This window comes from Erythranthe guttata, chromosome 7, assembly GCF_056151865.1.
Source record: "Erythranthe guttata isolate IM_541 chromosome 7, IM_541, whole genome shotgun sequence".
In the NCBI taxonomy this organism is placed as follows: Eukaryota; Viridiplantae; Streptophyta; class Magnoliopsida; order Lamiales; family Phrymaceae; genus Erythranthe; species Erythranthe guttata.
Genome location: NC_142539.1, coordinates 15135385 through 15275378, shown reverse-complemented (window position 1 = coordinate 15275378; position 139994 = coordinate 15135385). Strand labels below are relative to the sequence as shown.

At 35.2% G+C, this 139994-nt stretch overlaps 17 protein-coding genes, 1 long non-coding RNA gene and 2 pseudogenes across 35 annotated transcripts in view; 11 read left to right on the top strand and 9 right to left on the bottom strand.

Annotated features, from left to right (window-relative positions):
- Positions 1-7377: 7377 nt before the first annotated feature.
- On the bottom strand, positions 7378-9125 carry LOC105964305 (uncharacterized; annotated as a pseudogene). The gene is made up of 2 exons (XR_016032329.1): positions 8889-9125; positions 7378-7871 (listed from the first exon to the last, which is right to left on the bottom strand). The product of XR_016032329.1 is annotated as an uncharacterized LOC105964305 (transcript).
- Positions 9126-24648: 15523 nt separating this feature from the next.
- LOC148769810 (uncharacterized) lies at positions 24649-26197 on the top strand. The gene is made up of 2 exons (XM_088820373.1): positions 24649-25320; positions 25829-26197. Exons 1-2 carry the CDS (start codon positions 24649-24651, stop codon positions 26195-26197), a joined length of 1041 nt encoding a protein of 346 aa, XP_088676499.1.
- Positions 26198-27780: 1583 nt separating this feature from the next.
- Positions 27781-31909, top strand: LOC105964318 (membrane-bound transcription factor site-2 protease homolog). Its single transcript, XM_088820372.1, is given in 12 exon segments — positions 27781-28005; positions 28084-28122; positions 28124-28193; positions 28290-28351; positions 28443-28458; positions 28591-28856; positions 29613-29760; positions 29870-29950; positions 30048-30503; positions 30587-30707; positions 30710-30882; positions 31617-31909. Coding segments are annotated over 12 exon segments (1677 nt in total). The 5' UTR covers positions 27781-27922; the 3' UTR covers positions 31779-31909.
- Positions 31910-32141: 232 nt separating this feature from the next.
- On the bottom strand, positions 32142-37202 carry LOC105957148 (uncharacterized). Its single transcript, XM_088821069.1, has 11 exons — positions 36841-37202; positions 35144-35356; positions 34942-35026; positions 34766-34841; positions 34294-34470; positions 34113-34215; positions 33897-34006; positions 33691-33780; positions 33503-33583; positions 32600-33382; positions 32142-32407 (listed from the first exon to the last, which is right to left on the bottom strand). Exons 1-11 carry the CDS (start codon positions 37052-37054, stop codon positions 32312-32314), a joined length of 2028 nt encoding a protein of 675 aa, XP_088677195.1. The 5' UTR covers positions 37055-37202; the 3' UTR covers positions 32142-32311.
- Positions 37203-37398: 196 nt separating this feature from the next.
- On the top strand, positions 37399-42465 carry LOC105964303 (HAD-superfamily hydrolase, subfamily IG, 5'-nucleotidase). The gene is made up of 17 exons (XM_012988836.2): positions 37399-37856; positions 37944-38050; positions 38118-38240; positions 38309-38398; positions 38496-38611; positions 38946-39045; positions 39600-39671; positions 39740-39787; positions 39865-39942; positions 40055-40174; positions 40415-40520; positions 41065-41228; positions 41313-41447; positions 41527-41657; positions 41754-41816; positions 42015-42093; positions 42184-42465. Exons 1-17 carry the CDS (start codon positions 37601-37603, stop codon positions 42253-42255), a joined length of 1860 nt encoding a protein of 619 aa, XP_012844290.2. The 5' UTR covers positions 37399-37600; the 3' UTR covers positions 42256-42465.
- A 488-nt stretch (positions 42466-42953) lies between these two features.
- Positions 42954-45377, top strand: LOC105964302 (protein TRIGALACTOSYLDIACYLGLYCEROL 4, chloroplastic). Its single transcript, XM_088821070.1, has 5 exons — positions 42954-43346; positions 43414-43678; positions 43784-44150; positions 44394-44719; positions 45034-45377. Exons 1-5 carry the CDS (start codon positions 43084-43086, stop codon positions 45241-45243), a joined length of 1431 nt encoding a protein of 476 aa, XP_088677196.1. The 5' UTR covers positions 42954-43083; the 3' UTR covers positions 45244-45377.
- Positions 45378-45953: 576 nt separating this feature from the next.
- Positions 45954-50355, top strand: LOC105964296 (hypothetical protein). Of its 7 annotated transcripts, none has more exons than XM_012988824.2 (4): positions 45954-46263; positions 46685-47063; positions 47484-49355; positions 50018-50355. In XM_012988824.2, exons 2-4 carry the CDS (start codon positions 46708-46710, stop codon positions 50100-50102), a joined length of 2313 nt encoding a protein of 770 aa, XP_012844278.2. In that variant the 5' UTR covers positions 45954-46263; positions 46685-46707; the 3' UTR covers positions 50103-50355. The 7 variants fall into 7 exon arrangements, with proteins under 7 accessions (XP_012844278.2, XP_012844282.2, XP_088677191.1 ...); XM_012988828.2 differs by having other exon boundaries at positions 46092-46268; XM_088821065.1 differs by having other exon boundaries at positions 46098-46268; positions 46690-47063.
- Positions 50356-50470: 115 nt separating this feature from the next.
- LOC105964297 (vacuolar protein sorting-associated protein 52 A) lies at positions 50471-61848 on the bottom strand. Its single transcript, XM_012988829.2, has 20 exons — positions 61271-61848; positions 61077-61138; positions 60937-60994; positions 60674-60769; positions 60260-60361; positions 59766-59849; positions 58500-58580; positions 57820-57963; positions 56392-56483; positions 55625-55706; positions 54792-54974; positions 54248-54363; positions 54079-54137; positions 53789-53889; positions 52756-52806; positions 52213-52392; positions 51959-52093; positions 51529-51603; positions 51049-51106; positions 50471-50958 (listed from the first exon to the last, which is right to left on the bottom strand). Exons 1-20 carry the CDS (start codon positions 61298-61300, stop codon positions 50651-50653), a joined length of 2097 nt encoding a protein of 698 aa, XP_012844283.1. The 5' UTR covers positions 61301-61848; the 3' UTR covers positions 50471-50650.
- Positions 61849-62835: 987 nt separating this feature from the next.
- On the bottom strand, positions 62836-65957 carry LOC105964298 (putative receptor-like protein kinase At1g80640). Of its 2 annotated transcripts, none has more exons than XR_016032328.1 (10): positions 65655-65927; positions 65356-65539; positions 65045-65243; positions 64811-64943; positions 64655-64718; positions 64262-64358; positions 64059-64164; positions 63822-63941; positions 63634-63723; positions 62836-63197 (listed from the first exon to the last, which is right to left on the bottom strand). XR_016032328.1 is itself a non-coding variant. In XM_012988830.2 (10 exons), the coding sequence occupies exons 1-10, from the start codon at positions 65824-65826 to the stop codon at positions 63054-63056; spliced, it is 1305 nt and encodes a 434-aa protein (XP_012844284.2). In that variant the 5' UTR covers positions 65827-65957; the 3' UTR covers positions 62836-63053. The 2 variants fall into 2 exon arrangements, 1 of the variants encoding a protein (XP_012844284.2); XM_012988830.2 differs by having other exon boundaries at positions 63826-63941; positions 65655-65957.
- A 7470-nt stretch (positions 65958-73427) lies between these two features.
- On the bottom strand, positions 73428-74338 carry LOC148769809 (uncharacterized). The gene is made up of 2 exons (XM_088820371.1): positions 74312-74338; positions 73428-73979 (listed from the first exon to the last, which is right to left on the bottom strand). Exons 1-2 carry the CDS (start codon positions 74336-74338, stop codon positions 73428-73430), a joined length of 579 nt encoding a protein of 192 aa, XP_088676497.1.
- A 246-nt stretch (positions 74339-74584) lies between these two features.
- On the top strand, positions 74585-80599 carry LOC105966899 (DUF3754 family protein, putative (DUF3754)). 4 transcript variants are annotated; one of them, XM_012991474.2, is made up of 14 exons: positions 74585-75139; positions 75285-75596; positions 75791-75970; positions 76051-76186; positions 76960-77291; positions 78325-78454; positions 78931-79059; positions 79139-79183; positions 79356-79435; positions 79565-79661; positions 79754-79843; positions 79937-79990; positions 80067-80132; positions 80257-80599. In XM_012991474.2, exons 1-14 carry the CDS (start codon positions 74790-74792, stop codon positions 80422-80424), a joined length of 2169 nt encoding a protein of 722 aa, XP_012846928.2. In that variant the 5' UTR covers positions 74585-74789; the 3' UTR covers positions 80425-80599. The 4 variants fall into 4 exon arrangements, 2 of the variants coding, with proteins under 2 accessions (XP_012846928.2, XP_088677190.1); XM_088821064.1 differs by having other exon boundaries at positions 74617-75139; positions 76957-77291; XR_016032327.1 differs by having other exon boundaries at positions 74623-75139; positions 79743-79843.
- Positions 80600-81215: 616 nt separating this feature from the next.
- SIP1A (small and basic intrinsic protein 1A) lies at positions 81216-83387 on the top strand. Its single transcript, XM_012991475.2, has 3 exons — positions 81216-81616; positions 81921-82193; positions 83023-83387. Exons 1-3 carry the CDS (start codon positions 81311-81313, stop codon positions 83185-83187), a joined length of 744 nt encoding a protein of 247 aa, XP_012846929.2. The 5' UTR covers positions 81216-81310; the 3' UTR covers positions 83188-83387.
- Positions 83388-83784: 397 nt separating this feature from the next.
- CLC-E (chloride channel E) lies at positions 83785-89317 on the bottom strand. Of its 5 annotated transcripts, XM_088821061.1 has the most exons (8): positions 88541-89150; positions 87808-87960; positions 87222-87698; positions 86789-86989; positions 86004-86467; positions 84825-85379; positions 84502-84707; positions 83785-84138 (listed from the first exon to the last, which is right to left on the bottom strand). In XM_088821061.1, exons 3-8 carry the CDS (start codon positions 87469-87471, stop codon positions 84078-84080), a joined length of 1737 nt encoding a protein of 578 aa, XP_088677187.1. In that variant the 5' UTR covers positions 87472-87698; positions 87808-87960; positions 88541-89150; the 3' UTR covers positions 83785-84077. The 5 variants fall into 5 exon arrangements, with proteins under 5 accessions (XP_088677187.1, XP_088677189.1, XP_088677185.1 ...); XM_088821063.1 differs by lacking the exon at positions 87808-87960 and having other exon boundaries at positions 87222-87615; positions 88541-89317; XM_088821059.1 differs by lacking the exon at positions 87808-87960 and having other exon boundaries at positions 87222-87612; positions 88541-89317.
- A 175-nt stretch (positions 89318-89492) lies between these two features.
- On the bottom strand, positions 89493-91349 carry LOC105966887 (Nucleic acid-binding, OB-fold-like protein). The gene is made up of 3 exons (XM_012991462.2): positions 90770-91349; positions 89952-90158; positions 89493-89843 (listed from the first exon to the last, which is right to left on the bottom strand). The coding sequence occupies exons 1-3, from the start codon at positions 91241-91243 to the stop codon at positions 89697-89699; spliced, it is 828 nt and encodes a 275-aa protein (XP_012846916.2). The 5' UTR covers positions 91244-91349; the 3' UTR covers positions 89493-89696.
- A 2785-nt stretch (positions 91350-94134) lies between these two features.
- Positions 94135-97080, bottom strand: LOC148769808 (protein FAR-RED ELONGATED HYPOCOTYL 3-like). The gene is made up of 3 exons (XM_088820370.1): positions 96134-97080; positions 95376-96048; positions 94135-94764 (listed from the first exon to the last, which is right to left on the bottom strand). Exons 1-3 carry the CDS (start codon positions 97078-97080, stop codon positions 94135-94137), a joined length of 2250 nt encoding a protein of 749 aa, XP_088676496.1.
- Positions 97081-99406: 2326 nt separating this feature from the next.
- LOC148769807 (pentatricopeptide repeat-containing protein At2g38420, mitochondrial-like) lies at positions 99407-101221 on the top strand (annotated as a pseudogene).
- A 19566-nt stretch (positions 101222-120787) lies between these two features.
- On the top strand, positions 120788-121745 carry LOC148769806 (uncharacterized). Its single transcript, XR_016032325.1, has 2 exons — positions 120788-120941; positions 121586-121745. It is a non-coding gene; the product is annotated as an uncharacterized LOC148769806 (long non-coding RNA).
- A 563-nt stretch (positions 121746-122308) lies between these two features.
- Positions 122309-123946, top strand: LOC148769805 (uncharacterized). Its single transcript, XM_088821058.1, has 4 exons — positions 122309-122865; positions 122954-123040; positions 123130-123315; positions 123395-123946. The coding sequence occupies exons 1-4, from the start codon at positions 122527-122529 to the stop codon at positions 123551-123553; spliced, it is 771 nt and encodes a 256-aa protein (XP_088677184.1). The 5' UTR covers positions 122309-122526; the 3' UTR covers positions 123554-123946.
- A 9148-nt stretch (positions 123947-133094) lies between these two features.
- Positions 133095-139459, top strand: ARP7 (actin-related protein 7). Of its 2 annotated transcripts, none has more exons than XM_012991472.2 (7): positions 133095-133361; positions 136106-136321; positions 136779-136920; positions 137747-137991; positions 138144-138327; positions 138866-138933; positions 139124-139459. In XM_012991472.2, exons 1-7 carry the CDS (start codon positions 133284-133286, stop codon positions 139274-139276), a joined length of 1086 nt encoding a protein of 361 aa, XP_012846926.1. In that variant the 5' UTR covers positions 133095-133283; the 3' UTR covers positions 139277-139459. The 2 variants fall into 2 exon arrangements, with proteins under 2 accessions (XP_012846926.1, XP_088677182.1); XM_088821056.1 differs by lacking the exon at positions 133095-133361 and adding an exon at positions 135092-135255.
- Positions 139460-139610: 151 nt separating this feature from the next.
- The window catches only part of LOC105966896 (Ribosomal protein S5/Elongation factor G/III/V family protein), a 4908-nt gene continuing 4524 nt past the window's right edge, over positions 139611-139994 (bottom strand). For both annotated transcript variants that reach the window (XM_012991471.2, XM_088821055.1), the window contains one exon: positions 139611-139994. This exon is cut by the window's right edge and continues 2931 nt beyond it. In XM_012991471.2, coding sequence (XP_012846925.2) covers positions 139830-139994 — 165 coding nt within the window. In that variant the 3' untranslated portion in view covers positions 139611-139829.

Below are 139994 nucleotides of genomic sequence, written 5' to 3'. Positions count from 1 at the left end.
CATAATCTTAATCCTAATGCAAATCCTTATTATTATCAAAACCGTAATTCTAATCCTAATGCTAGTGTTAAGTATAATATTAAAACTTAATTCTAATCATATACAAATATTAATTATACTACTACTACCAATACTAACACTAATTAGCACTAACACTAACACAAATATTTGTACTAATACTAAAAATATTAATACCAATACTAATTATACTATTATTTATACTAATATCAATATAATACTAATATTAATACTAAAACTAATACTAATACTGATACTGATACTAATATTAATCCTAATATTGATAATAATTCTAATACTTAATAGTAATACTTATACTAATATTATTACCATTACAATATTACTATTGCTCATACCATTACTAATATTATAACTCATATTAATATTAATTCTAATCCTAATACTAATTGTAATGACGACTCTATTCATAATCCTGATCATAATACTAATACAAATACTAATAGGAATACTAATGGTAATACTAACCTAATTATAATACTAATACTAATATTAATACTAATCACAATTCCAATCTTAATCATGATATTAATATTAATTTTGATCATAATCTTAATACTAATCCCAATCATACTAATAATAATACTTATACTTATACTCATACTCATACTTATACTAATACTCATACTCATACTTATACTAATACTCATACTCATACTCATAATACTCATACTAATATTAATAATAATATTAATATTAATACTAATACCAATACCAGTATCAATACCAATACCAATATCATTATCAAACCAACAACAATATTTTGAATAATTATTGTTTGATCAACCAAATCAACACCATGAAATATGAAACGAAAAATATTCAAAACAAAGGAATTTGGCATATAAATAAATTTGCCACAAATAAATAATGGGGTTTTTTCATATCGAAAAAAATAATAAATAAATTGCTTCGCATGTATCGCTGATTGTACACAAACTAAAATATGAGAAAGAAAAAAAATTAAAAAGAAGACAAATGGTATGAAATTGGTACACAAAAAATTGAAACGGAATTGTAAACATAACCGAAAGTACACATATTTTTGGGTAGTAAACATTTGATTGCCAATATATAAGCTGTCCGTCTTGATCATATCTACAAAAACATATACAATTAAAAAAATTGTTATATATGACTGCAAATATAAAAATTTATTCAACTATATTGAAACAAAAAACCCAATCTTTTAACCCATAACAAATCATTTAAAACAAAATCTTAACAAAGTTTACATTTACTTGTTTAATTCATTTCCATTGTTTAACAAAGTAAGATATATGTAAACCGGTGATGCTATTAGAATGTATAGTTCGAAATACTATTAAAATTTGACAAACTTTTATAAGGATTAAAAAAATGGATAAAAAAATAAGGATTAAAAAAACTACTTATATTTTACTAAACATATTTTTTGTTGTGATTCAAAATAAATATAAATATTACCATAATAATGTAAACAAAATCTTTGTTTTTTATGACAATTGCTATCAAAATTTCTATGAATTATGTAACATATTAGTATAACGATAATTTGCATTAATACCAATTTATTAGCCTTCATGAAATACCTTATGATCAAGAAGTATGTCATTATTCTAGTTTGCATCATTATAAGTGGTGATACACATTTTATACATTCAATGGCAAATAGTGAATAGTATAATTATTGTATTATATAGAAAATAAGTCACATTATTATATAATAGCAAACATTCGATATAAAAACAGTTATAAAATAGCGAAAATATTGGAAATTGCTAATTACTATATCTTGTTAATATCTATATTATAACAGCAAAAAGTCAAATTATTATAAAGAAAAAACAAAAAAAAGGGCAATATGGCATTGTAATAATATTTATCTACCGGAAAAGAATTTATTATGTAATGATTTTAAATCAATCTCGTTTCTATGAATGTTGACTAATATATTTCCTAAATTTTATATTAAAATTTTTAGCAATAAATATGTATGAAGTTTTTTTTTTTTAATTTAGTGTGTGTGTGAGTCAAAAATAAATTCTTAAAAAATAGTATGTATTGATTTTAAAAGAATCTCATTTTACAAAATTTTGTAACGTAGAAATATACTACTATTTTTTAATGTACGTATGTACATATATATATATATATCAATAATTTTCTTCAGCTTTAAATTTGAGCACGACATATTTCATAAAACAATAGACAAAAATTATCAATTTAATTATAATAATCAAGAGCAAGATTAAAACATAAAATAAATTACAAATTAGAATGTCCTAACACTATTAAACTCCCAACATTAAACAAATTTCATCAAAAGAAAATTCTAACAAAAAATTTAAATGAAACAAAAAAAAATATTTAAGGAGTAAATCTTCTTCTTGACTTGCACAATGCACTTCAATGACGTTTTTGTTGGGATAAACAAAAATTGAGTGATTCTTCCACGAATAAATCTCAAAGAAATCTTTTTTTTTTTGCCAATGTATCCAGCAACATCTCCAAATTGCTTGGATATGTTCTACACGGAAATTGATCAATTAACAACATATTATTAATTATACATTAGTTATAGAAAATATAACAAAACAAAATATGAATATAACCTTTGATTTTTGAACTTTCAAGATGTAGTCGCACTTTTTGCAAATTCATAGAATTTTTCCATATCCGATATCAGTCGCGTAAAATACATGACTTAACAACGTCCATATCTAAAGATCATAACAAAAATGTTAGAGATATATACGTATGTAAAAATAACAAATAATATAATGCAAAGTTAATTTGGAGCAAATAATTATCATGTGCATCGAAACAAATAAATCATAATGATATATTTTGTCGAGAAAAAAAATGTACACCGAATTATCAATTTCAATATAATTATCAGAAGAAAAAAAACAGAAAAACTAAAAAGAGAAACCAAGAATAAAAAAATACTCCCTCCTGCTCTCTCTCTCTCTCTCTCTCTCTCTCTCTCTCTCTCTCTAACTGGATTTTTTTTGGTGGTGATGAATTTTGTGGTATGAGATTTTATAGTTGTATTTATGCGATAAAAATGTAAATAATATGTAAAAAACGGAAATAATTAATTAACATTAAAACAAAGATTTTCAAGATTGAATTTTTGAATTTGAATTTTAAAATAAATTAAACTACATGTTTAAATAAGGAAAACCCGAAACCAATATAATTAATGATATGCTTCAATTTTGCTAAATCACCCACACACACGCATATATATATATATATATATATATATATATATATATATATATATATATATATATATATATATATATATATATATATATATATATATAACTAATGATATCTAGAAATAAATTAACATCGTTTCTATAATTATAGAAATTATATATATTGTAATTGATATTAATTCACACTCTTATATAAGATATTATGAAATATGGAAAAGATATAAATCAAATTAATACACAAAATAATAATATCTTATATTAAGTTGGTAAGTCTTAATTAATATGCATCTATTATCGGTAATTGCATTAAATAATTAATTAATGTGTGTATATTAGTATTGTGATTATAATGGAATAAAAAATGCCACATGAGATATGAGGTGGATGTCACATAGATATGTCACATATCGATTTCTTAAGCTATGAGGGTTTCAATTTATACGAGTTCAATAACTAACCATTCGTTATGTCTGTAAGAACGCGACCCGATGGCATACGAACACCACTCATTCCATAAAATGAAGCTTCTTGAGATTTTATGGACTCGTCCATGATTTTTTTTCCTTTTATGTTAGCAATCTGATCTAAAGTAGGATAATAATATATAAAACATTACTTGACAATGCACAATAACAATTAGTCAATATACCAAACTATATTGGTAAGTATCCGTATAGTATACACACCATTGGTCACTTCGTGTGTATTCCGTTCTCCTGGGTGTTGATTCTCTTTCATGGAGTATTGATGAGCAGTCAACACGTACGAATTGTTGAGAACTGTACACCGGTAAAAGTTGAAATTATATGAATAGTTATACAATAAAATCATTGGATATATAATAAATAATACAATTCTTACTTTGTGACATATTTTGTGATAACACATTATTATCAAAAGCAACTGGTCTCCTTATTATTGATGATCTCTTAGCATTAGCGCTACCTGAATGCAATTAATAAGTATTATTACATAATTATTTGTAAAAAATTTGATTGTATAAAACTATTTATTATAGTGGATCAGTAACAAACATATTAAAACGTACAATATATATTGTAAAATATGAAGAGATAAGTTACTTATTGTCAAAAGTTACCAGAAATATAGATCTTTCTCTTAGGTTTTGGAACATTCTTGTCAACTGGTTGCGATGAACATTCTAAAGACATACAAAAAAGAAGAAAAAAGTATATTGAAATACAATATCATATAACACGGTAAGAAATTGACAAAAAATAAAATGGTTTGAAAAGTTATTTGGACCTTTTCAATTACCTATGGGAACATCAAACAGGTGAGATGTGTTCGGTGATGTCGGAGTTTTGTTGGTTGAATCCATAAGAGAATGTGTTGATAGAGAGGTACTGTTGAGAAGTACAAATTAAAGCACAATTCTCACATACGAAGCTAATCCGACGGAAACTACATGGACAAAGAGTAAGGAAAAGATCAAGAACTCATATATACCATTATATAAAACAACAAAAAATGCAAGTTCAACAAAGTATTTAATACAAACCTTCTCGGTGCAGATGAATCTTCTCGGTGCAGATGAATTTCAGCAAATGTTGATGCAAATAATGAATGAGATCTCATGAGTGGGTATTTGAGATTATATAGATACGTGGATAGTCAAGATTTTGTGGGTTTGTTACAATTAATTACACATGATATTTATAGTGAGTCAAATCATTCACTTCCAAATTGATCGGATTTCATTGCTTAATTGAATAAAATCTATAATTTCCTGAAATAACTTGATTGTAATCAAACAATTACCTTAATTCTTTGTTATATGATATGATTTCGTTACCATATACAAATTAATGTCATTAATGTATAGTTAGTATGTTGGTAATTATTATAATATTGAACTAATATCCAAAACAAATAATAAAAAAAATTGAAAAAAAAAAACACGGACTACTTAAAAGTGCAAGCTTAATCAATTTTGTGATATGGTGATTGCTATATCATAGATTATATCAATTATTTATTTGTAAGTAGATATAAATCCCACAAAATTTAAAACAATGTTTAATGATTAGATAATAAATCCAATATGTATTTATAAAAAAACGTATATCAATATATTAGGAGTAAGGAAAAAAGTTATTAATGAAACAATAATATCAACATGTCATTTAAAAGGTTTGATTGTGATATTAATGAATTAATCTTTGAAACCGAATTTTTTACTGTTACCGTAAATTAAGCAAAAATCATGCAATTTAGAAAAAATAAAAAATGTGAATGCAAAATTGAAACCGGTTTAATATATCAATTAAAAACGTGTGGAATAGGAAAATTACAATAATTGTGAACACAAAATATTAGTCTATTTACATTAATGGATTAAATGTGGAAATCCTACTATAAAAGACAATTAAACTCAATTGAAATATCTCCTAAAATCTCTCCTAAAAAAACGTGGTATATGTATTTATATTCAAATTGTCAAACTTGTGGAATATAAATATATAAGGTAAGTAAAGTAAATTGAAAATAAAAAAATAAATGTGGGGTCAAAATTGGAGATGTGAAAACATCAATTGTGTACCTTGTCTTTATATATTATATAGATATTATATAGATATATTTATTGTTTATAAAAAAAGAAACTCATTAACCAATAAAAATACACTATTTTGACATGTAGGAGAGATAAAATTTGAAACAAAAAATGTGAAATTATTTCATTAATAATATGGGTGATTCTTGTAAGTGGGTTATTTTTGCAATTAATATAATATTGTGCATAAAATTTACTCAATTGTGAAATTATAAAAATTGCAATTAAGTCCTACATTTTTTAAATCAAAATATTGTTTATAAAAAAAAAAAACTCATGAACCAATAAAAAGACATTATTTTGACATGTAGGAGAGATAAAATTTTAAAATCAATAATGTCAAATTAATTAATTAATAATATAGATGATTATGATAATTTGGATTTTTTTGCAATTAATATAATATTGTGTATAAAATTTAATGAACCCAAAAAAAGAATTAACGTATTTATTATGAAAAAATGGATTAAAAAAGGAAACTAAATAACCAATAAAAAGACACTATTTTGACATGTAGGAGAGATAAAATTTAAAAATTAATTATGTGAAATCAATTACATAATAATATGGTGATTATGGTAAGTGGGGTTATTTTGAAATTAATAATAAAATGTGGACTCAATCTCCTCAATTAGAAAACTTTGATTGTGTATCTTAGTTTTATATATAATATAGATTTGATTCTTCATATCTTTGAATCTAGAAACATTGAGAACTAATTAGTAATTTATTCTCTAGATATTAAATTAATATTTTAATATAACAAGATTTTTAACCAAAAATTACATTTTATCAAAAATACTTATGTTGTTGTTAACCTTATATTAAGATTTATAATAATTATTATGTGTACCTCAACACCTTCTTAGCAGCAATGGAAGTTCCATTATGTACATGCTTTGCTTGTTGGTGATTAACAATGGAAGTTCCATTTAATGGTCATTTTGACCATGTTGGAATAATCTAGTGTTTCGCATTTGAAGTACGTATTATGTATTGAACAGAATGAACAATTGCTTACCACGTCTTGAATCTTGATTACTAAATTCCAATTATTCACGATTAAATGGAATTTTATAAAGTGTAAAAATGTGTATGCAAATGTCATAACTAATCAATTTCATTGTGTTAATTTACAAATTGATGTGTTTGCAAAGCAAACTCTCACTTTTATAAAATATAAAAAATGTCTTTATAAATTTGATTGAAGGGAAAAAAAATGTTTAGTACAAACTATGGCTTAAAAAGCTTTATTTCAAGAGTAACAAAAGGCAAAGTTGTATTCGCAAACACTCGGGGAATCTGAATATGCAAAACGAAAAGTTGTAGCAACACAACCTGGCTTGAATATAATTTGGTCATTATATTTATTACAACAAAAAAAAGGAGATTTTCAGCCAAATAATGTTGATCTAAATATAGAATTAAATCAGCATGATTCAGAACTCCCTTTTAAAGATAACACTATATGGCTTCATCTAGAGAACTTGCTTTTTGGTAATTATCACCAACAAAGGCCAACAATACCAAATTAGAATAACAATTTGCAAATCAAGATATTGCTACTTGTTTTGATTTTATACCCTCAAATTTTTCCTACCAATGCAAAGTTTCAGAATAAATTAATAAACTCAAAAACCTACAAGATATTTAGTCCCTAATATGTACCACCACACACATACACAAAAAAACACACATTAATTTGTATTAGCTAAAAAATATTGTATTAGCTTAAAAAAAGAAAATGTGAGAACTAACCAACTACTTGGAGGAGGAAGCACTAGGGTAGTCCTGCAAAAGGTCATCATATGGATCGCGACGCCCTGCAACTTAGCTAATCTGAGCATCCCAGAAAATCTGAGCATTGTGGCGCTCAAATGTCCAGAAACCGTAGGGGCGCAGTGGCAGATTATAAAGTGCCAAAAATTTCTTGCCCTTATCATATTTATCGTAAATTCGCTCCCTCGATTTCCTGTCTCTCTCATTTGGATCCTCCATCAATCTCAGTATCAAGTTCTCTGCAAACTCCATTATGAACCCCATCTGCAAATCTGGCAAGAAAAACACAGTATTATTTTGATTTGATTAATTATTTTGTAGAGGAAAAAAACAGAAGAAATTCCTATTTTTTCTTCATTCGAAAAGCATCAACATGGAAATATTCCAATAATGTACAATACATTTTTTTTTCGTTTTTTTTCTTAAAACCGAACATTTTTAGAAGCTTCCATCAAGGTTCTTAAACTGGACTTTGAGATCCAAAGATAACCCATGGGTAGGGGTGGAAATCGGACAGATCGGATCGGATTTGGGTGTTTCGGAAAAATTCCGATTCCGATTCTGATTTTTTCGGAATTTTTTTGGAATTTTCTGACTTTTTCAAAGAAAAAAATTCTTTAAATAATTAACATGAACAGAAAAAGAAAAAGAAAAAAGAAAGAAAAGATAAACTACCAGTAGACTACAGTCTTACAGCCCTCCAAAACAACAGATTGATTGATGAATTGAAAGAAAAAAAAAAAACAGTACAGTGCAAAACTACTTCTTCAAAAAAAAAAATCACTTCATTGCTACAACCCCAACAGCCCCCCAAACACAGTAGCTTGATTGCTGAATTGAAAAAAAAAAAAAAAAAAAAAAAACAGAACCAACATCTTCATATTACAATTTAACAGTACAGCTTTTCTTCAAACAAAAAAGATTTCCTTCAACCAAAGAAAAGAACACACCTGCTTAGGATCAAAACATCAACAATACGACTCCAAAACAACATAAGAAAAACGATTCAAGTCTTAAACAACACGAACTTCAAATATAAAGAAGAAAAACAAACAACCATCCTTAACCTTCAATCCATTGAAAAAATGAGCAAATATATTAACATTTTTTGCTAGAAACAATTGTAATAAACTAAAAAATTAACCAATCATGAGCACACACTAAAGCTTCCACGAGTCTTGATGTTAATGAGCTAAGGATTTTAACCATTTTAACTGTTGTCTTAACAGATTAACATCTAATCAAAGGAACAGAAAGGTCAAAAAGAAAGCAGTGCAGTGCATCATTACCTGGACAAGGATAGCTGCTTTAGTTTTCGTTCTAAATAGGAGCTCAGTGCAAGCAGCCATCCCTCGCATACCTGCTTGGATGAGAATTGCAGAAGAGGACAAAAGTGCATAAGCTCTTCTAGCAAGAAATCTCTGTGCTTCTTTCTGGATGGTCAAAGAAGCAGAATTTCTCCTCCTGTGCCAATAAATATGACAAGCAAATTGCTAATAAAATCTACTTTACTTGAACTAATAAAATCTACTTTAAAGTTGCTTATGATTTCCCCAACAATATCCGAAGCCCTAGTAACAAATGAAACAATTTAACTTAGAGATGATTAGCACCTAAAACCAAGATAAATAACCTCAGCTGCAGTTGTTAAATGGCTCTGATCTGGTAATAAAACTTATAACTAACATAAATACCAGTATTTGAAGAAGAAACGAATAATACAATAATAAAAGAGAGAATTTGAAGAACAAAAACATGACCGATGTTTCTTCAAATCTTTTACACATAGACAAAAGCAAAGCTTCTACTAAGGAGATTTATTCTAGCAACAGTCTCTTTGGAAGAAGAGAGGAAATGGAGGAAATGCTCAAACGGAAAACAAATACATTAGTCCGGTAAAATAAGTATAGAAATCAAAATCAATCATAAACTTTACAGTCTTCTTAGGCCCAATGTTGTCAAGTGCAGGCTCTTCTCTCTCTTCCTTATCTCTTTTTTTGTACTCTTCCTTATCTCTTCTGTATTTGTCAATATCAACGGGATATATATCTAGTATCACGTGGAGATTTTTGGTCGTCATATGGGGTGGATGGAGCTGTGCATGCAAAACACCGATATAATAAACACCATCTTTACAACCTAAGGATGTGATGTCTGGATAAACTCTGCCACCGAATATTAGATCCATTTTTCGAACTTCTCTTCCATAAGCAGCATCATATGGAAAAAATGATAGGGGGAGATAATGTATTTGACCACGATCTTTAATATCATAAGCCAATCGAGGTGTGAAATAAACCCCACCAATGCCTACAAAATAGCCATCATCATCCAGAGGAATCTTAAAATCAGGCGATACTTCCCATTCTTTGGTACTAGCTTTAAGATCGAGGACAAATGCTTCATTCTCCATTTGAATCCAAAAACGGGAGTCGGTCTCAAATCCATAACCTTCAATTCGCAAAATAGAACTTGAAGGACGACGTTTAGAGGGGAATCCCGGGAGAACTTCCCACGAGTTTCCATCAACATCATACAACTCAAAACTATCACCAAAAAACCCATTATCAGTCCAAGTGATTTCTGATGAAAAAACTAAAATACTGTTACCATCTGGTGTGGGAAGAGCTTTAACAGAATATTTATTGGCATGCATAACCTCGATGTCAAGCAGATCCTTGTTCTGCAGAGTGTGACAATCGGATCTATCAAATATGTCATCAGTTATCACAAACTTGCCTGCAAACTTTGGTCCTTTACTGACGCGGCCTCCGGGTGAGAGGTGGTCATCTCCCTCAAACATATATAGTATGGATGGTCTGATATGTGTGGATTTGATAGCACAAAACGTCACAGGAGGAGAATTTTGTTCCAATTTGTATCGAATTTTGGGTTCCATATGAGTGAATTCATCGCCGCCGCCGCCGGAGGATGAATCACAATCCACAATATAAAATATAAATTCGTCACCGTCGTCGTCTGGCGCAAATGCCAAGCAATGAGAAACAACACAGACTCTTCGAGGTGATAATTTCTGCCTTTTAACTGATTCAATTGCTGAAGTTTCGTGTTCCATTTTGAACGCCGCTGTGATTGAATAATTGAGAACCAAAATTTTATGGAGGTAGGTTTACGGTGGTAGGGCTTGGGAGAAGAGAGAGCCGCAATTTCTTTGTCTATCAATTTATATAGAGTAAATAGCACTTACCCCTGTGGTTATATGCTTTTGCAGATGACCCCCTCGCGGTTCTTATATGAGTTATATCAGCACATAACCCCTTGTGGTTTGAATGGGTAGCGCCGTTAAGTTTTCCATCTAACTTAACTGTGTGTGTATGTTAAGCGTGCGGAAATCAAGTGAGCACCTCAATTCAGTTTCTAGCTATGTAGCACGGAAACGGAAACCGCGATATGGGGAAACGGATACGGGGAAACGGTATGTTCCAAAAATAGGGATAAGGGAATTTGAGGGAAACGTGTAAATATTAAAAGTATAGGGGTATTGCGTAACAACAAAGGCCTCGTTTGCTTACAGGATTGGATTAGATTGGATTGGATTAATTCCCTACTGAATAATTAATTACTTAGTCAATAACATGTTTGATTTATTAGATTACATCTTGTATTAAATTTGTTAAATTCTGGTATTGTATGTGAATTGCCCATAAAGTCTCTAACTTCACAAAATTATGTTATTATGTCAAGAATAAAATCGTATTTTTCTGTTTTAGTCACCCCCTACAAAATTATTCGCAGGGGGGAGAGGTGTTACTAATTAAATGAAATAGTAGCACTTAATTGCGGGCTTTCATTTTAGTAGCGGGCTAGAATAATTTGAATCTTACAAACCAAACATCTTATTAACTCCTACTATTTAGTCAATCTAACCTAATAGTAGAAAGCAAACGAGGCCAAATTCTTATCTGCGATTAAACAAACAAGAAAAATTGAACAAAGATTATTTTATTAAATCGAAATTAAAAATATGCAGGTTACAATCTCTATTTTATCCTCTGATTCTTCTCTCCTATTCGATATGTGGTTGATTTTGAATTTTGGAGATGAGTCGTTGACTTGATCTTCTCCGGACTTTTGAGTTTCGGAGACGGGTCGTTGACTTGATCTTCTCCGGACTTGATTTTGACTTTGACTAACGTTTTCCGAGGGTCTCGCGACTTGAATCTCGGATCGAAAGCTGAGCTTTGACGAGTTTTGACTTCAAGATCTTAGAGTTCTTGATATATTTGGTCCTTCGATCTTCTTTCGAACTTGATAACGTTGATTCGAGGGTTTAGCACCGTTGTCTCGGATCAAACGCCGTATTTGATGAAGAACGTCTTGAATTTGCCTTGAATTTGATGAAAAACACTTCGAATGTAGAGAGAGAAATTTACCTCCTACGAATTCTTCTTCCTTGCTCCTTGAGTTGTAGAGAGAATTTGCTCCTACGATTTCTGCTTCTCAATTGTGTTTTTGAATTGTGTAGGGAGGTCCCTTTATATAGTGGTAGAACAAGAGTCCTTGATAAGCCTTCTTGATGGCCACGATTTAATTGGCTATCTTTAAATTGATATTTATCTCTTATGAATTGAAAGGGAAGAAATAATCCTATTGGCCAAAGATTAATTCATATTTATCTCTTATAACTTGGAAGAGAAGAATTAATCTTATTCGTCAATATATATATATATATATATATATATATATATATATATATATATATATATATATGGAAAAACATTATAAACGGACGCTCCGTTTCTTTGGAAATAACGGATTCCACTCAAGAGCTGACATGTGGACAAAACTTAGCACTATTCTCTCCCTTTATGAGACCCACTTTTAAAAACAATTATTTTTTTGCTTTTTAACTCCATTTGGTCGGTAAATAAAATAACAATCTATTTCTTTCCTTTTCATTTTTTTCTTAATTTAATAATTCTATTAAATTTAATGAAAAATATTAATTATAGTTTTAAATATGCTATATGAAATAATATTAAATTCTTAGTTGATATAATATATAACAATTATGTGTAACATAAAAAATTAATTGAAAAAATCACTTAGAAACAAATAATTCTAGTGCATACAACCAAACAAAATTTACATAAACTTAGTTTAATGGTATTTACTCAAGAAAAATAAATATTATTTTGCATCTCAATTCAATTTTATTTATGTTGTTCAACCGAACAAATGGTCTAAACTTGTTTATAATGTATTTTTTTCTCTGTTATTTAATTGTGAAAATTTTCTTATATATTGAATTAACTATTCTATATTAATAGCTGTAATTAAATATAATTATTGTGGTGGTTTTAATGCTTCCTCGGATATATAGTTTTATAACTGGGTCCCACCAAGTTAGAGAATATTTATCAAGTTTGCCACGTGTCGCGTACTGAATGGCGTCCGTTTTTCTAATTGAAACGGAGCGTCCGCCTCTAATGTTTACCCATATATATATATATATATATATATATATATAATATCAATGAACTATTTAATTTAGGGATTAATTCAATTAAATCCTCAAAATATAAATAGAAAATACGTAATTGATATTTAATATATATACATATATACGTGTACATCATTTATCATGCATGAGATTGATTCAATCCTCAAATCAATAATTACATTTTTGCCATTAAAATTTATTCGTCTACAAATGCCCCCTCGAGACTTGTTCACGGACGATGTATTTTGAAGTGAATAAGTCACGAATATATTGGGTTGATTTATAAACATGATTGGGCTTGGAGTTCTGAAATCCATTTAACTGAATTTGGATTAATTTGCCTCCTAATCAACCGGCCCATCACTTTATTCGAGCCCAGAACTCGAAGTTGAATTATGTGCTAGACATAAAAGAGAATTGATCGGGCCTACTAACATAAATTTTTAATTCACTTGGACCTTTAAACCGTTTGTTTCGAAGAGATAGGCTCTTCGCAAGAGAATTATTTCACCAGAAGGTCATCATGAGGCTTCTCCAAATCAATTAGAGTTGGACTCATTATCCCATATAAACTGGAAATCTATCTCCCACTTGGATTGTACTTCTTCTTGGATTGAATGATCTGAATCCTAGCTTTAGTTGAGCTGTTCTCTCCTCGTGCCTGTAAAAGGAACCTCCCATGCATCCTTCCATTCATCAGCTTTCAGCCCTTTTGTAGAAGAATTTTCAGCATCTTCTCCAGCTCTTTTTTTCTTCTTCTTCTCGGTGCTCTTTTTTTTTTTTTTTTACTAAATTTCGGGTAAGCTTGTTATAACAAATTTTTGCATTATCAGTTTTCTTGAGCGCGTCCGCCAAGTGTTCGATGAATTGATAATAAGAACTGCCTATATATATATATATATATATATATATATATATATATATATATATATATATATATATATATATATATATATATATATATATATATATTTCTTCTATTCCAACATGTTGCTTCTTCCTTGAATTTACAAGTCTTCTTTTCTTCGTTCAGGTTTCACGACTTGAGGAATTTTGTACGAAAATTGGCGGATTATTTGATTATTTGGCGGATATATAAAATATCAATTAACTATTTAATTTAGGGATTAATTCAATTAAATCCTCAAAATATAAATAGAAAAATACATAATTGATATTTAATATATATATATATATATATATATATATATATATACGTGTACCTCATTTATCACGCATGAGATTGATTCAATCCTCAAATCAATAATTACATTTTTGCCATTAAAATTTATTCCTCTACATGTATATTTATAAATATTCTATATAAACATATATAAGTTTTTTCTTATATATAAATTCTTTTTATATATTTTTATACAAACATATTCAAAATAAATTTTACTATCAAATATCAACTTGCATTTGATCATTAAATCATGTAAATAATTTGACAAATAACAAAAATATTTAAAAAATTGATATTCAAACATGTTTTTAACTTTTTAGAAATTGCAAAATGGCCCATAAGGTGTCCGGCAGGTGTCTTTGAGTTTCCGACACGAAACGTTTCCGAAACCCGAGAACATTAACAAGTTGAAGTTTTCGTGCTACATAGCTTTCTAGACTTCTGAAAATGGCCATATTACCCTTTTTTTCTTGAAATAAGTACCCCTTTCATTTATTCACACAATTCACTTGTTCACCTCCTCACCCACCTCTCTCTTCACCCACTTCTCTCTCTTTCTTCCATGGTATATTTCTAAAGTTATTTTATCACTGAAAGAAAAAAAAAACAGAATATTAAAACAATATATATGTATATATATATGACATAAAGAAAATATATATACTTCACAGAGAAATAAAACAATGACACAATTTTACTTTGAAGCATAATATAAAAAACCCCAATTTTCCATTCGAAAATCTATATTAAATCCATATTTTGCATAATATCGAAAACCCCCAGTATTTTATTCTGAGAACCCCAATTTCTTTAAAACAAATCACACTTTCTTCTGAAAATCCCAATTTCAGTTCGAAAACCCAAATTTCTTCGAAAGATCACAATTTCAGTTCGAAAACCCAAATTTCTTCGAAAGATCACAATTTCAGTTCGAAACCCCTGATTATAGTTCAAAACCGAGTAAATTGCAAAAAATACCCATGTGTAATCTCTAAATAGCAAAAACCCCCCTGTGGTAATAAACTAGCAAAAACCCCATTGTGAAATTATTTAAATAGCAAAAACCCCCCTATGCTTGTTTTTAGACGTGAAATGACGACATTGTCCCTCAAAATGTATTTTTATGTATATATATTACATGTATATATATTTTTTCTTTTTAATTTGATTGTTTAGAAATTAAAATATTATTAAAAAAATAGTAAACAATTAAGATATAACAAAAATAAAATAATTAAAATATTTATAAAATATAAGAATTTATTAATTTCAAAATCCTAGGGGTATTTGTGTCTTTTTATATCAAGAAAACACTCAAATAAATTCATAGGGGGGTTTTTGCTATATAAATAATTTCATAGGGGGGTTTTTGCTAGTTTATTTATCACAGGGGGTTTTTGCTATTTACAGATTACACAGGGGTACTTTTTGCATTTTACTCTTCAAAACCCCCAATTTCTTCGAAAAATCTAAAATCAGTTCTAAACCCCAAATTTCAGTTCGAAAAACCCTTTGACAACCCCTAATTTCAGTTCGAAATTCTTAAGTAAAAACATGTTTACGGCAAAACCCCACTCAAAGAAATTTGTGTTTGTCTAGAACTTACTTTGAAATTACCATTCCGAATATCTTTAGTTCCTTCTCCTTAGAATTGTGTACATAAGCTCAATTTTTTTTATGAGATTAAGAGAGATGAAAAGAGGATAAGAGTACAGAAGTACGTCGAGTTGAATCTGATGGAAATCTTTTCAAAAAAAAGAAGAATCTGATGGAATTCACGTAATAATGCTAATTGGTATATGTGCAAATTACTTATATTTAGATGGGCAAATTAGAGATTTAACGTGTTCTGTTAAAAAACTTAACGGGTGCTACCCCCTTCAAACCACAAGGGGGTCATCTGCAAAAGTCTGTAACCACAGGGAGATTAATTGCTATTTACCCATTTATATACTAGTTGTGGGTGGCATCGCGCAATGCGCAGTGCTATTTGCCCATAATTAGTGTCTCATTCTCTATGACCTCACTAATAATTTCGAGAAAAAAAATGAAAAATTGGCAATTTAATTTTCCGCTGCGTTGTTTAAAATGTATGTGTAATTTGGAATTATTCTCTATGACCTCATTAATAATTTTGAGAAAAAAAATGAAAAAAATGGCAATTTAATTTCCCATTGCATTGTTTAAACCACACGTGTAATTCGGAATTGGGAAGAAATATCTAGAAATAGTGGAGAAGGGAAAAGAAAATGGGCTAAATAGTTATTACAATTGGGGAAAAATAATTGTTGTTATTAGATTTGACCCCAAAATAATTATAAATTCATATTAAAGACCAAGAAAGTCTAGAAACAATAGTTAAAACTTAAAAGCTAGACTTTTGGAGTGAGTAAAAAAGAAGAGGTGTTTGTCAAAAAAAAAAAAAGAAGAGGTGACGTGCTCTGTAGTGTCTACAATTTTTTGAGGTGGGCCCGATAGAGTGAGATTATAATTTAATGCATGAGAGAGAAGAAACGAAAAGGGAAAAGAAAGGGGTGAGAGAAAAAAAAAACACATGAATTGCAGTTGGCATGTGGGGTCCGGAAGCAAGAAAAGCTGAACCCAAGGAAACAAATTGGGCGTGAAAACGACGTCGTTTGCATATCGAGGGATTAAAAATGAATTAAGTATTCCTAGTGATGAGATGTGACGCCATAATTTGGACATAAGCAGGAAGGAGAGTAAATTCCTCCAATAAATGAAAATGGAAATTAATAAAACTGACATTACTTTTGGAGGATAAATAAACAAAACGGTATCGTTAATGCATTAAAGGAAAAATGAAGCACGAGAAATTACTGACAGCGGCACCTCGCGCGCTTATATAGATGTAATATATATATAAAAAATAAGTATAATATATATGGATATCTATCTTTATAAAATAAATAAATACTAATAGTAATTATAATAATAATAATAATAATAATAATAATAATAATAAGTCAATTAAAATAGTACTAAGTAGACATGGCCACGGGGCGGGTCGGGTCCGGGTCCGACTTTTAGGGGACCCGAAACCGACCCGCGAGTAGGCGGGTCCGGGTCCGGGTCCACCCGGTTTTTCAATTTTTTTTTTTATTTAAGAAAGAAAAAAAACTTATATTGAAACTTGAAAAAACATGAGATTAACTTTAAACTCAAAATTAAAAAAATAATTGAATTTAAACACTAAACAATTTTAGAAAAAAATGAAACGATTAGGACTTTGATGCATAAACTAAATAAAATTAAAGTTGTGAAGATTGAATTATGGGTATTTATAAGTGAAAGTAATAATTGAATTTATTTTTTAAATTTCAAAATTCAAAAAATATCAAAATTCAATCTTTCTTTTAAATTAAATCGTATTTTTTTAAATTTTTCAAAATTAAATATTTATGCATTTGTTATTAGTGGATATTTTTGATATTAATAATAGTCAACATGGCAATTAATAATTTATAAAACATTAGTTATACAATTATTATAATCATTTTACAATGTTATAATAATTTATAAAACATTAGTTATACAATTATTATAATCATTTTACAATGTTATTTATATTTATAGTTAGGATTATTAGAACAACGAATATATATAACATAAACCAAAGGTGTAAAATGATTATAATAAATAATGTTAAATAGATTATTAATTATCATATTCATTATTATTAAATAATTTTAATTAAAATATTAATAAATATAATATAATAATAAAAATAAAAGAAATTGAAAGGACTTGAGCTTAATTCATTTAAATCTTACGGTTCGATTCTAATATTCGAATAAAATGTAAATGTAAAAAAAATTATTAAATCATATGACCTACGATTTAATTCTTACGATTTTTACAAATTAAACCAATTATTAAAAGAGAAATCACATCATGATATTTTGATTATACTCGTCATATATAGTTTTATTTTTAAAATAAAATATTAATTAGAATGAGATATAATCTATTTTTGTTAAAATAAACATTATCTATATTTTAAAATAATTATCTTATGATAAAATAATCAATAATTTTAATAAGTTCTTGTCAACAATTGAGGTTAATCAATTTAAATTAATTGAAATGAGTTATAGTCTATTTTTTTTAATAAACATCTTATTTTATTTTTCATTCGAATTTTTCGCACTATCGATTTTGATAACCTAAGTGAGTTTGTATTAAGTTAATGTTTGTTTATATATTGAATTGATTCAATACTTTATATTTTACAATAGTGGAGATTATATTGATAGAGTAATTAATAATAGATGTTTTGAAGTATTGAACCGTGATTCTATATATATTTAAAAGTTTATTATATTGCATTTGTTAATAATTTAATTAAAAATATTTAATAATAATTAATATGAATTAATAATTTATTTAACATATTTATCATTTTACACTATAAGTTTATATTATATATATTTATTGTCTACATTTTATCAAATAAGTTCGATGCCTCAGTGGCTAGAGTTACCTAATTCTGCCCTATTCACCCGAGTTCGAATCCTACAAGTCTAATGTTTGGACAAAAAAGGCCCAAAACCCGGGTTGACCCGACGGGTCCTCGGGTCCAGGTCTTCGGGCCCCCTGCCGGGTAGACCCGTCGGGTCTTGGGTCCATCTAATTTTTGGACAAAAAAGGCCCAAAACCTGGGTTGACCCGATGGGTCCTCGGGTCCGGGTCTTCGGGCCCCCCGCCGGGTAGACCCGTCGGGTCTTGGGTCCAATATATCTGGACCCGAGACTGACCCGTGCTTGGGCGGGTCCGGGTCCGCGGTCAACGGGGCGGGTCTGTGCCGGGTCTGGGTCAAACCCGGTCCGTGGCCATGTCTAGTACTAACTAGTAGACACGGCCCCGGGCCGGTTTTTACCCGGACCCGCCCTGACGACCGCCCAGGCCCCGCCCCGTTGACCGCCGACCCGGACCCGGCCCCACATGGGTCGGTTTCGGGTCTTGATTTTCTAGGCCCGGGACCCGACGGGTATACCCGGCAGGTAGGCCCGAAGACCCGGACCCGAGGACCCGGTCCGAGTACCCGTCGGGTCCCACCAATTAATTTTTTTTTTTTTGAATTTTTCAGTTACCGTTACTAACGACCCGAACCGGACCCGGTCCGGCCGAAATTCAATTTTTATTTATTTATATTTTAACGGCTATATTGTCGGGTCCACCCGGAACCGACCCGGACCCGAACCGGACCCGGTCTGATTTTATTAATTTTTTTTTCAACGGTCGAGATCCTATGAACGTTTGAGATCGACGGCCCAGATCATAGTACCGTTAGGACCCGAGTCGGACCCGGTCCGATAATAGTTCAGTTTTTTTTTTTTTTTTTTTTTTTTTTTTTGATTCTTACCTATAAATACCCCCCCTCCCCCACTCAATTTTCTCACCAATTCACTCACATCTCTCTCTACTCTTTCAATTCTCAATACTCTCAACTCTCAAGTGTTTACGATTTCAAGTTTGCAAGTATTCTCGGTTTTTCGTTGTTCAAATCCCTAGTGTTTTCAAATTTCGTTTTTCTTTTCGTTACTCTAAAAAAATGTCTTCAAGTGGTAATCGTGGCAAGGGAGAAGCCGTAATCCCTCCCGAATTGGAGTGGGATTGTTCCGATGATTGGCAACAAACAATTCCCGGAGTCGACACTCATACTATTGACTATCGTCATCTACTTCTTAGTGATGATGACGATGATGTGCCGACCGAGGTACCTCCTCCTAGCCGACCGACCGAAGTTCCACCTCCTAGCCGACGATCGAGGGCCCCTAGGCCATCTTCTACGCCATCTTCTACGCCGTCATCATTCGGAGGAGGATCACAAATTAATGATTCCGAAGCAAAGTCCGATATATTTCGTGTTCATTTTACTAGAGTGCTTATGGAGGACGGGAGTATACAAGCGTTTTGCAATTATTGCAAGGTAATTCTTCGTCCTTTAATTTTTTATTTATTTTTCTATTTTATTTATCAATTGTATTAATAATTTTTTTAATATATAGGGTGTACGCAAATCATACGGATGAAAAAAGGGCGATGGGCACGGGACCTTTCGTAAGCATATGATGAGCAAACATCCAACGGAATTCGGCCACGACAAAACTCAAACACAAATACGGACAAATTCTTCACAGGGAGATAACGATTCTCAACTTTTTAAATTTTCAAAACAAGTTGAAAGAGAAGAATGGGCTAGAGTTCTTGCGGTAGGATCACTTTCATTTAGTTGGGCTGATAATGATTGTCTTATAGATCGTTTTAAAAATATGTATGAGCCTAATTGTTCTCGTCGAACTACAAATAACGTGGTTAATCGCATGAAACTTGAATTAGTACAAGAATTTCTTGTGATAAGTAACAAAGTTTCTATTTGTTCTGATATTTGGAGTGATCATTGGGGTCGTAATGACTATATGAGTGTCACATGTCATTGGATTAATTGTGCATGGAAACTTGAAAAAAAGATAATTGGTTTTCCTGTAATGAATAGTGGTCATACTGCATCTGAAATTGCACAAGCACTTCGTCATGTGTTAGATTCATATTTATTAACAAACAAAGTTTTTTCAATTTCTTTTGATAATGCAAGTGTCAATACGACATCTATCCCTTATCTTGTAGATGCATGTAAGCCAGCTTGTGGGGGAAATTTTTTTCATATTAGATGCATATGTCATGTTTTGAATTTATGTGTGCAAGATGGTTTACGAATGTTAGAAACGCGTATTGATAAAATTAGAGCATGTGTTCAATACATATGGCGACACAAATCGGTCACCTAACAATGGTGGCAGTTTTGTGAAACCCACCACGTGCATGCAGTTAGATTTAATAGAGATACTCCCACTCGTTGGAACTCAACATATAGACTTTTAAAACAAACTGTTGAATATAGAGATTTATTATGTCATTTTTTTAACTCGGAATTTCCTCAGGCTGGAATTTATATTTTAGGGGTTTTTGCTCTTAAATACCTTTGCCCAAGAAACGTTTGTGGTTCAGTCCCTATACGTTTTTTCTAACTCTGCACTCCCTACTTTTAAAGATTACATACACTTCACTCCCTAGCCACCTGAAATGTCCGGAATACCCTTTAGTAATTGATTTTTTATTTCTTTTTTCTTCTACATTTCAACTATTCATACAACCAAACACCAACTTTCAATCAATTATCCTTGTTCCCAAACATACATGTTCACGTTAAAAACCTATTGAAGAAAAAAAACGATTGTTGCTTTGTTTTTGCTATTTTCGCGGTCTCTTTTCTCTGCTACCTAGGGCAACAATGAAAGCAAAGGTTGACGGCGAATAGCCCCACGTCGTCGAAGTGCTAGCAAGCTGTCGATTCAGGGGACAACTCCATATCTTTGCAATCAAGAATAATGCGACTCTGGTGGACCTTTATTCGATTGTAGGACATAAGTGGTCTGATGCAAATGACTAGGATGATACTGGAATACCTAGCCCCCCGTAAAAGCATTCACGTGATCTTGAACACCGACGAGGACGTGGGCACATGATGTTGTTGCATTCGATTATGAAGATGGACATCGTTGACCTGTTTCTGAATAGAGACGACGAGGCTCATTTGCGTCACAACGGTCATAACAATAGAAGGTTAGTATTCGCTTATTAATGTCTTGTTTAACGTATTTAGTGTACATATAACACGTATAAACACGTGGTAAATATGTATGTAAGTTATTGTGGTAATATATACTTGACGATATACTTTAGTATCTACGTATGCCACATTTCGTATATAACGGATCTGGCAACGTATCGCTTCACAGTAAATATAGTATAGTACTGAAGTTATTAACTTATTTATTATTTTTTATCTGAAAGGTTGGCATTAGTTGAACAAGAGGATTGGAACAATTTGTTTCTGAAACCCTCAATTGATGCATGGAGACACTGTATTAGAGGAGAGGGCCAACGTTTCAGAGGTGCTGATGAGTTCAGAGTGATGCTAAAGAACTATTGCATTGCCAATTTGCGATCATTTAAGTATAAGAAAAATGATCGGCAAAAAATCATAGTTGTTTGCATTGATGCGGAATGCAAATGGCGAGTTTATGCATGTTAGAGTAGGTGACCAACAAGCCAACATGTGGCTCTGGTCTTTCATATTTATTATTGTAATAAACGAACCGTTATTCGTATTAATGATAAAACACATTGGCATTCTATATCTTTGTCCCTTTGTCACAAGCATAGATATAGTCCTTACAGTTATTACAAGTACTAGTAATTGATCGTTAGGATCGTGAGATATTTGCTTAAGTATTATAACTGTTAAACGTGTTCCTAGTCGAAGGGTTACGCCACTAATGAGGATATCGGCCTTTCCCATTAAGACTAGCACTTAGTGTATGTGTACTGCATCTCATCAGTAAACGGTATTGTGATATCGGCATGCACAAGTGGGTGCTCGTAAGTTGACGAGTTCACTGAACTCCCTCACCCTAGAAATCTCTAAGTGGTTCCCAATAATCGAGTAGAGATATCTATGGTATAGTTGTACACCATTAGTCCTTATGACCTAGACATCACCGTGACTTCACTAGAGGACCAGCTGTATCGTGACCTGTCCCTGAGTTCCACCGAGGACCATCCCAAGGGCCAGTGTTCGTGCAGTCCGAAATCTAGTGGGAGGTCTGTGCATTGTAGTCGGGGATTCGATCGCTAGAATAGTCTTGGATGTCCTGTGTGTTCTGAAAGTTTGTAATCATTCTAAGTCTCTGGCCAGAGCTGACTAAGTGATGATTAGAGGATTCGATTCTCTAAGTCATGCACGTAAGGATTACAACACTTAGAACGATCGCACCGTCATCGAACATATAAAGAGGTCTCGATGAACCAATGCCTCTATTTCGATCGGGACATATGAATCGAAGGGACCGTACTGTACGTTAACTATATCTGAAGGTTCTTGCAGGCACTTCATTTGTATCTAGGGAATCATGACGCGTAGTTGCTAGACGCCAATCTTGATTCGTTGGGTGATTAAGGTGAAACGAGCTTCATCTTAATCGTAACTCGAAGGGGACGAGTTTTGACCACAAAGGGTTGTGGGCCCACGGCTAGCTTACACCTGAACCATCGAGGGTCACACTGCTCGTGCACATGAGATCTTTGAATAAACGGTCAGAGATAAAATAGTTTATCTTTGCATAATTGGAAGTCAATACGATTGAGTCCAACATTCGTAATTTGGAATTATGAATGAGAATAAGAAAAGGAAAAGAATAGGCGAACGTGTTAGTGAACTTTCTAAATCGGGAAGTTTCCAAATTTAGAAAGTCCACTGAACTAGGGTTTCCACTTTTGGAAAGTTGGAAAATAAGAGATGGCACTCGTAATGACGAGGAAGTTATAATGATTCCGAAAATGTAATCGTTGCAATTTTTCGGTCATTGAATTGAGAGAGACGAGCAAGTAAAGGAACTAACGAGCTTAAGCTGTTGGGCCCAGTCCAACTTAAGCCCGCTAGGGTTTTATGCAAGGGACTATAAATACATGATTTATAGACCTTGCACACACACACAAAAAAACCCTAACCCTAAGCGGCCGACCCCTCTCTCTCTCTCGGCCTCTCTTTCCGCGGCCACCACCGCGCCGCCGTCGCCCCTCCGTCGCCGGAATCGGCCGTCCATCGGTCGTTCTTCTTTCGGTATTGTTTTTCCTTCTCTTTTCTTCCGTTTTATTCTAACTACTTCGTGTCTAGTGCCACGTTGTAGTAGATCGAAGTATACGAGGTGAAATCCGAGAGGAGGAAGACTGTAGATCGAAGAATCGAGAAGCAACGCACGAGCCGAAGCCGCACGCTGCCCCACGCGCCGCCCGGAAGTTCGCGCGTGAAACTCACGCGCCGCTGTGACCTCACGCGCCGCTGCTGCCGCTGCACCGTTGCTGCCCCGATTGTACGGATTGGTTTCCGTAGCAATCACGACGTGCTAAACGCTCCTACCTCACGCTTCAAGAGGTAAACACGCGAAACCCTAGTTTCGATTCGATTATGTTTAAACTATTATTTCATGTTTGATTCGTATGATTTTATGTGATTATGTGTAATCGATTAAATCATTGTAAGCATGTTATTTGGTTTAAACGCGAGCATGTTAGTTGATTTAAATTCGATTGAATTTATTAGCATGTATGTTGTTTTTAATTTCGCTGGAAGCGCAAAGGTACGCGATTAATTGATTTAATTTGTCGGGCATGTACTTGTGTGTTTTAAACTCGTTTAAATCGCATAAAATTTTTGTTTTCCGCTGCGTATGCGTGCCCGAAACCCAACAATGCATCCGTGCACGCGGCATATTCGTTATTTTGCATCTGAAAATGCAATCTTCACCACACGTGCGAAATGGATTGTCTCCGTTCAAGAAATCATCCTAAGGCTGATGCAAATTGGGTTTCAGCTATCGTGAAGGAAAAAATAAGATATACGCCAGGATACAAACCCATTCAAATGTTGAGTGATATCCAGAAAGACTATGGTGTGGAAATTCAGTATCACAGAGCGTGGAGGGGTAAGGAAATAGCGATGCATAGCATCCATGGAGCTGAGCGTACGTCTTACTATAAGTTAAGGAGATATTGTCGCGCTGTAAGAACCACAAATCCAGGGAGTATAGCAGATTATGAGATCGACCCCGTTACTCAACAATTGATGTTTATTGCTTTCAAGGCCTGTATCGATGGTTTTGTCCGTCCGTGTAGGCCAATGATAGTTTTGGATGGAACGCATATTAAAAACAAGCAAAAAGGATGCTTGCTTAGTGTTGTGTGCCAGGATCCAGACGATGATCTATTCACGATTGCATATGCAGTTGGTAGTTCTGAAAATGACGTGAATTGGGAATGGTTTTGCTTCAGGTTGAGACAAATTTTAGTAACTTGCGGAATCATGTCGTTTGTGAATTTTACTTTCTTTTCCGACCGTCACCCGGGACTTGTCAAAGCAGTCCCAAAGATCTTCCCTAATAGCCGCCATGCTTATTGTTTGCGCCACTTGATTGATAATTTCAGAAAACAGGTACAAAGCTTATCTTTTTTCGCTACTATATACCTTGATGCGCGATACATTTTCTATTGACTCCGTATACGGATGTTTAATTATTTTCCACATTATTTAGGTTTTAGTGAAGTACCCACTGCACTATAAAAAACATTGGAAATCTGTCTTCAACAAATGTGCATACACTCCTACGCTACGCTAACATAGACAACATCTTAATAGTATATTGGAGTCTATGCCTCTTGCCAAAGAATTCATCGTAGTTCGAGACCAGAGTGTTGGGCAAATGCACTATTTACTGGAGTTCGATGGGGGACCATAAATAGTAATTTGGTGGAATGTTGGAATGGCTGGGTTAAAGAGGTCCGATCGTTTTTCTATTGCATCAATGGTCGATCACATACGGAAAAAAATTATGGGTATGATGAATAAACGGCGAAGAGAATCTATGGAGCAGAAAAATGAATTGGGCCCGAAATAATCCAAGAGATTGAAGAAGAATTATCGCGACTCTCGTTGTTTGAAGGCCGAATTTTCTAGCGAATGGATCTTTGAGTTCCAAGCTGACGGCATGTCGTTTGCTGTGGATTTGGAGAATAGGACTTGCTCTTGTAGAGAATGGCAAATCCAAAGATTGCCATGTAAGCATGCATGTGCCTATATCAGTAAGAAACAATTTTCGGTGATTGATTATGTTGATCCATTCTTTCGGGTTGAGATGTTTAAACTGGCATATGAAGGCATAATACACCCCATCCCTAATTCTGAAATTGATATTGTCGATATGGATGACAATATAATTGATGACACCTTCATTCATCCACCTACCATACCATCTCATCCTGGGCGTAGGAGGACAAAAAAGATTCCGTCACAAGTTGAAAAACGCCTATAAAGTGCAGACGATGTGGTAAAAGTGGACACAATCGTCGTACATATAATATAATAATTAAAAGGGATTGCAATGGGTGGTAATGTAACTAACCGAAAATGTTAGGGCTGATTTTATAATTAAAGAAAAATGGGAGGAAAGAATGGTGCAACAAAATTTTGCCAAGTGTCAGGTGTATAATATTATAGCAAGAAGTGGAAATGTAATTATCCGAAATTAGGGCTGATTTTGTAATTAAAGAACAATGAGAGGAAAGAATGGGTGCAGTAAGCAATATTTTAAAAATCGACAGGGGTATAATATAATAATAAAAAGGGTAATTTACAAACACCCCCCTCAGGTATGGTCAAATTACAAAAACACCCCTCTTGTTTGGATAATTACAACCACCCCCTCAACTCCTCAAATTTAGTGGAATCTTCGAGATTATATGGAATATTATCACTTTTGTACCCGTTTGATCCCATTGAAACTCTACATTATGAAGCAAGATGATCATAATATGTGATTTTTAGCTTGTATATATCAGTTTGTGGTGCATCGGAAACTGTATTTTTTACACAAAACGAGTACAAACTAGAGCACATTTCACGGAATCTAGATGACTATGTTGAATTTGGCACCATAAAGGTGGAGGTCTAAGAAAAAATCATAGTTAAGGGGGTAGATGTAATTATCCAAACAAGAGGGGGTTTTTTGTAATTTGACCATACCTCAGGGGGGTGTTTGTAATTTACCCTAATAAAAAAGGCTTGGAAGGTGTGAAAATGTAATTATTCGATCTTCTTCTTCCTCTCTCTCCATACCACGTGACCCATCTTCTTCTTCTTCGTCTTATTTTTTTTTTCTTTTCTTTTTTCCTTTTTCTTTTCTTTCTTTTTTCCCCTTCTTGACCCAGACAGATAAAGATTCCCTCCGTCCAGGGGCGAGTCCACCCTTGGGCAAGGGTGGACTGAAGCCCACCCTAATTTTTTAATTTGTCCCCTATGTTGCACTATATTTCTGTTTAGTTTACCCAAATTTTATTAACTAGTTCACCCAAAATTTCAATTAATGCAAAAGAAGCCCCATATTTTATTAATTAGCCTACCCAAAATTCAAATTAATACAAAAAAACCCCAAATTTTATTAATTAGCCTACCCAAAATTCAAATTAATACAAAAAGACTCTAAATTTTTTTTTTTTTCGTTTCTCCTTTTCCTATTTTCAAAAAAATCATAAAAAATCTCGGGGCGCTGCCCCTGAATCCCTGAAAATTGAAGCTCCGTGTACCGCCTCCGTCCTTACCTTTTGTCTTCAAACAAGACCCCTATTTCTTTCATTTCGCAATTTTCTTCCTCGCTCTTCTTTATTCTTTATTTTCTTTTCGGTCATTAAATTTTTCGAGATCCGGCTACCAAATACCAAGATCCAAGCTCCGACCACCCACGACTAGACCCACTCAATTTCAGCCGTACACTCAACATTTTGATCAAAAACCGGGTTCTATGAACGAATCGCCGGTTCCCGTTTCTTTACCCGTCGAACGGGGCTCTGGGCTTTAAACCCCGGTTTTGTCGAGATCGGACCGGGTGGTCCGGTTCGTATCTGACAACCATGCTCCTTGTAAACCCAAACGTCCAATCACAATCTCATTCATTCATTCATTCATCCCTCCTCCACCACTGTCTAGTTCCTCCGGTACTCATTCGAGCCAGCCAGCCACTTTAATTGATTAATTGATCAAGATGGTGGAGTATGGTGGTCGACGAGATCAGACGCTTCTACCTCTGCGTCGCATCAAGCAATTCTCCGGCACCGTCTCTTGCTGGTAAAAAGACATGATTTTTGCTTTTGTTTAAATTGCTTGAACTTCAATTAGTGGTTTATTGTATCCTGAATCATATAGGTATTGTGATTTCAAGTTTTCCCCTTTCATTGTGATTTTGCAGGTGCTTGAGGGTATGGTTCTCCATAGGAGTCGTATTTAGTTTGGCTACTTTACTTGGAGTCACACTAGTCAGTCAGTGGCTGATCTTCAACTTTGTCTTTTCTTTTTTTTCCTAAACTAACAGAATTGTTTACCCTTAATCTTACATTGTTTTTTATTTTCAGATTATTCTATGTGAATTGGTCCGAATAACACTTGTATGCGCCGGAAATACCTGCACGGCTAGGTAGATGTTTGAATTTCATCATGTTATGTGAAACTCAAGTGTCTTCTTGATTTCAACATTTCAATGTCACGGGAGTTATTTATATAAACAGAAATAAGTTCACAACTGTTATATTTGCTTTATCTCTAACTTGCACGTACTTCTATCAGTCTATGTATTACTAATAAACAGTGAGATGTGTAGAACCTGTGGCAACTTTATTTGTTATTATTACTCTTTGTAATTTGAATGAGTATTAGCTAGTTAACAAGTACTTTAGAAATATTTGGTCATTTGGCATTTGTTGTTCCCACATTTTATTGCTTTTTGAAAATCACAAGTGGGTCAGTGGTTGTACTCACGAATCATCCTTTTGTTTGCCAATACTTTCATCGTTGCATTCGTACTTACTCTTTATGCAGATTGGCGGATTGCACATTTCACTTCCCAATATGGTATATTTGTGCTTATCTTCTGTCATATGCGTATTTGTTCATGAGCTTGGGCATGCTCTTGCAGCAGCTAGGTAAGATTCATCTCCTTTCGTTCTAAACATGCATTGATGCTGAATTTTTTTAAAATAGCATGTCCTTTAGTTGTCATTCTCCTATGTAGTGCCTACATGTTGTTCTAAAATATTTTTTTTTAAATGTCCTCATTATTAATTCTCAATTTATGATAACATGGTCTCAAATCAACTTAAGTCTTACTTACGTATCTTTTATTTTTTATTTTATTAGAATACAATTTACTTATTTAATTTATTAAAATATTATTCTACCCCTTAATCAAAACTACCAACATTCTCAATAAAATATTTCATTTCTTGTTATTAATAATAAAAAAAATCACGCTAATCAATTTTATACCGCCTGATTTAATATAGAATAAGTTACAAATTATGATCATTAAACCCTCTACTAGTAGTGCAAGCGTCAAAACTACGAAAGATTATTCATCAGTTGAAAATTGTCAACATTTTTTCTATAGCACTTTGATGGTGGCAATTATGATCTTAGAGTGCAGACCATGCAGCATCCGGTGTCCGCAAGTACTAACATTGTTACCAGTAAATCGTGAATAAGATAAACTAGTTGGGATTGTTCCAGCCATAACCAGTTTGAAAATATTCCTTGATGAACTAAGAAATAAACAAAAAAAAAAAGGTGTACAAGTTATGCAATTTTCACATTCATGTAAATTTCTTAAGAATTAGGAAATAAGCGAGTTTGTTGGCTAGAGGATCTACCTCACAATGATTGCTGCAATTTCTTTGGTGCAGTGAGGGTGTGCACGTCGAGTATGTTGCTATCTTTTTGGCGGTGTTGTTTCCAGGAGCTTTGGTGGCTTTCAATCACTCATCATTGCAGGCATTACCTTTGGTTGCTTCTCTCCGTATATACTGTGCTGGTATTTGGCACAATGCGGCGGTAAGTGTGAGTATTATTTGTCCTCAAATGTTATGTGTAATTTACATACCAGTAGCAATATATGCTGCCAGATGCTGGAACAGGATGGACTAATTGTTATCTTCTGCAGTTTTGTGTTGGTTGCGCCCTGGCATTAGTCCTTCTTCCCTTCATCTTCAGTCCATTCTACATACACGGTGAAAGCCTAATGGTGTAAATTTGTAGTTACATGATTTTGTTGAATTATTTCTGAATGATCCGTAGCCAAGTCATTTGTTAAACCGAAACGACTTGTGATTCCGCCACAGGTTCTGGATGTGCCATCTATGTCACCATTATACGGTTATCTCTCACGTCATGATGTTATATTTTCTTTGGATAGCATCCGTATTCATACTACAGAAGAGTGGAAGCAGACGATCACTATGTTGACTGAGCAGACTTACTCGCTTAGCTCTGATCAACCTAGTGTAAATTTAAATGTTGAAAATGGTTATTGTATTCCTCAATCTTTGACTAAGGAGATCGCTCAAGTTCAGTTTAAAGGGAATCAAACATATTGTCCAAAAGAACTCATTGCCTTTGCATCGATGACCTGTCTGGATGTGGAAAAGCATACTAATGATGCCAACCGAAACAATCATCAAAGAAGAGAAAATATTCACTGTTTGGATGCTAAGGATGTGATAAAGCTTAAAAAATGTGCCTACCCTAATTTTAAGGAGCAAGCTTTAACAAATGGAAGTAGCTGTCTTTGTTCAGAGGTGATATACCTTACAATGTTACAAATAGCCAAAAATCTATTGGTAATGATACTTGTATATTGTCTATGACACTTGTGGCACAGGTAGAGTCATGCTTGACGCCTATGCAGCTGCCAGGTCTACAGTGGGTTGAGATAACATATTCAACTTTGGAATGCCACAGTCGTAGAAGAAGTTTATTTTCTCCGGAAAAGCATTCTAGCAGTGAACATTTGTCTATGTTGGTGATCTGATCACTATGGCAAATTCCATCCATTTGACTTCCTATCAGCCTCGTTGGTCAATTTATTTCATGGCATATCTTGCAAATTTATTGGAGAAACTATTCACATATGCCTTCCATGTCTCTATGGGACTTGCTCTCTTGAACAGCCTGCCGGTAAGTCACAAAACCATTTTATGTTTGACCTATTTGATAACTGGTAACTGTAGCATGCATTACTGTAGGAACACTGTATTTCCCTGTTTGTGAATGTTGGTAAGATGCTTGGCCTAATATTGGGAGGAAATTATCTTGTTAATATACATACTTAATAGCTAGTTCTTGTTAATATTCTCGGAGTTCTCCACAAATAATGCCAGTTTGTTCTTGGACTATCCAGGATTACAAACTTATTACTGACAGAAAGGGTTGTATGAGATCCATATCCTTGGATCTTTCAGATATTGGTTTGTTTTCAGTGTCGTGGAAAAATAATAATCTTCTGAAAAGTTAATGTATGAAAAATATACTAGTAACAATTTGGCAGCATGCTTCTTCTACCATCCAATGCTCCTGTTTTATGCAACTGGGAAAGGGATTGGAAAAATTATCGCTATTCCACTTGTTTTTCTAAGATTGCTATCAAACATGTTAAGACATATCAGTCTATGTTAGAATTGTGTTTCTGAGGAATTCGCCTTTTGCTCATAATGCTTGGTATGTCTCTTTGTCGGATTCTGGAATTGTTTTCATATGTATCTCTTCAGTAGGAAGTTAAAGATCTGCTGAAAATTACATGTTTAGCTTTGCTTTGGGATCTTAATGTGTTCAAGGTTGTCATTATCAAGTAGAGATACTGTTGAAAGCCATTGATTTGCGATTATTTGAATATCTTTTTATATAATCACCAGGTGTTTTTTCTTGACGGTGAATACATTTTAGCAGCGACTCTACACTGCTTCGGTTCATTGAACTCCAGGATGAGGCAATCAGTTCGGCGGTGTTGCCTGCTTGTAGGGACCTCTTTTTCTGCCTGTTTTATCTTGCAGACAATCTTCGTCTCTGTAAGCTAATGTCCGTATGTCCGTATCTTGTAGGGTCATTTCATCATCGTTCTTCATTTAATTTATATGTCCGTATGTGCTTTGAGTTTTGTAGTTGTTTGCCGGTAGACATGGTAGTTTTTCCCGATGTCAAATTAAAACTGATTGGTGTGAATTTACCAGTTTAGCAAATAGGATTGATGAATGTCAGTAATTGAGGGAGGGATTTCATTCAAATATATTTTTGGGTTGAATTCGAAGTTATCATATTTTTTCCTTTTAAAATCCATATCAAATAACGTCAATTTACTTTTTACTAGTAACATAAATTATGATATCAAACTAGAGAAATGTTGTATAACAATAGTAGTTTTTGATGGTTTATGCTGGTTGAAAAAAACAACAATGTTATTTCATACCCTACCTACCTTGTGTCTGGTATTTTCCTCTGACTGGGTACAGGGTACTAGTGCTATCCATTTCATATACGACTATCTAATAATAGTACAGCATAAAAACCTCTACCGTACGTACGTACCCTTGTGTTTGTTTCCATCTCGGAACTACAAAAATGAGGTATGACCTCCACCTAGAGCTATCCTAGGACTGAATACAACAGAAACCTTCATCAAATGGGGGCATTGTGCGAACCCGATGCTCTGAAACCAACAAACACAAAACACTGACTTTACTATTAGAGATATAATATATATATATATATATATATATATATATATATATATATATATATATATATATATATATATATATATATATATATATATATTAAACGATAAAATGAGACAAGTATAGTTTTTCGATAATTGGTCAGAAATTGTTTCGGTACGTACCGGAATGCTCAATACAAGTCCTTGAGCATTAACCAGGACAGGCATACTTCTTCTGGCAGCAACTGGAATACACTTTAAGCATTCAATAGCTCTACTTGCCGACAATATACCATAATAGTTGCTGCTGCTGCTGCTGCATTTATCATCATCCTGATGATTATTTTCTTCTGGTGGTCCCACATTTGCCTTGTTCTTCTTCGACAAGTCCGAAAGATACAACCAATCAGCATCCACCATGTGGCGCACCTTTGCCCCCCTCTCATCACAAATGCTGCTAAAAAAACAATCTCCTTCTCCATCACACCGCGTCTTCCAATCTACTACAAATCTATCCATGAAGTAACCTACTTGGCCAGGCATAATAACAAAATTGTTCAAAGCAGCTGCTGCTGCATCATTTGAAGATGGTATACCATCTTTCGACGCAAATTTAGAGACAGCTTTTGACTTAAAATCATCACTTTCTTCCTGCTGCAAGGTAACAATACTCTCATACGTAGAATGACTAAGAATGCCAAGCTTTTTGGCTTCGATTAGAACAGACTCAGCAGCTATGTCTGAAAATGGAGCATCAGAGGTGAATGTATCCAAATACGCTTCACTTTCTTTTACAATCTGCTCTAAATCGCTTGTCGGAAAACAATTCTGCCCTCCGTAAGAAAACGGATGAAACAACTTCATAGTCACAGGGAAAGACAAATTGACAGAGCAGCATACAAGGACCTTAGTTCCTTTGGATCCAGGAGCTGGACATAGATAACAGCCACCTACAGTCAGACTAGTCTGTAAACATTTCCAATAAACAACTCATTATTAGGTAATCAAAAAGCACAAAGTGCTGCAGCAGCAGCAGAGAAATACATTATTATTATTATTATTATTATTATTATTATTATTATTAACCTTGGATGGTAAAGTACGAATGTAGCTTTGTAGCAATTTCACCGCCTTTCCTCTAACTGGTCTGTGTTTTTGTGAGATGAACTGATGTACCCAAAACAAATAGCCTAATTCAATTCCAATACAAAGTGGTACTTAAACTTGTCGAAGTGAGATATTTGTATGAAATTTGCATGCTAATTTGGAAATACCTGCACTACTGAAGTAACAAACTTTGCGAGGTAAATATCCTTGACTTCCATTGCACAGAGAGTTTCCAGATCGATCACTGCATAGCCATGCTGCATCGAATTTATTTATTTTTTAAATTTATTTTTGGGGGTAACATTATGATGACAACAGAAAATAAAACAGCAGATTATCACAAAACAAAAGCATCTCAATAAAAAGAGCATACATGCATGATGGTCACAGCCTGTTTCAGCAACAGATTACAGAATTTGTCAACAAGCAATCGGGTTCCTCGACACGCTGATATAGTTGCTTCCAACTCAGTCTTGAATATAGCTGTACCATATTAGATTAGAGCATTACATTAGCATTTTAAAATACCTAATCATCTGTCACTCATTATCCATTTTAATCAAAGACCAGCATCAGTATGATGTCTTACTTGATGACAAATTACTTAATGACATTCTGATCCTATTGCGAGCATATACAGGACTCTTATTTGTTGGATCTTCAACCCATTGTTGATTACCACTTCGACATATCTGCTTCAACAAACAACTCAGGAACAATTAAAAATAGTTAGAAGCATCTAATATCAGTAACAGCTAATGAAGACTTACATCATACATATCTTCCTTTGAGAAGTCTAGAAGTGGTCTCACTATTAAAATGCCGCGAGGTCTTGATTCTTGTCCACAAAAATCAGGGAATTGCGAAAACATTTGTGAAGCAAATGACATGCCAGCAAGCCCAAGAACACCACTATTTCTAGATAATCTGAGAATGAACAACTCCGCCTACATTTTGCATGTGCTTTAGTAATCATATTTTTGTAATCTGGATGTCAAAATACAATTATCTTTGATATTCAAACTCTGCCCGTTAAAATTGAAATATTTCACATCCACGGAATCAACATAAACAATATAAGAAAGATGTAGTTGGCTTCATAAATACATAAATCAGTCATTTCGTTCATTGACTGGGATCATACATACACAAAATGTTTGAGCACTTCAATTATACAAAGGAACGAGGAATAAAGTACAACTGAACATGAATAAATAAAACATATACATAGATGCTGCAAACCTGGTCATCTGCATGGTGTGCGATCAACAGTATGCTAATCTGCTGTTGGATACATATGTTTTGTAAAGTTTCATACCTGCAAGGGTAGAGGTTATAGATTGGAAAAGCAAACTCAAAGCAAACTCAATAGTTAGGGAGAAGTAAATAAACAGAAAAAAGCTAATAAGAAAAAACACCTCTTATTGCGAGCTGCTTCTTGCAAGTGACCGGGGCTAGGTTTACCGTCCAACCATTCGCAATGGGAAACTTGACATTTTATTCCTATATATAGATAGACGACAACCTACATTATCTACCCACATCCCTTCTTCTAGAGAAACCAACAACAAGTGCCTGTTTCCAAAAAAAAAAAAGAAAAAAAGGTTTGATTTTGATTACCCATATCTAAAACTCGATTGCGGACAAGGTCTGCTTCCTCTGCACTTTCTGGACGCAATCCATGATCAACAACAATGGCTAAAAGGCCATCGACATGGTTGCTTCCTCCTTTGGTGGTAACAGAAGTAGCAGAATCAACAGGGTTATCAGATTTCCAATCAGCAGTCAATACACACAGCGCCATACTATCAGGACCACCAGAAACAGCTATTGCTGCATACAAAGGAAAAAAATGAACTTAAACTTTCGGTAAAATGTATGATATCCAATTTAAATAAAATCACCCCGTGATCTTCTTCTCCAACGGCTATCTACGAGTTCGCCATCTACCACCTGTTATTCCTCATTTAGTGCGATCCGATGAACATTAACGGGCCCGCTAACATGCTTAATTCTAACCGTTCATAGGGCCTTGGCCCAATGATTTTAGGTATGGGAGGATCCGGGTCCAATGCTGCTGAACTGACCCCATCACATTGGATATTTGATGCACCAAGCATAGTCCGTGGATGTAAATTTTATTTAACCTCCATTTTTATTTGTTGAGTTAGCAGAATGAGTTCTACAGCAGTGAATTAAACGATGAAATATATAGGAGTTTATGCTGATAAATAAAAAAAAAGACGTAGTTTTTGAAAAAATGCATGAAAGGGTTTCGTCACCTACATTTTTATTCGAAAAGATATAAAACTTGGCTCCATATCAATCTGTGTACGTAAAACAGATTGAACTACTCAATTCGTGTTCATTCTGATCAAAACTCATCCCAGCTCGACTCAACCAATAATCAAATCAAACTTCTAAAGTTGTATAAAACTTCAAACAAATTCGAACATTATGCACGGATATGTGTTTGATAACGAGGGCCTAAATCAACGAAAGCCGGCTAAAAACAGAGACGACGAACTTGCCAATCTTCGAGGAAAAGAAAAGAATCAGTCTAGTTACTATTAACCACAAAAAGAAACAAAAATAATATCAAACAAAAGACGACTGTATACCAACGGAATAAACACACTTGTGTAATATTCGAGTCGTTGAAAAAAAGACAAGTTCCCAATAGTACAATTGAAATCATGTAGGAGCATATTTACCTCAAACTGAGTTCTTAAACTCTATTACTTTGTCGAAACACATAAAAAGAGTTGTCTCGACAATAAGGATTACAAATCGAAGTAACCAAACAAAAAATTCTTACATGCTTCCAGCAAAAACCGGTAATGCTATCGAAAATAACGAATATATAATTTGCTTCCGTATAAATAGGCAGGCATTTCAGTAGTGGACATAAAAAAGTTCACTACCTAACCAAATTTGATAACAAAACAAAAAAACGGCACAACACAACCAATTTCAAATCGAACCGCAAAGTCGGACTTGTACTGTCAATATAAACAAATCAAACCGAAAACCCGAAAAACTTAATTATGCCATTTTTTGGATTTTGCATCTAATAATCCTACAAAATGTTGAGACAAATTCTAAATTCAGAGACTTTTCGATAAGCTACAAAAATAAATAAATATTGTAAACATATAAATGAAACGAGATGCAGATATATTCGATACCGATCAACTTCAAAATCTTCAATCGGAAGAATCTTATAAAACCAATTTTTTTTATACAATCAGAAAATAATACTTTGAAATAAGTCAAAAGAAAGAGAAAATGGAAGTGGAAATAGTTAGTTAGTATACCAATGCGGTGATGAGGTTTAAGGCCAGCCGCCCCCATTCTCTGGGCAAATTTGTCTCGTCTGTCAATTTCTGCGGTGTGGTGTCTGCAGTAGAAGCGGGACCGCCTGGCGGCGGAGAATTTTCCGAAACACGAAATGAGTGCGGGGATAATCGCCACCGCGGGATGCGAAGGCGCCGTATTGGGGAAAGGCATGAGAAGGCCTCGGACCGCCATGGGATTGATTACTCTAAAATTCTATGGGGGCTTTGTTTGGTATGTCTGTACTAAAATGGTGGTGCTGTTTTTACTTTTTAAGAGAGAGAGAGAGAGAGAGAGAGAGAGAGAGAAGATACGACGGTGTGCTCCGAGTGATATGGGATTGCTTTCTTTTTCATCATAATATTTATTTATTTCAAAAACCCAAGCGAAAAACCGGTCTGAACCGGTAAAACCGGAAATCGGAGGTTTTAGCTCAATAATGATTATTCCCGTCGGGTGGTCGGATGGATCTGAGTCGCGGTGGCCGGATCCATGGCTGAAGAAAAAGGACGAAAAATAGGAAAAATAATCATTATAAATAATGATGTTGTTAATTACAAATAATAGGAAAAATAAATAAATTATTCGATTATATAATAAATAATCATTATTATTTTGATCGAATTATATAAAAACCTATTATTGAATTTGAAATACAATTTTGGGCTCTCTCTCTCTCTCTCTCTCTCTCTCTCTCTCTCTGCTAATTAATTGCATAATAGTTGGTTGCTGCAACTCAGAATGGCCATGGCGGCGACTGCCTGTGCTGCCTATTATCAGGATGTTACTTCGCAGCAGCGGTGGAGGATGAACATTACACTACTCCGACCATCCTCACTCTCCCTTTTTTACTTTCCCTCTTCTACTAGTAAGAAACTGACCTGCCGCCGGTGCACCGACGCCAACTCCGGCGTCTTCTCCGTGACGCCGCCCAGCAAGGCCGACTTTGACTACCTCGGCCAGAGCACCAAAGGCGACCTCAACCTTATTAACTTGGGTAATTTATTCATTCAGGAATTAATTATTTAGGTTCAATTCATTCTCAGGAATTATTCATTATTATTATTATTATTATTATTTGTAGGAATCGGAGAGACGGAGAGACGGCTGGACGGAAGAGGTCCAATTGAGGATGTGGCCAGAATGGAAGCTCAAGAAGCCGAGCACTTGCTTAATCACTTGGGCATCCCGGTCAGTCATTATGAATATGCTGCTGCTATCCCTTTCCAATTGAAATTTATATAATTAATTTCTGCAGCAGGATCCGTTTTCTTCAAGATACTCTCCTCGTGGAATTTTCTGTACTCGAACCCTTAATTTGCGCTCAATTACTGCTATTGGCTATGACATGGACTACACATTGATGCACTACAATGTCGCGGTATTTACAAACCCCCCACCAAAACTCTTTTCTGCATTCATTCTCTACAATATTTGGTTATTTTGCAGGCCTGGGAGGGAAGGGCTTATGACTATTGCATGGACAATTTGAAAACTATGGGCTTTCCTGTTGATGGACTTTCATTTGACCCTGAACTGGTACGCAATATTCTTTGATAGCAAATGTCAGAGTGGTATATTCTTTTCACTGATTTTAGGATATCCTGTTGTTGTTGTTGTTACCTTGTGCTTGTAGGTCATTCGAGGCCTAGTCATAGACAAAGAGAAAGGGAATTTAGTTAAGGCAGATCGATTTGGATACGTCAAACGGGCTATGCATGGAACAACTATGCTGTCTACTCAGACGTTGAGGTGTGATTCAAACTTCCCTTTATTTATCATTATTCAATATTCCTTGTGAATGGCAACACATCTTTCTATAGCTAGTCCATGTCAATCTCGGTTTTAATTAGTCAAGTTATGGATCATATACAACACATATTTCCATCAGGTGAGGATCCAAGAACAGGTTTTGTAAGAAGTTGCATTGTGATAGTTTGTCATGATTTACTATTTTGACTCCAGAGTCTGCACTTCAGTTTGAGTTTTATTCAGCTTAAGTTTCTTCCTTCATGGTTTATTATGTACTTGTAATGAAATTAAATCATGGTTTAGACTAGTACTCATTAATGTTTCCTGAATGAAGTGAGATGTATGGGAGAGAACTTGTGGATCTGCGGAAGGAGAGCAGGTGGGAGTTCCTAAATACACTATTCTCTGTTTCAGAGGCTGTTGCTTATATGCAGGTACACGACCTCCGCATTTTACTCTCTTTTTATTTGTCGAATTGCAACTTGGCTTTTGGAGACATTTCAAACTTGAAAAACTGATCTGTTGCTTCGGTTTAAATCAATGAAGATGTTGATAGTTGTATTAAGATAATAATATTGATTCTAGGTTTGAAGCTACTTAAGATGGTAATGCTCTATTGATTAACATGGTTACTCTAAAAACGCAATGAAAGACTTGCAAAATGAAGGTTGTAGCAAGACAATAGTGTTGATTGCACACTGTTGGTGACACTTATTATAGTTCTATCTGGAGGTGCTCCCAAAGATTTAACTGAAAGATGTTCTATAATTGTTTTATTCTCGGATCATAGTCTTTTTTATTTCATATTTCATTGTCGATGGAAGTATAACTTATAAAATTTTACTTTGAAATGAGTAATCATATTACCTCTGTCAGGTATAAATGTTACTTAAACCTATAAGCTTCCATGCAAACAGTACTCAATCCTCCTTGATTTTGTCGTCTTTTTGCAATATGACTTTACATAACTGGTGTACTTTATCTTCAGCTGGTAGATAGACTTGATGAAGGAGCTATAGCCGCAGATCTTGGTCCACTTGATTATAAAGGGCTTTACAAGGTTTGATTCATGTGGAATTTGACCTTTACATATATTAAAATGCCTTAACTTCATCGTATTGATTTCAGGCTGTTGGAAAAGCACTCTTCAGGGCACATGTCGAAGGCCAGCTAAAGGTATTCGTCCTTTATATTTGTGACTTTCTACCAGTCCAGTTGCACAAAAATAGTCTAACCAGCGAACAAACTTGCAGAGTGAGATAATGTCCAAGCCTGAACTCTTTGTAGAACCTGATCCTGAGCTACCTTTGGCACTATTGGATCAGAAGGAGGTACTTTTGACGCGTATTTGACAAGTACATGGTTATATTTTCAATGATTTCTACATTACATGTACCCTTAATATTACTTATTAGCAGACTAAATTTTGCTGTTCTATGACAGGCTGGCAAAAAGCTCTTGCTTATTACCAACTCAGATTACCATTACACTGAAAAAATGATGCAGCATTCTTTCAATAGATTTCTTCCGAATGATATGAGCTGGCGAGATCTGTTTGACATAGTGAGTAGTAGCTTCTTAGTAAATTGACTGCGAGACAAACTGGCTTCTATTTAGTATCTTTTTTTTTCTTTGTTCAAGTCAATACATTCTATGACATACTTCAGAAACTTGATATTTCAAATGTTACTTGACACATAAAAAATGTTTTGGACACCTAAATCGGTCATAAAAGACTTCTTTACTGTTAGCAGAATTCAATTAAATTTAGGGACATGATTCGGGTGACTGATTCTTCTATAGGTAATAGTCTCTGCCAGAAAGCCGGAGTTTTTTCAAATGGCACACCCAATGTATGAAGTGGTGACTGGTGAAGGCCTTATGCGCCCATGCTTTAAGGCTGATTCAGGTGATCATTCTTATGTGTCAACATTTTAAAGTTTTTGTAATATGTGCTATCATTTATCCCTAGCATTATTTTAAATTCAATGGTTCTTATTTATCTTTGATGAAAAAATAGATCTCTCTGTTACTGTTTGTATGACATGTACTGTAATGGTGTGTGTTTAGATGCATTTCCAACATAGGATTGAAAACCGAGTAACGCATTTGTCTTTTATCCCTGCATTTTTGAAAATTGAATAATAATAAAAATTGTCTTAATTTCCTTTTTATTCTTTACTCAGTTACGTTCGTACAACTTTCTTCACAAATTGCCTTTCTGTCATAGTTTCTTTACAATGACCAAAATTTGGTTAGGTGTGAATGATTAAAATGCTTTAAACTTGAAGTGATTGGAAATGTCAAATTCATGAGTAAGAGTTCTGAAATGATTGTAAGTATCGTTGTTTTCATGCTTTAAAGGTCAAAATCGATCTGATCATCATCATGCTCTTGTACAATATTAAACATAATTGGAAGAGATTATAATCAGCAGGTTGTTTTTCATGCAGGGGGTGTATACTCTGGAGGAAGTGCTCAGATGGTTGAAAAATCACTTGGCATTCAGGGAGATGAAATTCTGTACGTGGGTGACCATATTTATACAGATGTTAGCCAATCTAAAGTTCATCTCCGATGGCGTACAGCGCTAATTTGCCGAGAACTGGAAGAAGAGGTTTGTTGCATGTATGCATGCTCTCAAATACAAGAAGAAGAAAAAAATAGTTACCAGTTTTAAACACTTGTATATGTCATGCAGTATAGTGCTTTAGTTCACAGTCGAGGTCATCGTACGACGCTGATAGAGCTTATAAATCAGAAGGAGCTTGTAGGAGACCTCTTTAACCAACTCCGGCTTGCTCTGCAGAGACGTAGTAAAGGGCGTCCTGCTCAGGTATAAAATTTGACATTTATGTTTCTTGTACAGGTGTACGTTGACAAAGTGATTATTTTGTTATCCCTTAATCATTCAGACTGTTGCTGCAACTCATATGGATGACAAGGAACTTAACGAAAGCATTCAGAAACTACTGATAGTGATGCAACGCTTAGACAACAAAATTGGTCCAATGATGGAATCGGATGGGGAGCTCTTTAACAAAAGGTGTGTTTTTGGTGTAGTGAGAAATGTGTATCTTGCAATTAGTACATGTAATGTTAAAAAAATTGAATTAGTTGAATGATGATGATGTTGTTACAGGTGGGGGTTTCTTTCACGAGCAGGTCTGTGGGACAAAAGCCACTTAATGAGGCAGATTGAGAAGTATGTGTTTCCACTAATTATTTATCCACCACTCATGTCATCATGTCATTCTTTTACATACATGGTTATTTTATATATATATAGACACAGACACACACACACACACAGAGACACTTAAGTACATAGTAATGTAGTAGTTGTAAAAAGAAAGAAAGAAAGATAATTGACTTGTGAAAGAAACAAAATGCATGCATGCAGGTACGCAGATATATATACGTCAAGGGTTTCAAATTTCCTGTATTATACCCCATTCATGTATTTCCGAGCCCAAGAACAGGTAATGTTAGTAGTTGATGTGTATGTAAATATGTAATGTTAAGAGTGATGATTGATGGTTGTCGTATTCTGCAATTTGCAATTGGTGCAGACTCTTGCACACGACTCGTACTCGTTCCACCACCCCAACCGCGGAGATGCTGACAGTGAAGATGAAGAATAGTGAATCTGCTGCAAGCAATGGCCATTAGTTACTTGCTTAGTCTAGTTAGTTTCCAGTGGTGTTACGTTGTTGTTTTTGTACATTAGATTTAGATGTCATGTGATGATGCATGTATGTATATATATGTATCTACTACATTCATGCATGTATTCTACTTATATTTTATTACCAGGAGGGCAAATAATAATTGATTTTATTGTTGTTACAGCATATATTATACATACTTGTGCTGCTGCTATCAATAATAAATAATAATTAATTAATTCAGTGTTGAAAAGTTTGTTTATTTATGGCTCCATTATTCATTGTCCTCACTTGGGGTTTAATGTTGTCAGAATCGGACCGGACACAAAATCGGCTAGGCATTTGGATCGCGGTTGGACCGATCATAAAGCATCTCCTTTTTGTCCATCTTCCGGCCAAGCATCTCCTTTTCAAACCTGTCTCATTTTTTTTTCGATCCGGCACCGACCACTGGAATCCTGTCATTCCCAACCCTCACCATTCAAATTCAAACTCTCCGCCTTGATTTTGACCAAAAAACGGTCGAACCGGATTTCGACCTTTTGACCCCGGTTTCTATCTTGATGTTGTTGTTTCTTTTTTTCTTTTTCTTTTCCTTTTTTTCTTTTTGGGGGACTAAAATGCAATTTATTAACAGATAAATAAAATACCAAAATTTGACCCAGTAATAATTAAGGTGATTTAACACTAGTGTAAATTGTCATCTAATTTCAAATTATGTAATCATATTTTATCACTTACAGTACTCGCACTCTCACACTCTCCTTCCCTTGTGCTGTTGTGCAGGCGAGCGAAAAAGAAATAATGAAGAAGCTGAGATGGGCTACGGACGGCGGATTCTGGGAGGTTGACCTAACCACGGCGGTGACTGTTGACGGAGTAGCTCGGCCGGCGCCGGAGGATCCCGTACCTTTAGGGTTGAGCCGTGGGACAAGGTTGTCTCGTCCCAAGCAGATTGATTTCTTCCAGAGATTCATGTCTATGCCCTTTGTCCCCTCTTTCTCCAATTCCAACGGACTCTCTTTCCACCGCCTTATCTCTCTCCCTCTCCCTCTTCGCGACACCTGGTATGTCAGTAAATGAAAATTAAAATGAATTGACGCTCGAATAATATGTGAAAAGAAAGTTATGCAGGTTTTCAACATTGGTTGGACGCTTCGATGTGCGCAAGTTCACATCTTCTCTCCCACCAAAGCCAAGGCAAAGGCAACAACAAGAGGACTCCGATGCTTCTTTTTTGCATACTGTTTGGACACATCTTTTGAACCCAGGCTTCTATGCTCTCAATTTCTGCTCCGAATGGCTGTTAACACCTGAAGATACATTGCTGCTCAGCCTCGAAAAACACGGTAGCAGCCACGACACCATTCCTAGGAAGAAGGCTGTACTTCATCACAAGGCAATCAATACCTCTTCTCTTCTGTTCTTGCATATATTTATTTTCCATCGAGACTTACTATTATAACATAAGATACTTGTTTGTTTGCTGTTGTTGTTGTTGCAGTTCTCCGATCATAATCTCACTATCGAGGCAGCTTCTCCCACACTCTTTGTCGATGGTCTTGGCAATTACTGGGATGTTCCCTTCACATTGAGGTTGGATTTTGCATCACTACCTTCTTCTGATTCTGGGATGAGCTCTCATTTCTGCATCAACCATACTTCAGGTTCCCCCCATAAATATGATACGACCCCTGTATCCGTACCCGTACCCGTACCTCCTAGTTTGCTTCCTGGTTTGTGCGCCAAATGTGCCGTTTCCTTCAAGAACAACTTTGACATTTGGAGGAGCCAAGCACCAAAGACAAAATTGGTGCAACCCTATGATATATTTCTCTCTAATCCTCATATTTCAGCATCCGCAATCATAGGTAGTTTTGAATGCTTTGTTGGGAGTATTTGTTTGCTTTTCCATTCCATTTTAACTCTTTGGCTAAGACCATGGCATGGATGACATTCCATTCCGGATATTGGGAATCCATGTTTATTATATGCACTTTCGGTGCTTATCTTGAACCAATCCAGTCACTTGATTGCATAATACATCTACTTTCCCATGCTTCTTAGTACATGTATCTTTCTAACATCAATTTTCTTTTTATTTTCTACTTTAGGAACTGTAATAACTGCATCCCTTGGAGAGAATTCTGTTAGAGCCAAGGCAGAAGATGGATGGTTTGGATTTCAAGCCAAAGGACCAAATTCTGCCATTTCAGCTGATCTTTTTGCAACTGCATCACTCTCCGCTCAACATGGAAATTTCCAGAAGCTCTTTTTGGACCTTACCCGTATTAATGCACGTGTAGATGTTCCTTCCATGTCAAAATTTGTAGTTGGTGCCTCTCGATTAGCTGTGGACCTCTACAATTCTCGTCAAGCACCAAGTGTCGAAGCAATCCAGTCTATCTGTCCTTCTGCCAGCCTTTCAATTCAGCAGCAGGTATTATTTATGTACCTTTGATATATCACTGCTAGATAGATAGATAGCACTGGAGCTTTGTGTTTTAGAAGGGGTGTGTGTAAGCCCGTAGTACTATTTTCAAAATAAGGGCAAATTTATCTCTTTAAATTTTAAAATATAAAGTATGAAAAATAGTAGAGCATATGGGAGATTCCTGTGTGTGATTTCTTCAACGTAAAAAGAGATGTTGGACTTTTAATACTAATTGCGGATTCCTGTATGTGATTTCTGCTTCTTCGACTGTCTTTTATGTTCAAGTTTCTAAATCCAATGAAACCTCTATAAAAATGCAGATTTGTGGACCTTTGAGCTTTAGAATTGATTGTGGGGTGAGTGTTGATATGACGAAGAAGAAGAAAGAATGGTGGTATATGAATGTGATAAATGATCCTGTTTATGCCGCTGAATATGCATTACAAGTTCTTGGTTCTGCAAAAGCTGTAGCCTGGTATTCCCCCAAACAAAGAGAGTTCATGATTGAACTCCGATTCTTCGAGACATGATTTACTTGAATTGGTTCACTTCTTTCTCTAAACCATTTCTCAGCTGTTGGTAATGTAACTTATTTTAGTCCAAAATAACTGGAATGTATTTTTTTGTAATTGTTTTTTTAGTAGTATATGAGTTAATTGTTGTAGGTGTTGTATTGGATGCCTAACGTTGCTCGACAATGTTGTTCCATGACACGAGATAGTATCATAATCATGTGTTATCTATCAGGTGCCAACCGTGGACGATGATTTCATGTCGTCCGACCGTGTCGCGCTCGCTCCCATACTAAATCTAATAATTCATTATGGACAATGAGATTTCCCAATCTTTCGATTATCCGAATCGAACTCAACTCTCCTCAATCGTATTTTTCAATATCCCTAACATATCATATATGCATACTTTGTTTTTAACCTGTTAGTAATCGAAGATATATTACAATCCAATTAGTTTCTCCGCCCAATCAAAAAACAAGAGTTTGTACTCTGTGGTAAAGTTATGAATAACGTCTTCATAAATATTTCTTCTTGTACAACGAAATAAATCAAAAATAGCATAATTAATTAATTAATTAAAAAGCAAAGGAAAAAAAAACATATAGTCTTTTTTTTAACCCGGATTACGATTTGGGCTTTTGATTCGGGTTCAAGCCTTTTTTTTTTTTCTTTTGATACAAAAAAAAAGAAGGTATATTTTATTCAAATAGGAATTATAAATTTTCAACGATTTTATTAAAAGAAATACTCACTCAAGATATATAAATCTTAGATTTTCGAATTATTTTAAAGTAAAAGAATTAATTATAAAGTCCATAATAAAATAAATAATAAATTTGAAATTGAGAAAAATAGGAGATCTTGGATCATTAATTATGTAAATTTGAAGCAACGGTTGAGATGAGTGGTAGCAGTGGACCAGATACCGAGGGCCCTTCTCTTTTCTATCTCCCCCGTTAACCCTTTTGCCCTCCCTCACTGGGCGCACACACACACACACACACACACATTGCGCAACCCTTAATTTCACCACAGGTAAGGTAAACCCTCGCTCACAATTATCTATCTTTTCTTTTCAGAATCGCCCCATAATTCGCACTATTTCTGATTTTTCCCCCTTTCTTTTGCTGATTTTGGTTTTGGATTTTTCAATTATTTGTTTATCTCTGACCTATATTAGACTCTTGTGCTGTATTCTTAGGGATTGATTGATTTTTCTTTTTTTTTTTTTTGCCTCTTTCATCTTGTGCATGTCTTTGTTTCATTTCGCTTGTTAAAAATTTGCCCTTTGTTTGATTTTATTTTTGATATCTGTGTGTGTTGCTGCTTTGACTGTGTTCGATTCCCTTCTTCTTCTTCTTCTTCTTCTTCTTCTTCTTCTTCTTCTTCTTCTTCTTCTCTCTGAGTCTGAGTCTGTGTGATTTTATCAACTAACTTTTGTTTTTCAAATAAAAAGGAGAGCTTTTTGGCATTCTGGCGATGGCCACAAAGAAAATCATAGCCATATGCCAATCTGGAGGGGAATTTGAGACTAATAAAGATGACGGGTCTTTATTTTACTCCGGTGGGGAAGCTTATGCTCTCGACCTTGATCATAAGACCCAGTTGAAAGATTTCAAGCGTGAACTTGCTGAAACTTTTCAATTTAGGGCTGCTGCATTGTCAATTAAGTATTTTCTCCCTGGAAACAGAAAGACCTTGATTACCATATCTAAGGATAAAGATCTCAAGCGTATGGTTAACTTCTTCAAGGACACTGATCAAGTTGAGGTTTTTGTTATTGCTGAAGAAGTAGATGTTGCTGCTCCAAATGTGTCCAATATGCCTGCCAGTAGGTATTTTTCTCACTGCCCTGCTCACTCTTCATTTATCTTTTCTTTGCCATTGCTCAACTTCTTTAATTATACCAACTTGTGTCAACTCTCATCTGTTTCAACTCGTGTTTCATGCTTTGTTAAACAGTCAAAGCTGACTGCCTGTTAATGACGCACATGTTTTGTATATCCTCGAGTTTACTGCAGTCATGCTTCTCAATTTGTTGATGCATGTTTTCGACACCACTCACTCACCTGACTTATCCTTTATAGTATTTATGTTGAGTCATTTAAAGGAAACTGAAAGAAGTTGTTTCGTAATAAAGCTTGTCTTCCTCCGCCTTATTATCATGAAATCAAGCAGGTTTTCATTTGTGAAATTAGCGTGAACGCACTTCTCTTTAAATTCTTTGTAATACTATGACTGGTTTAAATTTACAGGTCAAGCAGGACAACTGTGTCTGCGGCAGCAGTTCCTTCAGATGTCCCTGTGGATGTTATGCAAACTGATGATGCAATTGTTTTAGATGAGCCTATTGAAACTACACCACTCGGTGCGTGTTCGTTCAGCAATGAAGATAGGCATCGGAGAGCAGCAACTCAGTGGGAGAATATCATCACAGGTGTTGACCAAAGATTCAATACTTTTGCCGAATTTCGTGAAGCTCTGCATAAATACTCCATTGCCCACGGCTTCACCTACAAGTATAAGAAAAATGACAGCCATCGTGTGACTGCCAAGTGCAAAACAGAAGGTTGTCCATGGCGCATATATGCATCTAGGTTGGCTACAACTCAATTAATATGCATAAAAAAGATGAATCCCGAGCATACTTGTGAAGGGGCCACCGTAAAAGCTGGTTATAGAGCAACTAGAGGATGGATAGGCAATATCATAAAGGAGAAACTCAAAGTTTCTCCGAATTATAAACCAAAGGATATTGCGAGTGATATCAAGCGCGAGTATGGTATTCAGTTGAATTATACGCAGGCATGGCGTGCCAAGGAGATAGCAAGAGAACAGCTTCAGGGTTCTTATAAAGAGGCATACTCTCAGTTACCATTTTTTTGTCAGAATATAATGGAGACTAATCCAGGAAGTCTTGCTACATTCAGCACTAAGGAAGATTCGAGCTTTCGCCGATTTTTCGTGTCATTTCATGCCTCAATATCTGGTTTTCATCAGTGCCGTCCTCTTCTTTTTCTCGATAGTACTCTTCTTTATTCGAAATATCAAGGAACGTTATTGGCCGCAACAGCTGCAGATGGGAATGATGATTTTTTCCCTGTAGCTTTTGCTGTGGTGGATGAAGAAACCGAGGATAACTGGAATTGGTTTCTGACAGAACTGAAGTCTGCTCTCTCAACTTCGGAGCAAATTACTTTTGTTTCTGATTTCCAGAAAGGCATAAAGAACTCCTTGATCGAGATATTTGGCAACGAGTGCTATCACGGTTACTGTTTACGATCCCTTGCGGAGAAGCTAAATAAGGATCTGAAAGGACAATTTTCTCATGATGCAAGGCGTCTAATGGTTCAAGATTTCTATGCCGCTGCCTATGCACCCAAAATCGAGGTGTTCGAAAGGTGTGCTGAGAACATAAAGGCTATATCCATCGAGGCTTATGATTGGGTCATTAGAAGTGAACCAGAGCACTGGGCCAATGCAATTTTTGGTGGGGCTAGATACAACCACATGACATCCAACTTTGGCCAACAGTTCTACGGTTGGGTGTCTGAGGTGGATGAGTTGCCTATAACTCAGATGGTTGATGTGTTACGTGGCAAGATTATGGAATTGATCTATAGGCGAAGACTTGAATCAAGTCAATGGGTTACAAGGTTGACACCTTTTATGGAGGATAAGCTTCAGCTTGAGATGTCAAAATCAAGATCATTTCAAGTGGCGCTCGCACATACCAGTACGTTTGAAGTCCGCGGTGGTGAGTCAGTGGATATAGTGGACATTGATCACTGGGACTGCAGTTGCAAAGGGTGGCAGCTAAGTGGGTTGCCTTGCTGCCATGCTATTGCTGTTATACTCTGTCTTGGAAGGAGCCTTTATGAATATTGCTCTAGATTCTTCATGACTGAGAGTTATCGCTTGACTTATACAGAGTCAATCAATCCCATACCAAATGTGGAGAAACCGGAGAGAAGTGAACTGCATGAAGCAACTATTGTAACTCCTCCTCCTACTAAACGTCCACCTGGCAGACCAAAGTTGAAATCAGCTGAATCTGCAGATGTCATTAAGCGCCAGCTTCAGTGTAGCAAGTGCAAAGGCCTGGGCCACAATAAGAAGACATGCTAGTAAGTTTCTTCTCTCTAATTCCCGACGTATTAGTCCAAATTGGGGTTGGTTGGCCTTTTAAATTGTGCTATTAATATTTAATTTTACTTTTATTTTGTTGTTTTTTTTCTGAAGCATTGCATAACTCATTAGTAGTCATCGGATACTCGGATCGGTGTAGTTATGTGGTAACCCTCTATAGTATGTTCAACAATTGTCATATCTTCTTTGTAATCATCTAGTGCTAAATGTTTGTTAGACTATAATGAAAAAAGATAAGTTGGGTCTTATAAGTATGTCTATTGCAATATGTTTGAAGCTGTAAGAGAACTAAGGTAAATTATTCCCAAAACAATCCATGTTTGTAGTCTAAATTCATTAGTTTCCATTGACTTATATGTGTGTGTTTGTGTGTGTGTGTGTGTGTGTGTGTGTGTGTGTGTGTGTGTGTGTGTGTATATATATATATATATATATATATATATATATATATATATATATATATAGAGAGAGAGAGAGAGAGAGAGAGAGAGAGAGAGAGAGAGAGAGAGAGAGAGAGAGAGAGAGATGGCTATTGGGTTGTTTGAAAACATTCATTGTTGTTTTACTTGTATAGATGATTGATTAACCATTACATAAAAAAGTATGACCTTGCATTGATTTTTGGTGGTTGTTGTAACAGCAGGGTGAATGGTGTTGGCGTTGAGGAACCAGAGACTCCTATTTTGACGGTACTAGGAACCGAGGAACCCGAAGGAAGCTCTTGATTAAATATCTTTTTTTGTCTTTCCGACAATGTATTTTATGATGATGTTCGTTGTCCTAAAGGACCTGGATACTTTTAGACTAGTTTGTGGACTAATATGTTAGCCAGTGTTTTTATTTGCCAGTGAATTTTCTTGCTCCAATCATCGGCTGGCCTCTGAATGTAAAACTAGTGTAGTCCTAGTTTCTCTTTATGAGGATTATCAACTTGCTTTATTGTGGATGTGGGATTTTTATTACAGTTTAACTTTGTTAGCTGCTGCTTAGTTGAATTGTTTGATCAAACTATTTTTTTCGCTGTGGGTAAGTAATAACAAAAACTATAATAATAGTTAATTCACTGAAAAGACAAAAAAATTACGTACTTCAATTCAATGAAATGGTCTGGACATAAATTTAAAATAAGAATTTGCTTACACAACAAAAAAGGGATATCCAGACATATATATCGCCACGAAATATATGGTCTCTCTTCAATAAAAAAAAACAATCAGGAACATGTTAAAAAAGCAAAGCCAGAAAATTAGACAATCAGAAACAATGTATGAAATCAAAAGGTCCTCGAGTATTTTCTAATCTCGTACATTATCGAAGATATGGAAACCAAATCCTTGTTCAAGCTAGACCCACCTGCAATTCTCTTCATGCAATCTGAAAGCCTTGTGTAGTAAAGCAATAACTGAGTCAAAGCGGCTCTCAGAATTTCCATACCACATAAGAAGTTACTAAATGAAGTAATGACATCATTGTGCATCAGCTCTATCGCAGCTTTCCATCTGCTGCCAAAGTCCTTTATTATTGGCTCTACTTCACTCACACTAATCGGCCGCTCTGACGAACCAGAACTTGGGTCCTCCGCTGTTTTTCAGCAACACACACACAAACATCAACCACCAATATGTACACACACACACACACACACACATACATACATATGTGCACACTTACATGCTCTAATCTTTACAAACTTGATTAGATCACTGAAGTGTTCCATCAGTAGTTCCTCCTGCGTTTGAAAATAATGAGTTCGGACAAGTTCACATGATGTCACTTAGAGTAAAGCTTAATTTCAACCAGAGAAATACTATCCAACCAAAGATAGCTCAATTTGCCTACATTATAACCATCATGAAATGAAAGGATCGAACCATGTTTGGATATTATCCATTTGTTGTTCAAACATAAAAAATAAGTTTTAAAATCTTTTGGTGAAGTCAGAAAGAAACCAGTTGGCCCATCCAAGCACATATTTCCCTTCCAATAAGGTACTTACGACATGCTCATCTATTTGGGAAGGCTGGTTTCCACAAAATAAAGAATACTTGTATTAGATTAAATGAAATGGAACTGCCAAACTATTATAATTGCACAAGCATGAGTTCTTGCAGCTTAAGTAGGCTAAACAAGCTATCGTGTCAAAATTATTACCACATAAATGGATGTATTGCTTTTCAGCAACTCTTCAAAGTGCATCTGAATTTTGCTCCCCTCGGGACCAGCTTCCTGAGACATACATGACAATCTTTACAACCAACATTTAACATACAGGATTCAAATTATTATAGAACAAATAATGAAGTTCTGTACCAATTGGATCGCATGTGCATGTGTATACATTGTATGCGACATATAAGAAATGGCACCGCCAAGATTTCCTTTTCCCTTTTTTTGTGTGGGTGTGGTTGGGGGGTGGGGGTGGGGGTGGCGGATGGGGATTTCTCTTGTGGTTTTGTACGTGTAAGGAAATATTTGTGCATTCATTTTACCAAAACATCAAACATGCAGCTAAATTCAATGAGCTAAAAAATTCTTGGATTTCACCTTTTGGATCATACTTTAGTTGACTATCGTAGTTTACCTTCAATACGGCAATTGTCATGTCGCAGTTATTTATCAAAAATACAGTTTGCAACTTTGGTTTCTGGAATAGTTTGGCAAGCTTGACAAGTAAATCATCTACAGCCATTCGCAATCTCTCCAAGTTGAGTTCAAGCTGAGAATTTAGCCAGTTTTACACCCAAAACAAAATTAGAAAAACAAGAATGACGTTGAACGTCTACTAATCAAAACTTAGCAAGAATTGAGAAGCTAAAGCTACGGTTTGTTTCTAACCTGACCATCTCCATAATCAACATTAAGCTGGATTAAGGAAGCTGTAAATTCAGCATAACGCCTCATTACATAATGAGGATGTACATCATCTTCCCACAAAGTGCGGACATTGGCATTTCGAAGGCTGTTGAGGTGCATGTCAAATACCATCTTAAATCGTGGCCATAAAGAAATGTTGACCTGCTCAGATTCATTTGAGACTGTTTCAGTGATTTGTACCAACTAATCATTTCATCATGCACATAAATAAAATCATCTACAGTGCCTAACCAAAGACTTCAAGGCAATTACAAATGGTATTTAGAGATAAGAAAAACATATACATGTGGTTAAAAATAAGTATATAGCTTGAAATGCCCTGTTGTGTAAAGAAAGTCAGCACAGTACTTGAGACCTTAAGTTCCATACCATGGAATAGTTTGTGCCTTCAGATTGTAAATTTAAGATCATATAAATCATTCACATGCAGGGAGAAATCACAGATGGACCCACCATGTAGGTCTCATAAGCACATATTCACCTGGTGAAGTTGATTGTACATACCTTATCCAAGTATGAATCCAGACACGGTATTCGCTTCCGAGACATTATAAGCTAAGAAGAAACAAAATACGAAAAATCAAAAGCTATGAAGAAAAACCAAATGTGCATAGTACATATTTACTTGAAATTTTAACAATAGAAATTGAAAATGATAAGCAGATGTCATTCAAGTCCCAACACTTTGTGGATGCAAATTAACAATCTTAAGGAAACAGTGAAAACAAATTTGCAACAAAGTGTACTGAAAAAGAAAACAAATGCCCGAGTTGGAGAACTGCTACAGCTACAAAACAAGTCGTACATCTTGAAATTGAAAGGAAGGATACTTAGGTGGTGTTTGCAAAAACTTTTGTAAAGAGATTCTGAGCTTTTTTGGCTCAGAATCACTTTTGAAGTGTTTGCAGTAGCAACTTTTGCCCACACTTCTCCTAAAATAAACTTCTTTAAGATAAAAATAACAAAAGCACATCTGGAGCAACTTCTCTTAAAATATGTTGCTGAAAGGTTATTTTTCATGGAATTTGCAAACACCCCCAACTTTTAGAAATAAGCACTTATAATTAACTTACACGTTTTTGCAAACACCACCTTAGAGGAGTTCTGGTAACAGTTGAGTCTGCTGAACCCAGTCTACCCCTCTATTTACTATAAACTACTACGAACCATAATGATGGAAAACAAACTCCAGGAAACTTCAATCAGAGAAAACAATTAGGCGTGTTCTCAAGAATCTAAGGATTTACTATACGACCATGATCCCTCATTACAAGTGCCTGTTCTCATCACAGGGCGGAAAATAAATAATCAACAAAATAGATACAATTGTCATATTCAATAAAAATTTCTATAAGATGCAGCAGCGCAAAAAATTCACACAAGATGAAATATGAAAATATGAAACTTGAGTCTACAAATGAACAGGAAATTTGAGTAAGGATAGAAGAGAGACTCAGGTTCACATTATGTAGCCAAAATGATTTGGAAATAAAATTTAAACACACTTAGCAATTGGAATATTGCTGCAGCATCTCACCCGGTACTGGTATATAATGCGAATCATGAGCATCAGACCAATTGCATCAAAACAGTTTGGAAGAATCGTATTCAGATGTTCTTCGATGACAGAGAAGGGACCTGATAATTTAGCACAGGGAGTGTTTCAATATAGTTTGCCATAGGATGACTTATATAGATAGGAGTTAGAATCAAATGATGTGGCCTTGAGAACTAAATCTATATCAAAAAATTATTATCATCACTCATTCATATATATTAGACACTTGTTTATTGGCAAACTTAAGAACGATCATAAATGGAGGTTACCTGCAAATATTTCATAAAACATAGATTGCTCTCCAAAGAATTCGTCACAGAAAAGATATCTGAAAATGACACCAGGTAAAATCAAAAGATTATCAAAGAATATATCATATTGTATTCAGTGTGAAGTAAACTTGAGGTAAAATTCAGTGAAAAGAGAGTCTTATGGTACTCAGAAGCAGCAGTATCCATAAGCAGCTTGTGCAAGCTCCTGAAAAGGACTTCATAAGGATGTCTTTTAGAGCTGGCTTCAGCTATATGTGGAATCAAGGCGGACTCATCAATTTCCTGCAAAAAAGAAGAACTGAATGAGTCAAAAATATTTACAGTCAAACTTGTGTACCAACAGCTTCATGTTAACCTGCAAAAAGTATTAAAACCATAAAAGAAGATAACAACCGAGGCATTAAGTGCAAGTTGTGAGTGTTGTTTATACTGTACATGGTCCAGTGTGATGAAATTACACTAAACTGAGAAATCCATATGCGGTTTATGTTTATGACTGGAAGCAGCACTATATTTGTGTATTTCATTTAGGATTTGGCAGAAGGATAACAGGAGGGGAATGGGAGAAGCGAAGAAAATATTATAGATATTTAAGGAAAAAATACACAGATCAACTCAGAAAAGGTCAAGAACTAAATCTAATGAGATGTGGCCATTCTGCAGTGAAAATAATTAGTTAGGATAATGTGTTACAGATAACAGATTCACACCTTGAGAATATTTATCCTCTCTCCCAAAGCAAAAACAGCAGACCGGTTTTTTAACGGTTCTCTTCCTCTCAAGAAAAGACTAGTACTTCTGGTGTCAACACCAATCAAATCGTTAGAAGTTGCTATATCTAGTTGCAACTTCTCTAGGGCTTGAATATAAGCCCGGATTTTTGTACTTAAAACCTGTAAAACAGAAATAGAAAGTGAATGTATAACAATATGGCATCCCAGAAAGCAGATTAATTAGCATCAAAGCAAAAAAGAGAGCAGATAAAAGAAAAGAAGGAAGAAGTGCCCATGGGCCTTTTGTGACATTAAAGAATGCATCCAACATTAGCCAAAGACACTAACATCAGGTAACAAAATTAATCATTCATGGAGCACATTACTAGTAGTGTGCAGAACTGATAATTCCTCTAGAAGCCATTGTGCATCCAAAGATATTTCATAACCAGTTAACAGTTCTTCAGGATCAGTTCCCACTCCAAAAAATCCACATATTTTCGGTCAATGATATTGCAAATTGCAGGAGATCTTAAGAAAGATATAACAGAAATGAAGAAGTAAGGCAAGATAATTAATTTTGCCAAGAAAATAGAGAAAAAACTCAGTAAATAAAGCCCGTTATTTGTCTGTTGATTTACATTTTAAGTGGGCAGGAGAAGAAATGTTATTTGCATGCTGATAGCAGCAGATGAAGAGCATTTGTCAAAGTATATCAAATTGTAATTTCACTTCACTATCACTTCAAGCAAGTCTCAGATATTGGATTGTAGTTGACTTCACCAATCAACTATACATGTAAAGATGTAAATCCTTGTAACGCATTTTACCTTATTCATGGTATCAATATATGCAGCACGAACATCAACATGTACGTCTTTTCCATGTTCCTTAAGAAACTGAATCACATATCTGCAGGTGTGACAAAAGATATGAAGTGTTATGCCTTATCGGTTATTTTGGAAAAACACAAACTAATAATAACAGCGAACAGAAGAGATTTGATACAAGTTAAAGAAGGGGCAGATCATATCGATCAGAGAGATAAAAATTAAAAAGTCTCGATGCTGCCGCAATCTTTATGTCGAGAAAGTGGCAAGAGATATGAATCTCGATTCATTCTGACAATAAATTATTATTTCCAACAAATCTGATAATGGCATAACAAATATCAAGTTGCATAAAGGACAAAACACAGTTCAGATATTATCACAAATTGCAGGGATATATTCTACCATAGAGTGTGTATTGCTAGAAGTGCCTCCCATTTTGTAAAGTCCTCATATTTTGTAAAGGCTCGTATATGAAGAAATAACTCAAAAAAAGTTAAAGATGTATCTATCTAGTCAGTTTGAGCAAATATGATTCTTTAAAATATAAATTATGCCACTTATTAATGTTTCCATCTGCTTAGTGAAAAAACTCAGTATAGTCAATGGCATGCAACTCAAGTTATTAATATAGCCTGTAACACAAACTAAGAAGATAATATAACCTGGACTAATGCTTCAAATATGAATGATTGAAGATTCAATATGGGCTACGGCATTAATTTCATAACAAATAAACGGAATTTCTTATATCCAACATAACTTACTTGTATTTCAGAAGAATACTTTGTTGAAGGATCTGAACGTTTGTCTTAGGTTTCCTCAAAGCATTAAGTTTCTGAACCATGAAATCAAATACCTTTGGAAGGGGAACACAAGGAAAAATGATTAGGTAGAGGTGAATATAAAAAGACTTGTCTATATTTCAATCAATTAATGATGTAATGGCTAATCCAAACAACAAATTCTTTTACAACAAAAAACAACTAGTTAAACTTCAAAGAAATTTAGACGAGTAACAAGATAAGCTGAAATGAGACTCTACATTGGAATTAGGCATCAATGTAGGTAGTGATCAATATATGGATTAGATAATAGAAACAGTTAAAGAATGTGTCAAAGCCGAAGAAGGGGAGAAAACAGAAGGCCTTTTTCTGGTCCCTCCTGAGCTGACGAAACAAAGGAATGAAAGGTCAATTTGCGTTGGATTCTCTACCATTGCCTAATAGGTTTATGTTCCATTCAGGCAGCAAGTCTAGGGTGATAAGTATGCCTAAATATTATGTTCATCAGCCCGTGCGGATATGTGTTTTCATAAGACCCGCCCCGAAAGAGTAAGCCCGAGAACTAGAACTACATATAAACATGAGTAAAGAACATCCAACTACCTACATTTAAAAAAATCCTTATGTTTAACGCCAACAGCCTCTACCAATATACTTGTCATTACACAGAAGACGTGATCAGGATAAGTTTTTGAAAGACTTCAATGATTCCCCATATAATCATAATCAAGATTTCATGCACACATTCACAGCTAGAAAGTAAGCATTTACGATCAACTATAAAGTCTAAAGAGGCCAGCTTAATTTTTTTTAAATAAATTATCTAAGTTTACATCAACAAAATCCACTCTTTCAGTTACAATCCATGATACACGGAACAGATCTTCAGAAACAACACAGGCTCCTAGCTAACGTTCTTCTCTTGCAAATTTCGCTCAACCTGGTTTCTTACTTCAACTTCATACAGCTAGATCAACCCTATGAACCCCTACCGTAGAGTTAACCACCCGACCGGAAAAAAAGAAAGAAAAGAGATGAACATGTACATGTACAAGCATATAGTTTCAAAGGAAGACAAGCTCTGAGGAAAAGGTGCCAGACGAGGAAAGAAGAGAAATTGGTTACATGTGCAAAGCACCTATGATATAAAAAGGTGCTTGAGAACCCATCATAAATGAGTCTATGTAGAGGGACCATTCACTAAATATCGTGCGCAAAGAAGGTTATTCATGGGGATAGGCTTGACATATTTTACTATCCCTGGCACTTTTGAGCCTATAATTTAACAGCATTCAGCAATAATAGGTGGAACTTACAGTAAAATATGTGGTAACTATGTACAATACAAGTGAAAAAGAAGTAGTAACATCAATTTATTACAAAATTTGATGAGTATTTAATTTTTCATACCTTTGAAACTGCTTTTTGGCGAAGCTTTTCTAATTCAGGCTGAACATCATTTAGAGCTTTGGAAGTCTTCAACATGGCATCGACATGAACGAACTTCAGTTTCTTACTAAGAATCTCAAGGGTTCTCATGTATTCTTCACTCACCTGAAGATTTTATCAACACACCACTCACTAACCAAAACAAATGTAACAAAGTAATAAAGCAAAGTATCCAGAACCATTTGTTGCAGGTTGAGAATGACAATATGGGCAAAGGGACAATCAAATACCTATTTTAGATATGACTCACAATCTATGACTAAAAATGATACTACAATTTTCGAAGAATTGGGAACTGTTATAACTCTCTTAAATTATTTAAAAATATATATATACCTTCTTAACACTCCGGTCTTTTCAAGCTACACTTTGCCATGAATTAGACGGAAAGAAAAAAAATATCAAAACTTGAAACTCCACTTACCAATAATTAAAACTTAAAAGTCTTTAATCAATGCCCTAATATAAGTAAATAGGAGATTAATTGTTACATTAAAGACCAAACACAGAAAGATGGAAAACATTAATGGTATAAGAAAAATAAACCTTCATAGCACCGCCAGAAACGTACAAGCTAAGAACAAAATCAAATGAAAATCAAAGTGATAAATAGGAACTGCACCAACAAAAGCCTTAAGTACCTCTCCATCGACTACTATGTCTATCATTCTTGGTGGGACAATAATGTCCTCAACAAACTTGGCTAATTTTGATTCTGCTGCCTGAAAAAGTACAAAAAAACTTTTATCATGGCATCAGAGATAGGTGCATACAAGGGGAAGCAAATTGAAACATATAAAAGGATTGTGAAAATGCACAAATGTACAAAGAAACTATCTCTGCAAGAAAATATAATCAAGTGCAGGTTACTGCATCTGGGTCCTCTTCTCCAGATGGACATGGAAGGTGTGTAGCATGTGCAAATTCAGCATTTTACATTTTAAGGAATCAAGGTCCAGATTTTCTGAAACGATAAACTCTGGCAGCCTTTTTCACTCCCTTCTGAATCCCTTTTTTTCCAATGTCTATTGTGTCTACCATGTGGGGACAAATAGGTTACCAACTCGAGTGCTTTCAACATGCCAACCAATGTAAAAAAACTCGAAACACGGATAAAAAGAAAGAGATTATAAAACGTGAATGATTTAAACTTGTCTTTTCCAATTTCACTCTTCCAATCCTTATCTCTCTGAATTCCTATTTGTAGGCATGATCTGGAATATGAAAGGCCAACTTCTTGCATACAAATCTCAGAAGGTGAGAAAATAAATTTTTGGTACAAGATAGAACACAGTTTGAGATGCAATCTACATAAATGCAGCATGAAAGCCACAATAGTCAAACTACATAAATATTAAAGTGTTTCCTTAAAACTTTATTTTTGATACGAAGGACCTGAGGAGGAGCACAATTATCAACTTTTGCAAACAAAATTTACAGAGATGAGATATGTTTTATGTCAACTTATGTTATCTCTCCTGAGAAATTACAGATATTAAAAAAGCAAAAGGAGGACTAAAGGAGATATATTGAGCAAGCAAAAGAAGGATCTCAGGTGTAATCCTATGTATTTAAAACAAAGTTGTCAATGTAAGCAAGTTAGATACAAGATTTATAATGCAACTTGGGATTGCATGACTACCTGTGATTAGGTTGTAGAAGAAATTCTACATAAAAGAGCGAGGGAGAAACTCTACTTTTGGTTATAAACATATATATTCATAGTTCTTGAAGATGTCCACGACCAAATCTTGATTCTTTAGAACTCATTGAAATGCATAGCCCATTATACACAATGTATTTCAAAAAATCCATAAAGCAAACAAAAAAGATATGGGGAACCATGTCATGTGATATACTTATTACTATCCAATAATTACAAGTAAACCAAGTGTCTTAAACATTACCTTGCGATTTTTCAGCTTGAGCCCCATATCCATAGATTTTTCTTGAAGGATCTTTATATCTGAACTTATTGAACCTATCTCGGCCTACAAAAAGACAATAAAAGTGTAAGATCTTTCTGATGCAACTTTTAGAGGGATCGATAGAGAAAATTAGAAACAACTTATTAAATGTTATTCATTCAAAGCAAGAACACCGCCATGTAGCAGCATAAAGAATTGAGTTCATCCAAAAATTCACAGAAAAAATCCGAGAGAACACCACAAAACTGAAGGAACTTTACTGAATCTAATTGCAATACTACCTACAAATTCCCGGAAATTGAGCAACAGAACAGATTCTCTCTATCTCAGTTCAATCTGGGATAACTTGTTAAGAGGAATATCCACTCATATGCTTTAAGTGTCATTAATTTGAAATTTCTCACACGCAGGTAATACCGTTTACATTTTGTAAAATGTGTAGCAGCTTAATTGTAATTGAATATATGTGATACCTGAAATCCACTGAGAATATTTTCCATTTGCGAGAGAATGGTGTCACAATCATGAATTTGATCATGAAGTGAGACTAGATTGTCACTTTCTTTGATGTAATCCTGATAGTGAACAACACGGGAAAAGGAGCACAAGTAAGCATAACCAAACAAGAAAAAAAACCAAGACTGGCACATGGTCACCCTAGATACATAGATATATCAACCAGAGCAAGATAGTAATGGACCAAAACTACCACCGTCATATTGGAAGACCTTTCGAAAACATTCCCCTACTAAACATGATGGTTATACTCATAACAGATCTAAAGAAGAACTAGAAGTTCCAGGATGGATTAACTAATATCGAAAGAAACTAATAAGAATGACCATATGTCCCTGAAAATGAGAGGAGCAGGTGTAAAGAATCAGAACCTCAATGGAATCCAGCTCAATTTGCCTCAGATTGTTCTCGACATCCTTGGTGTAATCCCGCAATTTTGTACCTTTGGACAGTATAGTAGCAACTACCTTCAAGGGAAACAACACAAGCCCAAGAAATAATATAAGAATGTGGGGCTACTTGTGGGCATGAACAACTATATATATATATATATATATATATATATATATATATATATATATATATATATATATATATATATATAGCAGAGTGCAAAGAATTTGTTGTAACATACATCATCAGTTTTACAATCTTGAAGTTCTTGCTCTAGTCCCTCCAGTGAGATATCATCACTAGCAAAATTAAACCAGCAAAAAATATTCAGGGGATCACAAAAACATATATAGACACACACAAATATGGAATTTTTAGAACCTGGGTAGATCGTCTTCAACAGTCAATTCACCAACAAAAGCTCCCAAATCCAATAAATTTCCCTGCCCAGGCATTTAAGGAGATGAATGCCCCATTAACAAACATTACATAGGTAATTAATTATGTTACAAATGAAAAAAAAAAATCAAAAGAAGAAAGAAAAAAAACAGAAATAAAAGGGAAAAGGCGTTTACTGGTTGATGATTTGAAGCAACCTCGGTCATCTTCTTGATACTTGTTGTAAAGAAGAAATTAAGGTCTGGAAAATCGAATGTCACCCGATGTGGTTTAAGAGTGAGTCTTGATTTGATTGATTGGGTGATTTGGGTTAGTCCAGTTGTGTACTAATTTGGATTAATGTTCGGAAAAAATGGAACAGCGATTCAACAACATGGTTATCAGAACCGGGTTGGTTCATCACTGAAAACCGGGGTCAAAAGGTCAAAATCCGGTTCGACCGGTAAAACCCGGAACCAGTGGAAAACCCCGGTTTTTGAATCAAGGCGGAGAATGACCGTATTTGAATGGTGAGGGTTGGGAATGACAGGATTCCGGTGGTTTGAAAAGGAGATGCTTGGCCGGAAGATGGACAAAAAAAAACAAGGTAAAAATGATGAAAACGAGTAACTGCAGGCAGAGAAGAAGTGAAAAGGGGAAAAGAGGAGGTGGGTGGGGGAAGATGGAGATAACAAAAATTGTTTGTAAATTTAATTTAAATTTAATTTTATGGTCACTGATTAACTAATTCATTCATTTACAAAAATAATAACTTAATTTTAATAATAAATATAATTAATACATTTTTACAAGATTTATAATTTATAATAATTATAAAATAAAAAATAAATAAAAACCCGGGTAAAAATACCTAGCCGGTTTTATGTCCGTTCCGGTTCTAATAACATTGAACAACTCATCTTGCTTGATCTCAACTGACCGCAGTAGAAAATAATTAATAATTCTATTTTTATTTATTATTAATAGGCCCAAACTGGATCATAGTTTTACCAATTTGCAACATCTATTAAAATGATATCTTTCAGAAAAAAACCGAGTTCGCATTTAGGAAGGATAAAAATAGATTAGAGGTCGCATTTTTCCTGGAGGAATTTTCGATCGTGTTGGGGTTGTACCACCCAGTTGACATAAATTTGAAGAATGAATCTCCGTTCACTATATGCAGAGGAAACGTCGCATGCTCCGAACGTAATTTACTAGCTGAAAAGTTGAAGGAATGTGGGATTTGAAGGAATTATGTCGTTTATTTTAAATTATCTTTAATTACCAAATCCTAGCAAGACATGCCCAAATTTTATATTTTAGTACTTGAATAATTTGTAAAATACGGAATTGTATGCATATCAGTGGAAGAAATGAGGGCGTACGTGAATGATAGGGCGTTGTATTTTAACAAATGCAGCATAGGGTTGTTGGCATGAGAGGTTCCCTTCTTTAGGGTACGGCAATGTGTGGATAAATTTCCGATGGAGTCAGGTGGTGAAGAGAAGCAAGTTGAGCTAGAGTTTGATAAAATCACAAGAAATTAATCTATATATATGTATGTATTCCTCGAAACCGAAACATATCATGAATATCTATACCATCTCTAAGGTTAACTGAAAAAACAAATTAAGGACACGGAGAATGAAGAGAAGGAGATCGAGGTAGAATGTATAAGAAGAAGAAGAAGAAGAAGAAGAAGACACAACAACAACAACGATGAACTCAATATATACTCTATAATTTATAACAATTAACGTACGGCAAAAACAAATTATCACATTAAGCAACGGCAAACTAAAAGCTCATCTAAAAACAGCATGAAAATAATTATTTGTTCAAGCACAATGGTGCTGACTGCAGTTTAATATAACCATAAATGATGATTAGAATATGTAATTAAGCAGACAACCGAACCTAACAGCATCGTTAACATTCACTAATCACTATACATGCCAAAAAGATATATACGTAAAATTATAGTGCACTAATTGTGGCAATATCTCGGAGAGTGCCACCAAGGTGAAGAGGGACAAGAGGCACAAGTGAATGCAAAATATCTGTTATTAATGGTCGATAACTTGCTTCCCCTTGCACACACAACACTGCTACAGCCCCCACCTACACAGCGTTCACACGTTCATATATACATATACATCCAATTTCAGACACACGTTAACATTACATACATACATACATACATACATATAAATGTTGTTTATAATTTTCTTGTGTGTCTGAAGCAAATTTGGTTTGAAGGACATTAAGGTGGTGTTTGCAAATGCTTTTTGAAAGTGATTATGCGGTTTTTTTTGCTCATAGTCTATTTTTAGGTGTTTGCAAAATCAACTTTTGCTTTTGCTTCTCTTAAAATAATCTGCTTTAAGCTATTTTTTTAAAAGCACCCCTAACCCTGCTTTTTCAATTTTAGTTCATTTTTCGAAATATTTGCAAACACCCCCAACTTTTAGAAATAAGCACTTAAAACTAACTTAAATCACAATCACTAACTTCTGCTTTTAAATAATCATTTGCAAACACCACCTAATTGATTAACCTGGTATAAGTGCTTCAAATCCATAGTGTCTCTGATCGCAGGATCCACGATCTTCACCAGTTTTGTTCTATCTGTCAGCTGAGGCATCGCCTATATATATATACACATATAATTTATATTAAAGAACTTTGTTACCCGAATAAAAATATTTTAATTGATTATACATATATAGTATATACACGGTATACCCACCCATGTGACTATAGACTGGCAGTGATCAGCCATTTTCTCCATAGGCTTTCTTCCCAGTAGAAGCTCCAGCAGTACTACTCCAAATGCATATACATCACTTTTATCTGTTAACTTACCTTTTTTTTTCAATTTATTATTATAAAATTAGAGGACAACCAAGCCAATTAATTTATCAATCAACATACATATAATAACTAATTAAAATTTATTTATTATTACATTAGATATCTCACCATCTAGAAGATATTCAGGAGCTACGTAACCCAAAGTTCCTGATAGCTTTATATTGTTTTTGTTCTTCTGCGGTCCATCCACTACAGCTAGCCCGAAATCCGAAAGCTGATTAATTTAAAAACGAATTTTGATAATTTGCAATAAATATAATAATATATACTAGTTGCAGATTAATTAACAAAATGAATATTGAATGAATTACCTTGGCATTGAAGTTTGAATCAAGAAGTATATTAGATGATTTCAGATCTCTATGAATAACTGGTGGATGGCAGTGCTCATGTAAATATTCTAGTCCTCTGCCCATCAACGTAACAGCAAACGTACACTTGTCATTAATTATTAATATATCCCATCTTCATTAATATATCATTCAAGATTTCAATAATCAACACACACACACACAAATATATATATATATATATATATATATATATATATATATATATATATATATATATACATGATCGATGATGATGATGATGTTGTCACCTACCTCTCTCTCTCTCTCTCTCTCTCTCTCTCTCTCTCTCTCTCTCTCTCTCTCTCTCTCACACACACACACACACACACACGCACACACAGTCGAACGCACCTTGCTATGTCGAGGGCGATTTTCATCCTTAAGTTCCATGTTAATGCGGATCCCCTTGAAGGTCCTAAAGACGAACATTAACAAAATCAAGAAGTATTCTTATTTCTTTAGTAATGGATTTTTCAGCTTAATTAAAATGCAAAGTTTTATAATTACCGTGTAACTGAGTTTCGAGAGATCCAAAGGGCATGAGCTCGTAAACAAGAAGCCTAGTTTGGTCAAGAATGCTATAACCCAATAAACTTATTATATTCGGATGCTCGATTTTACTCAATATGTCTACTTCAGTCTGCAAATATTGCAAGATCAAGATCACAAGTATTACAACTAAAACAACATCAAAATGAGATCAAAACCGAAAAAACACACAATTGACTAAATCAAAAAAACCTGAAACTCAGTAATAGAATCTGGATGACCGCCAGTAAGTCTTTTGACAGCAACATAAAAGTTGGGTTGAAGCTTGGCTTTGTATACGCATCCGAATCCACCGGAACCCAAAATGTTGCTTTCTTGAAAATTATCTGTGGCTAATTCTAAGGTTTTGTACTCCATTACACTCACAGATCTCTTTCTACTCAAACAAGTGCTGTATTTGTTATTTACCAATATAAATACGTACACAATTATTAGAGGATCAATAATGAAAAAATATTAAATCAAAATGAATAATGAATAATGAAGAAGAAGAAAGTGAGCACCTATGTTGATGTTTGTGGAGGTTGGATTTGCGGTAATAGTAAATGTAGAAAAGAAGGAAAAAAACAAGTCCGCCGCCCAGAACAATGGAAGCAGCAGCAATAAGTAGTGGTATCAACAATTTTTTGTTGGAACTACCCATATGTGCTGGTTTTCTACTAGCAGCAGCTTCTTGTTGAATCGTCCCTGAATCATCATCATCATCATCATATTAATTAATGAATTAATTAATTATAGAGATTTAATTAGGAGATGAATGCAACAAAATTAGCTGAAATAGAGAAATAGAGAAATGACCTACCTGCAGGGGAGATAGCTTCCGTAATGGGAGAGAAGGGGGTGGTGCTGTTTTGTTCTCCGGCAGCGGCGGCGGTGTTGACAAAAAGACAGAAAATAATTATGACGAAAGCACAAATGGGAAGAAGCGGTTGATGAAGATGAGGAAGAAGAAGATTAATTATTATTTTCCTCATTGTTGTACATACGCATGTATGTGTTATTGTTCTGAAATCAAATCTCAACAGTAATAACTTTCTCTCTCTCTCTCTCTGTGTCTGTGTTGTTTAAAGTAATTTAGAAAGAAGATTTTCAGAGAGAGAGAGAGGGGGCAATTTTTTTTTTGGTGTTGTTTTTAATTGTAGTTTTTAAAATGGGGTTGTTTTGGGGGGTGTAATCAAATTGGGGTTGGACGCCACCCACCACGGCGGCACCGGCAGGAGACGCCAGCTCCAACGGCGTCTCCGTAGAAGACGCCACCGGTGGTGGCGTCTTCTCTTTAAATATTAATATTTTAATATTTTAATATTTTAATATTTTAATATTATAATATTATAATATTATAATAATATAATATTATAATATTTTAATATTTTAAATATTTATATTAATATTTTAATATTTTCTGATTTTTAATTTTTTTTACAAAATAAAACATTAATATTAGTATTAAAATTTATTACATTTTATATATTTTATCCATTAGTGTTAAATTATCATTGCATATATTTATCTAATCAACACAATAAAATAGTGTACAATCTTGTCCGTTTTTGCATTTTGGTTTTCCAATAAATTAATATTTTTTTTATAAAATTCAATAGAATGTACTAACCGGAAGGGAAGAAATGGTGCCGCAAAATTTGACCAATTAATAGTGGCAGTTTGAAGTATGAAATTATATTTTCTGGTGTAACTTTAATGATCATATTTTGGATTGATTTATTATAATTTGATTAAATTTTAGAAATATGTACCTATTTTGTGTTAATTTCTTCAAATACCCTAATAAAAAAAAAATCAAGGGTGTTGTTTATTGATATTTGTAAAATATGTATATTGGTTTTTTGAGTAATTTGAAAAAAAAATATAAAATAACAAGCAAATGTATATATATATATATATATATATATATATATATATATATATATATATATATATATATATATATATATATATATATATATATATATATATATATATATATATATATATGGCACTGACTTCATAGTGCCAATTTTATTTTTTTTACTCATTTTGGACCTAATTATTTTATATAATTATTTTATTGGACCTATTTATTTTATATAACTCTTTTATTTTCTAGAACTCCTTTTGTTTTTGTCTACATGTTTTTTAAGATTGTACACTATTTTATTGTATTGATTAGATAAATATAAACAATGATTAATTTAACACTAATGGAGAAAATATATAAAATGTAATAAATAATACTAACATTAATGTTTTATTTTGTAAAAATATTTAAAAATCAGAAAATATTTAAAATATTAATATAAATATTTAAAATATTATAATATTATAATATTAAAATATTTAAATATTAATATAAATATTTAAAATATTAAAATATTATAATATTATAATATTATAATATTATAATATTAAAATATTAATATTTAAAGAAAAGACGCCACCACCGGTGGCGTCTTTAAATATTAAATATTAATATTTAATGAGAAGACGCCGTTGGAGCTGGCGTCTCCTGCCGGTGCCGCCGTGGTAGGTGGCGTCCAACCCCAATTCGATTACACCCCCCAAAACAACCCCATTTTAAAAACTACAATAAAAAACAACACCAAAAAAAAAATTGACCCGAGAGGAGAGATAGAGAGGGAAGGACCAGCGGTGGGGGTGGGTGGGTGGGTGGGGATAGCCTAATATATACTAATACAGACAAACGAGGAAAAGATGCAACACTCACTCACTGTGTGTACCTTCATAAAAGTAACTTGTTTATTTTTTTTATTTAATACATGATTATGGTAATTAATTGGTAATGTTAGTTCATCAATCTCCTTTTTTCAATATATATTCACTCAAATCATTTATTTATTTATGTTGACATAATAATTACTAGTATATTAATTAGTCAAACGGATTTTATAAGTTATATATTAAATTAAGTTAGTTGATAGTGAAATGGATTACTCTAATTATTATTAGGGTTCTTAAGATATAGGTCCCTACTGATAAAACTAATTAGAACTAAATGACAAGCTCAACTAAACATTTGCTTCACATCCTTTATAAAATTTATTCCAAAATGCCCTTTCACTCATCTTTATTTTTTCAATTTTCATTCTAACATTTTCTACATTATTATAAACAGTTTTTTTTCCTTATTTTTTATATTTTATTGGAAATTACGGGAAACAAAATTGTTAAATAATTCAGCAAATTTTAAAAATACTATGGTGCACTATGGTATACTATGGTGTACTATAAATTTTACACTATTATTAAAAAAACAAATCCTACATGATATTGAAAATTACGAAAACAAAATTATTTTTCGTTTTTGTTAATTAAGCTACATATATTTTAATTTTTTTTTTATTTATTTGTTGTCAATACTGTAGTATACCATGTAGACTATGGTATACTACAGTGTACTATAGTCTACTACGGTCTACTACCAAACCCTAGCAGCCAACAACACCCAATCTCGCCAACCCTAGTCGTAAACACAGCAGCCGTCAAACCCTAAAAGCCAACACCGCCGACAACCACAGCCCCCCAACACCGCCGACCACCGCAGCCCTCCAACACCGCCTCAACCACCACAAACCCCCAACACCGCCTCAACCACCACAAACCCCCAACACCGCCTCAACCACCACAACCCCTCGCCGTCGCCCCGACCACCACAACCCCTCGCTGGAAGATAAAGAGGCGAGAGGGAGAGGGAGAAGAAGAAGCGAGAGGGAGAGTGAGCGGCGAGAGGCGAGATAGAAAACAAAAAAAAATCTGAGAGGAAGAGGCGAGAGGGAGAAGGAGCGGCGAGATGCGAGAGAGAAAACAAAAAAAATATGATTAGTTGAATAAACGTGGGATATTATATTTAAGGTATAAGGGCAGACTAGGGATAAAATAAAAATTAGGGATGTGAGTCATATATTATTTCAAAATAAGGATTTAATTAAAAAATTGAATTTAAGGTTGTCATTTAGTTCAAATTGGGTTTCATTTAAGGAACTCTTAGCATATTAACCCTTATTGTTAATATGATATGATTTCAATTTTCAATTTAAATTTTGAAATGATGGGAATAGTGACTAATGATACATGAATTATGATGATTGATGCATGCATAAAGTATGGAGGAGTGGGGCTTAACAACTACCAAATCCAAAAAGTAAAAAAAAAAGTTTCTCCACTCACGCAACTCAACTACTGCCTAAAATTAACTTGTTGGAATCATAAATATTATATTAGGAATTTAATTAATGGGACAATTTAGTCAATTGTGAGATCTGGCCCAATTTTGAGATCAATCGAGATGGATCTGCCTTATTATAGCCCATGCATTTAGAACCCAACTACCCGCTTTATTTGTATTACAAATAAGCCCATCAATGGGTACTTATTCATAAAGAGATACATATAATAAATTTATGGGAGGTGATATTCGCAGTAGCAAAATTACGAATGTCGTTTTAAAAAATCCACTCTCTATCTTTCTTTCTTTCTCTACAATTTTAGCTTTTATATTAGAAATCATTCCAAAACTCATGTTATTGTAGCCATTTGCAAAAAAAAAAATGAGTGCATCGAATGAGGATCGAGATACGGAATCCAATGAGGTAAAATTTGTTCGTTTTTGTTCTTTTAAATCGTGAAAACGCGACCCACGACCAAACTGGGAGCTAAAAAGCCCGATTCACGAACACAGCTTTCCGCGCCCAGTTTGGGCGCGCTCTGTGACTGAGATTTAATAAAAAAAAGTTATATATTTGGGTTATCTCAAGGATTCGAACACGGGACTAAACTTTGGAAAAATAGGCTTACCCGACCAACAAGGCCACAGCCATTTTGATAATAAATTATTATTGAATTGTATTTAGAGATTTCTTTATACTTGGCAAAAAAATAATAAATACTTGCTGCTGGAACACGGGTCTATTGCGTAACAGACTAGACGCATGACCAACTAGGCCAGAGCGAGTTCGTTCACTAATAATTATGTAAATATAATATACAATGTCATTTATACTGGGATAAAAAAAAAAAAATTAACCGGACGACCGGTCCAGAACCGGCGTCCGGACCGAACGCCCAAACCAGTTTTCCGCGTCCAAAATGGGCGTGTGAAAGCAGTTTCCACGCCTGTTTTAGGCGTGAAAACTGCTTTCACACTCCCATTTTAGGCGTAGAAAATTCGAAAACCCAACACTAAAAACAGCCCCAAATCGCGATTTTCTGGGAATTTTCACATAATTAACCACAAATTCAATATATATAACTACATTAGATGATTAATTACGTTTCAAATTGACGAGATTTTCGGATTTGGAAGAATTTGTGAGGGAGGTTGAGGGTTTTTGTGAATTTTGGAGCTTTTGGGGCTTGGATGGATTTGGGGGTTTTTAGAGAGAGAAACAGAAAACTATTGTGAACGACATTCGTAATTTTGCTGCCGCGTAAATCATTTCAGTAAATTTATTTACAAACAAGTCTACACATGGTCCAGATTTTTTAAAAGATTAAAATAGCCCATCATGTACTTTAATATGCTCCAATTTCATTCTTTAATTTAATTAACCTCAATTTGACCCTAAATTTCACAAATTATTCAATTTTGACTCAAAACACATTTTTATGGACAAATTCGTCCGTCACAACCGTTGACCGCCGGTCTTCGGCGTTGACTTTTTCTCTCTCTCTTTTTTTTTCTTCTTCCGGATTTTTTCACCGGTTTGCGGCGTTGACTTTTTTTTTCCTCCTATTTTTCTGCTACCGATTTTGTAACATCTTTTTTTTCGTTTAAACAACAATATTGTTGTGATGACAGTAATATTAACTATATTACTGTTAAACACTTAAAAATTAACTATACTACAGTTTAACACAGTAATATTGCTATATTAACCTCTAGCACAGTAATATTAACACAACAAAATTCATTATTATTGTGTAATAGAATAATATTACTATGTTGATCGTTCAACAAATGTAACCATAATAAAAAGCCAAAAATAATTAATATTACTGTGAGTGACAGTAATATTACTATAACAACAGTAATATTATCGTCAACCACAGTGATATTACAATAATATACAATAATATTATCATGTTACTCCGTGAATAACTCAAACAAACAAAAAATCCAAACAAAATAATAATAGGGGTAACGACAAATAGGCCCATGACAAGGGCACTTAATTAAAAGAGGGACATCCAACTTTTTTGTCTTTCAAATAAATCCAGCCCATTCAAACTTATTTGCAAATAAGGAAAATCCTTTTATATATACCAAAATTACCCCCAATTCATTGAAACCCAATTCAACTCCAATTTCATGATTTACACCCCAATTTAGCCCAATTTCATCAATTAACCAATTTTAACTCTAATTTCAATTTTGACCCCAATTTTAACCCTAATTCTTATCAATTCCACCCATTATGCTCTAACTTCTTTAATATTACACATTGACCCCGGATTTAAACAAATATATATCACATTAACCCCCAAAACGTTTTTTTTCAGAAAATAATATTTTTTCTGAAGTAGTTTTTTTCCGGCCAGATTCCGGCGTTGACCGCCAGAGACCGCCGGTCTCCGGCGTTGACTTTTTTTTTCCTGAAATTTTTTTTCAGCCGGTCTTCGGCGTTGACTTTTTTTTTTCTTTTTTTTTTATAATTTTGTTTTTTCTTAATTTTTTTTTAATTAATATTACTGTCTTGGCTGCTAAATTACTGTCTCCGGCAGTTATTGGTGGGGATAGCCTAATACTAATACAGACAGACACAGACAAACGAGGAAAAGATGCAACACTCACTCACTGTGTTTACCTTCATAAAAGTAACTTGTTTATTTTTTTATTTAATACATGATTATGGTAATTAATTGGTAATGTTAGTTCATCAATCTCCTTTTTTCAATATATATTCACTCTCAATAATTTATATTATTTATGTTCACATAATAATTACTAGTATATTAATTAGTCAAACGGATTTTTTAAGTTATATCATTAAATTAAGTTAGTTGATAGTGATATGGATTACTCTAATTATTATTAATATGATATGGTTTCAATTTAAATTTTGAAATGATGCCAATAGTGATTACTACTAATAATAATAATGATACATGAATTATGATGATTGATGCATGCATAAAACTAAAAGTATATATATAACTAATTCGTGGGCTTAACAACTACCAAATCCAAAAAGTTTTTCCACTGAAGCAACTACTGCCTACAATTAACTTTGTTGGAATCATAAATCATAAATATTATATTAGGAATTTAATTAACTAATTAATGGGACAATTTAGTCAATTTTGAGATCAATGAAGATGGATCTACCTTATTATAGCCCATGCATTTAGAACCCAGCTACCCGCTTTATGATTTGGATTACCAATTTAGTAGAGCCCCTTTTATAAAAGTGAGATGATATTCGCGATAGTAAAATTACGAATACGGGTTTAAAGAATTCACTCTCTATCTTTCTTTCTCTTTCTCTCTACAATTTTAGCTTTTATATTAGAAGTCATTCTAAAACCCATGTTATTGCAGCCATTTGCAAAAAAAAATGAGTGCATCGAATGAGGATCGAGATACGGAATCCAATGAGGTAAAATTTGTTCGCTTTTGTTCTTTAAATCGCGAAAACGCGACTCACGACCAATTTCGACGCCCGAAAATACGTTTCACGCCTAAACTGAACGCGAAAAAACTAGATTCACGTCCAAACCGAATGCAGGGTCTGGTATTCGGCGCCCGGTTTGGGCGCGCAAAAGTATTTCCCTCGTCCGGTTCGGTCGCCGAGAAGTACTTCATGCGCCCGATTTGGGCGCTAAAAACCGCTACCCGCGTCTGGTTTGGGCGCCAAAAACTGCCACCCGCGTCCAGTTTGTGCGACTTATAAATCCGTTCGTGTGCGACTTAGGGAAACACATTTCCCTAATCACCCCACTATCAACTCTGGCCAGAGATTCCTTGGATTATAAACCGTCAGAACACACAGGACATCCATGACTACTCAAGCGCTCGAATCCCCTACTACAATGCACAAACTTAACACTAGATTTCGGATTGCACGAACGTTGGCCCTTGGAATGGTCCACTGTGGGACTCAGGGACAGGTCACGATACAATCGGTCCTCTAGTGAAGTCACAGTGATGTCTGGGTCTTAAGGACTAATGGTGTACAACTATATCTCAGAAACCTATTACTCGATGAATGAGAACCACTTATAGATTTCTAGGGCGAGGGAGTTCAGTGAACTCATCCAGTATGAGCACCCACTCAAGTATGCCGATGTCACAACACCGAGGACTGATGAGACGCAGTACACATACACTAAGTGCTAGTCTCAAAAGGGAAAGGCCGGTATCCTCATTATTGGCGTAACCCATCGACTAGGAACAAGGTTTAACAGTTACATTACATTGCTGAGCTATCTCACAATTCTACTAGATCAACTCACAGTAATAGAGTAACTCGTTAGGACTATATCTATGTTGCTTGCATGGGATAACAGATATAGAATGCCAAATGAAATATTTTATTATTACGAACGAAAAACGGTTGTTTTATTACAAGGATAAAGAGAAGGACCACAACCACAAGTTGGCTTGTTGGTCACCTACTCTAACAGTCGGATCATCTTTCCTTAATCTATCCATGATTAGCATTGGCTTCACGTGAGAATTTCGCAATTCTTTAATTCTTGTTTTCTGTTGTGGAGTTATACGACTAGTCGTACCTTGTCCGTGAGGAAACAAAGCCGGACGATGAGTATGCCTGCCATCGCTGACAGTCAACCGCCATAATTCATCAAACCTTGACTTTTTGCTAATCAATTTGAACGGACAACCACATTTTTTTATTCCAGTGTTTCTAGGATCTTCCACATCGATATTCGTTTGCCGACCATGTCCGTATTTGTCACATGTCAAGTACAGTGCATTCTCCCTTCTAGACTGACAAATCAAACGGTGACAATGACTAACTGCAGTTGCTTTGGCCCAGTTGATTAATTCTTCCCTACTACCGAACACAATATCAACTTGGAAGAAGTGAGAGAAATCTTCATATTCATTTTGATCCAAAACCGAGGGATCAAAATACAAATTGTCTTCATATGGCTGCGTAAATACAAAAAAAAAAGTTAGATACTTGCACACAAAAAAAAAAAAAAAATAGTACTAGGTATTTCGTATAAAAGTACACGAAATTAATGTATACATTTCGTGTAGTATTGCAAGAAATGAATAACAAAACAGTTTACTTCTGTTTCGTGTGACTTTACACGAAATAAGAGGTATAATTTTGTAGTATTGTACACGAAATGACTGGAAAACACGAATAAGGTGTTAATTTCGTGCAAAACACCACAAAACGACTTGAATAATTTCGTGATATTCTACACGAAACGACTGAAAATCGAAAAAAATCACACTAAAACGTAATTTTTTACCTCATTTACGGGATCGATGTTGGCCATCTTGATAATCGTTGGGTTTTAACTGATTTCTACGAAAACAAATTACGATCTATAAAAGTCGAAATATTTGGAAGTTGAGACGATTTTGTAAAAGGTTAAAGTGTTTTTTGACAAATGAATTATTTCGCAAGGTAGCTGGAAAATACCGCACTATGAACCCATTATTATTATTATTATTATTATTATTATTATTATTATTATTATTATTATTATTATTATTATTATAAAAAAAAGTGAATTTATATTAAATAAATAAAATGAAAGAATTAATTTAAAATAAAATTATGTATGGGCAACGAGTAGAGGAATAAGTCTGAAGTTGCAGTTGCAGTGGCAGAGATAGAGAGAGAGAGAATCAAAGTGAAAAGTGAGTTGTGAGGTTGAAATCAACTTGGTCGGGATATGGCCGGAGCTTAATCCATCCACCCCGGCCGGCCGGCGCGTACAAATTATGTCGACTATCCAAAGTTGCTTTAGCGCCGCTTTGCCCTCATCATCTTCATCTTCTTACTGTTGGTCCAATTATCAATGTCGTGCTCGCATCACTTCATGCTCTCTTCGCTCATCAGCCCCCTCAGTGCAGGAAGAAGCACTTCCCTCTCTTTCTCAAATCCCGCCGCCAAAGCAGGAGGATAAGCCTATTATTATGGATTCGAAACCCAGAAGCCGGTCGTCGGGAATTGAGGTCCCGAGGCAAAAATACATATCTGTCTCAAAGTCGGAACTGTTGGATGCCATCGTCTCCGACATGTTCCCAGATGATGTGGAGTCCCCCGCCCCTCAATTTCTCTCTCTCTCCAGGCCAGTACTACTTACTAATTCATTCTTTCATTCACCTTTACTTTCTCTATCTACATTGATTTTTCCCCATAAATATAATGGAATTGGAATTTGTTCTACTGTATATCTTGTTTCTTACTATTCACACATATATAAAACTTTGCAGATGCTTGGATTCAATTATTCATGCTGAACACAAAATTATTTTGGAGCAAATGAGGGCTGATTTTGATCTCACTCTCTCCACAAACAAGAGCAACACACACCCCCGTCTTGACAATACTCCATCCGATCATTTTATCAATAACGAGAGCACAATAGACAAGGAACAGGGAGATGATGCTGATGCTGACCCCGACGATATATTAACAATGTCCTCTGGTTTTACCCTATACTTGAAACTACTTGTCGATTTTACGTTGAAAGCCGCTAAGACAAATCCTTTCAAGTCCTTGACAAATCCTATCAACACTTCCAGGTATCTATCTATCTATCTTGCATAAACTTAAATCGAGCTTTCCCCTTCCATAACTTTGAACTGCGAATTTTGATCTTTGTTTGTTTAATTCTTTTACCAATATGGATGATTAATCATTGTGATTTGGTGAAGGTATTGTTGACCAAATAAATTATAGGAAATCTTATTGTTCCTAAGTTATCCTTTTTATGTAGAGTTGCGATCCCAGGCCGTTTCCAACATGCTTTCATGAAACTTCTACACAATGCCGGGTTTGAAGAGTTGTCTCCTAGGGATTTGATGTTGACTTCAGCACTAAATACTGATTATCTGCTTACATTGCCAATTTATGTTGACTGGAAAAAAGCATCCGACTCCAATGCCATTATATTCAGGTACACAACTACCAACTCGAACTTACTTGCATCATAAGACTTGTTCTACTGTTCCGACTTATAAGTTTTTATGTATACAGGCGGGGATATGCAAGTGAGAGGCAGAAGGGATTGCTAATTGCTGAAAAATTGGACTACTTGCAGTCAAAGTTGTTGCAAGACTTTTTCTTTCTTTTTGCCAAACCGTTGGGGAGGCTTGCTATCTGGTTAAATGAGGTAACTGCCATAAATTATGATTTCCTTTTTTCTTACAACATTCTAATAGGTTACCATGGTCACTAGTAGTTTTGCCTTCGAAATAAGGTGTTAGGCTAATGCTACATGTATGAGTTTAACAAGAAAAAAAAAGAGAGGATAATAACGGAACCGATGATACAAATTTATGATTTCCTTGCATTTTATTGTATATAAAATAATTGTCGAGCTGGGTTTGAGGTTCTGTGAGAATCGACAATGAGATTTTGGTTTGACCTGCTATAATTAGTGACTGAACAAGATTCTAAGACCACTTCTATTCATAAAGTCAGATATAATTCTCCAATTTTATCCACCTATATTTGTAAAGTCATTTATATAATATTTCACATGAACCTTGTTGGCATAAAGTAAGCAATGCTTAAAATAACTTGACTTCGCTTCATCGACGGCATGAAATGAGATTCTACGAATCATTTTGTCATATAATGATTTTTTTTTTCCTATTTTATGTATATGTTTGCTCTGCAATGTAGTAAGAATCCCGATTAAAATCCTAAACTCGTTTACGATTTTACTACTCTCTACCTTGTTAAATCCTAGTAGAATCCCAATCCAAGCAAAATCCTTAGAGTTTGTAAGTAAAATCTTTAAAATCTACGATATGAACGATTTTTTCGTTGGGATCCGAATTTACGATTACAAATTTTCAGCCCCCTTTCGGTTCTACTTAAAATCCTCAATTTTGACTACCTTGTTGGTCTGTTGACTTGTAGTATACTTTTGTGAAGCAGGTGTTCAAGAGGATCACTCAAAACCAAGAAATTGAAATACTGGGAAATAGATTTAACCTTTGGCTTAACGAGTTGTCTCTTCCGCTGAAACCTCCTTCCAATGATGAAATGCTATATGATGAGCTTAAAGGAGCTGACATTCTATCTAGTGACCTTCCTATATGGGTAGCTGCACAGAAAGCAGCAACTCTTTATGAAGGAATGCTCTCAGAAGTTGGACCCCGTGAGAGGCTCTTAAGAAAGTTTCTTGCATGGGTTGGTCTAGTACCATCAACCCCTCAGCATGCATTTGACCTTCAATCCGACACTAGTACTTCTGAATCCAATTTAAGGTTCGATGCTCATTGACTATTATCCCACTGCACTTCTGATTTGTGAATTCTTATGTCATTTGATATTTTAAGTATTTATTTCTGTTGATATGTATATAGAGGCTGGCATCATAGTACGTATTAAAAGTTTTGCATTGAAGATGCAGTAGCTGTCATCCAAAGAGCAAGTTAAGAATTTTCATAGAAAAGTATCTTTTAGAATCTTTTCATATCTCGACTTTCAGTTTCAATGTTAATTAAATCAAAAAATTAAATCAACTTCTTGATCAGTTAGTTGCTAGAAACCTTCCTTCTCCATTGCACCGATTTATTAATTCTTCCTTAACTATTTGAGAGTTATTTCTATGGATGAATCTTATGTCCGTAACTGCGCTGAGATCGTGTTTAATAGACACACAAAATGAACAACTTCTTCTTTCAGATGACTATTCAAGAATTTTATTATTAAAATTTCACATTACCAAGTCGCCTAAACCTGTCGCATCTTTGCATGTTTTTGCTAAGAAAGCAACCATGTTTCATAGTGTTGAGATGCCCGCACCATTTCATGATAATTTCAGGACACATAGTTCTTTAACTTAGAATATTAGAAGGTTGAGTAAACTAACCATCTAATGGTTTCTAACATGTAATATTATTTGTGGTGACCCCTATTAACTCAATAAAAAAGAGGTGCTACTGCCCTTCATGGATTCCATAGTTCTTATCTTGTTGCCTCTAGATAGGTTTCATCTGCCGAGGTTCCTTTTGATGCATCATATATTAGCTTCTAGTTCTACTTAAAGAGCACCTGAAATTCAAGAGTCTTTCATTTTTTACCATGCCAATGTGTTTGCTTGGTGTGATTCGATATGGCATCTGTAAATTTTAATGTATGTAGTTTTTAAGCTCAACAATGTAATTAAATATCATGCTTCTTCTTATTTAAATATGTGTAGATGAGCCTTTGTCATGCTAATTTCTTTATTGAAGGAATTTAATCTAATTTAGATTTTACTGTAGATAATTAGAAGAGATGTTTTTATTTGTGCAGCCCAAATTTCCTTTCGAGAATATCAATGAGTGACATATGGAAACCTGCATCACGTAAATCATGTGGAAATGATTTCAGGAAGGTGCTAAGAAATGCCATTTCAATTCTATTCTCACAATCTGTTCTCCAGGTATGATTTTATGTACAGAATCTCCATTTCTTCTTAGATGAACTTTAGTGTTTCTTTCTTGTGTTTCGTCAGTACCAAGTCTTAATAATAACATTTCTTGGTAACTAGTCCAATAATATGAACACTGGCTTCACATTTTCAGTTCTGGGAAACTAAGGATATATCTGGTAGCAATACGAACATTTGATTGCTTTATTTAGTGGATGTAATTGAAAATTTAGTACCTAAATGCAATGATAAAATAAGGAACATTTTCTCTTATATTGACATAGTTTGAGAAAGTAGAAAGTTTATCATGGAACTCCCAAGTGATGAGTTCTACTTTCTCAATCCCAATCTATTTTCAAGCACTTGTTGAAGTCAGAAATACACACATTAAAAAAGAGAAATAAGAGAATAGTTGAATATATGGACATTGTTTTCTTTTTACCATCACTTCACTTGTGTTTGATTTAAATAAATATGTCTTCATCTAGGAGCTTGCATTCGAAGAATTAATCTTGCTCTATACTGATGAAATTGGAGAAAGAGAAACTGCAGACCAAGGGCAGGTCTCCTCGTTGCAATTGAAAATCTACGAGAGAATCCCCGTTCCAGATTTGCCCGTAAATGCTTCAGTACTGAAAAGTTTTTGCTACACAAATGGTTTGTGCGGATGTATGATATTTTGATTAACTTTTGTAGGTTGTTTTCCCTCACAAGAAGCTGTCCTTTCGTATTCTTGACACGGTATGCATAATATGGCTACCAGAAGTGTTAAATCAGTTTAATGTTGTATTACAAAAGTGATCTATACTGTTACGCTATTATAATTAAGCGCGTATTTGTGCTGTTTGTTGAACAAATAGTTGGTAATACGGTGATATTGATAAACGTTGATGACAGAATTGGACGTCTGCAGGTACGGCTGGATGTTGCAACAATAGTGGGACTTCTGGCTTACTTCTTCAGTTATAAATTTGAAGACATTTTATCTTCACCGTAGGTGCTTGCCAGGTTCATAATTGTTTGCTTTACAAGTTTTGCTTCAAAAAAACCGGTTCCATAATGGATGATTGTGTATGAATGCATCGTGACGTAGAAAATGTTTGGGCTGTATGAATTGTGCAGATCAGCAGCTCTTCTAGATGTGGTTGCAGCTAGTGCACTTGTGTTATATGTGAGTCGTGTACTTTTGGGGTACAAACAAACAAGGGATAGATATCAAGTGAGTTAGAGCTAGAGCCACATTCTTCTTTTATCTAAATTTTCGTTTTTCAAAAAAATAAAAAAGCTTACATGTTGAAAGATTTTATTCAGCTTCTGGTGAATAGGACCCTTTACGAGAAAACAGTAGCTAGTGGCTTTGGTTCCATTCATTTTCTTCTTGATGCTTCTGAACAACAGCAGGTGGGAAACCAACTAAAATTACATTAAATCTTTTCTATCTAGCATATATGAAGTAGTATGCGTCCCTGATTTATGTTTGAGTACTTGATGCAGTACAAAGAAGCCATTTTGGTGTACGCAATCCTACTTAAAGCAGAGAGTAGCCAGGTTAGCGGTTTGTTTAGACATGCATATTTTGGGTTTAAGTGGGATATTCATATATAATTGTTGAATTCAAATGCAGGTGAGAAGCACAAGAGCAATTAGGGAACAATGTGAGGCATTCCTTTATGATCGTTTCCAAGAGAAGGTACGTACACTCTATTTAATTTCTTCAATCAATCAATCAAACATTTACTATTATTATTATTATATATGTGAGATGAAGATGAAGATGAAGATGATTGTATTAATGAATGAATGACAAAAAGCAGGTTGAAATGCCAGTTGATAAGGCAATACACACACTGATGAGGCTAGGTCTTTTAACGGAGAAGAAGGTAAGTCTCGTTGATGATGGAGATATTCTAGTCCAGGCTGTGCCATGCACCACCGCATACCTCATTCTCCGAGATCGTTGGAATACTCTTCTTATCAACTAATTACATTTCTTTTACACTAATTATATATATTTAGTTTTTTTTTTTTTAATTAGAGAAATTAGAGAAATTAGAGCAAAATTATGTTTTGATGAGTATTTGGGATGCATCATGCATTCTTCAAACCCTTTTTAATACTCAACTTGTCAAATAGTATATTAGTCCATCCTTCTGCAAATAATATGTCATTAAATTCAACAATATAATGCATCAAACCTAATCTTACTAATATATTATTTTTGTACTAAATCGAAAAATCTCTAATCCAAAATGTAACCTGTTAACATTACGTATTATTTTTCGATTTTGGAATAACCTTTTCTTATATAATTCCGGGTATCTCAGTTTTTGATTTTTTTTTTCAATTTTGTGGATCACAATCAATAAATATTCGATTCTGATCTCCAATCCGATCATTTCAATTTCCGCAAGCTATTCTGAAAATTCTACTTTTCCACCTACTACAGTATACATTACTATTATTAGTGAATCATAACACAAAATCGGATTTCTACCAATTCTGATCAGAATATTCAAAATATGGAATAAGTTTTTCTTTTATATTTTAATTTCGAAAAATAACATTTTTGATTTATTTAAAAATAATTTGGAATGGAATATAGAAATAATTTTGAGTTGATATTTTTGTGAAAATAAAAAGTTCCAATGGGATTGATTCCATTGGAGCCTCAGGGGTAGTGGTTAGTAGCAACCAATTGGGACGAGTTTGTAGGTACTTTGGTAGGTAATTCATTCAAATTCAATATATAATATTAATAATATATTATTATACATACATACCTACTCACTCACTCACGCCTTTTCTCTCTCCTCTCTCTCTCTCTCTCTCTTCTACTTCGTTTTCATCATCATCAAGATAGATTCAGAGATGATGAAGGACGCAATCAAGGCCGCCATAGCCGATGGCTTGATTACTTTCATGTGGATTTTCTGCGCATCTTCTCTCGGTGCCCTAACCTTCGTTGTTGCTTCTTCTCTCGGTGTTGTCTCACAAGCTCTCCCCACCCTTTTCATCACCACCTCCCTCATCTTCTTCCTCTTGTTCCTTTTTGGTTTCATCTCCGATTTCCTCGGTGGCGCCACCTTCAATCCCACCGCCACCGCCGCCTTCTACGCCGCCGGCTATGGCGGCGCTGACTCTCTCATCTCTGCTGCCCTGCGCTTTCCTGCTCAGGTCCACCTCATTTCCTCTTCTTCTTCTTTTTTTTTTATATATCTATAAGTGTGTGTATATGATGATGATGTAATTAAGAAGATGGTAGTACACAGTTTGATTACATAACTTTTTTTTTTTTTTGCTAATTGAAGAAAGGTTAATTTTTTTAAACATGTGTTCCCTACACGCATATACATTTTCCTGCTAATTGAACATGTGTTCCGTGAGAATATTAAATTATTTTGACCTCTTATTAAACATGTGATTAAAAAAAATACAAGGCATATTAAACTGTTTTGATGTGTGTACACTCACTCTACAGGCAGCTGGTGCAGTGGGCGGTGCCCTCGCGATTTCGGAGGTAATGCCGGTGAAGTACAAACACATGCTTGGAGGTCCTTCTTTGAAGGTTGACTTGCACACTGGAGCTATTGCTGAGGGAGTTTTGACTTTCATAATCACATTTGCTGTTCTCCTTATTATCATTAAGGGTCCTCGTAACTCCCTTGTCAAGAACTGGTTGATTGCTATGTCCACTGTCGCACTTGTTCTTGCAGGTTCCACTTATACCGGACCTTCCATGAATCCTGCCAACGTAAGCCTTTTTTTTCTACCTTTTGGAAAGTTTATTAGATAATCTTGTCGTTTATTTATGGTTCTGTTACCCTTTTATTTGATTATCGGTCTTCATTGAACATATAAACGACAAGGAATATAAATATTCTTCTTACCTAAGAGTAAAGGTAATAGCTTTAACATTTGTCCCTTTAATATATCCATGCAGTCCTAATATAGACTTAATCGGATCTAATAGCGCAACTACAACTCAGATGCCAGCTATTAATATCTTGGTAGTTGTGGACGAGTGTCCAGCTACCTAGACTGATTATCTGTTTTTCCTGTAATCTCGTTGTACAAGTGTATATTCCTCAATGGGTTGTTCTCTGAGCGAGTATCAAACTCGTATTCATTATTTTTTGCTTCTTTTTTTGCCTTTTCCTAGTCAAATTTTTTTGGTTCCATTTTCTCCAACCAAAAATCACTTGGAATAGTCTTTAATCCATTACATACTATTTCTATCTTAAAGTTATCACTCCCGAGAAGAACTTTGTTGAGTGATTTCTTTTCCATGATGGTATACACCTTCAAGAGCTGGGTTTGAACAGATGATTCTGATATCTATTTGAGTTGTTGTTCTTCTTCTTCAAGCTTTTGGTCCAAGTATTTTAAAGTCATAATAAAGTTTCATATAACCACGTCTTAAAGATTATCGCTTCACGAACCCTAATGGTTCTGTACGATATTAGATTTTTTGTCCTTATGGCAACTTATGTTATGTTGTAAAGATACAAATCTATTTCTGGAGTATAATTGTGTGTTGTGCCTGAAGAAGTTTGTGTTTAAACTTTTACGTGCGTGTGCAGGCATTTGGGTGGGCTTACATAAACAATAAGCACAATACATGGGAGCAATTATACGTGTACTGGATATGTCCGTTTGTTGGAGCAATACTGTCTGCATGGATTTTCCGCTTTGTGTTTCCTCCACCCCCGACGCCCAAGAAGCAGAAGAAAGCGAAAGTAAATTAATCTTGTCGATAGTCGGTACATTCTCAAGTTGTATTTTTCACCAATAATAATACTCAAGTTATTATGGGATGCAGTTGAATTATTATGTTTCCCCAGCTAACAATTTAGTTGGGTTTGGATGAACCTCTGTTAGATTTCATTTATTTCCAAAAAGAAAACATAGTTTTCAGTGCAATATATCTTCTACTTGATAGATCAAATCAATCTTAAATATTCTTCAGTACTCTGTCGTAAATGTGGTGAAAGATATAACTCATTTAGGGAACAAAATAAAGTTGCAGATAAGAAACGACCCCTACGGAAATGGATCAAGGTGTTAATCATTTCATCGTTTTGGACAAGATAGGGTTGTTTAGCTTTCGTAGATATTCAAATTTGTATGTTCTTTTCACGGCTATCTCAGCTAGTGGCAAAACGGCTTCGTTCTTGGTGTGTGTTGATTCAATTGAAGGACTCTTTGATAAGCTTCACATTCAGCATAACTAGAATGAATATAGAGCAGTGATGTACACTGACATAATCTTTAAGTAGAGATGAAAATTAACTAGTAGAAGTTAAGTATAATTTTTTTCAAGAATATACGAAAAATTGAGTTCATGAAGACAGAAAGATTGGGATTTTTTTTAATAACATGACAAATGGTTCTGTACAAATTCACAAGAACAACCATTTCTGTTTACTTAAAGACGGAAATGATCAAAATTTGTTGCAACATGATACAGCCATATATTATCTATCTATACAACAAAAATTGTTAATTTCCTCTGTGACGTTAAATTGGTCGGTAACACATTCAGCCAAGTGCTTGAGCTTCGTCACCATATAGCAAAGTCCATTCTCGAGTTTTTGAGAACCGATGATTTGCCAAACAAGAGTATATTCACGAATTCTCAAATGTTGAACTTCTCCTGTACAAAAAACCAACTGAGGCCCTCCTGGGTTGCAAATGCTCTGGATCCAGAAAACATTAAGTTAATGACGAGCGAAAAACAAATTCCAGATTAGGAAAATACGGTAAGGTTCCATCTTTGGTGAATATTTATATGCTAGCTTTTAGTGAATCAAACACTTCCAATGAAATAGATTAAAAATTTATACTTGTCGACCAGACCACTGCTTAAAACAAGCAACCACATAACAAATCCAAATACTTCTAACATCATGTGTTGTACTTATAGACTAGTTCCCCTTTTGTCATTTGCATGAAAGAAGAATAGAAGGTGGTATTGTTCACAAACTATTTTATTCCTAAACAAGCAAGTATATATTAGATCGCTAACACAGTCTTAGGAGCGTAAATGGGGATTTTATTACCTGCAAGCAAGATCAATGGATTCTCTGTCTAAGAGGCCAATTGGACAGCCTCCGCGAACCCCATCCTCCAAGATGACAGGGAGTTGGTTTATACCATGTCTATTCATCAGATTCAGAGCATTAAACAGGCTCATGTTTGGTGTCGCTGTCCAGGATACAGAACATCTTCTGCCGTAAGACGAACACAGTTCAGATACTCTAAGCACCTGCAGTATATAATTCCAAGCATTTAATGACATCTCGAAAATTTCCACAAAAATAACACATGTAATAACCTGAAAACGAAAAAAAAAGAAGCAATGATTTGTAAGAAGAAACTCTACCTGAGGTTTCCTATTTTTCTCCCTTGACAATGCAATGAACTGCTGAATGTCGCTGAGGGTTAGCTGACCAACGAGCCAATTGTTTTCATCAACTATTACTGCGCATGACTGTTTCTCTTCCAGCATGAGCAACACTACATCTGTTAGGGTAGTGCTCATCAGCGTAGTTACATACTTTGTTCTCATTGCTTGTGAAACCAGGATTTCATTTGCCAGGTCATCCGCTTCATCTTCAGAGTCATCATTCAGACAGAGTGAACTCTCGAGTTCACAAAGGCTATTACCGTTTGGTTCGTTGGCATTAGGAGAAGTAGAGTTAACAGTCGAGTTGTACGAATATCTCTCTGGTGAAGTTGTTACAGCATTTTGATCTTTCGACTTGCTGGTTTTATCAGTGACTCTTTTCCTTGTCTTGTCCGATGTAACCCATGAAGAGAGTCCCACAGCTCCCAAAAGTGGCAGAACAATTCGATAATCTTGTGTTAGTTCAAAAAGAAGCAAAACTGCAGTGAGGGGTACCTGGCACACCCCAGCTAGCGTAGCAGCCATACCAACCTGTGTAAAAATCCACATGGAATAAACTATAATTCAGAATATTACTTCTGACAAAAACGAAAACAATACCATAGGAGTTGACGTAAAATCATAACATGATACAGTGAATCATCATGCCAAAAAAATACTGTGTTACGTAGACGCTTGTCACTGTAAAACGTCTACTCCAAATGTTCCAGTTCATAATTAAATGTTTCTCTCTGCAAATGGCCATTCTTGACGACTTATCGACAGAATCCAGCAATTAGGCATATGGTCCACGCAATGACAATAATGACTAAAGAGAAAAACATTCTGGTACACAAGTTCTATTGTTAATTTCAAATAGATACATGAGCATATACTCGTATGCTAAATGCTACCTACACTTTTGTCACTTGTGTAAAAGTGATTGATGAGTTTCCACAACTGCTCTAGTCGATTCTCAGTATTTTCATTGACATCAAATTGATATACACAGAATGTTTTATAATCAGAAGTACCCTATTATACGAGTAATTGTGGTGGATTTTAAATCCTTCAATCCAAAATGAGTCCTAAGAAACTTGCTTATATAAGAAAATAGCAACAAAATTACACTTTGCAAATCCTATCAGCTTCATCCTTGAGGAATACAAAAATTACCAGGCCATATGCTTGAGGCGAAGCAACTTCCAGGACAGAAAGATGAAAGATGGGATTGGATATGGAAATCAAATAACCAACAATTTTCCCATATGCCATTCCTGTACCAGCACCAATAAATAAAGATGGGGCATAGTAACCTCCTACCAATCCTGAAGCTCTGCATAAGGAAGTTGCCACTATTTTCACAGCCACCAGCTGAAGCAAAAGACCAGCAGAAAGGCTGTTTGTAGAAGGGAGAGATTCCAACAAAGTATCTACATTCTGAAATCCCCAGTACAAAATCTCAGGATATGCCAAAGCCATTATTCCAACAGATAAACCACCAACCACGGGAAATGCTGCCTTGGGTACCCCAAATCTTTGAACGCCGTCAAAGAAAGCCAGCATAAAAGATGTAGACCTTGATAAGCCAAGAGAAACAACACCACATAGTATGCCCAGCAAAAGATAGAGTGGCAGTTCTGAACTAACAAGAACAGGGATTAAAGATTAGAACAAAGATTACAGTAATATTTTAAGAGTTTTCCTATTAAAATTGTAGGGACTGGGGAGAATGCAAATACTGATATCCAGTTTCTATTGCGACACCACATATTACAAAGCTTAAACAACATCTTAAATCCAACATACTAAACTAATGAGATACTGGTGATGCAAGTTTCTTTTTTATTTTTTTAGAGGTGATGCAAGTTCAAACAAGGTGTAGCTTCTATTTTTGTGAGTATGCTTGCAAGGTGTGATAAGCATAACAACGTGAACCGGAGGAGGAAGTTAACAATTACCACTTGGAGAGCGAAAATCATAGACTGGAACAGCAAAAGCTGGTTCAGAGCCCAAACCAATTTCTGATATTACAGAACCTATTACAGCACTCAGAATGACCATTGAAGTTGTATTTGTCAATGATAAGGATGACTCTGCAGGTGACGGCCACAGGACTGATTCCACAGCAAAAAAACAACCGGCAACGGCAGCATTGAATCCTGTCAGCAGGAAAATACAAATATTTTACCAGAAAGATATAATAAATTTTAGATATACATTATCATCAATATCTAGAGAGCCCAACAATCGATACAAAAGTCACTATTGCAATTTGCTGACGATACTGGATTTTAACTACAAGACTTTTAAATGCAGAAACTTGAAAACAGTGACAAAGACTAAATTGCAATACACAAACCATGCTAAACAGTTATAAAGTATAAGACAAACCAGAAGAAATTCCAGCGGCTGATCCTGCAGCCCTGAGTGACAGCTTTCTTTGAGCTCCTTTATCCAAAAAACTGCCGACTCCTTTGGCTACGGAGACACCAATCTCGACACTTGGTCCTTCTGGCCCTAACGCGTTCCCCGTTCCCAACGTGACGCACGCAGCCAAAGTTTTCAGAATTGGTTTTAGTGCAGATTTGATTCCTGGAATCACAGTTTCACCCGTTGAGTCCTCTATAGCACTTCGAAACATGTTCAAGAAACTGACTACCAGACCTCCACAAGCAGGAACTAAGATTATACGACCCCATTTTGCCTCAATGGGTTGCTCTCTTAACCATGAGGCACCTAGATCTGGGAATCCACCCCAGCACAAGTCACGTATTTCATGTACCTACTAAGTTAACAGAGTCTGAACAATATTAAGAAACTTGATTACATCAATGAAATAAGAGCAATCTAACAAAGGATTGCACTCCCCTGCCAAAATCTAAAAAAAATATGAGTACAATTTTCAGTGTCTTCATGAAATACTCACACTAGTAAACCGAGAATGTTAAAAAAAAAGGTTTAAAACGAGTGAGCATACATGGTTTTAGAACAAAGAAGATTGTGAAGTGTACATCAGCAAATCAGATTCAAGAGCGATATAAAAATGCCAGAATCAATCTCATGAGAACAAGTCATAAACTGTAATGATGATTCTCATGTCGGACACCCATTACGGAATATTCATTAACAGCTATTCAACAAGATTCAATCTAAGTCAGCATACATATAATGTCACTTCTTGTGAATGTTAATTTAACATAACAAACATGCGGTGCGGTGCATGGAGATACAATCCAATCAGTCATCAATTATAGCACGGATAATTTCTTAAACGGGAATAGCATGAAATATCAGTGCCGGATAGGAGGAGGTATGTTATCAAAACCTACATTCTCGGGCCAAAAATGTTCAGCAAGAAAAACCAACAATTTCAAAGCGGGCAGATACTGAATTTATCACTTAGTTTGCTGCTGGCTGTACTATTAACTTCTGTGCCCTAAGAGTATGGTAGTTTTTTAGCCTGCTCGGTATTTACATCACTAAAATCAAAGAATTGAAACAGCACAACTCGAGATAATCATTACTTTGTGCCATTCTAAAATACGGTCATGATTCAGTTACCGAATTATCTCCATAATTCATACGCATTTGATAATCACAATGCCATTTAATTGACCTCATTTGAATGGACAATTGGACATGAAACAGCAAATGCTAGAAGCAGGTGGAGTAATATGTTTGTGGAAAAAATGTAAAATTGAAGAAGTTACCGTGTAATTGAAGAGGACAACAGCAAAGCCGGTGAGTAGGCCAACGAAACAAGCGGATAAAATGGCAGAATCCCCAAATTGTAGTAATTGTGACGATTGGTCATCATCATCATCATCATCATCATCATCATCGTCAACATCAACAGGTTGGGATTGATCATCAACAAATCCGTCCCTCTTGCAGTTGCAGAAATAACGTTTTCTATCAGTATGGGGACGAAAATGGCGATGCCCGAAACTTGCACGGCGATCGGAGGCATAGGAATTACAGCGGTGGTACAAGAGAAAAGAATAATCTACATGGGTTGATGGTGGGCGGCGCCACCCCGCACCACCATGAATAGCCGTGGTTTTGGGGGAGGAATGTGTAATTCTATATCCATCAGAACATAAGGCATGATGACGACGATTAGGGTTAGTGTTAGTAGTAGGAAATGTGGTGGTGGATATAGTAAGCCCAAAATGCATTGGCAAGCTCGGTATTTAATTTGATATAATCGGTTATCCGATCATATCAAAAACATGCAGCGGCGGCCGGTGGTGGTGGAGAATACGGCAAGTTTATACTCAAGTACTTTTCGCCTGCCTTATCCAGAGAGAGAGAGAGAGAGAGAGAGAGAATAAGATGAGCAGAAAGTAGTCAGTCAGTCTTACGTGGACTATCTTCGTCTTCATGTTCTCCGATTGAAATACTTCTCAATTGTACAAGTATTCGTATTAACCACTAACTAATATTTTCTTCACTCTACTAATTACTAATTATTTCCTTCAATTTTACAAGTATAATTATTTTACGATTTTGAAACAATTTTTCATTACGAATTCCGAAAGTTCCAATTTCATTTTTTTCCAAAAATATTTACAAATTTCGTGAACTCCACTCGGACAATGACAGCAATCGCAACTCGTAAAAAATGTTGAAATAACATAAAAGCATCGAAACACTACAATATTTGGTCAATATATTGTATCTGGATTAAATTTGACTTTAGTCATCACCATCATAATACAAAAATGCAGTATTAAAGCTCTTTTGATGTGAAATCATAATGAAGGGAAACAAATGCAGTACAAAGCCGAATATTTGATCTTATTTTCGGAGGACAGGATAAAAAAAAACTCGTGAAGATTGGGAAATAAAGATATAGTTGTAGAATCAGGAGATGTTAGCGTTCTTGAGAGATTGAGAGATAACTGGGCCGGCAGATGTTCGCATCTGGTGTATCATGTCGAGTGTAGCAACACCTGCTTCATCTGTCCTCAGGTGAGGCTGTACCAATTCCCATATCTTCTTCTTCTGAATCTGCACTTTTTAATTAAGATCATCATCATACAATCATACGAAAAATGCTTTTACATACGCGTGTGTACGTGTGTGTGTGTGTGTGTTCGAGAGAATTGCAATGAATGCCTGGTTAGGTGATGCAGCATCAGGTAGGTTATCTTTATCATCAACAGAACCAAACCATACTCTTTCACCGGGAACTGCGCCCTCCGGCGGCACAAGAAGCTCTACATTCTCATGTGCTGCATCAGAAGCAGCCATCAGCATTCCAAACGATTTCACACCTCGCATATTTCTAGCCTTTAGATTCGCAAGTACTATTACATTCTTGTCCTGCAACCAACATTTTATTTTTTCAAACATCTTTCTTCCCTCCCTGATTAATATCCACTTGCATACAAATCCAGAACTCACACACACACACACACACACACACATATATATATATATATTAAAACGAACCATCAAAAAGAAAAAAAAGAAAAAAAAAAAGAAGCATGTTCTGTTAGTTTCCGGCATCAGATGATTACGTGTAAATAACTGTTAACATTGATTCATAGTTCATTAAACTTGAAGCCATATAGTTCATTAAAAGAGCTCATAGTTTTATTATCTCATGTTTCCAATTAAAAATTCTACTATAGGAGTTTTGCTACAATAAATTAATGAATTGTTGTCTGCCTTGGATGTATACTAGCCCTAGGTACGGGCACAAAGATTACGAATTCCGGTTTCTTCATTTCATGTATCTTGGCCAATGATCAACACAAAATCTTAACTGTTATATAAATGTACGTATTTTCAAAACAGGATTTGATGTTTAGCTTGATTGAATTGCATAAGTTAATTAGGTGTTGGTAATCAACAGCAACAACCAACAAATCAACACAATGATGATGAACAATGAAGAAATGAGAAATAGAATTGAAAAGGGGGAAACCCACCTGGAGAAGATGGAGGGGGATGTATTTGACAAGGCCGCTGCAAATGGTTCTGGGCTCAGCCTCACCGATGTCAACCTCCTCCACGTAAAGTGAATCCGCCTCCTCGTGCCTCCACGCCTTTACGATCCTCCCCACCCTTATATCCAGACTATTCGCCGCCTCTTTTATCCCCTTTTCCGAGCCCGATTCCGATTTTGTCGTCGTCGTTACTACTGCTGCTGCTGCTGTATTACTGCTCTCCGTGCAGTAACATAATAATAATTGCAATCTCCGTGCTGTATTATTGCGTGAATTGGGAACTACACAAAGAGGTGACCTAGGCGGAAGCAGCAAAGGCGTCAATTTGATTAGATTTAGACCGGTGATGTTGCTGCGGCGGCGGCATGAGAGGAGGAATGGTGCGGTGCATCCCTTGAAGAAGAGATTAGTTGTGGTGGTGGAACAACCACTGATAGCGGCGGCGACGGCGGCCATAATTACTAAAACTCCCTCCTTGCCTCGGGCCTCAAACTCAAATTCATTCCCCGAGAACTGGATTTTATTTTTCTTTAATTATATTTTGTTCCCTAATATTCCTCCCTTATTTGATTCACGACCCCAAACCAATTTTGAGCTTAATTTAATCAATAAATGAATATAGTAATTAATTTAAGGCTGCGGCTATATGCAATACTAATTCCACTTGTGCAAGACCAAATTAAAAAAAGATTCCAAAAGATTCTATTTTATTGAGATGAAATGACAAATATACCCATAAGTTAAATTGTCTTTTTTTTTTCTCATACAAGACCAAAACAAATAATAAGGAAAAAGAAAACCAAAAAAAAACAAAAAGAAAAAACTAAAAAAACAAAAAAAGAAAACAAAGAAACAAAAAAAAAAAACTTTGCGTGAATTGAAAAAAGAACCCTCTCCTTCAAACCCTACCCATTCACCTTCTCCGCCGTTAAACTCCGCCGTCCAAGCTCCGCCGCCTAAGCTCCGCCGGCCAAGCTCCACCACCGATCGTCGCCGCCGCCAGCCCCGCCGCTTACAATTATGAGTGACCCCAACCTGCCCAGCAACGCCGCCTCCGCCGCCGCCGCCGCCGCAGGTAATTATGAACTTTGTTTTAAAATTTCGAAATGGGTTATTTAAATTCGATAAAGGCTGCGGCTATATGCAAGACTAAAACCACTTGTGCAAGACCAAATTAAATGTCGTTGTACCGGAGCCACCTGCCACTTCGACTACTGAAGTGGGTGGGTCCAGTAGCCAAACGGCATCACCAAGCTCGAGAGGTCCAGAAATTCGTGAGTTAATGCCAGATTTTGAGGAGCATGTCGCTTATAAAGTTTTGAGCGGAGTGGTAACTAATGCACGTCTTATGATTCTCATTTTTTGAATGCCACATTTTGACTTATGTTATTTATTAATTTTTGTTTGTTTGAAATTTGTAGGAGTCTGGGGATCGCCGTGTTCATAATCACACAATAACATTGGAGATGTGGGAGATGGCGCCTTTCATGGAAGAAATTGTACGCGGGTCCGGTTTGTTGCCGCTTGTACGTTGTTCCTACAAGAATATTGATGCTCTTTTGGTGAGGGCATTCATAGAGAGATGGCACCCGGCGACTTGCACGTTTCATTTGCCCTTTGGGGAGATGACCATCACCCTAGACGATGTTAGTTCGTTGATAGGTCTTCCGGTCGTCGGACATCCCGTAAAAGCATTGCGTATTGGGAAGTGTGAACGGGTTAGTGAATTTATTTTTCGCATGCTCGGCATTCACCCAGAAACGAATGAGACTGCGATTCGGTTAGAGTGGTTGCGTGTGACATTTAGTTCGGTGAAAGAGTCTGACAGCGAGGATAGACGTAAAGCGGCTACTCGGGCCTACCTCCTTTATATTTTGGGGTGTACGATTTTTGCTGACAAGACAGGCACCAAAGTTTCCATTCATTGGTTGCGGTTGCTTGAGGATTTGGAGATGGTCGGTACTTACGCGTGGGGGACTGCTACATTATGTCTGTTGTACCGTTCATTGAGGTCTGCTTCTAAGGCGGATACGAAGCAGATTTCTGGATATTTGACTCTTCTGCAGGCATGGATATATGAGCATTTTCCAATTTTTATGCCGACTATGAAGTCAGGATCGGTCGAGTGGGGTTTGGCTTCACGATGGATATATCCAACTAAATGTGATAAAAGTGTAGATCGAGCACATGAGTTGCGTGAAAGTTTAGACAACCTGACATCAAATGACGTAAGTATAATAATAATAATTATAATAATAATATTATTATTATTATTATTATTATTATTATTATTATTATTATTCATATTATTATTATTATTATTATTATTATTATTATTATTATTATTATTATTATTATTATTATTATTATTATTATTATTATTATTATTATTATTATTATTATTATTATTATTATTATTATTATTATTATTATTATTATTATTATTATTATTATTATTATTATTATTATTATTATTATTATTATTATTATTATTATTATTATTATTATTATTATTATTATTATTATTATGACGTAATGACGTAAGTATTTATTGTCTTATCGTAGATTATATGGGAGCCGTACTTGATGTATCGTGATCAATTTCCCATGCCCGATTCGACGTGGTTTAATGGGATGCTCGGGTATATGGAGTACTTGGAGCCTTACCATCCAGACAGGGTTTTGAGGCAATTTGGCCGGCGACAGTATATTCCCGATAAACCGTATATGTGTAAGGATATACAAAAATTATCTGTCGCAAGACGCGGCCCATCAAACTCAGGTTTTGAGCAGTTCCTTACAAGATTATCAGAAAGATGGGCGGATCATGTACTTTCACCGGACGCGAGGTCAGTTCCAGTAGTTCGCGGTGAGCTAGACACTGTAGATGAGTACATGGATTGGTATAGGCGACGGTCCATACTTCGACTACACACGATTGCCCCAACTACACGGGCACGAGCAAGACCACGACTACAACCACGACCATGTGCACAAGATTCTCAGGTTCTAGATGTTGTGCGGTCTGCCTTAACTCGCGTGGAGGATCATAATTATGACCACGAGTACGTAGTGTCTACACTTAAGGAGATAGAAGCTCTATTGACTCCCGATGCAGTCCCACCACCACCACCACCGCCACCAGCTGACGCAACACTCTCAGTTGTTTCAGTCCCACCACCAGTTCTTAAGACGTATAAATCGAAGAAGAAAAATATATGATTTATGTTCGATCATAATTATGTTGATTTCGTTGGATTTTGGTGAATTTTTGAGGATTGTTGATTTTTGTGCATTTTTATGGAATTTTTTATGGATTTCTACAAATAAACATTGTCTAGATATAACTAATCTAGAGTTATGGTTTCTTGCAATGCTACGTTCGAACCAACTAAACCTCTAAAAGTTGCAATCCTATCATCGGTATCGGATGTCTTCCAACCATCTGCCTTGGGCTCGTGGTACCGTGTCCAATGATCTGCGATAGGAGGCATAGGGCAATTGTTCTTCAAGACGACATGTACAAAATGGTTGTTGTTCACGAATGCTAGGCCATGCTCTTGCCGCATCTCAACAGGAACGGGATCGCCCGAAAGTGGAAGAAATGTAAGGCATTGATATTTTGAGAAGTACTGGAGCACAATGTTGTAAGCGGAGGCAATTATATGACCCATATAAGGTAATGTCATCCAATATTGTCGATCGGCAGGTGAAACCCAACAGTCCAATATAGCTACCAACTCCTCTATGGTGGCCCTTACTTTGTAAATCTTCATGTAAATGTCATTATTCCTTTTCAGTTCTGTGAGCATGTCACGTCTTACTTGTGCCCAATTTTCTTCGCCCAATCCTACCATAGATGCAACCGCCCGAAATCCACAATGACCATCTGATGCGACGTTCTTGATGTCTTGTACATATTCTTGAAACATTGGATGAATTTGGACAATAAATTGCGTCTTCGCATTCGCCTTTTGCTATAAAAAAAATGAATATTGAAATAAAAAGTAATTGGAAAATAGAAAGTTAAAAAAAATATGAAACAGTTAAATTTCGACACTGAGGTGTCGAGTTTATGCACACAAAATCGACACCTTAGTGTCGAAATTTAACTATTTGCAATTAGTCCAAATATACTAAATTTCGACATTAAGGTGTCGAAATCATATACCATAATTCGACACCGTAATGTCGAAATTTAGTATATTACGAATAATTACAAATAGTTAAATTTTGACACTAAGGTGTCGATTTTATATGCATTATCTCGACACCTTAGTGTCGAAATTTAACTGTTAGTAATTAGTACCAATATACTAAATTTCGACATTAAGGTGTCGAATTTATTGACATATATTCGACACCTTAATGTCGAAATTTAGCTGTTGCATATTTTTTGATGAAATCACAAATGTTGTCCGTACCTTTCTCGTGACGGAGGGTTTAGCTGACTTTTTTGTTGTCTTTTTTGTTGTAGACTTCGCAGTGCCTGGTGTTGGAGTCAAAACCTATAGTTTGATCGTGATGCCAACCAAGTTAACATAATATCAATCAAATTGTAAGCGCAATTAGTCTTACAAAAATTTACCTGTGGAGAAGAACCATAATTCAAGTCATCAGTATATTCAAATTCGGATTTTGATCGGCGAGTTGATTTATCCCGGACGACTTTCTTTCCCGGACGACCTCTAGTAATAATCTTTTCTTTTGGTTCCTTGAGAGAAGTTGTTCCGGGGCTATAAACTTCTCGCATCTGACGAAGCATTTGACGTCTTTCTGTTGAATTCTTCGTCAAAAATACTTTATGAAATGATGCTAAATCATCAGTATCATCCACATACTCTTCTTCGTTTGCACCTTCACGTGGCTCCATACTTAAGTGTTTCCAATGTTTGTCGATGCATTGAAGTGGAATGGGAATGCACTTCATATTAATCTCGTGGATGTCATGTGCACAAGGTAATCCGCGAGTTGTTTGGAGATTGCAACTGCAAGGCACTTCAACTTGAGCGGACAACTCACGTGATTTGTCCACCTCAATTTTGATCAACTCAAGGGCGTGCATCGACACAAAACCTAAAAGTTCACTGTAAAGCCCTATCTTGAAGCCGTGTTGGTATGTATTTCTGCTAATCTCAAAGGAAGCCTTGATTTTAATTTGTTGCAACATCAAGACGTTGTCAATATGGTTGAACAAAGTAACGAAGTTCCCCAATGAATTCATCATATTTTTCTTAATCTTTGAATGTGCACCTTCCACCCTATCATATATTACATGATGTATAAATATATTATGATTTATTATATAATAAAAACGTGTATGTCAAGTCATAATAAAAATATTACCTGTTAGAAGTGTATGTTCCGAGGTGCATACATTTGTCTGTCCATGCCGATACAATCCTCTGTTTGTACGGGTCCAACCACGAGTCAGCTACGTAAGATAGAGCCTTCGGAAAATCAACGAAGTTTCGTTTCATTAAATCCCATTCCACATAAAACAACTCCTCCGATTCTTGCTCAACAAGATTTGCCCAACTTGTCTCAAACCGCTTCCATTTTTCTTTCTCCTTTTTGAACATTTTTTTACATTTAGCAAGAATATTCTTGCTAACATGCCACCTACATAGCAAATGATGACTGGTTGGATACACAAGAGCTATAGCTTTCATCAAAGCCAAATCTGTGTCAGTGACGATACAATTAGGACTATGACTCCCTCCCATCTTCTCCACCAAGGTCCTCAATGCCCATTCGTAGTTGTCTGCCTTCTCACATTGCAAGTATGCAAAGGCAATGGAGAATGTTTTGTTTGTAGAAGTAACGCCCACCATCTCCAGTAATGGGAATCCGTATCGGTTAGTTTTGTACGTGCAATCCATAAGTAACACGTAGGGAAAGCTACGCCCTAAGGCCAAGCAAGTAGGGTTGCTCCAAAACAAATCAGTGACTTCACCATCTTCGTTCGATCTATGATCTTCAAGGTAATTATGTTCGTACAATTTCGTCATCAAAAGTTGCATTTGAGATCTACCGGCTTTCTCTATCGCTTGAAGCCTATGACGAGCATTGTAAATTGTCTTCATTTCAGCTACATTTGTCTCATCCCTCTTCTTCAATGTTGTAAGTATTGCCTTTGGTTGCACCAACGCATTTGACATTTCTTCTACAATTTTCATCTCTTCACTTGTTAATCTTGCCGCATATGCGTGGCCCTCCAAATTTGGAAAACATGGGTGATTATGAACGCCAAAAACAACTTCGAGCTTCCATCCAACATTGTCATCATCCATGCCCAATTTAGTGCCTTTTAATTTAAAAAGGCAATTACATTTTTTTGACCTCGTACTTCTTTTTCGTTTTGCCGTTTCAAATTTACCAGGTACCTTAGTGCCACGATACTCACCCGCACGCTCACACACAAGCACCATATAAGGTGTTCTACGTCTATTGAGTCCAGGATTTGATGACATGATTGTAAAGACCATTCCGAGACGTCTACCCACTTCTCTCACCCATTTCAGCAATTCATCCCTTGTTGCAAATGTGTCTTGGTTGATGAATTCACTAGAGTAGTCAATTGCTAATTCCTCATTTTGTTCAACCTTACAAAAAAAGAGGAAAAACAAATTAAATTTGAAACTGGTAAAAATCGACACCAAGGTGTCGAAAAATTACGCTACAAATCGACACTTACGCGTCGAATTTGTTAAGCAGAAATCGACATTGACATGTCGAATTTATAGCAAAAATTCGACATGTCCAAATGTCGAATTGGATACCTCAAAATCGACATCTAGATGTCGATTTTTACCCATAAAATTCGACCTGTAGATGTTGAATTCGTTTGCGCGGGATTTTTTTTGGAAAAACGATATTTTAGCTAAAAAACCCATAAATGCATACCTGCTTGGGTTCTTCCACCGTAGAATCTTCTATTTTGATGTCTTCTGACTCCATACTTTCCATCTTTGTAAGATTTGTTGAATTTTGATGATTTTGAATGTTTAGGTTTTGTGGGTTTATGGAGGAGGAAGGAGAAAGGTCTTGTGGTTTTTGGAAGATGGAGAAGATGAAAGTTGGTCTTGTGGTTTTGTGGTCTTGTGATAGGGTTTTTTGTGTTTTTGAATTTTTGGTCTTGCACATTTTCAATTTTTTATTTTTTTAATAAGTAAGGGTATTATAGTATTTATACATTAAAAAATTTAATTTGGTCTTGCACAAGTGGTTTTAGTCTTGCATATAGCCGCAGCCTTAATTTAATCATTAATATTTAATAAAAAGGGCGTGATGAAAGATTGTACTATCCTCTCCTATTAAGATTACTAGTTCACTTCCAATCAATCTACCCTTAATTATGTAGCTAATGACTTCAAAAAACGATAATTCCATCAACTACTACTAATTAAAACATGATTATTTTGTTATGGATGTTAAACGAGAAATCTTCTTTAACAAGATACCTGATTAAAGAATAACAAAAGATTACATGGCAAATATTGAATATTGCAAAAATTGAAAAATCCTTATTTCAAACATCGATGCTTAGAGACAATTGAAGAAAAATTTCGGGATTTTCAAGAACAACAAAGAAATCACAAACCTTGAGGAATCCAAAAAAAATAAAAAATATCATGTTCGAAAAACCATCAACTACTACTAGACGCTTTGAAACAGTTGACATGATTTATAACATAAAAAAAATCCCTATACATACATACATACATACATCAATAAACAATTCCAATAACATGATATAAAAAATAAAAATAAAAATAACAAACCTTGAGGAATCCAATAAATCTCGCCGGTGGAATACATATCGAATATTACCCCATAGTATCAAATTTCGTTGTTCTTTTTATTGATCATAACGTCCCATAAACCGGCACAAGCCGCACCGATAGATTAATCATAATCGGGGGCCGGTGACGGTTTATGGGATGTTTGGCCAATAGAACAACCATCCATAATCGTCTACAATATAATAAATTTGATTTGTAGTTTATTCCACCACCATAGAGGCGTACCCTATTTATAATAAAATATATAGGTCTAGTCACAATCTAACTACAACTCCTAGTCTAAGTATAACTCTATAATAATAATAATAAGTTAATTATATTTGCAATAAAAGAAACTTCCGTAGTATTCTAGATTGGCTTAACTTGGTTTGCACGATATTGCTAATACATAATTATATTATTATTAATATATAATTAATAATATAAATTTTAATAATTACGTATTGCTAATACATAATTATATTATTATTAATATAAAACCACTAAGTTAAAATATAATTTTAAGGATACAATTGTATTTTTCTTTATTGGTAACCCCCAATTAAATTAATCTCAGGGGGAGTCGTGCTACTAATAAATGAAATAGTAGCATATAATAGCGAACTTTGATTTTAGTAGCGAGTTCGAAAAAATGTGAATCTTGCCAACCGAACATGCTATTAGCCCTTACTATTTAGTCAAGAGAACCTTATAGCGGTAACCGAACAAGCCCGAAAGATATGACATGCTTTGTTAAGAATCCAAGGGGAAAAGACGAAAATAAGCAAGTGGAGTTGTAGTAATAAAGAAAGAGGGAAGAAGTAGAATACATGAAATTCAAATTAGGAATCTTGATCAGTAGTCATCACCTCTCGAAATCACTTCCGAATTGAGATACATAGCTTCCTCTAACATCACAAAGAGGAGGGTAAGGCTGCAGAAAAGAAAAAAAAAGTACACAACGACATCATATTTAATGTATCTCAAATTCACAAAATTAACTAGTTCATGTTTTCACTCTTTTTTTTGGTATCAGAAAAGACACCGGAGTCAAAATCCAAAACCACTCTTCTCTCCGACCTAATCAACTCATGCGCCGCCTACGAAATCGAACCCACCCCTCAATCGTACCATCTCCTCTTCAAAATCCTGATTCAAAAGCTACCATCGAACAAATCCGACAAATTCTCGACCACATTGAAAAAGTCGAAAACTTTCAAACACCCGAATGCGTTTTTATCGGTTTGATCAACTTTTACGGTATGTTTCATGATGCTGTGGATCTCTTTTTTCGGACACCGAGTTACAGATGCGACCCGTATGTTGAAACATTGAACGCTTTACTTTCGATTCTTTGTCGGAATGAAAGAGGTATCGAAATGATTCCTGGGATATTGATTAAGACCCGGATGATTAATATTAGGATTGAAGAATCTAGTTTCAGCATTTTGATTAAAACCCTCTGCAAAATTGGGAGTGTTAGTAGTGCTTTTGAGCTGTTAAGCCATATGGTGGATGAAGGCTTTGATGTAGATCAAAAGAATTGTTCTTTGATGCTTGCAATAATGTGCAGGCAGTTGAATTATGACTGTGATAAAATTATGGGATTTTGGGGAGATTTGAAAATGTTAGGGTTTGAACCAAGAAAGAATGATTTCTTTAATTTAATTAGGTTTTTGGTTGGAAGGGGGAATGGTAAGGAGGCTTTGAGATTGTTGAAACAGATGAAAATGAGTAGACTTAAGCCTGACATAACGTGTTACAATTTGGTTCTTGATGGCTTGGTTTGAAACAGTGAATTTACGTGTGCTGACAAGGTGTTTGATGAATTGCTTGTACTAGGTTTGGCTTCTGATACACCTACAATGTGTATATTAAGGGTTTGTGTGTGCAAAAGAAGGTTGATGACGGAATAAAAATGATGGGTGCTATGAAAGAGCTGGGGTGTTCACGGTTCACCCGACTTGTGTACCTATTGTACGATTTTACGAGCACTTTTTGAGGGGGGAGAGATTGATAGGGGCATAGGGCGACAGAGGTTGTGACTGAAATGAAACAAATATCCATGAAACTAAATCAGAAAAAGCTATGAGATTCTGGTTGATGCATTTATTGCTAATGGTGGTCATGTAAATGGAGTTTGCAGTTTGTTAGGCGGAATGTTGGACGAAAAATTGGTCACTCAGCAAACGAATTTGGCTAAAGTAACAGGCTGTGATCCAAGGATACCGTCCCAAGTTCAAGATTGACAGCAATGATATTGGGAGTGTTTGATGTATAATTAGAGTCTTGTTGAACTTAGGATTGTGATGAAAAGATTTCTCATTTGTTTTAGGACAACTATAGTATTCATTGAATCATTTCTATGTTTCTTGATTGCAGAATATTTACTTTGTCAGGTGTAAATGATTGAATCACAATGTTTGTCAACCGTTTAAAAGTAATGGAAGTGTTAATTTATGACACAATTAACATCATTTTCTGCATATGGGCATGTCTTTTTAGTCCAAACATATCATTCTGATCCCCAAAAATGAATTTATTAGCTAAGTAATCTGCTTCAGGAGCCTATAGGTTATAAATTATAATGGCTTGATTTTATTTATTTTATTATAACAAATTAAAATCAATTTGGACAATCTAACCACTAGGGATGGATTACTCACCAGACAATAATCAATAATTAATAAAATGTTTACTTGTACTGTAGAAGTATCATGATGTTCTCCAATTCAAGGACTTTTATACATTAAAAGGAATTATAAAATTTGACTCTTTTGAAGTGCTGGCCATCTTCAACTGTTCAATAAAAGCAGATGAAGACAATATATTAAACGGGTCCTTATATATTATTACAAGCTGATAATTGTGGACTTCATATGAAGACAAGCTCTAAATTATGGAAATTTATCTTATAATGACGATGATACCTACAAAAATCCAGATTTTCTTGTTATCATGCAGCCACAGGTGTTAATTCTGAAATGTTTAGGTGTCAAACTAGTCTTTTCACATAAAACTTGTCAAGGTAAAAGGACAAAGATCAAGTTGTAGTAAGTTCTAAAACATTGTACAGGATTGCTTGTGATTGAAGTAAAAAAAGGATAGATATGGTAACTTTCTGATGTTTACGTTTATTACAAGCAAAAATATTACTGTCTCCAAAAACGAACATGTCTTAAAGGACCCTTTCACAATTTTGTCATATTTCCATTTTTAGTTTTCTGTTGTAAGTTTACGGACCCGAAATATGGTTAATTAATTTGTAATTTAGTTACTAATGATCCAGCTTAAAGATAGATATTAATCGGTGTTGGCCTAAATATGGCTAAATCTCCTTGCTGCCAATATTCAAAATTTATTTAAATTTGGATCAATTCGCAGATGAAACGTAACTCCCACTAAATGATAGTTTCTTTTTTTCACTAAATGTACCTTTCATCTCGTTGTCTGCAGCAAATCAACGATTAACAATTGATTATTATGCTGAGTTTAGTGACACTGGTTTATCATTTGATTGATCAACAGTCATAATGGCACTAAAAAGTACAAATCATTTACAAAATTATAAAATGGATGATGCTGAATTAATTTATTCTCCCTTTATTTTCTTCTTCAACCTAAGGTGGGAAATGATACTCCAAACCACTTTTCAGTTACATATATATTTCTTGTGCAGGATCCATTTCTTTAAGCTCCTCCAAAATTTGAGCCTTGAGATTTTGTTTATTCGATATAACAGCCCTTTGGAATTTTATATTAGAAATGGTCCATATGTCTTTGAATTCAACAAATGATCCATTATTCAGAAATGATCTTATTATATGTTTCGATAATAGCAATATAGTAATCTATACTTAAAATAAAATCAAACATCGATCTTATACAGACATGACAGCTCGTGCCATAAATAAATTTCATCGAAACAAAGCTAAGATAAAACGTAAGGCCATAAATTCAGACTTGAAGATGGAGGCCCCATATTCCTACCTATCAATGTGGACTATGGAGTAATCATATCATTAGGTATTTCCTGCATTAAAAGCTAAAATCCAGTGAAATAAACTGCAAAAAAAAAAAAACAAAGTGAAAAAAAAATAAAGAGGGGAAATATAGATGAATGAACAATGATGCCACTGTGCCAAAGTTGAAGATCAAGACTCCGAAAAAAAAATTATCTGCACAAATAACGATATTGGCTGATACGATCCGCACAAGCTCCAAGACAAAGAATTGGAAGAAGAGAAAGCGAGTGAGATTAATGGAGCCGTTCGTTATGGGATTGAAGAATAAAAGCTTGGATCAGGCCTTTGAAGAGTCCGTGGTTTGGAATTGGAAGAAAAGAAAGAGAAGAAGTCGTTGGACAAGTCGAATTCCATGCATCCGAGATTCTCGCCTATTCTGGCAGAGTTTACCATTCGAGTTATAACTCTCGCATCCGAAGTCCAATTGAGCTAATTCAAAATGATTCGGAAAGCTAACTGAAAGATCTACAACATTCATGTTTTGAGAAAAGAGATATTCGAAGTGGAACAGTGTCGAAATTGAGCTTTAATTGCATGCACGTGCACAGCCCAATGTCGCGAGTTAAGAAGGGTGATCGAGAAGTCGACTTGAAGATCAAGTTATTTAATTTATTTATGCACGTTTTTAATTTAGTATTTATTATGTTTTTATTATTTTAGAGTCTTTTATGGTTAGGATTTGCTTATTTACAAGTTTCCTTATTATAGTATAGGTAGGAGTCATTTTCCTTGTGAAAAAAAGGAGTCTTTTTAGACCTTATAAATAGGTTGCCAATTTGGCTTATTTTATAGGACGAATTTTGATGATTTAATTGAGAATATTCTCTTTGGTTCTTTAAGAACTCTTCGAACATATCGGGTTCTTGCCTTTTTATAGGCAACGGGTCGCGGTTTCACCCCTTTGAATCTTTGTTTTTGGATGTTTCGATCTTGCTTCCGCGTAGGGTATTAGGGTCTCGTAACAAGTTCTACGGGGTTCGTATCAGTTGGTAACCAGAGCCAACATCCAAAACAGGTTTCACCTTGTTAGAGTAGGTGACCAACAAGCCAACATGTGGCTGTGGTCTTTCGTATTTATTATTGTAATAAACGAACCGTTATTCGTATTAATGATAAAACACATTGGCATTCTATATCTTTGTCCCTTTGTCACAAGCATAGATATAGTCCTTACAGTTATTACAAGTACTAGTAATTGATCGTTAGGATCGTGAGATATTTACTTAAGTATTATAACTGTTAAACGTGTTCCTAGTCGAAGGGTTACGCCACTAATGAGGATATCGGCCTTTCCCATTAAGACTAGCACTTAGTGCATGTGTACTGCATCTCATCAGTAAACGGTATTGTGATATCGGCATGCATAAGTGGGTGCTCGTAAGTTGACGAGTTCACTGAACTCCCTCACCCTAGAAATCTCTAAGTGGTTCCCAATAATCGAGTAGAGATATCTATGGTATAGTTGTACACCATTAGTCCTTATGACCTAGACATCACCGTGACTTCACTAGAGGACCAGCTGTATCGTGACCTGTCCCTGAGTTCCACCGAGGACCATCCCAAGGGCCAGTGTTCGTGCAGTCCGAAATCTAGTGGGAGGTCTGTGCATTGTAGTCGGGGATTCGATCGCTAGAATAGTCTTGGATGTCCTGTGTGTTCTGAAAGTTTGTAATCATTCTAAGTCTCTGGCCAGAGCTGACTAAGTGATGATTAGAGAATTCGATTCTCTAAGTCATGCACGTGACGATTACAACACTTAGAACGATCGCACCGTCATCGAACATATAAAGAGGTCTCGATGAACCAATGCCTCTAGTTCGATCGGGACATATGCATCGAAGGGACCGTACTGTACGTTAACTATATCTGAAGGTTCTTGCAGGCACTTCATTTGTATCTAGGGAATCATGACGCGTAGTTGCTAGACGCCAATCTTGATTCGTTGGGTGATTAAGGTGAAACGAGCTTCATCTTAATCGTAACTCGAAGGGGACGAGTTTTGACCACAAAGGGTTGTGGGCCCACGGCTAGCTTACACCTGAACCATCGAGGGTCACACTGCTCGTGCACATGAGATCTTTGAATAAACGGTCAGAGATAAAATAGTTTATCTTTGCATAATTGGAAGTCAATACGATTGAGTCCAACATTCGTAATTTGGAATTATGAATGAGAATAAGAAAAGGAAAAGAATAGGCGAACGTGTTAGTGAACTTTCTAAATCGGGAAGTTTCCAAATTTAGAAAGTCCACTGAACTAGGGTTTCCACTTTTGGAAAGTTGGAAAATAAGAGATGGCACTCGTAATGACGAGGAAGTTATAATGATTCCGAAAATGCAATCGTTGGAATTTTTCGGTCATTGAATTGAGAGAGACGAGCAAGTAAAGGAACTAACGAGCTTAAGCTGTTGGGCCCAGTCCAACTTAAGCCCGCTAGGGTTTTATGCAAGGGACTATAAATACATGATTTATAGGCCTTGCACATAGACACAACAAACCCTAACCCTAGCCGCTCAACCTCTCTCTCTCTCGGCCCCCTCTCTCCTCGGCCACCGCGCCGCCGTCGCCGGAGCTCCACCGGAATCGGCCATTCATTGGCCGATTGGTTCGGTATTATTGTTCCTTCTCTTTTTCTTCCGTTTTATTCTAACTACTTCGTGTCTAGTGCCACGTTTTAGTAGATCGAAGTATACGAGGTGAAATCCGAGAGGAGGAAGACTGTAGATCGAAGAATCGAGGAGCAACGCACGAGCCGAAGCCGCACGCTGCCCCACGCGCCGCCCCGGAAGTCCGCGCGTGAAGCTCACGCGCCGCCGTGGTCAATCCGCCGCTGCTGCCGCTGCACTCCATTGCTGCCCCGATTGTACGGATTGGTTTCCGTAGCAATCACGACGTGCTAAACGCTCCTACCTCACGCTTCAAGAGGTAAACACGCGAAACCCTAGTTTCGATTCGATTATGTTTAAACTATTATTTCATGTTTGTTTCGTATGATTTTATGTGATTATGTGTAATCGATTAAATCATTGTAAGCATGTTATTTGGTTTAAACGCGAGCATGTTAGTTGATTTAAATTCGATTGAATTTATTAGCATGTATGTTGTCTTTGATTTCGCTGGAAGCGCAAAGGTACGCGATTAATTGATTTAATTTGTCGGGCATGTACTTGTGTGTTTTAAAGTCGTTTAAATCGCATAAAATTTTTGTTTTCCGCTGCGTATGCGTGCCCGAAACCCAACAGTGGTATCAGAGCTCGTTGCGCAATTAATTGCGTTCGTATTTATATGATATGATTTTATGCATGTTCGATTTATTAAAGTAGTGATTGTCGTATTATGTAATTGGGAGTTTTCGTAAGTTTAAAATATTTTTGAAATATTGTTTAGAATTTTTTCCAGCTTTAAAATTGTTTAAAATTGGAAAATCGGATCTGAAATTGTTTTAAAAATGTCGGTTTTTTTTTTGTTCGGATCGAACCGGTCGAACCGGCCGGTTCGATGGTTGTGTGCGATTTAGTTGACCGAATCCAAGTGGATTCGGGTCGGTCAGACCGGTTCTCGGTCCGACTGACCCGGCCCACTGATTTGGGTCAGCTGGACCGGGCAGAACCGGACCGCTTCGGTCCGAACCGGTCAGACTGGTTGGGCCGAACCGGTCCACTGAAAATAAAAAAAAAAAAAAAAAAAAAAATTCAGATTTCTAAAATTAAACTTAAAACAAATTGATTTTAATTTTTGGAAAATTATTTTCAATTAATCCCAATTAGATAATTGGATCGACAATCATCTATTTTAGTAAATAGGTGTTAGATTAATTAATTAATTTAAATTGTTAAATTGATTTCAATTAATAGAACACATATATAATATTGATTATAAATTCAACTTAATTAGTAGTACCTCAACATTATTTGAATGATTTATGCTAGTTGAGGTTCTATAATTATTTTGAAAACTCGATAATTAATTAATGTAATTAATTATGAAATTAGGTCGTATGTTCCTCTTAGGACAATATGCGCTTCCATATACCTTTAGAGAACATAGATGTAGGAATCACATAGACCAATCCAAAACCTTCTGATGAGATAAAACATTTTAATAAAAATCCCTCATTCTTAATTTAATTAAGAATCATTTCAAGCTATAAAGAAAAACCCAATCTGTTGAGTTATTTCTTTCCTTCTGCCAACGGTTGGATTATGTGTAGCCCTTTACTATAGTGCAGTAAGCCGTGTTAGCGGGGAGTGCTATGGTAGAGTAAGCTGTAATTCAATTGACATAGTGATGAAGGTAGCCGTAGAAAAGGATTATGTTGAATTAACGTGGTCGGCTAGATTAACTAGGGACTGCATTAGTTTGGCATAATCAAGTTCTATGAGCATCTTTGATTGGTAGGTTAGACTTGACACACGACGATTTTGATATTCGCGAGATTAACTTAGGTCATTATCAAGTGTGGGGAAAATTAATTTAGGGTCATATTGTGGATATGATTGATTGTGATCTACCTTTGGGCAAATATAATCGGGCTAGATTAACTACGGGTTATATTTGTCTATTGGACCTAAAGCCCATTAAGAAAAATCAGTTTTCTCGTTTGTCTACTAGAGGGAAGTGGAACTCGATAAAATTAGTGGGAGAACAATTAAATAACATAAGTCCAAACATTTAATTGTAACAATCATTTAACGCGAATCTCTAATAATCCTCTTCTCTATATGTCTCAGATAATTATGTCTAAGAATCCCATAATGTCAATCCTCGACAATAAACTCAATGGCCCTAATTACCTAGATTGGTTGCGTAGTCTTAACCTTGTGCTAACTGTTGAGGGGCGTCTCTATGTTTTGAACGAGAGGCTTCCCGCCACTATACCTGCCACAGCGACTGATGCTGAAAAGGAAACTTATGAATTTTGGAAGAAAGATGACACTCATGCTAGGTGCTATATGATAGCCGCCATGGAGCCCGCGCTTGCGAGGAAATATGAGTCTCACTTGCATGCTTTCGATATAAAGGCTCATCTCGATAGCATGTATAGTGAGAATATTAGGGCATCGAGGTACGCTGCTACAAAGGAGTTGATCACGGCGAGACTGCGCGAAGGGACTTCGGTCCACGAACACTGTCTCAAAATGATCACTCTCCTTGAAAAGCTAGTGAATCTCGATGTCACCCTCCCGGCCGAGCTCTCGTTGGATTTGATCCTGTTGTCTCTTCCTAGTTCCTATGAATCGTTCATAGTGAACTTCAACATGAACAAACTAGATCCTCCCTTGGATGAGTTAATGAACATGTTGGTCAGCTTCGAGTCCACAATTAAGAAAGAGAAGTCTGTTCTCGTTGCTGCTACTTCTGGAAAGAAGAGTTCTTTCCAAAAGAAGAGAAAGGAAAGAGTTATTTTCCCTAACAGCAAGTTCGAAGTGGGTGAAGGTAGTGGGGGCCCCAAAGCAAAGGTTAGCAAACAAGTTGATGATGCTTGCCATCACTGTGGAAAGAAAGGACATTGGCGCCGCAACTGCAAGGCTTACCTGAAGCAGAAAGGTTCTGAAAAGGGTACGTATTTCATTGACGTAAATTTGTCTGTCAACTCTTCTTCTTGGGTATTGGATACGGGCTGTGGCTCACATTTGTGCAATGATTTGCAGCTAATGACAAGAAGTCGAAGACTTAGAGCGGGTGAGACCTACCTAAGGATGGGGAATGGAGCAAGAGTTGCTGCTGAAGCCATTGGCACAATTTACTTAAATGTTTTGGATTCTAGTTTTCCTATTGTTTTGAACGATTGTTTATTTGTTCCGTCGCTCATTAGAAACCTTATTTCTATTCCTGTATTAGATATTGAAGGTTTTACTTTTGTTTTTGGAAATTCGATTTGCACTATACAAAAGAATGAGAATTTAATTTGCAAAGGACGACTATTAAACAACTTGTATGAACTAAATCCAAATGAAATACCTATTAATGTTATATCAGCAAAACGTAAGGAGATAGATCAAAACCCCGCACAACTTTGGCACGCTAGATTAGGTCATGTCTCTTTAAGAAGGATGAACGATTTTGTTAGTGAAGGATTGTTCTCTTTGGAGGACGTGAAATCACTACAAACTTGTGAATCTTGCCTTAAAGGGAAAATGACCAAGTCACCCTACAAAGGGAAAATGGAACGAGCCGAGGGTCTTTTGGATTTGATCCATACAGACGTATGTGGTCCACTAAGTGTTAGTGCGAAGGGTGGATATAACTACTTCGCCACCTTTACCGACGATTATTCTAGGTATGGGTATGTGTACTTGATGAAGTACAAGTCTGAAACATTTGAAAGGTTCAAAGATTTTAGACACGAAGTAGAAAAGCAACTCGGACGAAGTATTAAGAAGCTGCGATCCGATCGTGGTGGAGAATACTTGAGCATCGAGTTCATTGACTATCTAAAAGAAAATGGGATACAGTCCCAATGGACTCCACCGGGAACTCCTCAACTTAATGGAGTATCCGAACGTCGGAATCGAACTTTATTGGATATGGTTCGATCAATGATGGGGTTCACAAACTTACCGGCATACTTATGGGGTCATGCACTTCGTACTGCCGCGTATTTGCTGAATAGAGTTAACACCAAAGCAGTTAGATCCACACCTTATGAACTTTGGCATTCCCGGAAACCCAATTACAAACATATTAGGATATGGGGTTGTCCCGCTTATGTGAAGCGATTAGTGGGAGATAAGTTGGATAGTAAATCCGACTTGTGCTATTTTGTGGGGTATCCCGAAGACTCGATGGGATACGAGTTCTACTATGTCAAAGAAGCAAAAACGTTTGTTTCGAGAAATGCCACCTTTTTGGAAAGGGAGTTTCTATCCGATAGAAAGGGCAGCATGATAGAACTTGAAGTAGTTCAAGAACCACAAAGTGAAGTTCAAACACAAGAACAAGCAATCGAACCAATACAACAAACCACTAATATACCTCCTGAACCTACGGTACGTAGATCCGAAAGAGTTCGGAAAATGCCGGATAGGTTATTCCTCCTCGAAAATGATGAAGATCATGTTGATCTTGGATGCGATCCAAGAACATACAATGAGGCCGTATCGGATGCGGACATGGGACATTGGCTAACTGCCATGAAATCCGAAATGGACTCCATGTACTCCAACAAGGTGTGGACCTTGGTAGATCCACCTAAGGGAATTGTTCCTATAGGCTGCAAGTGGATCTATAAGAAGAAAATTGGAGTGGATGGAAAGGTGTCGACCTATAAAGCTAGATTGGTAGCAAAAGGATACACTCAAAGGCAAGGCGTTGACTATGAGGAAACCTTTTCACCAGTCGCGATGCTGAAGTCCATTAGGATTTTGCTGGCCATAGCTGCGTGGTATGACTACGAGATATGGCAAATGGATGTGAAGACCGCTTTCCTTAATGGAGATATTGAGGAAGAAATTTACATGGCGCAGCCGGAAGGCTTCATATCTTCTGGAAGTGAGCAAAAGGTTTGCAAGCTCCAGCGATCCATTTATGGATTGAAACAAGCATCCCGTAGTTGGAACATTAGGTTCGACTCAACTATCAAAGAGTTTGATTTTGAGAAGAATCCGGAGGAACCTTGTGTATACAAGAAGGTTAGTGGGAGGGCAGTGATATTTTTAGTGCTTTACGTTGACGACATTCTACTCATTGGGAATGATGTAGGAATGTTGCAGCAAACGAAAGCATGGTTGTCCACACGTTTCTCAATGAAGGATTTGGGAGAAGCATCTTACGTATTAGGAATACGCATCTATAGAGATAGAGCAAGAAAGATGCTTGGTTTATCCCAAAGCCTGTACATAGACACCGTTATGAAACGGTTTAGCATGGAAGAATCCAAGAAAGGATTCTTGCCAATGTCCCATGGGGTTCGTCTCTCGAAATCTATGTGTCCCCAAACACCTAGTGAAATCGAGGAGATGAAAAGGACGCCTTATGCTTCTGCAATAGGAAGCATAATGTATGGCATGCTATGTACGAGACCCGATATTGCGTATGCTGTGAGTGTCACAAGCAGATATCAGTCTAACCCCGGCCCGGCTCACTGGAAAGCCGTGAAAGATATCCTCAAGTACTTGCGAAGAACTAAGGATATATTTTTGGTCTATGGGGGTGCCGAGTTGAAATTAGAGGGTTTCACTGACTCTAGTTTTCAATCGGACGTGGACGACTCAAAGTCGAATTCTGGATTTATATTCACGCTTAATGGTGGTGCCGTGTGTTGGAAGAGTTCCAAGCAAAGCACGACGGCTGATTCCACTACCGAAGCGGAATACATTGCAGCATCCGAAGCTGCAAAAGAAGGGACTTGGATAAGGAAATTCATCCAAGAGTTGGGTGTCATTCCTGATGCTAGTGATCCAGTACCGTTGTACTGTGATAACACCGGAGCCGTGGCGCAAGCTAAGGAGCCACGATCTCATCAGAAGTCGAAGCATATTCTGAGGAAGTATCATGTGATCCGAGAGATCATTGATAGAGGTGAAGTTAAGGTAGAACGAGTCACCTCGGAAGAGAACGTTGCAGACCCCCTCACGAAGCCTTTACCAAGATCGGTCCATGAGAAACATCGAGAGTCGATGGGATTGCGGTTTATGGGTAGTTGGCTTTAGGTCAAGTGGGAGATTGTTAGAGTAGGTGACCAACAAGCCAACATGTGGCTGTGGTCTTTCGTATTTATTATTGTAATAAACGAACCGTTATTCGTATTAATGATAAAACACATTGGCATTCTATATCTTTGTCCCTTTGTCACAAGCATAGATATAGTCCTTACAGTTATTACAAGTACTAGTAATTGATCGTTAGGATCGTGAGATATTTACTTAAGTATTATAACTGTTAAACGTGTTCCTAGTCGAAGGGTTACGCCACTAATGAGGATATCGGCCTTTCCCATTAAGACTAGCACTTAGTGCATGTGTACTGCATCTCATCAGTAAACGGTATTGTGATATCGGCATGCATAAGTGGGTGCTCGTAAGTTGACGAGTTCACTGAACTCCCTCACCCTAGAAATCTCTAAGTGGTTCCCAATAATCGAGTAGAGATATCTATGGTATAGTTGTACACCATTAGTCCTTATGACCTAGACATCACCGTGACTTCACTAGAGGACCAGCTGTATCGTGACCTGTCCCTGAGTTCCACCGAGGACCATCCCAAGGGCCAGTGTTCGTGCAGTCCGAAATCTAGTGGGAGGTCTGTGCATTGTAGTCGGGGATTCGATCGCTAGAATAGTCTTGGATGTCCTGTGTGTTCTGAAAGTTTGTAATCATTCTAAGTCTCTGGCCAGATCTGACTAAGTGATGATTAGAGAATTCGATTCTCTAAGTCATGCACGTGACGATTACAACACTTAGAACGATCGCACCGTCATCGAACATATAAAGAGGTCTCGATGAACCAATGCCTCTAGTTCGATCGGGACATATGCATCGAAGGGACCGTACTGTACGTTAACTATATCTGAAGGTTCTTGCAGGCACTTCATTTGTATCTAGGGAATCATGACGCGTAGTTGCTAGACGCCAATCTTGATTCGTTGGGTGATTAAGGTGAAACGAGCTTCATCTTAATCGTAACTCGAAGGGGACGAGTTTTGACCACAAAGGGTTGTGGGCCCACGGCTAGCTTACACCTGAACCATCGAGGGTCACACTGCTCGTGCACATGAGATCTTTGAATAAACGGTCAGAGATAAAATAGTTTATCTTTGCATAATTGGAAGTCAATACGATTGAGTCCAACATTCGTAATTTGGAATTATGAATGAGAATAAGAAAAGGAAAAGAATAGGCGAACGTGTTAGTGAACTTTCTAAATCGGGAAGTTTCCAAATTTAGAAAGTCCACTGAACTAGGGTTTCCACTTTTGGAAAGTTGGAAAATAAGAGATGGCACTCGTAATGACGAGGAAGTTATAATGATTCCGAAAATGCAATCGTTGGAATTTTTCGGTCATTGAATTGAGAGAGACGAGCAAGTAAAGGAACTAACGAGCTTAAGCTGTTGGGCCCAGTCCAACTTAAGCCCGCTAGGGTTTTATGCAAGGGACTATAAATACATGATTTATAGGCCTTGCACATAGACACAACAAACCCTAACCCTAGCCGCTCAACCTCTCTCTCTCTCGGCCCCCTCTCTCCTCGGCCACCGCGCCGCCGTCGCCGGAGCTCCACCGGAATCGGCCATTCATTGGCCGATTGGTTCGGTATTATTGTTCCTTCTCTTTTTCTTCCGTTTTATTCTAACTACTTCGTGTCTAGTGCCACGTTTTAGTAGATCGAAGTATACGAGGTGAAATCCGAGAGGAGGAAGACTGTAGATCGAAGAATCGAGGAGCAACGCACGAGCCGAAGCCGCACGCTGCCCCACGCGCCGCCCCGGAAGTCCGCGCGTGAAGCTCACGCGCCGCCGTGGTCAATCCGCCGCTGCTGCCGCTGCACTCCATTGCTGCCCCGATTGTACGGATTGGTTTCCGTAGCAATCACGACGTGCTAAACGCTCCTACCTCACGCTTCAAGAGGTAAACACGCGAAACCCTAGTTTCGATTCGATTATGTTTAAACTATTATTTCATGTTTGTTTCGTATGATTTTATGTGATTATGTGTAATCGATTAAATCATTGTAAGCATGTTATTTGGTTTAAACGCGAGCATGTTAGTTGATTTAAATTCGATTGAATTTATTAGCATGTATGTTGTCTTTGATTTCGCTGGAAGCGCAAAGGTACGCGATTAATTGATTTAATTTGTCGGGCATGTACTTGTGTGTTTTAAAGTCGTTTAAATCGCATAAAATTTTTGTTTTCCGCTGCGTATGCGTGCCCGAAACCCAACACACCTATCTTTATTTTTTTTGTTGTGTCTTCTAGTTTATCTCACCTATTCTTGAGTTATGTCGTCTAGAGTCTTCGTCAAGAAAAAAAAAATCGAATTTTTGCTTTTATTTCAAGTTCTTTTCAGCCCCAAGATAGGGTTTGGTTTGTCCGTGTCAAAAAAAAAAAAAAATTTCGAAATTTATCTTTTATTTGTAGTTTTTAGAGCCCAAGTTAGGTTTTGTTAGTGTCGTTAAAAATAAAAAAGAAAAAAAAAATTGCTTTGATCATGTCCGAGAAGGCCGGTTATAAAGAAGAAAGAATTCAACAACGTAGGATGTCGCCAATGGATAAACGCTTCCAGGAACTCCAAGATCGGATGGAAGGAATTGTTACCCAACTAAAGGAACTAAACAAAGATCAACATGTTCGAGGGTCATACCTACGACGTGATGTTCACCAACCGGTTCTACCTCATCGTGATAAGGAGGTTTATGGTGATGGAAGATATGGTGTGACTGCTGTACCAAGAGATGTTTATTTGCGGCGAGGGGCTCAGTTCGATCGACCAAGACGAGGTCATTCCGATTATTACGAGCGAGAGTTAGATGATTATCCTAGATCAAGTAAGTACTCAGTTCATTCATCCTATGCTACTGAATTAAAAGAAAGGAGATCGCCGAGTCGAAAATCACGGTGGAGCTCTTCATCAAACCGAGATAGGGAATCAATACCGAGAGAGGCGACGTTCGATCCTCCATATGAGACTAAAGAAAGAGGTTATTATTCTTCTCAATCTCGTTCAATTCATGATACTAAATGTTTTTGGTGTTTGGGTTTTGGTCATGTCGCTTCAGATTGTTTGGATAAGCCATTCATGAAATTGCGGTCGAACTACGAGGAATTGAAGAGAAAGGGTGATTCTTTATCGCCACTTGAAAAGGAAGGTACTCGTCAACGTTTTGAGAATGAGAACAGTCAAGCGAATTTGGGAATTGCTGATCCAATCGTTGAGGAAGAGGTTAATGAGAGTTCAGATCTCGAGTCCAATGGGGAAGAAAATAGCAAACCCGCCCCACCAATGGAAGAAAATGAAGGTTTGGATTCGAGGGCGAATCCTTTTGAAGAGGTGGAGAATGATATGATCCAGCCATGCAATGAAGTTAACGCTGAACTAACCGAAGTGCAAACTCCCATTGTGCATTATGAAGAGAATGGATGATTCTTTATTGCCACTTGAAAAGGAAGATACTCGTCAAGATTTTGAGAAAGAAAACACTCGAACTGATTTGGGAGTTATTGATGCGCTAGTTGAGGAAGAAGTAAGAGAGACTGTTGAGGTCGAGTCCAAGGAAGAAGAAAATTGCAAACCTGCGCCACCGCTTAAAGAAGAAATTGAAGGTTCGGATTCGAGGACGAATCCTTTTGAAGAGGTGGAGAATGATATGAGCCAGCCATGCATCGAAATTAATGCCGAGCTAAGCAAAGTGCAAACTCTCAGTGTGAATGTTGATGAGATGACGGTGCCTAGAGAGATGCTTCATCCATTCTCTATACAGAGGTTGGACGCATTGGGACTTCGAGCTACAAAATATCCATGTTCCTACACATTTCAATGGCTGCAAGATTGTGTGTTCTGCGATGTGGTGCAGAGATGTGTGAGTTTGCTACCGAACAGAGAGATCGATTATGAGATCGATTTTGTTTATACTCCATTTGATATTTGTCCGGATTCGAGGACGAATCATTTTAAAGAGGGGGAGAATGATACGATCCGCACAAGCTCCAAGACAAAGAATTGGAAGAAGAGAAAGCGAGTGAGATTAATGGAGCCGTTCGTTATGGGATTGAAGAATAAAGGCTTGAATCAGGCCTTTGAAGAGTCCGTGGTTTGGAATTGGAAGAAAAGAAAGAGAAGAAGTGTTGGACAAGTCGAATTCCATGCATCCGAGATTCTCGCCTATTCTGGCAGAGTTTACCATTCGAGTTATAACTCTCGCATCCGAAGTCCAATTGAGCTAATTCAAAATGATTCGGAAAGCTAACTGAAAGATCTACAACTTTCATGTTTTGAGAAAAGAGATATTCGAAGTGGAACAGTGTCGAAATTGAGCTTTAATTGCATGCACGTGCACAGCCCAATGTCGCGAGTTAAGAAGGGTGATCGAGAAGTCGACTTGAAGATCAAGTTATTTAATTTATTTATGCACGTTTTTAATTTAGTATTTATTATGTTTTTATTATTTTAGAGTCTTTTATGGTTAGGATTTGCTTATTTACAAGTTTCCTTATTATAGTATAGGTAGGAGTCATTTTCCTTGTGAAAAAAAGGAGTCTTTTTAGACCTTATAAATAGGTTGCCAATTTGGCTTATTTTATAGGACGAATTTTGATGATTTAATTGAGAATATTCTCTTTGGTTCTTTAAGAACTCTTCGAACATATCGGTTCGATCTTTCACAATCGATTGTGGCGTCTTCACATACCAAGGTTCTTGCCTCTTTATAGGCAACGGGTCGCGGTTCCACCCCTTTGAATCTTTGTTTTTGGATGTTTCGATCTTGCTTCCGCGTAGGGTATTAGGGTCTCATAACAAGTTCTACGGGGTTCGTATCATTGGCACATGAAGATTGAAGATGCATCAAAAACTGAAACTATATATTTACCTGGAAATAAGATTTTCAGTAAAATGAAAGTAAGATTGAGTGGTCATGATGGGGAAGAGGGGCACATGAAGGACTAACTCGTAAATTTGTGTGTCTGAGTTAGTAATGCACGTGCCTTGCTTCTCCATCTAGATCAACACTCATCTTCCCAAAAGCCGCAAAATGCAAGATATCTGATAAGATCTTGAATTTCTTCTGAGTGAATTTGCTTGGCAATATATATTCTCTGTTTTCGTCAGCTATTTATAACATGAATGCCAAAATGGAGACTGTTAATTTCCAACAATAGACTCTTAAGTTATACGAAGAATGCTTTACGAATACTTTACGAATACTTTACTCCTTCGACTCTAAACTCACCGGTACGTATTTTGCAAGATAAATAAAGAAATAATGTATTTGAAAAGGCATATTTCTCAAGGGTGCATGATAAGTAAATGCAAAAATATTAGTTGAAGTGGGGTGAGTCTTGATCAAGATTTTGTTTGGTTGTAAAACAATGACGAAATCTCGAGTAGTCCTACTATATTTATCTACGAAAAGAAAACGAAGCGTAATTATTTTTTCACGTAAACTCTCAAGGTAAGTGAAACATTGTACATAACAATTAGTTAGTTATGTACAGCTTTTGTAAACAAGAAAAAAAAAGTTACAAATATATCTGTAGTGAGGTCCTAAATGCATCTTGATTTAATTTATTTAGTTTAATTGGAAATGAAGGGTTGAGATGTTAATTAGTGTTGTATGAGTTATATATAGGAATACACTGGACCATTAGGAAAATAAAAAATTAGAAGTACAAAAAAAAAGCAAAATGAGAGACTCTTGTGATATAGCTCTCCTAGTTTACTCAAATCGCAATTGAGAAGGACGATACAAAAATTTTATGCGATATAATGTGCTATGCTCAAGTCTTTTCAAACGTTTTTCTTTTCTTGTCCACCATCGATAATCAATAAAAAGAAATATAAAAAAAATCGATGATCGATCAGATCGATCATTGGTTGCCACAGAACATGCATCTCTAACCAAGAACTATAATAATTCTTATATAAGTCCGTGTTGGAAAAGACATACAGAAGCTCAAAAGGGCATTTTCTTCGTCAAGAAATAACAATAGATTTAATCTGAATATATACTGCATTAACTAAGCTGATGATTTTATTTAGTTAATTACCTACGGGAAATTTATCAAACATTCGATACACAATCCTCGACTTGAAACGTGTTGAAAAGACGAAAAGTTATGCATGTCCTTGGCAAGGCTGAAATTTGTGGGGCAAAAAAGCACAAAAATTACGTTGCTCGGGATTTCTTAACTTTTGGAACAAATTTGTTCTTTTGCATTTGCTCTTGTTTTTTTCTTTCTTTCAATGTGATGATTATATTACATTTGCAGATGCTTCCAAGGGGACCTTAATGATGGAACAAATAATCCCTCTTATTTCATTTAAAGATTATATATAGTACAAAAAATATTTTCAAATCCTAAGTTATATAATCCTTAAATTCAATGATTTTATTCCTGCAACAATATTGTTACATATGATTACTTCATCAGCATGTGTAGATGGTGATTGCATAATTAACAATCACTTGTACTGTGAAAGCAATATATCATATATGAGTAGACGCAGTGGCGAATCCATGATTTTTCGCAAGGGTGTGGGAAAACGAAAAAAAATCGTACGAATTGTCAAAATTTATTGGCTAAAAAAATCTAGTTTTACTCATTCTCAAATTTCATTTTCTAAGTAGCCCTAACTTTACTTAATCTCAAATTTCATTTTTGTCGTTAGTTCTTCACATTTTCACCATGAATTTTTTCAAAATATTTTGAGAAAATAACGGTGAAAACTGTTAAAACATTGTATAAACTAAAAGTAAATTCGAAAATATTCTGGGAGAATAATTATGAAAAATATTTAGAGAATGATAAAAAGTAAAAGTCTTTTCTATATTGTGTTACTTTTATGAATTGTAAAAACTAAAACTATTTAGAGTTAACTGCAAAAAATCCCCTAAACTTTGGACGTTTTTGCACTTTATCCCCTGAACGGAAAAAAGTTGCACGGGCATACCTCAACTTACTAAATTGTAGCACCGAAACCAAAATTGTCCATTTTTAGCCTAATTGTTCCCGGAATTACACACGTACAACTCCCACGTGTAAATGGAGGGGCAAATTCGCCACCTCACAGGATTTTGGAAAAAAAAGAAAAGAAAAAAAGAAAAAGAAAAAAGAAAACCCACAACCCCATCTCCCAAACACCACTACCACCACCATCTCTGCTCCGCCATCCTCTTCATCTTCTCCAACCAACAGCCCACCTTCCAATTAAGCTTTAAGCTTTTTTCTTTCATTATTCTTCAAGCTCAAAACTTGGGCGAAGACCCACCAAAAATCAGCCAGATGCTGTTGTAGGGAAAATCAGACCCAATGGAAAATATTGACGGAGTGAGATTAATGACCACTTTGAGAAGCATGGGCGCGGAACGACGGCGTTGATTTCGGTTAGGTCGCCGCTCTATTCGTTGTGGATGAAGGGGGTTGGAAATTAGGGGGCGGCTTCCGGCTTGTGAATTTTGTTTGGCCGTAGTCGGCAGCCGCAACTCCGACGATTTTTCTGCTTGAATTTCGTTGCAAAGTGGTAACAAAGGGCTGGGAAAACGAAATTCGTTTGAGGTGGAACACAAGGCTGCAATTCACAAACGAGGTCGGGCGGCGGAGGTCGCGGTGACAATGGCTGAGAAAAAGGAAAAATGAGGTGGGGCGGTGACCAAAAAAGTTGGGAGAAATAGACTACGCCGGAGTGGAGGTGGCGGCGGAGGTGGTGGAGATGGGGGTGGTTGGGTAGAGAGAAGAAGATCACTTTTTCTTTTTTCTTTTTAGTTTTCTGATTTTATAATTATTTGTATTTATATATATATATGTAATATATAATATATATATATATATATATATTTGTATATTGTTTTGTTAAAAATGAACTAAAATTTATTGGAATAAAATAAAATAACGTTAAAAAAGTTTCTGAAATATTACAAAATTTTTAAATACATAGCGAGAAATCATATGATAATTAAAAAAAAACGATTTGAATATTATATCCACTTTTTTCCTTTTTCTTTTTAAGATTTGTTAATATTAATGAAAAAAAGAAAGAAAAATAGATGTAAGAGGAAAAGACCAATTTACCCAGCTTAAAATCATGTGCTTCTCACGTGTTATGCCTTCCGGCCATTTATTTGCCAAAAATGGACAATTTCAGCTTCGGTGCTACAATTTATTAAGTTGAGGTATGCTCGTGCAACTTTTTTCCGTTCAGGGGGTAAAGTGCAAAAACGTCCAAAGTTTAGGGGATTTTTTGCAGTTAACCCAACTATTTATTAAAAGTATTTTGGGACAATAATGGCGAAAAAATATATAAAGAATGATTAATAGTAAAATTTTCTCTATATTTAGTTATTTCTCAATCGCACCCCTATATTTTTTGGAATATGAATAAGGGCACAAGGAACTTCGGAATATGAATTACGATACAAGGAACTGGAAAAAAAATTAAATATGAATAACAACAAAAATTAAATATAAATAAGGTTCTCAATCGTCCCCTATATTTGTTGGAATATGAATAAGGGTACAAGGAACTTCGGAATATGAATAAAGGTTAAATACAATTTACACCCTATACTATGACTATTGTCGCATTTACCTTCTGAACTATGAAATGCGACAAAATGGCCCCTGCTGTAAGCATTTGTTAGTCTTTCCATCCAAATTGATATTTTTGTGACAATTTTACCCTTCCATTAGAATATAAGAAAAAACCAAGTAAATGAAATAAGTTCTATTATTTCAAAAAAACGACAAAATAGTTAAAGAAAAATAAAAGTACTTTATTAGAAATTTCAAAAAAAATATAAAATACATAAAAATTTTATTATTTTAATTCTTGATCTGGAAATTTAAAATTATTTATTTCATCCTCATAATATATTTTTTTAATTTCTTTTTCCGCAAAACTAATATTTTTCAATGAAAAATTTCATAATATTTTATTATATTTAAACTTTTTTGAAAATGAGAAGAAGAAAGGAAAAGGGGGATATAATTTCTTACTCTCGGATTAAATGTCTCGAAAAAATGGCCTGAAAATGTCTTTTTCTATATGATAAAGCAAGGGTAAAAATGTACTTACATTGTACAAACTAATGGTGTAAAAATTCTGGTCTACCAGAGGGGCGATTTTGTCGCATTTCATAGTTCAGGGGGGTAAATGCGACAGTTGTCAAAGTACAGGGGTGCATATTGTATTTAATCCTATGAATAACGGTACAAGAAATTGAAAACAAAATTAAATATGAATAACAACAAAAATAAATATGAATAAGGGTACAAGGAACTGAGAAAAAATTAAAGCAATTAAAACTGGAAAAAAATATTAAATATGAATAAGGGTACAGGAGAAAAAATTAAAGGGCAAAATACAGTTTGCACCCCTGTACTATCACCACTGTCGCATTTACCCCCCTGTACTATCAAATGCGACAAAACACCCCTTCACCTTAACAGTCAACTCTCACATATTTAACGATGTTAGTTTCTATTGTGTAATTATATTTTTACCCTTCCTTTTATTTGATAGAAGTAGCCCTTTTTAGACTTTGTAATTTGGGGAAAAAAATATCAAACACGTTCAGCAAAACACATTGGAAGAAACTTTCCCCTCTTCCCCTATCATTCATCTTCTCCCCTGCGATTCAACACATCATAGACGTCTTTGAAGAAATTTGAAGAAAACTTGGTGTAAACAAAGGTAAGTTCTGAAATTTTCGCTTAATTTGGGGTTGAGATTTTTTGGGGGTTTTATCCCACGCGGAATTTGGGTTTTATCCCACGCGGAATTTGGGTTTAGATCTTCAAGAATTGGGTTACAACCCTACTTTCACAGAATTATCAATACAAAATTTACGGTTTTGAATTAGTATTTATCAATACAAAACCCACGAGTGAAGGATTTCGGGAGTTTCGGAATTTTTTGAAATTCAGTTTTTTTCCCAATATTGTTAATAATTTTGGAGGAAATAATATTTAAACACGTTGATAGAAAATCAACCATGTTTATTAATTGCATTAGTTCAATGAACCTATCACATCAAAGATTGATTTATATTTTGTGTAGAAAAGTTTGGCGCAAAATACATACTGAGATTTGCCCTTTTAATTAATATCTTTTATTTATTTGTCCAATAAAACGAGTTGAATAATTCATACACGACTTGAAAATATTACCAAGTCTACGATGTTAAAACTTAAATTATTTGAAAAGGGTTTTGAAGAGATGGTTTCTATACTCTGTAGAATTTGGGGATTTTTGGGTCTTAGGGGTTTTCAGAATTTTGGAAAGTTTTTGGATTTTAGCTACTGTAATTCACCTATTTTTTTCATGTTTTTATACAGGTTCAAATGCCAGATACGTTTTTTACCTTTAGAATTAATCATGGAGGGAGGTTTGAAAGTTATTTTGATTATGTTGGGGGAATGGTTTCAGTTGTGCCGAATATTGATCCCGATTTAATGTCGTATTTTGAGCTGCTAGATATGGTTAAAGAACTTGGATATCCCATATCTTCTGTGTTATGGTATAAATTGCCTAATGAGAATGCCATTGCATTACTTGAGACTGATCATGATGTTCTGAAAATGTTCAAGCTGTTTGTTGAAAAAAATGTGCTTGAAATTGATATGTTTATACAAGATATTGATATAGATATGTCCTTGGGAGATATTACCTCACCCCTAGAGCTTGGTAATGACTTGGGGGCTGAAGGTGCTATGCATTTAGAGAGTGACACAGACAACAGTGATCCTAATTATGCATTAAGCACTGATAGTGACACTGAATCTGAAGCACTGTCTGATTTTGAGTTTTTCGCCGAAGGTGACACACTAAGTGATAGTTGTAGCCCTTTAGGCAATGATGAAGATGATATCCACCAAATGAATGAAGTATCACATGTTCAGCATGCATTTCATACTGAAGAGAGAGACATACAAAGTGATCCAGAGTTTTTGACAGAGCCAAGTGAATCTGATGAGGAGTTCAGTGAGAAATTTCCAGAATTTAATGAAAAAAATGAACTAAAAGATCCTATTCTTAAGGTGGGTCTTGTGTTTGCTGATTCCACAATTTATAGGAAATTTGTCCTAGAATTCAAGAGAAACTGAATGAAATTAAACATAAGGCACTTGATTTTGAGTGTTTTCTTGCTGCAGAGGGATTGTGGGAAGTCACTTTGGGAAACAAATCTTGGGCTGTGAACTTGAAAAATCACACTTGCACTTGTAGAGAGTGGAATCTCACTGGGATTCCTTGTGTGCATGCAACTTGTACACTTCTAATGCAACAAAAGATGCCAGAAGATTATGTAAGCCATTATTATTCTGTTGAAATGTACAAGAAGGCTTATAGTTACATAATTCAACCTGTGCCAGACCATTCACAATGGGAATCGGGGGCTCCAAATGAAACCCAACTAATCTTGCCACCTGTCTTTAAGAAACAACCTGGTAGACCTAAGAAGCTGAGGAGAAAGGGGAAAGATGAGATCAATGTGGATGGAAAGGTAACAAGGAGGGGCATAACTCAAACTTGTTCAAATTGCGGAGATTCAACACATAATGTAAGGAAGTGTAAGAGGCCACCTAGTGATAATCCAAAACCAAAAAGAACAAAAAAGGTTATCTTTTTTTTTTTTAATATTCAATTGCTATTATTTTTCCTTTTTTGCATTAATTGATCAGAATTTTTTTATTTTTTATTTGTAGGTAAAATCGGCTCCAACTAAACCTGGAAGGACAACTCATGAAGGCAATGTTCAACCAAATTCAACTGCACCAATCATTCTAAATCAGGTACCAATTTTAGAGCTTCATATTTGAACTTTCTACTTTTGCATCGTAACTGTATTAGTCATAACGAAGTTTCTACTTTTGCATTATAGGTAACACAGACTTCTCAAGGTTTTACAGCTGCTGTTGGAGTTTCAACCCAAGTATCTTCAACTGGTGCAACAAACTCTAATAAGAATGGAGCTCGAGGGACTGTAAAAAGAGGTAGAGGTAGGAAGAGTGCAATGCTTGGAGCGGGAAATTGGAATGGTGTGAGAAATTTTAGACCTCCTACGCAGGTTATTTAATACTCTTCAAATTTCTTAATTTTGGTATACTTGAAAGCATGCAAAGTATTCATTAATTTTTTTTATTAAGGTTCCACTACCAAGGCATGAAGAAAGATCAGTTCCTGGAGATGAAATACCAGTCCAACAACACACCAGATTGAACACAAGATTTGGGACTGTGTTGTTCTCGAGTCAACCTACTCCTATCAACAATTTCACTTTTACTACTGATGATGGGAATCATTGAAAAGCTTGCGTAGCTTTATTTTCAGATGATTTTGAAGGTTTTTGGTGATATATTTGATGGTTTGTAATTATATTTTGATAATTTGGATGTTCGTTTTGGTACTTTTTATTTGGGATGATTCGGCATTAAAAATTGGTACTTTTGCTAGTTTTGACACTGTTGATGATTTTGAACTTTGATTTGGATAATTTCACTTTTACTATTATGATGGGAATCATTGAAGCTTGTGTAGCTTTATTCAGATGGTTTTGTAGGTTTTTATTGATATATTTAATGGTACTTTTGATATTTTTGGGATGAATTTACAGGATATGTCATTTACATATATAATCTACTTTTACATACAAATAGCTCTTTTTTTTGTTTCATTGCAAATCTGCATTTCAACTTCCAGGATTTTTTATTTGCATAGATAATCTACATTACATACAGATAGCTATTTTTCTTGTTTGAGCCTTGTCCTAACCAACTTAATAGAAACAGGAAAAATGCCAATATGACAACTATTTTGAGAATTCTAAATTTCTTCTTGTAGTTGGATGCTCCACGTTCTAATATTTTGAGTTTTTCTTCCATGCCTTGCATCTTCATCATCATTTCAGTGTTGGTGCTGGTCAAATTGAGAGCTACCTCATGGAGTTTCTCATTGTTCAACTTCAGTGTTTCATTGACAGCCTCTAGCATGTTGATTTTCTCTTTTTTTGTATCCAAAAATCTTTGAAATCCTTGCCCAATCTCCAACCCTTTTTCACATATTTCAGGCTCAATCCACTGCAGAAACTTGCATCCGTTGGGCTTCTATTTTCGTACACGAGAAAATAAGTAAATGTTAAGTACAAACTAAAAATAATTTTTGCACTATAATATGAAGAACTTACATCCCAATTAGCACATCCTGCAAATTTCCGACACGGATTATTGACAGTCCAAGATGTTCGAACCGCGGCGCTCCGATTGCATCGACAAGTGGTTCCTGAAAAATATGACATGTAGTGTTTGGACCTAAAACACGAATTTTGAGAATTTGAACTTCCGGAAGACATTTTTAAACCGATTAATTATGAATTTAAAAAAAATTAATTTCTTGAATATAATTTTTTTCAGAAATCTGAGGTGAAAAAAAGGGGTTGGAAATGAAAATTAGGAAGAAATTGGAAAGGAATTGAGTACAAATGAGTGAAGAATGATGCACCCCTTTTATACACAATTAGAGGGGTGTATTGGTCAGAATTTTTCCAACGGCTAGTTCAATAGCCAGTCAACATTTGAAAGGGACGGATTTTGTAACGGAGATGGACGGCAGGGGGTGTTTTGTCGCATTTGATAGTACAGGGGGGTAAATGCGACAGTGGTGATAGTACAGGGGTGCAAACTGTATTTTGCCCAAAATCAAATGAACAATGTAGTCCATGAGTCGAACCGAGGACCTCTATGGAGGAGGTAGAGCACTCTACCACTTCGACCACAACCTAGATCCTTCAATTTTGTGAATGAAAAAAAACAGGCAAATAAATCCTAAAAACTTATCATTAAGAGGGTTATCAGCTTAAAAACACAAGTTATAGAAGGCTAGGGTTATGAGCTAGAAACAACTCCCCTTCTCTTCGTTTCTTCACCCACACCAGAAAATTATTCGTTTCTTTTCTCATCTTCACAGCAGAAAACGTGACTCTCTCCCATCGTCCGCCGCTGCCACCGCCGTGCCTCCGCGCCGCCACTGCCGCCATCACCTAGCAAATTTGAAGAAATCCCTACAACGAAAGCTAAGATATTCTGCAAAATTAGTGCGATATTGAATTTGTAGCTGTAGTAGTACTGTTGTTTTTTGGCATTTACTTGGCTTGGTGATTTTGATTTTTTTTCTCGATAATGATATTTGGCTTGGTGGGAATTTTCTGTCATTATCGAAATGGAACTCTTTTGTTGTGAAGCTACTCTAAAGTTGCAATTCTTTGCAGATTGTTTTCCATTTTATTTTCCATTTTACCTTATCTTTGTTAGTGAATGGCTATTTGAAGAAGACTATTACGCAGACAACGAGAAGAAAATTTTTTAAAGAAATTTTTTTAATGGGACTTTGTGTTTTTCATGATTTTTGTGTTTTTATTCCACAGTATAATTACTTTCTCTGGTTTGAGTCCCATGTTCATATAATTACCGAGTGTGTATTATTTTGATAATACTTGGTGGCTTATTTATATTTAAATGTTTGTATAGGTGTTTTGCCCAACCAGGAGTTTATGTTTGTTAGTTCCATTTTCCTAGTTTTCGTATGTCCGGATTTTCATAGCTGCTTTAACTTTGGTAAATATTCTTATAAGAATCTTTACCAAAGTCAAAGCAACTATGGGAAACCGTATCCGGCGTGAACCTTGTGTGCCAGTTGTTCGATAAAGGCATCCCATTAATAGCGTTCCAAAATTCAATGGCATCGTTTAGATGGACTCTTGTCAATCTCTCGCTGCAAGACACGAAGAAATCCACCGACTCTGTTGGAGGAATGACCGCCAAATGATACAAGAGAATCAAACCGCAATCATCCCTTCAAATGAATTAACACGACATTATATTACTAAAAATATAAACAGAAACAAAAATACATACAAGTATATAATTCTAGATAGATGGTACCTTGTGAAATCAAGAAACTTTATCAAGTGGATCCAGTCGGCTAGTTCCATCGAAGTTGATTCTTTGCCCTTGAACATGTGTGTAACTATTTCATATATACAATCAAAATCTTCTTTACGTGTTTTTTCTGAGCTAACGCGAAATCTGACCGCAACAAACTTGAGCTTCTTGTCTTTGAACACTATATTTTCCTCAGCAAATCTCATTAAAGAATACTGACTCTTGTGCAGATAGACTAAAAACCGAATCATCGACCTTAATATCTCTCTGAACTCTAGTTTCAAATAGATACTATCGATTGTAGGAACTCCGTTAACCCTTATACGATATTTGTCAAAAAAATCTTGATTATGAATACAAGTCTCCCACTTAGAATCGTAAGTTTCGTAAAATGTACAGTTCTTCTCCTTATCATAATAGAAACAACGAAAATAGTTATCGTGATGTATCTTGAGACCATGATGGAACTCCTCCGGGTGATCACCACATTGGTGTCTCCACACTGGTGTAGTTGTCTCAGTCAATTTCCCGAAAGGATTGCGATCAATAACGTAGTGGATTGTGGACTCTCCTTATTCAATTTCCATTCTGCCATATTAAAAAGCAAAAAACAATATTTAAAAAAAAAAACACAATAGGAGAACTGTTCGAATAACAGATTAAACAAACTGACATTTAAATGAAAATTCGGACATACGAAACTAATATTCGGTGTTTGACAGGGGGACAACTAGTTGTGCGTTATTTCTTGGTGTAATATCTCGTGGTTTGCAGGTATTGTTGAATACATTTTTGGTGCCCCACAAGATATTATTGAATACATTTTCGTGGTTCACAAGAATACATTTCCAGAGATATTGTTGAATACATTTTCTTGGTTCACAAGAATACATTCTCGTGGTTCACAAGAATACATTTTTGAATTCCACACCTAATTGATTGACATTTGTCAGTTTCAATGATGACATATCATTAATTTCATCCTATGTGTCAATTTGATTGGTTAAGAAAATTAATAAAAAACATGTCATCCTTTTGTATATTTGTACATGACATTTACTATAATTATTAACTTTATATATAATATTAATCTGTATATATAGAAATTACTAATCAAAGCATGATTATCACATTTAACAAATCAACACCAATTTTAATTTAACACGTGTTATTTATATATATATATATATATATATATATATATATATATATATATATATATATATATATATAATATGATAGGATTTAAAGTGTAATATCCATAGTCAAAGCAACTATGGGAAACCGTATCCGGCGTGAACCTTGTGTGCCAGTTGTTCAATAAAGGCATCCCATTAATAGGTTCCAAAATTCAATGGCATCGTTTAGATGGACTCTTGTCAATCTCTCGCTGCAAGACACGAAGAAATCCACCGACTCTGTTGGAGGAATGACCGCCAAATGATACAAGAGAATCAAACCGCAATCATCCCTTCAAATGAATTAACATGACATTATATTAATAAAAATATAAAGAGAAACGAAAATACATACAAGTATATAATTCTAGATAGATGGTACCTTGTGAAATCAATAAACTTTATCAAGTGGATCCAGTCGGCTAGTTCCATCGAAGTTGATTCTTTGCCCTTGAACATGTGTGTAACTATTTCATATATACAATCAAAATCTTCTTTACATGTTTTTTCTGAGCTAACGCGAAATCTGACCGCAGCAAACTTGAGCTTATTGTCTTTGAACACTATGTTTTCCTCAGCAAATCTCATTAAAGAACACTGACTCTTGTGCAGATAGACTAAAAACCGAATCATCGACCTTAATATCTCTCTGAACTCTAGTTTCAAATAGATACTATCGATTGTAGGAACTCCGTTAACCCTTATACGATATTTGTCAAAAAACTCTTGATTATGAATACGAGTCTCCCACTTAGAATCGTAAGTTTCGTAAAATGTACAGTTCTTCTCCTTATCATAATAGAAACAACGAAGATAGTTATCGTGATGTATCTTGAGACCATGATGGAACTCCTCCGGGTGATCACCACATTGGTGTCTCCACACTGGTGTAGTTGTCTCAGTCAATTTCCCGAAAGGATTGCGATCAATAACGTAGTGGATTGTGGACTCTCCTTCTTCAATTTCCATTCTGCCATATTAAAAAGCAAAAAACAATATTTAAAAAAAAAACACAATAGGAGAACTGTTCGAATAACAGATTAAACAAACTGACATTTAAATAAAAATCCGGACATGACGAAACTAATATTCGGTGTTTGACAGGGGGACAACTAGTTGTGCGTTATTTCTTGGTGTAATATCTCGTGGTTTGCAGGTATTGTTGAATACATTTTTGGTGCCCCACAAGATATTATTGAATACATTTTCGTGGTTCACAAGAATACATTTCCAGAGATATTGTTGAATACATTTTCTTGGTTCACAAGAATACATTCTCGTGGTTCACAAGAATACATTTTTGAATTCCACACCTAATTGATTTACATTTTGTCAGTTTCAATGATGACATATCATTAATTTCATCCTATGTGTCAATTTGATTGGTTAAGAAAATTAATAAAAAACATGTCATCCTTTTGTATATTTGTACATGACATTTACTATAATTATTAACTTTATATATAATATTAATCTGTATATATAGAAATTACTAATCAAAGCATGATTATCACATTTAACAAATCAACACCAATTTTAATTTCACACGTGTTTTATATATATATATATATATATATATATATATATATATATATATATATATATATATATATATATATATATATATATATATATATATATATATATATATATATATATATATAAATAATATGATAGGATTTAAAGTGTAATATCCTACATAATGATATTTTTAATTTTTTTAGGGTTAAATACAAAAACACCCCTATACATATAGGGGTGTTTTTAGGGGTATTTTTGTATTTAACCCTAAAAAAATTAAAAATATCATTATGTAGAATATTACACTTTAAATCCTATCATATTATATATATATATATATATATATATATATATATATATATATATATATATAGATATATAGTTTGAGCCATTTTCCACTATATATTTTACCATTTTCAGTCAATTTTATGTGGGAAGTTTTGGTATTTATATTTTTTCTCCAAAACATCTAATTGCTTAGATTTTTTAAATTATATAAATAAGCCCTTTTATTTTTGTCATTTTGAGTTTCTTCATTTTTTTTCTTAAATGTCTTCCGGTAGTTAATCTTAGGATGTTTGAACTACCGGAAGACAATTAAGAAAAAATGAATAAATTCAAAATCATAAACATAAAAGGTTTTATTCAGGAAAAAAAAATAAAAAAATCTAAGTAATTAAAGGTTTTGAAGAAAAATATCAAAATTTCCTCAGTAAAATTGACCGAAAATGTTAAAAAATATAGTGGAAAATGGCTCAAACAAACCCTTATATTTATAATTTTAGCAGGGGTATTTTCGTCAGATTTTGGAAAAAATATAACAGCAGGGGGTTTTTGTATTTATGTGTAGTACATGGGGGTATAAGATACAAAGTCCATAGTACAGGGGTGTTTTTGTATTTAACCCTTTTTTTTATATATATACCTTCCTAGAATAAGATCTACAATATTATTTCTCAATAAAAAAATTATTGCATTTAATGTTTTTTATATTATTACCATATGTAATTGATTGTTTCTTTTTTCATTGTTCATATACAAGTATATAAACCCCCATCGATTCACTTTATTCCACCATCATTTTTCATTAGATAAAAAATGTATGGTAATGTGCGTTTTGTTTTGATAAAATCGGCTCCTTTTTGAAATTATGTTTTCTGGATGTTTTGTTTCACATTATGTTATTTAGTTATTTCATTATTTTTTATTGAGGATTTTTCTTTCATTTATATTTTTATAATATTGTATTACCTTCGAAATTTCGTAATTATAATTTCAATATATTATATGCTCAAATTTGGTCTTTTTATTTTTAATTATTTTATGAAAGAATCATATAGGTCCGTATAAATACATGAATGAATCGTCCTCTCTTGATTTTAACAATATGTTTTATTTTATTTTTCTCTCTCATTATATTTTTCAGATGAATATCCTCTCGAAAGCTACGTTCGATTGGTTTAGGAAAGACATGTGCCTCGCTTATACTATTGTTTAGGAAAGACATGTGCCTCGCGTATACTTTTAATATGATTGAATCGTGCTGATTGACAGATGATGGTTTACATAACAAAGATTTGGTATTTAGAAATTATAAGGGATTGTCATACTCGGTTTTGAATGGAGAGACGAATGTTTTGCCATTACAAGGTCGCTTGACACTGCCTAATTCGTTTACTGGACGGCCGGCAAATTTCTATCGAAGTTAAAAACATTAATTGAAATGTTGAAATGTCGTTATTTTTCATTTTATTATTTATGTTCTTCATGTAAGCATTGAATCTTGAAACTTATTTAATTGAAAAATATTCTTTATTTTTGTTTATTTAATTTTTTTTACAATAAAAATTCGCTTTTCACATACGTTACTTTGTTAAATAATGGAAATAAAGTTTACAAATAGATGCACAGTTTGTTAAGATTTTTTTATGTATTAGAGGATCTATTTAATTATGATTTAATAATATTATTTATCATTAAAGCTAGATTAGTATTTAGTATAATACTTAGTATGTAGTATAATACTTTTTTAGTTTTAATTCAGAACGGACCATCTGCTAATGGGTAGAAAATGAATCCCATTCACAAAAGGACACGTGTACATGTTTGATGGAAATTAAATATTTTTTAATATGTTATTTTCTTTATTTCTTTTTTTTCATCTATTTAGTTTTCCTTCAAATGTAATTATATTCAATTTATTTTCCCTTTCAATTACTTGGATTTATATTCATGCTTATTAACGAGGTGTCGTATGAGTTCCAAGTGAAACATGACGGCGGATTCCACCTCCGAAACTTATTATATTGCGGCATTAGATAACGCAAATGTAGCACTTTGGATTCGAAATTACATTCAAATGTTGAATGTATGATTTCAATAAGTCTCATCAGAAATCCAAGCATATACTGAATCATAATGATATGGAATCACCTCAATGTGAATTATTATATAATGTGGTTAATTTACACATAATATAATTATTTCTAATTTTCTATTATTATAAAGAAACCAAAAATCGAAAAAACAATAATAATAAAATTACATAATTAAATGAATTGATTTAATAATTCATTTGTTTCAACAATCTCAAAGCCTCCTTACCATTCCCCCTTCCAACCAAAAACCTAATTAAATTACAGAAATCATTCTTTCTTGGTTCAAACCCTAACATTTTCAAATCTCCCCAAAATCCCATAATTTTATCACAGTCATAATTCAACTGCCTGCACATTATTGCAAGCATCAAAGAACAATTCTTTTGATCTACATCAAAGCCTTCATCCACCATATGGCTTAACAGCTCAAAAGCACTACTAACACTCCCAATTTTGCAGAGAAGGTTTCGGGTTTCGGGTTTTCGGGTTTCGGGTTTCGGGTTTCGGGGTTTCGGGTTTTCGGGTTTTCGGGTTTTCGGGTTTCTAATTACATCATCGTACTGTAGCACAGTTTTATCCCCACTATTTGGAGTCCAATGCCAAAGAAAAAAAAACAAAAAAAAAGGGCAAACAGAAGAAATGTGAAAAGATTTACTAAAAAACGTAAATGTCTCCTTCTCTGAAATCGTGGCTCACCAGTTCAATGAGCAACCTGTAGGAAATGCAATGCCAGTACCCCAACCATTTATCTCTTATTCTCTTTAACTCTATCATTTTTTAAACAAAAATCCAAAAGAAAATTAAATCAGGGTTTTTAACTTTTACAATTAAATTGTTTATTCAAATTGGAAGAAATAGAGGTTTTTGCTTAGAGCGATGATTATTTAGGCGAATTTTGTTGGATTAAAACAAAAGAAAAAAAGAATGGTGGTAAAATCAGCCTTGAAAAGCTTTATAAATCCAGAAAGACTTTGTTACATATGAGTTATAAGACACAAGTTTACTGTTTTTTCATCGTCAATAGACCCAAAATCGATATATTAGGTGTGACGAGGCCGTAAACATGGTGTTGTTGTGCATGTTTCCTACGCAATTATGATGTCGTGCATCTAAGAAAGCAATTTTACTAAGAAAAAAATACAATAAAATCAAAGAAAGATATAATACTCACAAACATCAATGCAAAAATAATATTTAAGTTTCCATGAAAACTTAAAGAATTTACAAAATATATACATAAAATTGGAGAAAACTACATGAAAAAAAAAATAGTGGAGAAGAATACATGAGAGTTACTCATAATCATAACTAGAAATACCAAGAAAATATTAAACATACAATTTTATTTCAACAACCAGGAATATTACTGTTGTACAATATTTATCTTGAGTAAGTTACTCTTCTAGCCTTAAGAAATTTGATAAAGAAACAATCTCACATCATTTAGGAGATGATGAATTACATAGATTCCACGAAAGCTATACTATATATTACTCCATAAATATCTATGAAAATTATTGAAATTCCATCAAATTTACAAAATCGATACAAAAGTTCACGTAAAATCCATACGGACATACGAATTGATTACATGACAACTATTTCAAAATCCACCACAATCAAGATGCTTAATTGGGAAGAAAAAAAAAACCAAGAAAAATTTCAAAGAATTGCGTATATGAGGAATTCCCTTATTTATATTAGAATTTTTTTTAACAAACTATTCTCTAAAAACTCAAAAATTCAGGGTTATATATTAGAATATTAATAACATGAGGATTTGTTTAGGAATATCATATAAATGAAGGGGCCAAATGCAATAAATTGGTATATATACACATGAATTGTTAACTTTAATTTAATCTCAAAAATAATTTGCAGAGCGAAACATTAATTAATTTCGAGAGACCTAGGCCAAACATCCGGCGGTTGACGGCGGCGTTGATTCAACAAGTTCAACGCAAAACCTACATGCATTGTAACCCCTAACTGCAAAACCCTCATAAATTAATTTTACTAGTTATGGAGGCGGTGGTTGTTGACGCTGGTACCAAATTGCTCAAAGCTGGTTTTGCTGTTCCCGACCAGCCTCCTTCCATGGTAATTTCCGGCCACTTTTTGCGTTTCTGCTATTTATTGTTATGGATTGGTGAATTAGTATCACTAGCTCCTCCTCCTCCGAAAATGCGTGTGGTGTGTGTGTGTGTGTGTTATGGTAGGGGTGTTTTCGGCTTTGATTGACCCCTTAAGAATGTGAAATGGATATGGAATTTCCTGACTATCATCTTAATTCCTCCGCGTCTCAACTTCATTTTTTAGCAGTTACAAGCAATAATTTTATGTTTGTATCACATTTTGCTAATTTATTTTTTTTGTAAATTTCTTTATACAAGGATTGATCAGATCCAAAAGCTTCCATGATTTTTACCTAGGGCTTTGATTGAATAACTAAACCCAGTTTTTTTCTCATTTCAAAGCTATATGTGTTGGGATTGAGGAGGGTTTTACTAAGATCCCTATAATGTTCACTCTATAATTTGGTTGGTTCCCTCGAACTTACACCCGGCGATTATCACCGGGTTCTTTTTTTCCCATCGACACATGTTTTTTTTCTCAAGTTTAATTCTAACTGAGACGTGCTTCTTTGAGACTCTTACTAAATTAAAATTAGTTAAAAGTGAACTAAACACATGGTCGTAACCACTGGGTGTAGGGTCGAAGAGACCGATTTCGTTGGCTGTGTAATATGTACATTCATATAAGATAACTTTTAGTTTCGTTTTGGAGCAATCGTAATAATTGATTTATTTTATCCTTTTCCTTTAAACAATATTTGGCAACAATGGATATTTTCCTTCTTGAGAGATGTCTACCAAGGTTAGATGTAAACATATTTGAGAATGTCATATTTCATGACATCAGGAATTGTCTTTTATACAGGGACTGAAGTCTTTGATCTCTCATGCATTTCAATGACTACCAAAATGATTAGAATTATGTGAACATTGTATTGTGGGATCCGAAAATGCCTTGTGTTTGAATAATAAACTAGAAGAAGGCTCTTGTTTTGATCTCCCCCGTTTCTTAATTAGGACATTTTCTGTGGCTGCAAAATTATGTCCGTTTGTTTTTGTCAAACATGTGAATGCACCACAATCATAACTGGATTATGATTTGTGAATGAGTGTCTCTTGCTAGTGGTTGTGATCTGATCCTTCTCAAGATAATGCTGATGTCAAGAGTGTCTCAAAATGTTCGACACGTGGAATTATCTTAACACACATATACTCTCAGTACCTGATTTATTCTTCCTTGAATAGCATGAATAATATTTATGCCGTACTTGTTCGAGCATTAAGTTGCTGAGATGAAGCCTTTATAGATATCCATGTGAGGTAGACTACAAGGGGATTTATGGAGAAATCCTAATCACCTTTCAGTAGATTGTTTTCCATCCACATTTGGCTTTAATTTTCTAATTAAGATGATGGAAATTATTACGCCTAGTCATTTTTATAACGGAAAAGGCCTTCAATTATAGAAGTAAAAAGTAGGCAGGGTAGCTGCAATGGGAAACAATCTTTCTCTTAATACGAGAAATGAAACATTAAGTGTTATTCATATATAGTTATAATTGGTCCCCAGTTTTAACATGTAATTGTTATTTCTATATATATTCATATTTGAAAGTTATTTCAAAGTGCTTTTATGCAAGGGTTATTATTGACTTTTATAACTCGGGTACGAGCTTCCGAAATTACCACCACATTGAATGCTTTTACCATCTTGTCCTTTGGCCTATAAAAGAGAATTTTCTCATTCGAGTAACCCTACATTTCCCCATTTTGCACTCAAACTTTGTCTGCCTATTTCTCTTAATTGGCTAGCCGTCACGGTTGCCTTTGAATCAAGTGAGAGCATGGAGCCTGCAGTGGTTGACGCCGGTTCTGGACTGTTCAAATTTAATCACGCCTTGCCTGAATGTGGCCCTGAGGTTACCTTCCTTTTTCTATATAGAAAATTAAAGTAGGAGATTAGATGCTTTCATGACAAAGCTATTAGAGTGAAAATAATAGGAATTTGGCGGAACTTTTGATGATCCATCCTGTGTTTAAACTTGTGTATTCGATTGCAAACATTTCTCTAGATTCCTGCTACTGAATATGCTGTAGTTCTGGATTTGGAGTTCTACTACATTGGATGGACTAGGGTTGTTCTTTAGGCTTCTTACTTCAAGGAGTTTTAAGTCTGGGTTTTATGTGTGAAGGGTGAGGAATGAGAAGAGCAGAATTAGGAAAAATGAAGAATTGTTTCAAGATCAGTAACAGATTTCAATTTTGAGTCCTATTCAACCACCTCTAATGTAGCCCACATTTTGTTGACTCAACTGAAACTCACAATTTGTTGAAGATTGAGCAGAATGGAACTTGTACGGTTCTCTCTAGACTATCTCTGTAAAAGAAATGGAAAGAAACTCGCATGGTTGGCGAAATACTGGTCAAATTGATTATTCCTTCTGTACATTTACTTAGATTTGACATTGTTGCAATTAAAACCTGTTTACTTGTGTGTTCTAGTAGTAACAATTTCCCAGAAAATTTGAGTGACTTTTTTTTTAATGACATCAATTTGTTATTAAATTATTTACGAATGACTCCACCTTTATTAGTGCTACATTGTCGATTCTTAATTGTTACCTTTTTACACTACCTTACATCTTCAAACCCTTTCAGTACGATGCCTATGCTTTAACTGTATATAAAATATTTTGTTAGTTACTTGCACACTTTGTTTATTTCTTTTCTCTCTTTTTTTTTTTTTAATTTATTCCATTATCATTTTAGGTCATCCCAACACAAATGAAGCGAGTACCGGAAGATGAGTCATTGACAGATGCTTCGTTGCTGGAGAATGTGACTGTTGATCCAGTTGTTCGAGGCTTTATCAGAGACTGGGATGCCATGGAAGATCTTTTAAGGCATGTACTTTATACTGGTTTAGGATGGGAGATTGGCAATGAAGGACAAATTTTGTTTGCAGATCCGCTAGCAACTCCGAAGGTTAGTCAATTTTTTTATATCAGTTTCATTTAAAAGCTTGATATTTTTTCTTTTCTCTCCTTTTCTTCATAATAAAATAATGTTTATGAGGGGTGCTGGTAGTGTGGGGCATGTGTATGTACTAACATTGATTATTGGGGACTAGTGAGGGAAAGCCTTAATGCCGACCGTATCTTCCTAAATTCATGATGATCCTGATGAGAGCTATGAGTCTCTTTAAAGAATGATGGCATAGCTCTCTCAAGCATAATAACGATCAAAATCAGAGGTGCTATTTAAGTAGAGGACTTTATCATGATAATACACCTTTTTTTCAGTAATTGTTGCAAACTGTTGAGTTCAGATTTAATATTTGACCTAACAGATTTTTGTATGTCATTCAAATGACATGATGAAGAAATAATTATTGTTTGAACCTTGTAGGATTTTATTATTAATATACATATTTGTGGAACAGGCAGTTAGAGAGCAATTGGTGCAGTTGATGTTTGAAAAGTTCAACATCTCTGGCTTTTATGCATCCGAGCAAGCTGTACTATCACTTTATGCAGTGGGGAGGATCTCTGGCTGCACTGTTGATATTGGCCATGGCAAGCTAGGTATGTGTTGCTTAATTTGTTTTCCTGTGATTTCTTAACGAACCAGTACTTTTGAGATGGTGATGGATTAGTATTTGTTCAATTAACTAAAAGGCGACCATCGATTTTCGAAATTATTTTGTCCAACTTTTGGCCTTCTATAGGAGAGTATTGAAGAATCTTCAGAACTATTATAGGTTTTGGAGCATAAACATTATTAAAATGGGGGAAATAATGAGAAAAAGGGATTCATGAAGCTTGAAGTTGAAGTACTAACGAACACCATCAGATATGATTGAAGTGTAGGAAGCATAATGAAAAAGAATGGAGATAGTTTTCGGCCTATTAAGCATGCAATTTGGCATTTTGGCTGAACTAAACTACAGATCTTCTGGTCCTTTTTTTCCCTATAAATCTTAATCTCTTTTCTCCTTCAACTTTTGGTGCTCTGCCTTTTCTTTTTAAGATCCAAATTGTTTGGAATGTTGTGCTGTGTGCAATGGCCTTGGATCTGTGCCGATTTGATATGTGACCACGTTGGTTGGTGCATATTAAGTGTATTCTTGCTTTTTCTTGAAATGTCTAAAAAATAGAAGGGAAAGAATAGAATCAAGCACCTGACTATTAGTATATGTTATTATTTTTACTAGCACTAGTATAGTGATAGTGCTTAAATAATAGCTTTGCTTATATCAATCAGTGTTATGTTATCTGAATTAGTTTAGTCACTGTCTGTCTCATTTACCTTTGTAGGTTTTTATGGTTTAAAGAAGCAATTTTGACTATCATAATCTCACCTTCAGGAGCGTAGTTTTGTTAACTTACAATTCATTTTTAACATTTTCAGATATTGCATCAGTAATTGAAGGTGCTGTTCAGCATATATCTTCTAGAAGATTTGAAGTAGGGGGTTTGGATTTGACAAACTTATTTGCTAAAGAACTCCAGAAATCCAATCCGCTTGTCAACTTAAGCATCTCCGATGTTGAAAAATTGAAGGAGCGATATGCATGCTCTGCTGAGGATGATTTGTCTTATGAGAAGATGCAGAAGGCATGCCCTGAGGAGCTGCACACGCTGCCTGACGGACAGGTTAATCTATGCTTCCCACTTGATGTTGTACTGAGGTTTTAAAATTACAGGCAGAGATACTTCAATATGCTGCTAAAATATTTTGCTTGTTTGCTAATACTTCAACATTTTCTAAATTGTTTATAATGATAAATTTATGCTCTCCAATTCAGGTGATAAAAATTGGAAGAGAGAGGTACACGGTTGGTGAGGCCTTATTTCAACCATCAATTTTAGGTTTAGAGGCGCATGGAATAGTTGAGCAGCTCGTTCGTTGTATTTCAACTGTATCAACTGAGAATCATCGCCAGCTGTTAGAAAATACTGTACTTTGTGGAGGAACGGCTTCTATGACTGGTAAGTTTTTATGATTGAAACCAACACGTAGCTCATCATTTTCTTTGCTAATTGTACTTTCATTATTAGTCAGCTGATTTTGTGACTATCACCGCACTTGCAAAAAGGAACTTTAAAACAGTTATCTTTTGACAAAGGTTTCGTATATTGGAAAACTGACTCACATTGTAATCACATCTCCATAGCAACGAAAACTGTTAATATTCCCTGTTCTGATAATTCACTAAATAATCCTAGATTGATTATTTTTTTTTTTGCTATTTGTTCCCAACTTCCCACCAAGTACTTTTGTCAATTCTAGGGCTCAACTTTTTGGTAGACAAGTATATATCTGTATCTATCAGCTATTATCATCTCAACTTCAGTGTAATTTTTCAGTTGGTCTCCAATTTATTTAAGAATATACGATGGATATATGTGTTTTGCTGCTAAAATTTATGGAGACTATATACGTGTACTCTTCTTTTTGTTGGTTTGTTCATTACAAAACTGATATTCTGCAGCAGCTGATGCCATAATCTACTAATTGCTGTTGTAGGTTTTGAAGATAGGTTTCAGAAGGAGGCTTTGGTTTCCTCCTCAGCTATCAGGCCTTCTCTCGTCAAGGTAATCTAATATAATACACTATCATCTCTTATACGGTTAGCTTTTAATATTATTTTAATCAATTAAATGATTAAATAAAATTTACTAAAATCATCTGAATTGCTCAAACCTATGAATATATATATATATAACTGCAGTTAATGTCTGAAATGTGCATATGATTTGTTTTTAACTGTTTGTCTGAATGCAGCCTCCAGAATATATGCCTGATAACTTGGCAAATTACTCAGCATGGGTGGGAGGTGCAATACTAGCCAAAGTGGTGTTTCCTCAAAATCAGCATGTAACAAAAGCCGATTACGATGAAACTGGACCGTCTATTGTTCACCGCAAATGCTTTTGAGTTACCCATCAAACTCGTGTTGTGCACTAGGTTTATGCAGCTAAATTATCGATTAAGTAGGATCAAAATAGTACAAGTTTCGAACTTGGTTTACTGGACATATGTATAAAGAAGAAGAGAGCTGAATTTGAGACTTTTGTTGTTGTATCAATATTCATATAACTTTAGACTATTTATCATTCATTCTCTGTTGTCCATTTTCTTGGTTACATAGTTACTTGAAGAACATTGGATATATCATTGACAAACAAACATTCATGTAGTATAAAATTGGACCATGTTGACAGTGTAATACATTTGAACATATCATCTTTCAAAAGTAACTGAATGGGGGTTTCAAGTAAAATTAGTGTAGTTCCAATAATCATATATCTGTGTAAGTTGGTACAATACGAATCACCTGCAAAATTGACTAAAATAGCAGTACGCCTAACAAAGTACACTATAATCACCTCAGGAGCTTCACCTCCGATTACGTACCTAAATCACCGCACACAAAAAAATTAACCATATGAAGCCGATACCATAATCCAAAAAAACCATTTATCAACTCTTAAACTTTACGGGCCAACGTCCTCTGTTTAGTTGCATGCTGTACCACCTTCTCCTCCACAGGCAAACCCTTCCTCCTCCTCACAGCATCAATAAGCTTCCTCGAGGTGTTCTGCAGCATACTGGATCCATCCCCATGTTCCTCAATCTCTTCTTCAGTCCTCGG

What these genes read in the sequence shown, in the direction of transcription:
- LOC148769810 (XM_088820373.1), top strand. Translation starts at nt 24,649, where the DNA reads ATGGATTGTCTCCGTTCAAGAAATCATCCTAAGGCTGATGCAAATTGG. An exon ending in TTGATAATTTCAGAAAACAG is followed by an intron (nt 25,321 to 25,828) that starts GTACAAAGCTTA and finishes CGTTGTTTGAAG; the next exon opens with GCCGAATTTTCTAGCGAATG.
- LOC105957148 (XM_088821069.1), bottom strand. Translation starts at nt 37,054, where the DNA reads ATGGCGGTCCGAGGCCTTCTCATGCCTTTCCCCAATACGGCGCCTTCG. An exon ending in GAAGCAGCTCGCAATAAGAG is followed by an intron (nt 34,842 to 34,941) that starts GTGTTTTTTCTT and finishes CTACCCTTGCAG; the next exon opens with GTATGAAACTTTACAAAACA. An exon ending in TTGTTACTTCAGTAGTGCAG is followed by an intron (nt 33,584 to 33,690) that starts GTATTTCCAAAT and finishes TGGGTACATCAG; the next exon opens with TTCATCTCACAAAAACACAG.
- LOC105964303 (XM_012988836.2), top strand. Translation starts at nt 37,601, where the DNA reads ATGGCCATGGCGGCGACTGCCTGTGCTGCCTATTATCAGGATGTTACT. An exon ending in AGGCTGTTGCTTATATGCAG is followed by an intron (nt 39,046 to 39,599) that starts GTACACGACCTC and finishes CTTTATCTTCAG; the next exon opens with CTGGTAGATAGACTTGATGA. An exon ending in GGGGAGCTCTTTAACAAAAG is followed by an intron (nt 41,658 to 41,753) that starts GTGTGTTTTTGG and finishes ATGTTGTTACAG; the next exon opens with GTGGGGGTTTCTTTCACGAG.
- LOC105964302 (XM_088821070.1), top strand. Translation starts at nt 43,084, where the DNA reads ATGAAGAAGCTGAGATGGGCTACGGACGGCGGATTCTGGGAGGTTGAC. An exon ending in TTCAGCATCCGCAATCATAG is followed by an intron (nt 44,151 to 44,393) that starts GTAGTTTTGAAT and finishes TTTCTACTTTAG; the next exon opens with GAACTGTAATAACTGCATCC. An exon ending in GCCTTTCAATTCAGCAGCAG is followed by an intron (nt 44,720 to 45,033) that starts GTATTATTTATG and finishes ATAAAAATGCAG; the next exon opens with ATTTGTGGACCTTTGAGCTT.
- LOC105964296 (XM_012988824.2), top strand. Translation starts at nt 46,708, where the DNA reads ATGGCCACAAAGAAAATCATAGCCATATGCCAATCTGGAGGGGAATTT. An exon ending in TCCAATATGCCTGCCAGTAG is followed by an intron (nt 47,064 to 47,483) that starts GTATTTTTCTCA and finishes TTAAATTTACAG; the next exon opens with GTCAAGCAGGACAACTGTGT. An exon ending in CACAATAAGAAGACATGCTA is followed by an intron (nt 49,356 to 50,017) that starts GTAAGTTTCTTC and finishes TTGTTGTAACAG; the next exon opens with CAGGGTGAATGGTGTTGGCG.
- LOC105964297 (XM_012988829.2), bottom strand. Translation starts at nt 61,300, where the DNA reads ATGACCGAGGTTGCTTCAAATCATCAACCA. An exon ending in GCCAAAAAGCAGTTTCAAAG is followed by an intron (nt 56,484 to 57,819) that starts GTATGAAAAATT and finishes CCCCTTCCAAAG; the next exon opens with GTATTTGATTTCATGGTTCA. An exon ending in ATATTGATACCATGAATAAG is followed by an intron (nt 54,975 to 55,624) that starts GTAAAATGCGTT and finishes TCTGTTTTACAG; the next exon opens with GTTTTAAGTACAAAAATCCG.
- LOC105964298 (XM_012988830.2), bottom strand. Translation starts at nt 65,826, where the DNA reads ATGAGGAAAATAATAATTAATCTTCTTCTTCCTCATCTTCATCAACCG. An exon ending in ATCGCCCTCGACATAGCAAG is followed by an intron (nt 64,359 to 64,654) that starts GTGCGTTCGACT and finishes GTTGATGGGCAG; the next exon opens with AGGACTAGAATATTTACATG. An exon ending in ATTTGAAGCACTTATACCAG is followed by an intron (nt 63,198 to 63,633) that starts GTTAATCAATTA and finishes AACGCTGTGTAG; the next exon opens with GTGGGGGCTGTAGCAGTGTT.
- LOC148769809 (XM_088820371.1), bottom strand. Translation starts at nt 74,338, where the DNA reads ATGGCCAACATCGATCCCGTAAATGAG. An exon ending in ACATCGATCCCGTAAATGAG is followed by an intron (nt 73,980 to 74,311) that starts GTAAAAAATTAC and finishes GTATTTACGCAG; the next exon opens with CCATATGAAGACAATTTGTA.
- LOC105966899 (XM_088821064.1), top strand. Translation starts at nt 74,790, where the DNA reads ATGTCGACTATCCAAAGTTGCTTTAGCGCCGCTTTGCCCTCATCATCT. An exon ending in TCCCCGTTCCAGATTTGCCC is followed by an intron (nt 79,060 to 79,138) that starts GTAAATGCTTCA and finishes TAACTTTTGTAG; the next exon opens with GTTGTTTTCCCTCACAAGAA. An exon ending in ATGCTTCTGAACAACAGCAG is followed by an intron (nt 79,844 to 79,936) that starts GTGGGAAACCAA and finishes TACTTGATGCAG; the next exon opens with TACAAAGAAGCCATTTTGGT.
- SIP1A (XM_012991475.2), top strand. Translation starts at nt 81,311, where the DNA reads ATGATGAAGGACGCAATCAAGGCCGCCATAGCCGATGGCTTGATTACT. An exon ending in CCCTGCGCTTTCCTGCTCAG is followed by an intron (nt 81,617 to 81,920) that starts GTCCACCTCATT and finishes CTCACTCTACAG; the next exon opens with GCAGCTGGTGCAGTGGGCGG. An exon ending in CTTCCATGAATCCTGCCAAC is followed by an intron (nt 82,194 to 83,022) that starts GTAAGCCTTTTT and finishes GTGCGTGTGCAG; the next exon opens with GCATTTGGGTGGGCTTACAT.
- CLC-E (XM_088821059.1), bottom strand. Translation starts at nt 89,008, where the DNA reads ATGCATTTTGGGCTTACTATATCCACCACCACATTTCCTACTACTAAC. An exon ending in TGATTTTCGCTCTCCAAGTG is followed by an intron (nt 86,468 to 86,788) that starts GTAATTGTTAAC and finishes TTGTTAGTTCAG; the next exon opens with AACTGCCACTCTATCTTTTG. An exon ending in CGCCTCAAGCATATGGCCTG is followed by an intron (nt 85,380 to 86,003) that starts GTAATTTTTGTA and finishes ATTTTTACACAG; the next exon opens with GTTGGTATGGCTGCTACGCT.
- LOC105966887 (XM_012991462.2), bottom strand. Translation starts at nt 91,243, where the DNA reads ATGGCCGCCGTCGCCGCCGCTATCAGTGGTTGTTCCACCACCACAACT. An exon ending in TCCCCCTCCATCTTCTCCAG is followed by an intron (nt 90,159 to 90,769) that starts GTGGGTTTCCCC and finishes TGTTGGTTGCAG; the next exon opens with GACAAGAATGTAATAGTACT. An exon ending in ATGCTGCATCACCTAACCAG is followed by an intron (nt 89,844 to 89,951) that starts GCATTCATTGCA and finishes TAAAAAGTGCAG; the next exon opens with ATTCAGAAGAAGAAGATATG.
- LOC148769808 (XM_088820370.1), bottom strand. Translation starts at nt 97,080, where the DNA reads ATGGATGATGACAATGTTGGATGGAAGCTCGAAGTTGTTTTTGGCGTT. An exon ending in GGAACATACACTTCTAACAG is followed by an intron (nt 96,049 to 96,133) that starts GTAATATTTTTA and finishes AATATATGATAG; the next exon opens with GGTGGAAGGTGCACATTCAA. An exon ending in ATTATGGTTCTTCTCCACAG is followed by an intron (nt 94,765 to 95,375) that starts GTAAATTTTTGT and finishes TTTTTTTTATAG; the next exon opens with CAAAAGGCGAATGCGAAGAC.
- LOC148769805 (XM_088821058.1), top strand. Translation starts at nt 122,527, where the DNA reads ATGCAACAAAAGATGCCAGAAGATTATGTAAGCCATTATTATTCTGTT. An exon ending in AACCAAAAAGAACAAAAAAG is followed by an intron (nt 122,866 to 122,953) that starts GTTATCTTTTTT and finishes TTTTATTTGTAG; the next exon opens with GTAAAATCGGCTCCAACTAA. An exon ending in ATTTTAGACCTCCTACGCAG is followed by an intron (nt 123,316 to 123,394) that starts GTTATTTAATAC and finishes TTTTTTATTAAG; the next exon opens with GTTCCACTACCAAGGCATGA.
- ARP7 (XM_012991472.2), top strand. Translation starts at nt 133,284, where the DNA reads ATGGAGGCGGTGGTTGTTGACGCTGGTACCAAATTGCTCAAAGCTGGT. An exon ending in CCGACCAGCCTCCTTCCATG is followed by an intron (nt 133,362 to 136,105) that starts GTAATTTCCGGC and finishes TTATCATTTTAG; the next exon opens with GTCATCCCAACACAAATGAA. An exon ending in AGGAACGGCTTCTATGACTG is followed by an intron (nt 138,328 to 138,865) that starts GTAAGTTTTTAT and finishes TTGCTGTTGTAG; the next exon opens with GTTTTGAAGATAGGTTTCAG.